This window comes from Phyllostomus hastatus, unplaced genomic scaffold, assembly GCF_019186645.2.
Source record: "Phyllostomus hastatus isolate PE091 unplaced genomic scaffold, TTU_PhHast_1.1 phas_scaffold_182, whole genome shotgun sequence".
In the NCBI taxonomy this organism is placed as follows: Eukaryota; Metazoa; Chordata; class Mammalia; order Chiroptera; family Phyllostomidae; genus Phyllostomus; species Phyllostomus hastatus.
In genome coordinates this window covers 12,229,552-12,361,653 of record NW_025334013.1, presented here as the reverse complement: position 1 = coordinate 12,361,653, position 132,102 = coordinate 12,229,552, and the positions used below count along the sequence as shown (strand labels likewise).

The 132,102-nt window shown below is 55.1% G+C and overlaps 5 protein-coding genes and 1 long non-coding RNA gene across 7 annotated transcripts; 4 read left to right on the top strand and 2 right to left on the bottom strand.

Annotated features, from left to right (window-relative positions):
- The first annotated feature begins 10,484 nt into the window (after positions 1–10,484).
- SH2D5 (SH2 domain containing 5) lies at positions 10,485–18,367 on the top strand. Of its 2 annotated transcripts, none has more exons than XM_045859448.1 (9): positions 10,485–10,613; positions 10,979–11,059; positions 11,515–11,589; positions 12,652–12,798; positions 14,029–14,277; positions 14,427–14,601; positions 15,022–15,130; positions 15,549–15,708; positions 16,363–18,367. In XM_045859448.1, exons 1-9 carry the CDS (start codon positions 10,506–10,508, stop codon positions 16,564–16,566), a joined length of 1,308 nt encoding a protein of 435 aa, XP_045715404.1. In that variant the 5' UTR covers positions 10,485–10,505; the 3' UTR covers positions 16,567–18,367. The 2 variants fall into 2 exon arrangements, with proteins under 2 accessions (XP_045715404.1, XP_045715403.1); XM_045859447.1 differs by having other exon boundaries at positions 10,527–10,613; positions 10,976–11,059.
- Positions 18,368–19,869: 1,502 nt separating this feature from the next.
- KIF17 (kinesin family member 17) lies at positions 19,870–59,996 on the top strand. The gene is made up of 16 exons (XM_045859340.1): positions 19,870–20,100; positions 24,483–24,629; positions 25,506–25,607; positions 30,724–30,913; positions 32,569–33,021; positions 39,343–39,452; positions 42,057–42,204; positions 43,678–44,186; positions 44,292–44,303; positions 45,341–45,421; positions 46,530–46,717; positions 51,380–51,611; positions 55,021–55,279; positions 56,370–56,440; positions 58,207–58,324; positions 59,514–59,996. The coding sequence occupies exons 1-16, from the start codon at positions 19,870–19,872 to the stop codon at positions 59,690–59,692; spliced, it is 3,030 nt and encodes a 1,009-aa protein (XP_045715296.1). The 3' UTR covers positions 59,693–59,996.
- Positions 59,997–62,142: 2,146 nt separating this feature from the next.
- DDOST (dolichyl-diphosphooligosaccharide--protein glycosyltransferase non-catalytic subunit) lies at positions 62,143–70,538 on the top strand. Its single transcript, XM_045858664.1, has 11 exons — positions 62,143–62,462; positions 62,635–62,745; positions 66,657–66,743; positions 67,531–67,634; positions 67,772–67,866; positions 68,137–68,230; positions 68,514–68,662; positions 69,002–69,149; positions 69,708–69,828; positions 69,937–70,043; positions 70,131–70,538. The coding sequence occupies exons 1-11, from the start codon at positions 62,291–62,293 to the stop codon at positions 70,278–70,280; spliced, it is 1,338 nt and encodes a 445-aa protein (XP_045714620.1). The 5' UTR covers positions 62,143–62,290; the 3' UTR covers positions 70,281–70,538.
- Positions 70,539–70,962: 424 nt separating this feature from the next.
- Positions 70,963–85,559, bottom strand: PINK1 (PTEN induced kinase 1). Its single transcript, XM_045858663.1, has 8 exons — positions 85,114–85,559; positions 80,361–80,648; positions 78,858–78,958; positions 75,699–75,881; positions 74,902–75,065; positions 73,830–73,957; positions 73,228–73,464; positions 70,963–72,381 (listed from the first exon to the last, which is right to left on the bottom strand). Exons 1-8 carry the CDS (start codon positions 85,507–85,509, stop codon positions 72,124–72,126), a joined length of 1,755 nt encoding a protein of 584 aa, XP_045714619.1. The 5' UTR covers positions 85,510–85,559; the 3' UTR covers positions 70,963–72,123.
- A 10,425-nt stretch (positions 85,560–95,984) lies between these two features.
- On the bottom strand, positions 95,985–115,151 carry CDA (cytidine deaminase). Its single transcript, XM_045859977.1, has 4 exons — positions 114,766–115,151; positions 104,938–105,049; positions 99,558–99,615; positions 95,985–96,405 (listed from the first exon to the last, which is right to left on the bottom strand). The coding sequence occupies exons 1-4, from the start codon at positions 114,917–114,919 to the stop codon at positions 96,289–96,291; spliced, it is 441 nt and encodes a 146-aa protein (XP_045715933.1). The 5' UTR covers positions 114,920–115,151; the 3' UTR covers positions 95,985–96,288.
- LOC123832307 lies at positions 113,372–122,055 on the top strand. Its single transcript, XR_006788025.1, has 3 exons — positions 113,372–113,730; positions 115,453–115,761; positions 121,996–122,055. It is a non-coding gene; the product is annotated as an uncharacterized LOC123832307 (long non-coding RNA).
- Positions 122,056–132,102: the final 10,047 nt, after the last annotated feature.

Genomic DNA, 132,102 nt, shown 5'->3' with positions numbered 1-132,102 from the left:
AATGCTGGGTAAGTATTCCATTGTGTAAGTGTTACATAGCCGTTTTATCCACTCACCTATTGATGGACACTTGGGCTGCTTCCATTATCCTGGTGGTTGTAAATAACACTGCAGTGAACAGAGGGTGCTTATGTTCTTTCAAATTAGTGTTTTGGGTTCCTTTGGGTATATTCCCAGAAGTGGGGACTCTGGGTCAAAAGGCAGGTCCATTTTTAATCTTCCGCGGTATCTTCACATTGCTTTCCACGGTGTCCGCACCAGTGTGCATCCCACCAGCAGTGCCGGAGGCTGCCCCTTTCTCCACATCCTCGCCAGGGCTTGTTGATGATAGCCATTCTGACAGGTGTGAGGTGATACCTCACTGTGGTTTTAATGTGCATTTCTCTGATGATCAGTGACATCGAGCATCTTTTCGTATGTCTGTTGGTCATCTGGCTTTTTGTTTTAAGAGGCTTGGTAAGAACCATTAGAATTAGATCCTGGGTTACTAGGCTGCCCTAAGTTTTTCGGGGGACTCTGCACAAGTCCTCAGTCATTCACACCACCTAGCCGGGAGCACTTGCTGGCTTCCTCTCGTTTCACTCACCACACACCAATTCTCTGAATGCACGGGACTCTGGTGCTTGGGTGAGCTTTCCCTCCAGAGGCTGCAACTTCTGTTGGAACTTTTACATTGCTAAGTGAACGGCTTCCTTACTCCTGTAACCTGGGAACTCGTGGTTGGTGAGGCCTACCAAGAGACATTTCGCAATGTGACTGTCTGACAACTGAATTTTTTGGACGTGAAACCTGTTTAGTAATCATGAGTTGGAATATTAGAAATCCTTGCTCGTATACTCACAATGCTGAAAGAAACCTTACTCATCCAGTCTCCCCTGTCTTTGCTTTGTTCAATGCCAAAGGATACTTTTCCCTAAAACCCAGAGTTACACAACATCCTTACTCATCCACTCTACTGATTAAGCACTCCGAGGAAGTTCTCCTTATGTCCCACCTAAATCCTTTATGTTACTTATTCATTTAATTTAAACTTGTTGATATTGCGTATAGAATAAAGGTTTTGTCAATTCCAAATTGAGATTGAATCCTGGTTTGAATACATCACTCCGGCCAGTATTCTGTCTATACCTGTGGTCCCATGCAGTGATCCTTGGAGGCTTACCAACTGCGTGACCTTAACCCAAGCCTTTTATTTTTTTTATAGAGACTGTAAGGGAGGGAGAAAGAGAGAGAAACATCAATGTGTGGTTGCCTGTCATGTGGCCCCCACTGGGGACCTGCCCGCAACCCAGGCATGTGCCCTGACTGGGAATTGAACCTGCGATGCTTTGGTTTGCAGCCCATGCTCAATCCACTGAGCTACGCCAGCCAGGGCAACCCAAGCCTTTTTTTTTTTTAAGGTTTTTTTTTGTTTGTCGTTTTTTTAGATTTTATTTATTTATTTTTAGAGAGGGAAGGGAGGGAGAAAGAGAGAGAAACATCAATGTGCGGTTCCTGGGGACCGTGGCCTGCACGCCAGGCATGTGCCCTGACTGGGAATCGACCCTGCGATGCTTTGGTTCGCAGCCCGAGCTCAATCCGCTAAGCTACGCCAGCCAGGGCAACCCAAGCCTTTTAATTGCCCCGAGCCTTGATTTTCTCATCTTAAAGGGGTTTGAATGCACAATTTTTTTTTATTACAATAACCATCCAGAGGCAGTGTGAGATTATCAGGTATCAAAGATTGAATCATGTTCACTACACTCGGGTTACTAAGGCATTTTAGGATTTAGGAAAATCATTTTTTTTTTTACATAAGTAAGCCAGAGCACCCAGCTTCACAACAGTTCAGTTTTGTCGTTTAAACTACCATTTATTAGAGTTTCCTGTTGCTAGGCTCTTAATTGTGTTATCTCAAATTCACAAATATATTCATAAAGACATATGACATGCCAGATATTCAGAAGCATGTCTGCTTCTGAATCCAATAAATTCAGCTGATTTCCCCAGATTAAACATCAACATGAGGATGGAGTTCGACCTGCACCCAGGCCATCAATCATCCTCCGGCTCGGGGAGCGAGGTGTCCGACAACAAGTTACAAGAGTCGCGGGAAGATCAGTGGGCCGTGGATAGGAGATCGTTTCTTTCTTAACAGATTTTAAAGTCAGGGTTTCGAACTGTTAGGAGCTTGTTAAAAGCTGAACAAGAAAAGAAATGTATGCAGCTGTAAGTGTCAAATGCCAGGGGGGCAGTCGAGAAGAGAAGCCAGGTGGGTAAGATGTGGGCGTGCCTTCTACACCGGGGCCACCAGAGGCCCAGGAATCCATCAGCTGCCCCGGCCAGACCCGGGGGCCTTAGCTGGCTGTGGACGAAGACGGGGGCTACAGGGAAAACTGGCTACTTGGTGTGCAGTCTTTTCTTTTTCATCTCCCCTGAATGTGCCCTTGCTCCAGCCGGGTGGCTCAGTTGGAGGGTCGTCCTACACAGCAAAAAGGTTGCAGGTTTGATCCTGGTCGGGGCATATACGGGAGACAGCCGGTCGATGTTCCTCATACCCATGTTTCTTTTTCTCTTCCTCCCTCCCTCTCTCCCTTAAATCAATACGCATATCCTCAAGTAAGGATATACACATTATATATATATATATGGTTACCAGCTTGTGATTCACAACATAGGCATTATTTCAGATAGTCCTGAGGGAGGGGTCATCTTTGCACCCTGTACTTTTGAATTTAGAAAGTACTAGGAACCACAGCTTGTTCCGACGGGGTATAGGTAGAAACAAGAGAACATAGTGCCAACTTCTGGGGCAGGCACCCGCTAAACAAAGGTATTTGGGGAGGGAATAACATTATGTTAATGGTAATATCGAACCAAATGAAAGGGAATGCAAAGGCCACCGTAGTTACTAAGAGGAAACAAGATTTCCTAGAAATCGGCAGCAGCACCTGAGGCTCCACCAGGCACGCGCCCCGGGGAGTGCACATTGGCTCAGAAAACATGAGACTCGCTGCCCCACCGCGACCCTCTGAGAGGCGGGGCGCCCACAGTCCGTGTTCCCTTTGGAACTAACTGCAACTGCAGGGAAATCACACACACACTGCTGCTCAGCCAGGGAGGTGAGACTTGCACTAGGTTACACTTCTTGGATCCTCTAACCCCTACACCTACCAACCACAGCATACACCAGGAAGGGGGCCGCACAGTGCTGTGGTCTGCTGCTTAAACGCATGGAAAGGGAACACTGGAATCACTGTATCCATCTGCTCGGCTGCCATGACGAAGTACCAGGGAGCCAGTGGGTTAAACAACCGCAGTTATTTCTCACAGTTCTGGAGCCTGGGTCCAAGATCCAGGGGTCAGCAGGGCTCGTTCCTTCCAAGGGCTGTGAAGGAAGGATGTGTTCCAGGCCTTTCTCCTTGGCTTGTGGTTGGCTGCCTTTTCCCTGTGTCTTCACATCATCCTCCCTCTGGAGGTGTCTGTGTCCAAACTGCCTCTTAAAAGGACACCGGTCATACTGGACTAAGGCCCACTCTAATAACCTCATTTTAATTCACCTCTTTTTTTTATTTTTTAGATTGTATTTCTAGAGAGGGGAAGGGAGGGAGAAAGAGGGAGAGAAACGTCAATGTGTGGTTGCCTCTTGCACGCCCCCTACTGGGTACCTGGCCTGCAACCCAAGCATGTGCCCTGACTGGGAATCAAACAAGTAACCCTTTGGTTCGCAGGCTGGCATTCAGTCCACCGACCCACACCAGCCAGGGCTTAATTCACCTCTTTACAGACCCTGTCTCCAAATACAGTCACATTCTGAGATACTTAATGGTTGGGACTTCAATGTATTGCTGGCGGGGTTGGAGCGGGGGGGGGGGGGGGCACAATTCAGCCCATAACACATCTCAGAATTTTTTTAAAATTTCCTTCCTAGGTCACATATTTTGGGGGTGCAGTATAGACGGTATGTGGCAGGGACAGCCATTAGGACAAGCGTGAGAGAACAGAACAATGGTGCCCAAGGCTGAAAGGGACCATCAGCCTGGGAAGGTGTTACTGAGGACCCAGATGGAAGCCTGGGCTGTGGAAACCAGATGTGGGTGAGATGCAGCGCCAAGACCTGTTCCCAGCTCCCCATCTCGGCTCTAGTTTTCAGTCCTATTGTAGGATGTCGCCTTTGAAATGATGTGATGTTATGTCTCACTCACATTTGTCAGCTGGCAACCCCAGTACCAGCTTCCAGGATTGCAGAGAAAAGGGAAAACTGGGATAAGACACTCACACCTTAGAATCGTCATTGATTCATCCGGAAATACCATGACATGGCCGTGTGCCCTAACATGTTCAAGGATCATAACCCCACCCCCAGCTTGCCTTTTTCGGGCATTCCCTCCCCTGCCTAATAGAGGTGACTTCTTTAGGCTTCCTGCAAAAGTGAGTCATTAATCTAACGGTTGACATTCCACAGCTGGTGGTTCCCGAGGGCTGCGTTGTCGTGAATGTAGGGTAAGATAAATGGGCCAGGTGATAACGCAGGGATGGCTGTTTGGGGCTGCGGTCCGGAGTGGAACTAGGTTGGCTTGCCCAGGAGGTGGCCCATACCCACCGAGGTTTGTTTCCTTTGAGGCAGACTTCTGAACTTGTGCATCTAAGGTATCATCAGTAAGTCTACACACATGGTAGGAAGCTTGGAGTTTCTGTGCTTTGGGGGGAATGAAATAAACTGAATTTCGTAACCTCTCCCGGAATAGCTCACGTGGGCAGTTATATTACTTTGATACAGAAATAAAAATGAAGGAATGAACTTCAAATGTATAAATGCACTTGGTTTTGAAACAGTATTCCTATGTGGGGGTGAAGACCAGTAACAAAAGGGATCTCTGGGTCTTGTAAGCCAGGAGTCAATGTCACGTACCTTTTACACATTTATCTTTCCGGATCTGGTTTTTGTGGTGTTGTGTGTGTGTTGTTGTAAATCTCTGTATCCCCGGGACCTAGCACAGTACCTGCCCCTCAGATCCTGACCCCCTGTCCCCTTGCCCTGAGAAAGATTTAGAAGGCAGAGTGATCCTTTTGGTTGAAACTGTTTTGCTATCCGAATTTAATTCCTCAGTCTTTTTTCATTTTGACCCAAAACAAATTCCTGTCACTATCTTTTAAATTGCGTGCATCAGATTGAATTGTACGCATCAGAAACGTGTTAGATGCAGCAGGTAAGAGAGCTGTGGCTTGTGTTGTTTTCTCTGAATGGTCTCAAAGTGGAGCTGCTGCCCAGTCATTGGCAAGTCCTCTATGTAACGAGCACGTGCTCTTCTTAGGAAGCTAGTGAGAATTAACCCTTTATCCTCTGTCTACCCTGGGCTTCACAAATTGGGGTTTTGGGAGAGCAGGACCAACTCGTAAACCATCTCTATCCTTCTTCTCATTTCTGGACTCCGGGACGTCACATGGCCTCCTCACTGCGGGGTTTCCCAGAGCTCCTGGCATGTGGCATTCAATAAACACTGGCCATTCGGGCACATACAACAGGCACTCAAGAATAAACACAAAGTCTAACACCAGCTAATATTTACCGAGTGCTTCACTAACCATGGGCCAGGTACTGTGCCAAGCACTTGGCCCACATTATCTCACTGGAATCCTCCCGTCTGTCCCTGTGAGTCAGGCGTTAGTAACACAGATGAGGTACTCAGGGATCGAAGGGGATCACAATGGTTATGGTGTTCGCCTAAGGTCCCACATTTACCCAGGTGAAGTGCCCACACTTGGGACCAAGCCTCTCATCATTAAACCTCCCTGCTGCCTCTGGAAGGCACCCAAATGCTCTGGGGAGACAAAGAGAATGGCCCGCACTCTGGCGAAGCTCAAACCTGCCTCCTTCCAGAACCAGCCCCGGGCCACGTTTCTCCCTGCCGTGCCCCCGTCTGCACCTGCTGGGTGCAGCCTTTGCTCCCCACTGGACCTGAGCCCCCGTGTTCTGGCTCTTGTGAGGTGTGACGCAGGGGCAGCTGCTGGTGGTTCCTCTCTGTGGGTTTCAGGTTAAACACACACCAAAGGTTGGGCTGAATCCCGTTTGCTAATTTGGAGGGCTGGGGGGTTACACCTACAAAGTGCCTGTCCTGATGGAACAAACGTGCTCTCCAGCTCAAGGCTGCCATCTACACTTCTGGCTAACTTTGCTCAGCCTTTTCCCCATCGAAGTGGGTTTCCGTAGGACCCAAAGGAGAGGGTCACAGCCCGAGCGCAACGATCGATGTTCTTGAGGAGACTTCTCCGTGCGGGCCCTGAGCTTAGCAAACTCAGATAATCCTCCTCCAAGAAGGGCCCGGAGGCAGAGGGCGTGGAAGAGGATGAGCGACACCCTACCCCACCCCACCCCACCCCGGGTGAGGGAAGGAAGGGTGAGACTGGCCAGGTTCCCGCCAGGAGATCCTGACCTCATTCATTCGCTCGTCAAGACAAGCCTACCGTAAGCCAGGCTCCATCCTTCCCCAGGGGACGGAGTCCCCTCCTGACCAGGGGCGCTGGCACTCCAGGTAGAAGAGTGGGATGGGCAGCAAGAAGTCTCCAGGGCTCTGCAGGGGGCGCAGTCAGTCACTGGTGGTCAGGGAAGGCTTCCCAGAGGAAGACTGCCGGAGCTGCGCGGACGACGAGTAGGAGCCAGCCAGGGGGCGGGAGGGGAAGGACTCTCGGGAGGAGGGAACCGTTAGCGAGGCTCCGGGCACTGAGGGGCCCCAGCCTTGCGGGAACGCTGTCTACAGGCTGGGCCAACACTCCCCGACCCACCCCTCACCCCCGACCCCTAAGGCGGAGCGTCCGAACGCGAGTCGGAGGAGTGGTGTTAGGACCCCTCCCGCCCGCTGATTGGGCGGCGGTGCGGAGCGGAGCCGCTCCTCAGGCTCCAATTGGTGGGCGGGGGCCGGGCTCCACCGCCAGGTGCCGCCTGGTGCTGGTTCCCGCTGCCACGTGGGGGGCAGCAGGGGTGGGGGTGCTGGGCCAGACGCACTGAGCTCCAGCGTCGGGACTCGACAGTCGGAGGTTGCGGTGAGTGAGCGCCCCGGAGCCGGGGAGCTAAGTAGGGGCTGGGGTGGGGAGCTAAGCAGGGGCTGGGGTGGGTGGATCGGCGGGCGCGGCGCCAGGTCCTCACATGCAGAGATGGGGGGAGGGTCTCGGATGGCAAGAGCACCTCTGTCCTGCCTCCATCACCATCCATCACATCCACTGTCACCTCCGCCGTCCCTTCTCCATCGTCCTGCCTCGCTTGCCCCTCGGCGTGTCCAGGGAGTTTCCCTGCCCCGGGCCGGGCAGTTGCCAGCAGAAAGCCTGGCAGCGTTTCCCAGGAATCATAACAATCGTAGGAATAACAGCCCACGCCACGGAGCACTCCACACCGCCCAGGCGCTCGTATGTGGCTTCGCCCCCATAATCCTGAAAACAGCACGTTCCGCTCGGGGTCGTGTGTTTGGAGAGGCCGTCCTCGACCACCCCGGGTTAGATAGCACCCCCTTCCCCGCTGCCACACGCGTGCACACACACACACACCTCATAGCTTTCTCCCTCTACACTGCTTCTCTCGCAAATCATTTACCTACCTCCCCCAAAATGGTGTTGGGGTTCGGCACCGTCCCCCAAGCCGGCTTGAGCGCTCCGCGAGGGCTGGGACTTTGTTTTGTTCAGCTGCCACTTAGTCCCGCCAGCAAATAGTCTCGAGAAACAAATGCCCCCCGGGAGGTAGCCGCTATAGTTAGCCCCGATTTACAGCTGAGGAAATGGAGGCTGCTAAATTCAGTGACTTCCCCAAGGTCGCCTCAGCCAACCTTGTGCGACCCCGTAATCCTAGGGCTTGGCACCTGGCCCTTGGCCGCGTGGATTTCTTTTCTGTCCTGCTGGCCTAAGGTAGGTGGGGGTGGCACCAGAGGGTGTGTTAGGGCAGGGGGCTGGCTGTGCAGCTGAGCCAAAGGCAGTGAGGGTGAAGCGAGTCACTGAGGTGGCCCTGGCGGCCCCAGACCATCTGGCCTGGGAGGCTGACGGAGAGACAAAGCTGCTGTTTTGTGGATCAGAGCAGCCTCCCAGCACCCGAGGTCCCAGCAGCTGGAGAGCTGGACCCACCAAACTCTGAAGGTGGACACCCTGCTTGGGGAGGGGCATCTGAGAGAAGGGCACCTCCATGGGCTTGGGGAAGAGCCCCAGAGACCAGGGTTTGCTTCCAGGCTTGCTCCCCGCTTATGCTGTGTGACTTTGGGCAAGTGGCTTCACTCCCCTGAGCTCCCCCTTTGCTAAACCCAGCGTCTGCAGGCTGAGTAGTCTCCCAGAACGCCAGGAGGGAAGGTGGGCCCTTCCTGTGACTCCAATCAGCTATGGCACAGTGCGGTGGGGGCCTCTGTTCTTGAACCCGTCAGGCAAGTCAACCCAGCCAGCCCCCTGTCTGTAAGCAGGGCCACCTGGAAAATCTCAGAGGAGCAAAAGAGCCCCTCCTCATTCCAAATGTGTCCCTTTAGGGAGGTGCTGGCCAAGCCAGGTTCCCCTGCAGAACCTCGGAAGACCTGGTCTGGTCCAGGGAGCTAGGTGGGTGGTTGTGCTGGAATGGGTATGCGGGTCTGTTACATAGGTCAGGGGTAGCCTGGCCCCTCCCTAGTCCCCTGGGCAGCCCCCAACTCCAGGCCTGCAGCTGAAGTGCCCCCCATGCTTGGGAGTGAGGGAGAGGAAGGGAGAAATTTCCAGTTTCCTGAGGATGAGGAAGGATTAGGTGATAATGGGTGGGGTGGGGTCACCCCCCTCTGCCTAGACTCAGGGTGTCCCTGGGAAGCTGCAGCTCTTGGTCTGGAGGTCAGAGGCTGTTCACAGCCCCAGACACAGCTGTCTTGTAGCATGTGGGAGTGTGTGTGTGTGTGAGAGAGAGAGAGAGAAAGAGAGAGAGAACCTGTGTGGCTCCTTTCCGTCTTACACTCTTAGTGCCTGGGCGGCTGTGTCAGCACCAGCAGAATGAGAAGTGTGCTCCTTACCTCTCCCTCCCTCCTCCCGTCTGTCCTCTCCATTATCCTTCTTCTTTTATCTTCCTTATTGTTTCCTCACTGTTTCCAGTTCCCTAGCTGCCTTTTCAGCCTCTGTTCTTTCTCTGTCTCTCCCTTTCACCCCCTTTGGTTTTTGGTCTTTGCCTCGTCTGATCCCCATCACCTTGGGGTCCAGAGCATCCCAGTCCTTGATGGGATTATGAAGTTCAGAAAGGGAAGTTGACTGGTAGCCCCCCCTCATACCTGGAACAGGGGTCGGGTAGCTATTGTGCCAGTTATACGGCTAAGTTTGCTTTATTCAAACAGAAGGAATGAGGGGTAGGGGACACGATGTGGAAAATGATCAGGATCAAACAGCACAAGGACTGGAGGGCCCAGAAGAGTGGGGAAGGAGAGGGCGCCGGAGGGAGGGAGGGATCCGAAGGCAGCAGGGAAGGCTTCGAGGGGATGGCGCAGCCTCTGTTTCCCCGCTCTTCCCTTGGGGGCTGCTCCCGAAAGTCACAGAATGCTGCTGGTGCCTCCACCCTGGCCTGAGCCTGGAGCTGAAGGTCACGGGCAGGGGCCTGTGAAGCAGCTCTGGCCGTCCAGCTCATGGGCTACCCCCGTAGGCCATAGAGCTCCTGTCCTGGGACCTGCTGTGGCTCCCCACTAAACTCCCCAATTCAACATTTAAGACCGATCTCAGTCGCTCTGGCCTGCTGCTCTGGAAAGGTCTCCCGAAGGGCCCCAGCTGCTGTCACTCCTCTGCCGACTGGTCTCCCTGCTGTCACACCTTCCTCTCTCCTCTCAGCTGCTGCTGTGCCCCCCTCTGCCCCCCGCCCCCCCCCCGCCCCGCCACTCCCTGGCTCCCAGCTCTTTGTACCTGCCGGTGGTCTGGCAGCCCAGCCCAAGGCACAGAGGCGCCGGCGTTTGCCCCGGGGCGGGGTTCCCGTAGCTGTTTCCCCAGGTCTCAGCCCTCGGGGAGGCCTTCCCAGCTGCAGTCACCCCCAGCCTGAATGTCCCATCCTCCTGTCTGCTTTATCACCATCTACCATGTTCCGTGTCTTACTTAGTTTTTTTAAAGATTACATTTATTTTTAGAGACAGAAGAGAGGAGGGAGAAAGAGAGGGAGGGAAACATCAATGTGTGGTTGCCTCTTGCACGCCTCCTACTGGGGACCTGGCCTGCAACCCTGACAGGGAACTGAACCGGCGACCCTTTGGTTCGCAGGCCGGCACTCAGTCCACTGAGCCACACGAGCCAGGGCCCATGTCTTACTTATTTAATGTCTTTCTTTCTCCCCCATGAGAATGTTGGCTCCATGAGGGCAGGAGGGAGTTTGTCATTTTGTTCAGGGCCCCGTGTGCCCTGTGTGCGCAGTGCCTAGGACACTGTCTGGCACACCGTCTGAGCAAGGGCTCTGGACGGGTTTGTCTGCTGAAGGAGCTCACGGGTGTCTGAGGGGAGCACCGTGGCTCGACTGCCGGAAACCAGCCCTTCTCCCTTGCCCTCTGCAGCCTTCTCACCCGTGGGGCTTCATGCTGGGCACGCTGGGGGCCATGCAGAAGGCTGGGGCGAGGGGCCGGAGGGCCTCGGACTGCGGCCCTGCCCCTCACCGGCCCAGGTGCATCACCAAGTTTGCCCAGGTGGGTGCGGCTGCCCCCCCGCCGCCAGGGGGCTCTGTGGACCGGTGTGTGTGGACTGGGTAGCAGGTCCTGGGGGTGGGGAGGAGCTGTGGGGAGGACCTATTCTGTGCCTTCCCTCCCAACCCTAGGCTCTGGGATGTGTGCACGCACACAGGTGAGGAAATGGGGACACGGGGGGCGGAGAGGTGAGGCCGAGGCCACCGGCTGGGAAAGTAGCAGAGCCCGGACTCGGAGTGCAGTGCTCTGCGCTGTCCACAGCTCCCCCCGCCCCCCCACAGAGCAGAGTGTGTGTCTGAGGGGGAATTTGGAGGGTGGGGGTCAGGAGCCACGAGCCTGACTTCCCCGCTCACCCCACCCCCAAGCAGTACGTGGGCTCCTTCCCCGTGGACGACCTGGACACCCAGGAGAGCGTGTGGCTGGTGCAGCAGCAGCTGTGGGCGCTGAAGGTAGGCGAGCCGGGGAGAGCGCTTCCCTGGCGGGACCCCGCCCTGATCCCTGAGACCACCTGATCCGCCCACCCTCCAGTCACGGAGATGGAGCAAGCGAGGCCCAGGGCGGGGCCGGAGCAAAGCCATTCTGAGCAGTGGGCCCCGCTAGGACCCCACCCAGGCTCCTGGAGCCGCATCCCTTATGCCCAGGGACTCTCTTCCCTTAGGGAGATGAGACCCGTGCCCTACAGGTGAAGGCACAGGTGGGACATGGGGGGGATGGCCTTGGCTGGGGGTGGTCTGTTAGGAGTCCTTCATACTTCCCAGGCTCCTGGGGGTCCACTGTCCCGGGCTCAGGTCCCTGCCAGGTGGGGAGGCACTTGGCTGCCCAGCCCCTAGTGACTGGTACCGAGGCTGGGCGGGGCAGGGCCTTGTGGGTAATGGCTGCCCCCCACCAACTCTTTCTCACCCAGGACTGTCCCCGACGTCGGGCTGTTGTCCTAAAATTCAGCCTCCAGGGCCTCAAGATCTACAGCGGGGAGAGCGAGGTAGGAGCCCGTGTGGGTGCAGGTGAGGGTCAGGCCCTCACCTGTCCCCCTTGGGACGCCCTTGCCTCCGCCCAGGCCCTGCACCACCCCTGGAGCCTCCCGGCTTGCCAGCCTGCCCAGGGTGTTGGGAGCCGTCTCTCCAAAGAGCCTCCCTCAGGGCAGACGCAGTAGGCAAGTTCCTCGCCCATCTTGGCCCCTCGAAATCTCCTCGAGGCACTAGCTCCTGGCTGAGCACCGGGACCACCCGGCCCCATGACGCTTTGGCGGTCCCCGGGCCTCTACGTGGGCCTGCCCAGCATGGGCCGGTGGGCTGCGGCCAGCCTCCCGTGGCTGTGGAAGGGGGGCCCTGCCTCATGGCCCATCCTCCTGGCACGAGCCATCGTTTGCTGAGCACCAGCTGCACGCCAGGCAGCACATACCAGACAGCTCTGGGCGCCACTTACCTAGAACTGGTGCAAGCGGTGTCCCAGAGCTGTGCATTGAGGGGGCCCCGGGGTCAGGTCCCGTGCCACTTGCCCAAGGTCTCACTGACCCCACCAACAGCCATATCACAGGGTACTGTCACACCTAACGCTTGTCACAACAAGGACTCAGAGAGCTATCATCACCTGCCCAAGACATAAAGAACAGAAACCAGGTGGCAGAGGCCGGATTCAAACCCCGGCCATCCGACTCCAGAGACCAGGAGTGCCACCCCAGGGCCTGCTGCCGCCTCTTGTCTGTGACCCCACGGGCCACAAGTGCCTCTGGGTTCCATAACGTGGGCCTGGTGATCTCAACCCACAGGGTGGCAGCAGGGATCAGGAGACCAAAGCTGGTGGCTGTGGGGGCGGGGTGGCGGGGTGAGGGTTTCCGTGTGAAGCAGGGTTTGGGCTGGACTGGAAGGAGGGAAGCGTTCTTCACCCCAGAAGCTGGGCGGGCCCTACACTGGGCGCGCAGGCTGAAGAGCAGTCGAGGGGGGCCCGCCAGCAGGTGTGTGGGGTCCACAGGCCTGGCGCACACTAGGCTGGCAGCTGCAGGCCTGGTGGGGGGGTCTCACGGGGGCTGCTGTGCCCCCCCCAGGTGCTCCTGATGGCGCACGCCCTGCGGCGAATATTCTACTCCACCTGGTGCCCAGCCGACTGCCAGTTCGCCTTTGTGGCCCGGAACCCCCAGAGCCCAGCCAGCAAGCTCTTCTGTCACCTCTTTGTGGGCAGCCAGCCTGGAGAGGTACCTGGGGCCCAGGGAGGGGCCCGGCACTGGGGCTGGGGTGCAGGGCCGCTGTGCATCAGCGTGGGGCCCAGAGGCTGAGAGGCCTCAGGGGGCTTGGCCACGCTGGCCGGGGCCCCTCCGGATGTGCACCCTTCGCCACACAGGCTCGCTCTGCCCCCTGAGGACTCACCAAAGCGAGTCAGTGCCTTCGGTGTGCCGTGAGGACTAGGCCACGCACTTGGAGATTGGAGGCTCTCCCTGCCGCACCTTTGCTCCCGCTCTCCCTACCTGGAATGCCCTTCACCTTCTCATTCACCTCCTGGCGGATCCCAGCGTGCCCTCTAGGGCTCAGCCCACGTGTCTGTGTGGCCCACTTTGACTCCTCCAGACCGCCCCTCCCTCCTGGGGTCCTGTGGCGTGAACCACATTCTGTCATCACTGGGTCTGTCCCTAGTTACAGGCACCGCAGTTCTTTGACAGTACAGACTGGGTCCAGGTTCCAGTTGTTGGCCCTGTAGAGCGAGGGGTCAGGCAGGCAGATCCTGGAAGTCAAAGCCAGCGGGACTGCCTTGAACAACGGAGCCCTGGCAGCCGATTGCTTAGCGAGCAGAGGCGGGTCTGGGACCGTCCCATAGCAAGCGTTAGCCATCACCTGTGTCTGTCAAGCCCCGTGCTGGCTACTGGAGTGACAGGTGGCGAGACACGGCCTTTGATCTTCTGGAGCTCATGGCTCCAGTGTGTTGGAATGGTGTAGGTGGTGGTAACGGGCTGGGCCTGTGCCAGGGAGTTTTTGGGCTCCACTTCATTAAAGGAGCAAAGGGGGCGTGGGGGTGAGGAAACCAAGGACAGAGGAGCCATGGTCTGCCCAGGGTCACACACAGCTCCTAAGTGACAGAGCCAGGAACTGGATCCCAGGTTCTGTGACTCCACTCTGTGGATACCAAGAGGGCCTGGGTTCTTAGCCACTTCCCTAAGACGCCCTGAACAATAAATGCACAGGATGGGGCGGGAACCCAGGGGGAGGAGCGCGTTTAGCCCAGGTATTCCCAGCTCCGAGCAGGACGCCTGGGACAGAGTAGAGGCTCAGGCAGGGAAGGCTGCATGGTGGTGAGCTTCTGAGGGGTAAGGAGGAGTTTTCCTCTGACGGGGAAGAGCATCCCAGGCCATGCCCCTGTGGGGAGTGGGTTGGTGCCTAAGGAGTTGCCCAGGAGACCTCCCTTAGCTGAGCCCCTCCGCTTCTCTTCCTAGGTCCAGATCCTGCACCTGCTGCTCTGCCGCTCCTTCCAGCTCGCTTACCTCTTGCAGCACCCTGACGAGCGGGCACAGCCTGAGCCCTGTCTGGGGCCCGCAGGGGACATGCCCCCGAAGTCCCTGTCCAGCCCCGGGGCCCGCCCTGGCCTAGTACAGGAGCCCTTTGGCCGAGATCAGCTCTCAGAGAACGTTTATGCACTGGTCTCCTTCCGGCGGCTGCCAGCAGAGGGGCCCACGGGCATTGGGGTACGCAGCACCCCAACCCCAGCCAGGGCAGTGCACAGGGAACTGGGTGAGGGTTTGGGGGTTATGTGTGGGGAGGAAGGGGCTTTCACCTGACCTCACATGGCTGGGCCTCATCTGCCTGCCCCTCTGGGCCCCTCTTGGTGCCCTAGAAGGAGCTGCCATGGTTGGAAGGCCGTGGGGGTGCCCGCCACGTCCGCCTCGGGAATCCCTACTGCTCGCCCACTCTGGTGCGCAAGAAGGCCATCCGCAGCAAGGTGATCCGCTCCGGGGCCTACCGCGGCTGCACCTACGAGACCCAGCTGCAGCTGTCGGCCCGCGAGGCCTGTGAGTAGCGAACACACAGCCGCCCCGTGCGTCCCTGGGGCACGGGCCTGTTTGCCCCTGTGGGAGTTGGGGGCTGGACCCGGGTGCCTGTTCCTACAAGGCTGCGACTGCACCTCCGAGCAGATGCCTGTGCCATAGGGGGACGTGTTCTATGTCCACGTGAGTGAGTGTGCGCCCAGGTCTGCGGGCCCGGGGCTTGCACAGGTGGCAGTGTAGCCTTGGATGCGCTGTGACTGGTGAGTGGCTGTGAGTCGGGGGGTGCTTGTGTGGGTGTGTCCTTCGGAGGGTGTGTGCCTGTCGGTGGGGAGGGGCAGGCTTGGTGAGGAGACAAGCGTGAGGTCAGGGGGCCTGTGGGGTGGGGTGGGGTGGGGCGGGTTGGTTAGGGTGAGACAGCCTCTGACCCGTGGGTGGTCTCCGTAGTTCCTGCTGCGTGGGAGAAGTGGCCCCGGGGTCCCGGTGGCTCCTCGTGCTTGGTGGAGAGCGAGGGCAGCCTGACGGAGAACATCTGGGCCTTCGCTGGCGTCTCCAGGTAGGAGGGGTCGGGCCTGGCTGAGTGCCCATTCCCACGGTGTGAGCAGAGAAGTGGGCTCTGCTGCCGCTGCCCCCGCCCTTGGGGGGCAGTTTTCTCAGCTGTGAGGTGGGAATAATCAGAGGCCCACCCTGGCAGGGCTGCAGAGAAGATCGAGTGCGGTAACTCAGATGAGTAAAGACCTCAGCGCCGGGCAAACAGCTCCCTGAATGTCAGGTGTCTAAAACTCTCCTCATTGGGTCTTGAGGTTGCCAGAAACTGTTCAGAAAGGACGTCTAACAGCTTCCTGCCCTTGTGGGGCCCTCCACGGGGACAGGCACTGTGGTCACGATGCTGCGGGCTGGCGTGCCATCGCCCTGGGAGCAACCTGAAGCTGGGTGCGGACTCCCGCCTTCAGCCTCTCCCTCTGCCCCGCCAGGCCCAGCGCCCTCGCCCTGCTGCGGAGAGACGTGCTTGGGGCCTTCCTGCTGTGGCCTGAGCCGGGCGCCAGTGGCCAGTGGTGCCTGTCGGTGCGGACGCTGTGCGGCATCGTGCCCTACCAAGTCTACCGGAACCAGCTGGGCCGCTATGGCGTGGAGGTAGAGGGCACCGACAATCGGCCCCGCCCCTTACTCAGGCCCCGCCCGTTGTGACTGCTGAGCCCGCCTCACCCTCAGTCCAGCCCCCTATTGCCTCTTCCCACCTTTTACTCCATTAAACCCTTTCGTCATTGTCCACCCCCCTACCCAACCCCACTTCTACCTATGGGTCCCGCCCTAGGGCCCCTCTCTCTCCAGGGGCTTTCGGAGGGTACCGCTAGCAGGGTCTGGGGCTAGCATCATGCCTCCCACTTCTGTAGGGACCCCGGCTTTTAAAAGCTTGCCTTCCCACACCCTCAGGCATGTCTTAGCAGAGGAGGAAGCTGACTCCAGGGGTAGGGGCTGATTTAAGCTCTTCCAGCCTCTGTGTCTCCACGTCTGGAGTCTAGGCTGATCACAGGTTCCCAGGGACTGGGATGAGCGGGGGGCTTTTAAATGTGCTCCCTCACCTCCACACCAAGTGCCTCAGTCCTGTCCAAGCTGGGGGGGGAAGAGAGCAAGTGGTGTCCGGCTCTGCTCTGAGGAGGACAGTGACCTCCCGGAGCTCAAATTTCCTTCTCCTTAAGTGGGACAGGATCCCACTCGAGGGGGTGGCTGGTACCTAGCACCACGCATGGGGAAGGGAATGCTGGACTGATCCCCTTCCTCCCCCAGCACCTGCCTGCCGAGTTCCCCAGCCTGGAGGCCCTGGTAGAGCATCACGCTGGGACTGAGCGCAGCCTCTTCTGCTCCCTGGACATGGGCCGCCTGAACCCCGGCTACGAGGAGCACGACCGTAGGCCCGAGGGCAGGCCTCCCCGGACACTCCGGCCCCTTAGCCACGCCAAGTCGGAGGCAGAACTGCAGGGCCTGGGCTAGGGGGCCAGCCCCCACACCAGCAGGCCCTGCGTCGCCCTGGCCCCTGGGCCCCAGCCAGCCACTCTGCCCTTCTTCCACCCCGCTGGTCACCAGTTCTGGCCAGTCACTCTGCCCCTGGGGCCTGTCTTCTGTCTCTTCACTGGTTGTGTGGGGGTGCAACCCCCCCCCCAGATTGGGTTCTCATGCGACATATGGCCCCTTGAGATTACAGGAAGGGCAGGCATCCGTGAACTTGCGGGTGACTCTGGATGCTTGTCCTCTGTGGGCTTCACCGGAGCCTTCTGGGGGGAGGGGGCGGGAAGGCTTACTCACAGTGGAGGTGTAGCCCCTCCCAGGAGGCCGGGCCCTGCCTGCCTGGGCATCTCCAGAGAGCTCGTGACTGAGGGAGGGGTGTCTGGGGAGGAAGTTCTCACTTCGGGCAAAGGCCTGGGGGCGAGCCACCCCAGTGAGGGACACAGATGTGACCGAAGCCTGTGGCCACATCATCCCGCCTGTGTCACAGGCCATCGAAGGTTAAGGGAGTCTTCCCTTGAGTTGTGAGGAATGGGGGTTCGAAGGGGCAGGACAGACAAAGAGCAGTGCCACCCAAAGCCCACTCATGGGGTGGATGCCTGTATGCAGAAAGGGGCGTGAACCAAGGAATCTCAGCGTGTTGTTTGGGAAGGCTGGTTTCTCTCTCCCCAGAACCACAGGGTTGTGATTCCCGCTTACTGGGAAAGGTTGCCCACCCTCCTCCGCTCCCCCACGTGCCCGAGAGCCTCCAAGACACACGCACACATTGCGTTTCCCTTCGTCATTTGACTGGGAGGGGCTTGCAGACCACGGACTTAGAGGGGTGGCCATTGGCATTGCCCTTAGCGTGGTGCTGGCCAGGCCTGCCCGGAGCCATCTCATCTCCTTAGGCGGCTCCACTGGGGAGCAGTCATCCGGAGTTAGAAATCACGTGGGCCCTGCCGGACGGGGCTCAGCCTCTGGACAGGGGGGTCCCCGGCAATGACTAGTCTAAGGCACTGGGCCTGTGCTGCCTGGGCAGGTCCAGGTACCCCCCCCCCCCCCTTTACAAGTCAACCTGACAAGACACATCTACCAAGTGAGGGAGCAAGGTCACTTGGGGTGAACTGATTCTCAGGCAGAGGCCTGGTCCTGAGTCTGGGGGCTGCCCCCTCCCCCTTCTGGGAGCAGATGCGACTGTTCAGTGCCTTGAAAATAAGACTTCTGACCTCGGGGAGGAAGATGGCGGCCCCAAGAAAAGAGAAAGGAAAGATCCTTGGAATCCCCAGCTTCGGGTCCACACCCAGGAAATGGTCTTGGCTGGGGGCTTCGTCATTCCTGCCAAAAGGGATGGAAGGGCGCTGTCCTTTGGGGGCTTGTTTCACTGGAACTGTGTCATTGGTTCTGTACTGAATGTGAATGGGAACCCACAACTCCCTTGCAGCCATTTCTATCAGAAGCCATCTCCGTGGGCCAAGGCCTGGTCCCTCCATTTCCCTGGCAAGGAGAGGGGTTTGGGGCCCTACAGCACTGCAGCCACGCATTTAAGGAGACCGGGTACCTGGCCCAGGCTTAGGCCAAAGTTCGCCTCCCTGCTGGGTGCATTTCATTGTGCAGGTTACCTGGGTGTCGGGTGTTCCCAGAGCACTCTACCGTTCTCCACACAGCATTTATTGTCACGTGGCGCAGACAGGGCAAGGTTTTTCCACCCATGTGTGTAGATGCTCCAGTATCCATTCCAGATCATTCTCTTCCAACCAGCACCACCTGGGCAGCCCAGTTCTCACTGTACGTACTTGAAATAAAGTGCATTTCTTCCGATTGTCTAGTACAGACTTTTTCTTTGAAAGGTGAGGTCTTCGTCCAGTTTTCCTGTTTTGTTTTTGTATGCCAACATGCCTCTAGAGAGTGCTGGGTGGCAAACCAGATGGGTCCTGTCTTCAGAGGTTCAAGTGACCCAAAGGAATCGGTATATTCAAATCCCCTCTCCTGCTGGAAACCTCCAGCGGTTACTTCCCATGAGAAAAAGACTCCAGTCCTCTCTGGCACCTTGGGCTTCCCTTCTGCTCTTGCAAACACGCCACAGGACCTTTGCACAGTCTGGACAGGACTCCTTGTTCTCCCCACCTTTTGCCCGGTTTAACTACCTCACCTTAGCATCTCAGCTTCTGTCACTCTCAGGAAACCTGCCCCCTCCCCCCCCACCGTGGTGGAGGGGCAGTAAGGTTCCCTTGTTGGATGTTCCATGGACCTGGTCGTCTTGTTTGTAATGACTGCTGCAGTGAAGGGTTTTGCATGTTGGAGATTTGCCTTTGATGTCAGCCGCCTCTGCTGGATTGGCCTGTGGGCTCCAGGAGAGCAGGGACTGGGCTGTCTCCCAGCGCCGACCCCAATGCCTGGCAGGCAGCTGACGGTGTTTCTGTACAAAGCAGAGCCTAGAAGAGGCTGTTCTGGCTGGAGGAACTTGTGTGGAGCCAGCAGAGAGAAGCCAGGCAGTCTCTGAACTAAAAAGACTTTGGCTCTCAAAGTTGTTTTTGTTTCTTCATCTTGTGTCTTAGCAAAAACGAGGGGCAGCGTTAGAAGGAACCTTTAGTCCGTCCCAGGACCGGTGATGTGTTCCCCTGTGTCAACACAGGGATGCGAACAAAAGCGAGGCCCTGGTTGCCTTTCGCGGTAGGCATCTAACCCCGGAGAGAGGTCTCTCCTCCTATCTGCCTCAGAGGTGGAGTCAGGCCTGGCCTCCCAGTCTCTGATCTGGAGCTATGTGCATCCGACACGACAACGGGTGTGAAGCACCTGGCACCGAGCAGGTCGACGCTCCAGCAAAGCCATTGGGGTCCTGCATGAAGGCAGCCCACGCGCGCTGGCTACTGCCGGGCGCGGAGAACTGGCGCCGCCACCTGTGACGACACGGCGTTGCTCAGCAACCGCGAACGCCACGGTGCGGGAGGGCGGCTGGGGGCTCGGGTCCTGCGACGTCGCCTGCAGCGCGGATCCCCCACTTCCCCCGCCCGGGCCAGGCCTCAGGGAAGGGCGAGCCCGGGCGCGGGAGGAGGCGGCGACCCGGCCCCGGTCCTTCGACTCTCCAGCCGCCCCCTTCCTCCTCTCGGAGCGCCCCCCGGAGACCCGTTTCCCCTCCCCCCACCCAGCCCCGCGCCGCGGCCCCGCCCAGGCCGCGAAGCCCCACCCCCCGCGCCTGGCTCTCGCTGCGTCCCCCGGTCGCGGCGGCCAGGGGTCCCCTGCCTGGAGGCCGTGTGTCCCGGCCGCGGCGTCCACGTCGGGCCGCGCGCCCGGGGACCCCTTCGGCGCGCTATGGCCTCGGAGTCGGTGAAGGTGGTGGTGCGCTGCCGCCCCATGAACCAGCGGGAGCGGGAGCTGAACTGCCAGTCTGTGGTGACGGTGGACTCCGCGCGCGGCCAGTGCTTCATCCAGAACCCCGGCGCCGCCGGCGAGCCCCCCAAGCAGTTCACCTTCGACGGCGCCTACTACATGGACCACTTCACCGAGCAGATCTACAACGAGATCGCCTACCCGCTGGTGGAGGTGAGGGCGCCCGGGAGGCCGCCGCCTCCGCGGACCGGCGGGGCAGGACTTGGGGCCGCCCCGAGGGGTCCTGAGGGACGGCACTGCCCCCAAGCCGGCCAGAAGGCCCTTCGGGAGACGCGCAGGTGGACGCCAGCAGGTTGGTCCGAAGACTTCCCTGCAGGCGGGAGACAGCAGGAGCTCGCCTACGAGGTCTGCGTCCAGGCCTCCGCTGCCCCGGTCCCTCCGTTGGCCTCACCCCCAGCCCTCACGGCCCCTCGCCCACAAGAACTCCAGCCCCAAGACCCCCTGCCCTCCCCCCTCATCTGAGAGCTGCAGGACTTCTCTAAACTCCCCAGCCACTTTCCTCGGCCTCCTCCTCCCCTCCCGGGAGTCCCGGGTTTCCCCCACCCTTCCTCCCCCTGGCCCTCCTCCTCCCGCTCGCGCCCTCCATCTTCCCCTCCCCCACACTCTCTGCTCTCCCCCTCCTCCCCCTCCCCCTCCCAGGCTGTGGCCTCTGCTTTCTCCCGCTCAGCATTCAGCGCTCTCTCCCTCATCCTCCTCCCGCTTCCTGAGAGGCAGTGGCCGGTACAAGCCTGGGGTGGCGAAATGGGGGGGGGGGGGTGAGGAAAGCTCACCAGTTCCCTGCTTTTGCTTGTTTGAGCTTCATCACAGGGGAGACACTCACATTTCACAGATGAGGAGACTGAGTCCGGCGGGCAGGAGACTGGCCGAGCTCCCACGGGGAGTCTGGCGCAGGCGGGGCTGGAGCCGCTCCGCTTGGCTGCCCGGCAGGGGCCCTTTCCTTTCACTGACATCTCCCCAGCCTCCCGCGAATCACTAGTTCAAGGCATGTCCCAGGTGGTCCCAGGAAGCAAGCAAGGAACAGTCTGGGAAAGGCTGCGTGCACTCTTCCTCGCCTGAAGAAACCAGTGTAACTTATTTAACACTGGTAACTTATTTAACCCAGCGTTTCCTAAGTAGATTTGAGCATGGAACTTTTTGTTCCGTCTGGCGGGCCATTTAACATCCCAGAACACCAACTTTGGCTGCCCCGCCTCTTCCTCCAAGAGAGTCAGAACCCTGGAGCGGGCTGAAGTGTATCTTCACAAGACTCCGTAGATGTATGGAGCTGGAGTCATCATTCATGATGGGGAAACTGAGGCCTGGAGCATTACCCAACAAAGGAGGGGCGGCTTCAGCTCCTAGCAGTGCCAGGGGGTCTGTACTCCACCCAGCTGTCTGCCATCAAGTGAGCAGCGTGCAAATTGCAAATCGTATACAAAGCCCAAGCCAGGCAGCCGACAGCCCCGGCAGCGCAGCGGCACCATCAGGGCTGGGCGGCTGAGTGCCTGCCCCGGCTCCCCTGCTGCTCTCCCAGGGCCCTGACCACCTCCAGGGGCCTCCTGCCCAGAGACCTTCCTTTCGGGTCCTATTGCACTAAGATTCCCAGGACTTCTGACTGCCCCTTTCCTTTTCCTTTTCCTTCCCCTTTTCTTTCCCCTTTCCTTTCCTTCTCCACCCCTTACATCTAGGCTCTGTCCCTGATCTTCCCTGTCACTGGGTGACCTCTTGGACTCTCCACCCCAGACCCACCTTTCAGCCAGCTCAGCGTGTCCTACCGGGAGGGAGCTCCTCCCCTCCACGCCGGGCCTGCTGGGCCCTTTCCCCGTGCTCCTTCCTTCACACCCATGGCCTTAGAGTCGCCTCCAATGACCCACCCAGGGGCCAGGTACCACGACTTCTATCACGTCCAGACTGAGATTGGTGGGCCTGGATTCCAGAGTTGTTGATGCGGTAGGAGCCGTAGAATTTGGCCTCTGGAGGGGACATGGAGCTGTTCGTTTTTGGATGGGGAAGAAAGGGGATGTGAGGCAATTTAGGATTGATGCTTTTTGTTTCAGTTTCAAAAGTGAGGTTTTTCATGTGAAGTAGAAAAATATTTAGCACATCCGCTCTGTAATGCAAGTTTCACGGGAATTATTGCTGAGGATGAATGACATCAGGTTAAAAAGAGAGTCAAATCACAGTTGATTTCATGGAAGATCATTTAGTAAATAATGTCCCGGGGAGGCGGCAGGACCCGGGAGGGAGCACAGAGTGGTGGATACCGAGTGAGGACTTTCTCCATGTGAGCGCTTGTCCCTGGCGGGCCTGGAGGGATCCGCCCACGGGTGTAACTTTTTTTGAAGTTTTATGTTTTGCCTTAAAAGCGTGTGCACGTTGCTTCCCGCCTCACACTGGGGAGGTGCTGTTCTGCGGCACGCTCCGCGGTGGCGAAGACGTTCTGTATTCGGGCTGTCCGGTTCAGGGCCCACCGGCCACAAGTACGTAGCCACGTGTGCCCAGTGCTACCGAGGAACGGAATTTTAATTTCATTTAATTTTAAATAAGTTACATTTTAATAACCATATGTGGCTAGAGGCTCCGAGAGCTTTCCAGCACAAATATGATGTGAGCCACATGCCTAATTTAAAATTTTCTAGCCCTGGCTGGCGTAGCTCAGTGGATTGAGTGCAGGCTGCAAACCAAAGTGTTTCAGGTTCAATTCCCAGTCAGGGCACATGCCTGGGTTCCAGGCCATGACCCCCAGCAACTGCACATTGATGTGAGAGTTTCTCTCTCTCTCGTTCTCCCTCCCTTCCCTCTCTAAAAAAATAAATAAATAAAATCTTTAAAAAAAGACCAAGCTAAATTTTAAAAAAATAAAAAATGAAATAAAATTTTCTAGTAGCCACATTTTAAAAAGTAAAAGGAGACAAGTGTAATTAATTTTAATAATGCATTTTACTTACCTCATCATACTAACATATCATCATTACAATAAACATAATAGATGTTAGCATTGTAATACCGACTAAGTGAGCTATTTTACGTTCTTCACACGAAGCCTTTGAAATTTGGTCTCTTTTCCATTTGTAGCGCATCTCATTTCAGAGGCTGAAGTGTCACCGGCTAAAATGAAATGAAACACAACACAAGTTGTGTTTAATGGAAAAAAAAGTTTACACTGCTTCAGTTTTTCAGTGGGAATTAATTAAACTAAACCAAAATAAATTCAATTTCTCAGTCGCACCAGGCGCATTTCCAGTGGCTGGTAAGCGGCTGCCCTGTGGACGGTGCAGTGATGCCTGTGTTATATCCACTCCTCTCTGGGTTTGGATGACGCCTATACTCTGGGTGCTAAACCACGCACGCTGTTCCTGGGACTTCCTGTGCCCCTGGCTCTGAGGCGCCCAGCCGGGGCCCCTCGTTGGGGGATGGGCGTGCAGCCCCCAGCCCTCTGATGAGCTGCAGGAACCCACCCACTCGTGGTCAGGGTCCCTCGGACAGGGGAGAGGTGCTCGTCCAGTTCTGCCCATTACAGGGAGGCCTCCCCTCAGAGGAGCTGTGGGCTGCCACTTCGCTCTCCCTTCACCAGCAGTCAGTCCCTGGGGTCCCGGAGCCCCCTGTTGGTCTGTCTGAGGGTCTGGGAGCAGCTTTCTGGGCCCATGTTCTGACACTGGGGTCCTTCTCTCTCGTGCTAAGTTCTAGAACTTGTGTCTTCACGTATGAGGGCAGGGACTGGGTGTTGGCCTGATTCATCACTCTGTCCCCTGTCGGGGCACAGTGACAGCACAGGGAAGAGGGTCAGGACCTGCAGAATGAAACGTGCATCCGTGAATGAGGAATGACCTCGGGGTGCCGCCCTGTGGGCCCCCTGCCTGCCTTCCCCAGCTTCACCTTCCATCCCCTGCACCTCTCTGTCTTTGCTCAAGCTGTCCCCTCCGCCTGGAATGCCTTCCTCTTCTGTCACTTGTCAAAATCCAAACTACCCTTTCAGTTCCCCCGGTGCTGCCTACCCAGGAGGCAGTGCCAGGTTCCCCCTTCCCTCTCCTTGCCCGAGGCCCGCAGTTCTGACTTCACACACGCCTCCACCTGCCATGTACGGAACCACTCCCCCGCGAATCCAGGCAGACAATCAGTGCGCTCGGCTGCGCGCCAGCTCCTCTCGTGCCAAGCGCATGCAGGAGTTCTCGGTAAACCTTGCAACGGCTCAGCGGAGGGGCTACTCTGCCCCTTTGTGTCATGATGCTCGCTGTGCGTGGGTGAGAACCATCCACTGGCACAGTCAGTAAAGGGTGGAGACCGATTTGAACGCAGGGGGCTAGGCTCCAGGACACACGCCCTTAACCGCACACCAGGACAGTCTCCTGCCCCACCAGGCAGTGAACTCCTCGGGGACAGAGCTGGTATTCATCTCTAACCTGCCCGCCCCCTCCCAGCCCAGGGACAGCATGGCAGGAGACCCAGCAGGGGCCCCGAGTCTGTGAGGTAGGACTCAGCCCCGCAGCCCTGGGCCTGCACCTGCGCCTGGCTGTGCTGAGTCAGCTGAGCACTGGCCTTTCCGTCCTTCTGTGCAGGGCGTCACTGAGGGCTACAACGGCACCATCTTTGCCTATGGCCAGACGGGCAGCGGGAAGTCCTTCACCATGCAGGGCCTGGCGGACCCACCTTCCCAGAGAGGCATCATCCCCAGGGCCTTCGAGCACGTTTTTGAGAGCGTCCAGGTACTCGAGGTCTGACGGGAAGGGGAGGGCCTCAGGGAGGGAAGGGGCTGGGCTGGGGCTCGGGGCCTGCAGGCTCCCCAGCCGCTCCCACGAGGGGTCCCAGAGCACATCTGTCTGACTGTGCAATGCAGTCAGAGTCTGAAAGGCGATGGGAGAAGGACTTAAAGCGGAAGAAAAGGATCTCCCACCACTCCACATTTTTCTCCTGCCATTTTTGGATTTTAACATTTCATTTAGCATTTCATTTGGATGCCGTGACGTTGGGAAGTGGTTGGGATGATCAGCTTCCCTTTTTACTGAGCGGTTGCTACAGACCAAGCCTTGTGCAAAGCCCTTTATCATCCCACCCTGGCCCGGGAGGTGACTGTCATTCCCGTGTTCGAGATGGGGACGCTGAGCATTGAAGCCCCTGGGGGCTGGGTCAAGCCCAGTCACCCAGAGTCCGGGCTGCCGGTGAGAAGTGCCCGGGAGACACTTGTGGCGATTCGCAGAGATCTCTGCAGCTGGGAAGTGGCAGAGTGGGCACTGGGTTCCCGGGCAGCTGCAGAGGCCACTGTGCCTGCGCCTGGGACTCACCTGGTGGCCACGGGAGCGAGAGCTGCTGGGGATTAGCCCAGGGCCAGTGCGTGGTCCAGGCCTCACCTGTGGCCTCACTTTACCTGAACAGTGGGAAAGCCTCTCCCATTTCTTTTCGTCTGAGGCCTGTAGAGACAGCATTAGACGACAGCAATATGAGAATGACGCCATTCTGGGGAGCCTGACCTCCCCCAAGCCTGTGTCGCCGGGATCTGGCTGCAGCGGGCTCAGGTGGCAGGGGTGGGGCCGGTAGCAGGTGCTCAGGTGTCGATCTCTGCTCCCTCTGCCCGTCCCCTGCAGTGCGCGGAGAATACCAAGTTCTTGGTCCGGGCCGCCTACCTGGAGATCTACAATGAAGATGTTCGCGACCTGCTGGGGGCGGACACCAAGCAGAAGCTGGAGGTGGGCGCAGACCCGGCATCGGCGGGTGGGGGCTGGTGAAGAGGGGAGGCTGGCATCGGGTGGTGGTCCCTCAGAAATACAGGGAAGGTATCCTGAGGGCACAGGTGCTGGTTCAGACTCCAAAGGGGACTTGCGAACTTGGATTTTAGAGTATCCTCCGAGTCCATGACACAGGGGAGGGGTTAATGGGCCTACCTCTACCAGATGAGGGGGGTGGACCTTTCCTGGGGTAATGCCACCTGCATCCATTGAAATAGATGGACTTTTGTAATAGATACCATTTGAAAAAAGGGTTCCACTTCTAAGAAATTGTTTTGCACATCTCCAAGGGCCTTCCAGCTGAAAAGAAGGTAATGATGGTTGTCACTGACCGAGAACACACTGTCCACGGACTGCTTTATGCACACCGTCCCATTCCGTACAGTGACCTTGCCAGGCACATACTCCTTTCCCCGGGTTACTGGCGCGGGAAGGGAGGTTTAGAGAGGTTCATTAACTTGCCCAGGTTCCCCACAGCAGTAGGTGGCCGCACTTGGATTCGAACTCAGGTCTGTCTGGCTTCCAAGGTCCTGAGTGGGCCTGAGGACCAATGATGTGACCTCACAGAGTCACCCTGAGATTCAAGAGGGTAACGAGGGGGTGCTGCGTGGCGGAGTGCCAGCACACCGCAGGCGGCCGGCGTGTGAGCTGTTCCAGGCCATGGGGGTTCTGAGAACGTGCAGTGATATGACTGGCGGTTGCACAGTGGGAACCCAGGGAGGAGGAGTCAGGACTGATGGGCTCGAGTTTTGTCAATTGTCCTTGGCCTCCCAGGAGGCTGGAGCCAGGATGAGAGAGCACCGTTTCCCAGCACGTGAGCCGGACTAGGTGCTTTGAGGGGCCTACCCAGGCAGGCAGGACTTGGCCGATCCCTTGGGGAGCCTGGCACGCCCAAGTGACCTGGCAGGACTGGACAGTTGGTGGCAAGGCCACCAGGACCCTCGGACCTGCATTGTAGTGTGAGGCTTTGATTACGCATCCTCCCTGGGACCCTTTAATGCCGAGTGGGCCTGGTCAGGTCCCAGGAGGAGAGGCCAGTGGGGGCAGGCACCGGTGGCTGCCCCCCAAGTCTGATGCTGCCCATCTGGCCAAGCAACAACCCGTGGGGTCCAAAAGGCCCATCACCAGCATCGGAGGTCAGCCCACCTCCTTCGGAGTCAGATGCCCGGGTTAGGGGAATGTCAGTCCTTAATGAGCATCAGCCTGGGGTGTTGCTATGGAGATTCCCATGCTACAGGTGAGAAAACTAGGCTGGAAGAAAGAGGGTCACAGGGCTAGGAGGTCACAGAGTCAGGGCTGGACATTTTCTACGACCCAAACTGCTTAACTTTCCCCAGGCCACACACCTTGACAGACAGGGGGCGGGGTGAGGCGGGGCCAGAACCCCTCCCAACCCTCTGGACGCTCCCCGTCCTCCAGACTGGGCAGGACACTGGAGCCCCCCCGTGTCGGGGCAGGATGCCTCTCCGCTTGGCTGCAGCGCCTCCTACTTGCGTCCTAACCCCCCACTTGCCCTGCTTCGCTTGAGGGGCCCTGAGTCCCCCTCTGACCGGTGACCACTCCATGGCCCAGTGGTACAACTCAAGCTTCTGAGAGCCGCTGTCTCAAAAAACTGGTTTGTACCTGTCGTATCATTAAAAAAATCCTTAAGAATATGAGCTGGAAGGACCCTTAGAGAATTTCTACCCCAACCTTTTCCTGGTACAAGTGAAGAAACGGAGTCTTCTGGAGAGGAAGGGACTCGGCCAAGGTCACTGAGCAAACGACGAGTTGTTGTACCTGAACCTGTGCGATCTGAATGGTCAGGTGCTTTCCTCCCGGTAGTTGGGGGTCAGCGGTGTGGGAAACCCCTGGACGATAAGAAGGCAGAAATGAGGTTCCAGTTGAGGGAGGGACACGTGGATTCACTCATTCAACAGAAACTCACGGGGCGCCAGGCCACAGGCTGCAGCAGGTCCAGGCTGGTGTGGATCCCCTCCCCCGCCCCCTCCCTCCGCCCACCCCGACCAGCACCCACCTCTGCCCCTCCTTCCTAGCGCAGCAGTGCTTTGCGGGTTCTGCGCAGGAGCCGCCAGCCGCCCCCCCGGGAATCTCTCTCCTGTCTCCCGGAGCTGGGGCCGCTGAGTCACACCTCGGCCCCCAGACAGGGCGGCGGGGATCGGGGGAGGCACAGGGAGTTGCACCCATGAGTCAGCCCTTAAAGGCCAGCTTTCGGGATCAGGGTCCCCGGACCAACTCAGGCTGGGACAACAGGGGACCCTGGAATGGCTCCGTCAACCTGGCCCCGAGGGGCCAAGGGCTGGCACTTGCCCCAGCCAGGCCGGGGGCCTCGGGCTTGGTGGGCCAGGCTGTCTGGGGGGCTGCCGGCGACAGACGCACTCCCAGGGGTGTGCCGAGCTTCAGACCGGGGAGCAGACGGGCTCTCGCATAAACCTCCCAGCAGCCTTAGCAGGAGGTGCTGCTCGCACCCTTCATTACAGGTGGGGAGACTGAGGCTCACTGCCCCTGGGTAAGACCGGCCTGAAGACAGTGAAGTAAAGCGTGGGGACCTGACGTGGACGCAGGCGGTCAGGCTGCACGGCACGGCTCGGGGCCTGCCCCTTGGGAATCGGTTATTGGGTCAGCTAAGGCCAGCGAGAGCTTTTGGGGAGCAGAGTCACACCTTCCCCCCCGTCAAAACCACGAACCGCCGTGGAGCCCAGGTCAGTGCTGGGCGGTGGAGGTGGGCCCTCGGGGGCCTCTCCGTCGGGCCTCGTGCCCGGTGTCCCGGCAGAGTGTCAGCTCCCCCCCCTCCAGGGGGTATTTCCTGGCTCTAGATCAGGGTGGACATTTCCTGCTTGTACACCGTCCCCAGCCGTGCCTCATCCTGGCTGGTTGTCATGGTGACTGGGCCGCCTTGTAGCCAGAGGAGCAGTTACCAAGGAACAGGCCACAGCTGGCGGCTGGCACTCCGTGCCCCCCCAGCTCTGTGGCCGGTGGGGCAGCCATGTCAGGGGAGGGGTGGAGGGAGCCAGGGCTCATGAGGTGGGGCGCAAGCTTTCCTGGGTCTAAACATGGCGTGGGGGTGACCTCTACATTCTGCTTGTGAGAGATGGATCGTCCTTACCTCTTCATGACTTGTGCTCGCTGAGCCCCCCGCAAGGACCCCCAGAACTTTCTATCAGCTCCATTCCCTTCTTAATCCTCATAGTAGTCATGAGCAATAGGATTTATCATCCCCATTTTGCAGATGGGGAAACTGAGGCCAAGAGAGGCAAACTGACTTCCCCAGGTAGGGACTGACAGAAGCAGGTTTCCATCCCCAGTCGCTAAATCGGAGCGGCCTTTTTACTGAAGCCTGGGGCAGCCCCTCACTCACCTGGACCTACTGTGTGCCAGGGAGCCTTTTAGGTTCTTCCAGGGAGTGTAGCAGTGATTAAAAACAGCCTGTCTTGCCCTGGCTTGCGTAGCTCAGTGGATTGAGCTTGGGCTGCAAACCAAGCATCGAAAGTTCGATTCCCAGTCAGGGCACATGCCTGGGTTGCAGGCCATGGCCCCCAGCAACCGCACATTGATGTTTCTCTCTCTTTCTTCCTCCCATTCCCTCTCTAAAAATAAATAAATTAAATCTTAAAAAAAAATTGCCCGTCTCAGCCTAGCCAGTGTGGCTCGGCAGGTTGGGGCGTTGTCTGTCCCATGCACCAAAAGGTCGTGAGTTCGATTCCTGATCAGGGCACATGCCTGGGTCATGGGTTCAGTTCCCAGTTGGGGTGCATGTCGAATGTGGGAGGCAACCAGTCGATGTTTCTCTCTCTCTCTCTTTCTGGAATCAGTAATTTATTTTTTTTTAAAAAAGAGCTCTCAGGCACACAGGTGGGTGTGAGTGAAGCCACCAGGTGCTGCCAGGCATCCAGCTGGCTTCCCCCCGGGCTCCGCGTGCAGGGTCTCCTGCTGCTGTTCTTCGTTCTTTCTTCCCGGCTGCCTCCTAGGTCAAGGTCAGCCCTCTGTCATTTCAAGCTTTAGTTACTGCAGGATGCTCCAGCCTCTCTCCAGTCCTTCCCTTTGGATCCTCCTACTGTCTGTGACCTCATTGGTTCCCTGCCACTAATAGCAGTGTGACCTTCACTTAACCCCTCAGTGCCTCAGTTACTTGTCCAGACCATGAAGCCCGGTCCTTCAGGCTGGCTCTGGCTGTTTCTCCACACTTCCGCAGACGGGGCGAGCCCATGCTGCCCGCTTCCCTCCCCAGCCCCGCCACCACGGGGTGCGGCAGGGGCCCGGCCCCGCCTGGTGCCCTGAAGCTGGCCGGAGCAAAGCTTTGGGTCCTCCGGTGGCTCAGACCAGCAGACAGGCGACTTTCGTCCCGTTCGCTCTGCTCTTGCCAGAGTAGTTTTATTTCTTCTCACACTTGAACAATATTGCTTTTCACAGCTCTGTGTCAGCAACACAACTACTTGGCTGCCTAGAAAGTAAGCGGGGAGCGATCAGATAAATTAATTTACTCACGGCCATTGCGCCGAGAGCCCGCTGGAGCGGTGGGCCATTGGGAGTTGTGGGTGGCACGTGGCACTTCACCCACCATGACCCAAGGTTGTAGGAACATTCCTGTGGCCCTGCAGCCTAGCAGAGGGTGCAGAGCCGTGTTGACAGGCAGAGAAGGAGCATTCGGAGCCGTGGGTGACTGCAGTGTCAGCCCTGGGGAGCCAACACCCCCAGACTGAAAAGCACCTTCACAGTAGTGGCACCCGGGGAGGACAGCAGCTGGCACCATGGAGCCCTTGACACGTGCCAGCCACTGTGCGGAGCACTGTATGGGCCTCAGTTTACTGAGTCCTCACCATCTCCTCAGGAGAGAGGTATTTCATACCCACTTCACAGATGAGGAAACTGAGGCTTAGAGTGGTCAAGTCGCTGGCTCCAGGTCCCACAAAGAGGCAGGGGTGGGCTTGAGGCTGGCTCCACCTGCAGCAAACTCCCTGCCTCCTGGGGTGTTTGGGGTGCTAATCGGGGCTGCAGGAACGCAAAGGTGGTCTGAATGGGGCCCTTCCCTCCGGGCCCCCTGGCCCATGGGTCCCTGACCCGTGCCTGCTGCCCGCAGCTGAAGGAGCACCCGGAGAGGGGCGTGTACGTGAAGGGGCTGTCCATGCACACGGTGCACAACGTGGCCCAGTGCGAGCGCATCATGGAGACGGGCTGGAAGAACCGCTCGGTCGGCTACACGCTGATGAACAAGGACTCCTCGCGCTCCCACTCCATCTTCACCATCAGCATCGAGATCTACGCTGTGGGTAGGTGGAGCGAGGCCGGGTGGAGGGGCCGGGCGATCTGAGCAGGTTCCCGCTCCTAGTAGCCAAGGTGGTTCGCCTCCCGGAGCCTCAGGGGCTGTCGGAGCCTGGGGAGGACGCTGTAGCTGCCCCCGCCCCCCATGCTAGGACCCGTGTTTCCGGGATAAACAGCCCCCACAGCAACAGTAGCAATGCTGGCGGCCACCACCGGGCACTCCCTGTGTGCCGTGCGTGTTCTGTGCGCGTAGCGTTTTCCAGTGTCAAGGGCCCCATGGTGAACATCTTGGAGTTCAAAACCCTTTCTGCATTTAGAGTCGTTTCCTCAGATTTGGCTCTGTGGAGCAGAGGGCACAGGCCGCCAGAGGAGCCTTCACACTCTGCAAAGAGCTTTCCAGAAGGCAGTTCCAGGTCCCTCCTTCCTCCTCCTCCTCCTCTTCCTTTTCTTCCTCTTCTCCTTCTCCTTCCTTCTTTTTATTTTGGTAATGGCCCAAAGAATTAGCCCCTCCCGTGTCCCCGCCTGTCCTGGGTACCAGCCAGACCTGTTACTGCTTCACTGCAGGTCCCTGCGCTCATGGGCAAAACTAGGCCAGTTCTGGTTTCGGCCACCAGGGGGCTAAGGAGGAAGCCCCTGGCCCTGCCCCAGCTCCTCTCATTCGGAACCGCGTATGGCGTCTTCTAGAGACCAAAAACCAAAAAAGAACGATTAATAGTATTAAGAGCAGCGTAGAGAGCACTTCCTCTGTGCCAGGCACAGCCGCAAGTTCTTCCCTACGTGCAGTCGGTGTCCCCACGACAACCCCCAGGGTGGGGCTTGGTCCCCACCTCGGGGAGGGAGGCAGAGGCTCCGAGTCAAGTGGAGTCACCGTATTTCCCCAAGTTCCCCAGCTGCTGAGGGGTGGAAGCCGGCTTGAACCCCCGCAGGTCTGTGTCTCCAAAATCCGTGCACTGAGTCCCTGCTGCCGACGAGATGATGCCCGGCTCCTTCACCCTGGGCGCTGGGGACCTGTCCCCGGGAACAGCCCTCAGTCTCCGCAGAACGGGGCTCACGCTCAGAGGACAGGGAGGCCTGCCCCGCGCCGGGCCTGCAAGGACCCTGTGAAAACGTGCATTCAGTTCAGTCTGCTCCTGCCAGCAGCCAGCCCCGCTGGGGAGCTCTGGTCAGTCCCATTTGGGTGATGGGGGAATTGAGGATCAGAGAGCTGCCTGGCTCTGCCAAGGTCACAGTGCAAGGAGGAGGCAGGACTGGGGTGGATGCAAAGACATCCAAAGCTGATGTCTTTGCATTAAAGGGCACAACTCCACGGTAACCCAGTCACACGACCCCACCCCCACCCCTGGCCTCACAAGGAATCTGTAGGAGCCCCCGTGGCAGCCCTAGAGGTCTTCTGCTCTCACAGACTAGTGTAGACCCCCCAGCCCCTGCTTCTGGGGGTCAGACAGCCTGGGGGGCAGAGGCAGGATAATAGCTGTGGGGCCTGTGGGCCTCGCTGAGCCTCAGTTTCCTGATCTGTAAGATGGGCACAGTAAGAGCACCTCCCTCAGGGGTGAAATGAGACCCTCGGTGGGTGGGGAGCACCCGGTGCCTGGTGGCTGGCTGGCCCCCTCACTGTGGGGGGGCCGCCTCAAAGCCCTCAGCCTACGGCCTGGTCCGTCCGCAGACGAGCGGGGCAAGGACCACCTCCGGGCAGGCAAGCTGAGCCTGGTGGACCTGGCAGGCAGCGAGCGGCAGTCCAAGACCGGGGCCACGGGGGAGCGGCTCAAGGAGGCCACCAAGATCAACCTGTCGCTGTCGGCGCTGGGCAACGTCATCTCGGCCCTGGTGGACGGGCGCTGCAAGCACATCCCCTACCGCGACTCGAAGCTGACGCGGCTGCTGCAGGACTCGCTGGGCGGCAACACCAAGACGCTGATGGTGGCCTGCCTGTCGCCCGCGGACAACAACTACGACGAGTCCCTCAGCACGCTGCGCTACGCCAACCGAGCCAAGAACATCAAGAACAAGCCACACATCAACGAGGACCCCAAGGATGCCCTGCTGCGCGAGTACCAGGAGGAGATCAAGCGGCTCAAGGCGATTCTGGCGCAGCAGATGGGCCCCAGCACCCTGTCAGGTGGGACCGCTCGGGAGGGGCCGGCAGGAAGAGGGCCCCTTGGCTGGCCGGCCGGCCTCCAGCTGGGTCTGGGGAACGTGGAGGTGCTGCCCCGTGTCCTTTCACTTCATGGGGGCGCAGCTGTGGGACAGTGAGGGGGGCCCTGGTTGGTGACAGCCCGGACGGCGTCTGCCCGCTGATGCCCCTGGAAGGGGCCAGCCTGTCCGTCCTGTCCCATGAGCTGGGGGTGGGGCTCTGTCGCCTGCTCCCTGCCTCTGGGCGGCACACTGTCATCCCCTTGTCTGCCTGCCGTCTCTGTGGCAGCATCGGAACTCCGCGCCGCTCAGCAGCTGGGTGACTCACTCCCCCACGCCCACGCCTGCTCCCAAACAGGCACCCTGTGACGGCAGCGCTCACGCCCAGGCATTTGGCTGTCAGCCGGTGGGTAGAAATCCGTACCTAGAGCCCAGGTCTGCAAGCTTCTTGCAACCGAAGGACTTTTTTCTCATCTGAGGAAGCTTTGGGGGAGGGAGCACAAAAGAGCCTGAGTCTCTCTGTCCATTCATCCCGCTCCACACCCACCTTCCTCACTACCCAGCCATTCCACACACACACACACACACCCATGCCCACCCATCCATCTACCCCCACCCATCCATTCATCCACCCACCCCCACCCATCCATCCACCCACCCACCCATCCAAGTCCCCTGAGTACCCTCGGTGTGTGGGCCCGTGCTGGGCACCGGGGACACAGAGATGACTCAGATCCAGGCTCTCCCTCATGGGCACCTCGTCCCCTGACAGAGTGGGGGGCAGGGCATTGCAGCAGACCATTATGTGGGGCGGGGCAACTGAGCAGAGTCTTGGGGATGGCAAGGCTCCCTGTCAGGATGGGAGTGGCCAGTGTGGGCAGAGATGCACGAGACAATAAGGTGCCTTTGGGGAACCGCAGATACTGGTACTTCTGCTGAGTAGGGAGGTGGCCAGGGAGGGGTTGGCAGAGGCGGGAGTGGCAATGGCCTTGAACGCTGCGATGGGGTTCCAGTTTGGCAATCTGCCTTCCTCCCCTTTCCGTGCTTCCCCTCCCCTGACCCTCCTCACCCCCAAAGTCGGCAAGGAGAAGCCGGATGGAGGATGGAGGAGTGGTGAGAGGTGCCCCCGGGGAGTCGGGGCAGCCCTGCCAGTGGCCCCCCAGACACGGCAGCCTCTGGGGCAGGGGCTGGAATGACCGGCGCGGGGCAGGGCCCAGGGCTCAGAGCTGAGCAGTCACGGCCAGTTTGCGCCCTGGCTCCTCGGGCCAGCGGCTTAGCCCCCCTGTACCCCACTTTCCCCACCCGTAACGTGGAGGCAATGACAGCAGCATCCGCCTGGTGGTGAGGCAGTTGTGGGGTTGACACATGAGGTGCGCATGCGTGGGCTCAGCACGGAAGGCTCGTTAGCCAGCGTGCCATGCTCCCACTGTGTAGTCGGGCCTTCTACCAGGGGTCTGGCTCAAAGCCCCCTGCGCTCCCCCCACACGGTACTTACCATTAGCAGGGCACCTTCTGCACCCCCCGGCACTCCCAGTGCCCCCTCTGGTTACTGGCATGTTCCTCTCTTCCCCACGGAGCAGAACGTGGAAGACGGTCTGTCTCCACTGGCCCCCGCTCTCTGTTTTCACGCTCTGGCCCCGGTCCAGGCAGGCCGTGCGCCCCTGTCCCACTTGTCAGGGGTGACCTCCTCCTGGTGGTTAAGTCCAGCGAGTTGTCGTCAGGCAGGTGTCACCTTGTCCTCAGCATCCGTGCACTCAGCGGAGCCCCTCCCATCTCCTTGAAACCCTTGCTTCCTGGACACTCTCTGTCCTGGTCCTCCCCTCACCTCTCTGTCCCCTCCCGGAAGGCCTCCCGCTCCCTAACCTAAGGCAGGGGTACCCTGGGGGGGCCTCTGCTCTTCCTCCCTCACCCTGAATGTGGATTCTTGGTCTCCTGGCTTTAAACACCATCTCCACACGCATGGCTCTGACCCGTGCACCTCCAGCGGGGCCGTGTGATTTGTGTCCAGGTCTTCATTTATAAAGGTGGCTGAATGGTGACACGGAGAGGTCGGTGCCATTGAAAGAGAAGTTTACTGTCACAGTTACCCTAGAGAGGAGAGGCATGCACGCCCTGCAGGGCCTGGGGGCGGTGCCTGTGTGGGCGGGAGGGCTGAGGAGAGGAGGAAGGGAGGGCCTGGGCCGGAGCCCCCCCTGGGGGCTCTGTGGGGAGGGTGAGGTGGGGCAGGAGAGACGGCTTGGGACTGGATGGTCTGCATTGTTCTGGAAGGTTCGGGGCACAGGGGCTGCCCCTGCTTGCCTGGCACCTGGCTCCGGGGGCGTTTAGGGCAGAGGAAATACTGCTGGTTTGGTGTGTGAGAGTTAGATCTACAAGGTGGCTGGGGTGTGGACTTGAGATCGATTGTTTCTTTATACGAAAGGTGGGCTCACCCGCAAGTTCTTTACTTTCTGGAACTCGGTGGCCATGGGGGGGGGCAGCCTCTGCCTGCCAGCAAGTCCGCCACATGGCAAAGCGTCACAGGATACAGAACATTTACAGAAGGGACTGACTCAGTGTGTCCTCTGAGGGCCAGGCTTGATCCCCGGCTGTCTAATCAGCATTTTAAACTTCACTTGTCCAACACGGAGCCTTGACCTTCCCCAAATCTGCTGCCCACAGCTGTCCCCACCCAGCTGAGGGCAGTCTCTCCTTCCCAGGGTTCAAGCCAGACTTCCTGAGGTCGTCCTTGGCTCCTCGAAAGCTCAAACCCACGCCCATTCCTATGGTCTCTACCTTTAAGACGCGTCTGGGGCCTGCCACGGCTGTCCCCCTGACCTGAGCCACCGTCACCTCTCACCTGCGTGACCGCGAGGCTGGACCAGGTCTCCTGGGGTCTGCCGCTCCCCCGCTCAGTCCATCCTCCACACGGTGGCCAGGGAGACTCTGTTCAAACACAAGCCTGTTCACTGCCCCGGGCAAACCTTCCGATGGCCCATTCCAACTCAAAGTCAAAGCCGAGGCCCTCCCCATGGACTGCAGGGTCCCCCTGGTCTGGCCCCGTTCCCTCTGCCACCTGCTCTTCGCCCAGACTCTCCCTCCCTCCCTCTGTTCCAGCCATGTTGGCTGCCTGGCTGCTCCTGGGACAGTCCAGGCCCCTGCCCACTCAGGACCTCTGCCCTCGCTGCTCCCTTCTCTCTGTCCCCAGGACCTCTGTCCTGCCCGCCCCTGTCCCTCGCTTCCTCGGATCACTGCTTTCCTCTGACCTCGTCTATGAGGTCGCCCCTCTCCCCACTATTTGAATTGCAGCCCTTCCCCCTGGTTCTCACGCCCGAGCATCCTCCCTGCTTCTGTCTCTCCGCAGAACTCACCACCCTGTAAACATGTCATGCGTTCGCTTGTTTATTTTGTTTGCCTTTCTACCCCAGCTGACAACTCAGCTTGTGGGGGTGGGGCTGTGTCTGTTCTGTTCAATGCAGCATTTCCACTGCCTAGAACATGTAGTACTCAAGAAGTATTTCTATTCTTTTATTTTTTAAAGGTTTTGTTTATTGATTTCTAGAGAGAGTGGGGGGAGGAAGAGAAACAGAGAAACATCAATGTGCGAGAGAAACATCGATGGGTTGCCTCTCGGCCCACAACCCAGGCATGTGCCCCGACCGGGGATCAAACTGGTGGCCCTCCGGTTCACAGGCTGGTGCTCAATCCGCTGAGCCACGCCAGCCAGGGCTCTTTTATTTTTTTTAATATATTGTATTGATTATGCTATTACAGGTGTCCCAATTTCCCCCCTTTGCCCCACTCCACCCGGTACCCCCTTCCCTCCAGTAATCCCCCCTTAGTTCATGTCCATGGGTCATGCATGTACATTCTTTGGCTTCTCCATTTCCTGTACTGTTTTTAACCTCCCCCTGTCTATTCCGTACCTACCAGTTCACCCCTGCACCTTTTCTCCCATTCTCCCTCCTCCTCCTCCCTGCTGACAACCCTCCGAATGATCCCTGTATCTTCGATTCTGTTCCTGTTCTGATTGTTTCCTCAGTTTGTTTTTTTAGATTCAGTTGTTGATAGCTGTGAATTTGTTGCCATTGTAATGTTCATAGTTTTGATCTTTTTCTTAAATGAGTCCCTTGAACATTTCATGCGATAATGGCTTGGTGATGATGAACTCCTTTAGCTTTACCTTGTCTGGGAAGCATTTTATCTGCCCTTCCATTCTAAATGATAGCTTTGCTGGATCGAGTAATCCAGGTTGCAGGTCCTTGCTTTTCATCGCTTTGAATACTTCTTGCCAGCCCCTTCTTGCCTGCAAAGTTTCTTTTGAGAAATCAGCTGACAGTCTTAGGGGAACACTTTTGTAGGTAACTGTCTCCTTTTCTCTTGCTGCTTTTAAGATTCTCTCTTTAATCTTTAAGCTTTGGCATTTTAATGATGATGTGTCTCAGTGTGGTCCTCTTTGGGTCTAACTTGTTTGGGAGTCTCTGTGCTTCCTGGAGTTGTATGTCTATTTCCTTCACCAAATTAGGGACGTTTTCTTTCATTATTTTTTCAAATAAGTTTTCAGTTTTTTTGTTCTTCCTCTTCTCCTTCTGGCATATCCCTATGATTTGGATGATGTTACATTTGAAGTTCTCCTAGAGGCTTCTTATACTATCCTCATTTTTTTGGATTGTTTTTTCTTCTTGCTGTTCTGGTTGAATGCTTATTTCTTCCTTATGTTCCCAATCACTGATTTGAACCCTGGCTTCATCTCCTCTACTATTGGTTCCCTGTAGATTTTGCTTTATTTCACTTAATGTAAACTTCATTTCTTCCTGGGTCTTTTTTATGCCATTGCCATACTCAAGGAGTTCTGTGAGCATCCTGATCACCAGTGTTTTGAGCTCTTCATCTGATAGGTTGGTGATCTCTGTTTTGTTTAGTTCTTTTGGGGGGGTTTCGTTCTGTCCTTTCATTTGGGCCGTATTTCTTTGCTTCCTCACTTTGGCAGCCTCCCTGTGTTTGTTTCTGTGTATTAGGTAGAGCTGGTTTGACCCCTTGTCTTAGTAGTGTGGCCTATTGTACAAAAGGCACCTGTAAATTGTGTGGGGCGGGCCTTAGGTAATTGCCAGGGCAGGGCAACCCGCTTCACTGCTTTGTGGCTCTGTGTGAGGGGCGGGCTCGGAGAGGGGACAGTGCTGCTGCCTGGCTTCTGGAGGCTTGCCCGGCACGTGCCCCGTTTCCAGTCACTTCGCCCGCTCCCTGCATGTGACTGGTGCCCTCCCAGCTGTTGTCCTGGTGCGGAATCCCTGGTGGGTGTGTGCGCATACATTCCTGAACGTGTGTGGGCCGTTTAAGCAGAGTCTCCTGCATATCTGTCAGTGTCTTCCCCAGCCCCAACCCCCGCTGGTTTTTTTTTTTAAGATTTTATTTACTTATTTTTAGAGAGGGAAGGGAGGGAGAGAGAGAGAGAGAGAGAGAGAGATGTCAAAGTGCGGTTGCTGGGGGTTATGGCCTGCAACCTAGGCATGTATCCTGGCTGGGAATCGAACCTGCGACACTTTGGTTTGCAGCCCATGCTCAGTCCACTGAGGTACACCAGCCAGGGCTCCCCTGCTGGTTTTTACTGCCAGAATTTTTTTTTAATGTCAAATGTACACGAGTCTATTTATATAACATTCTTTTTTAAAATTTTTATTTATTTATTTTTAGAGAGGGAAGGGGGGAGAAAGAGAGAAACATCAATGTGCCTGAGCTCAATCCACTGAGCTACGCCAGCGAGGGCTACTGCCAGAATTTATGGGGATTTATCTTCCTGGTGCTGGAACCCTGGCCTGTGTGGTCTGGTCTGGGGCTGGGATTGCTCGCTCCCAAGGTATCCCTCCCGGTTTTTAACCACCACACGTGAATGTGGGACCACCCTTTCCGCCCCTGCTGCCGTCTCTCTGCACCACACTGTGTCTCCTCGCCCCTCGCCTGTCTCTGGCCCCTCCAGCCCGTCTGGACGAATGTGGCTTCTTTAAATCCTTGGTTGTCAGGCTCCCATACAGTTCAATGTTCTGACTGTTCTGGGTGCTGTTTGTTTTGAGGTTTAGTTGTAATTCTCTCTGTGGTTGTGCGAGGAGGCAAAGCGTGTCTACCTATGCCTCCATCTTGACTGGAAGCCCCCCCAAAATATTTCTTAAATGACTGGGTAAATTAGCTCTTTACCCTGAGACATGCTTTAAATAACTTCAATACTCGGCAGTCTTTTTGAATGAGCATGTGGTTGTCTTTATGGGTGGCTGCCCAGTTCCTGAAAACAGTGTCCCCCTCGGCCACAGCCCCTCACTTCTGTTTTCCTCCTGACCAGCCCTGCTGACCAGTCAGGTGCTCCTGCACTCTGTCAAGCTTGAGGAGAAGCCACTGCCCCCACCTGTGACCCAGCACGACACGGAGGCTGAGAAGCAGCTGATCCGGGAGGTGAGACCCCGAGCAGAGCAGGTTGGGGAATGGGTGGCCGGCGGGGCCCGGCGGGAGACAGTCCCCGGAGCGACGGCATTCCGCCCCCACCATCCCTGGGGGCTGGCTCTGCAGTCTCCCCTATGGAGCTCCGGAAGCTGAGGCTCGGTGAGGTGCCATGACTGGCCCAAGGGCGTACAGCTGAGGGGAGTCAGAGCTGGGGCCGGAACTCGGGTCCCTGACTCCGGAGTCCGGTGCATCCCAGGTCAGTGGGAGAACAGACGGGGTTGCGGGGTGTCCCCAGACACACCGTCACTCCTCAGCACTGCAGGAATGGGGGGTGGTCAATTGGGGGAAGCAGAGAACGCATTCCTGGTGGCAGAAGTGGCCTGTGCAACGGTGAGGAGGTCGGAGTGCGAGGAGTCGGCCCCTCAGCAGGTGCCAAGGAGCCTGGGCTGAGAGCAGGGCTGCTGGGGTGGGCAGTGCAGAGCCCCTCGGTGCCCATTTGACCAGCAGACAAGTTGCCTGTTGGCCTCCCAGAAAAAGCTGACACCTGTGTCCTCCTCCCACACATGGGCCCCCAGGGTCCCTGGGGACTAGCAGGGCAGGCGGCTCCCTGATTCACAGATGCGGAGCTGACCCCCAGAAGGGCACTCAACGCCAGGGGATGAGGCAGAGCCCCCTAAGTGGCGGTCCCCGACCCCAGGCTCTGCTGGTTTCTGGGGTTCCTGCCTTTCAAAGGACGCATTCTGAGACCTGAGCGTGTGGTGGGGATTGAGTTCCGACAGTCCCTTTAGGGCCCTGGCTCTTTCTTGGTGGAGAACCTAGTGGCAGCAGGGACAGCTCTGCAGGGACTGGGGCCTGGACGTGTCTCCTGCCAGGCCTTTGCCACTCAACTATGACCTCAGGTGGGACCAGCCCTGAGGCCCCTGGGAGCCCTGGTCAGGCTGTGGGGGCCTGGGGCCCAGCCTCTGGGGGCAGACCAGGTAAGGCCTGGGGGCCTCAGGCCTGTGGGCCAGAGGGCTGGGAGAACCGGACCTGCGCGTCCCCATGCACCGCCCATGACAGGCAGTTACTGTCCGCGGCGCGCTCAGTGGTGGGTCCCATGGACCCTGTCCTGGGCCCCGTGAAGGCTCTGGGAGCTCAGGGGCTCCATCTGCCTTTTCCCTGCTGGGAGCTCCTGGGCAGGGTGAGGGGGGGGCCCTCAGGGATGGCCGAGCCCACGCCCACAGAATGAGAGAAATCGAACTTTAGGAGTTCAGGGTGGGTCTGGGAATTACAGAGCAACAGCAGCAGGGGTGGGAAGGGTTGACCAGCGGCTGCAGGATGGAAGCTTCTTCCCCAAGGATGACCGGTTGGGTGGGCAGACACCGCCCCCTAGTGGTCACCAGGGAGAAGAGACGCTGTGCAGGCTGGAGGGTCTTTCTGCTCTGGGAATGGGAGATTTGCCTGCCTCCTCCCCGTGGGGCTGCCCAGCAGATGCTGCGTCAGAGTGTGTTTTCTGACCCTCAAGTTTATTCTGTGAGCCACACTTGGAAGAAGAGTGGAGAGTGTCTGTCCTGTCTCCCTCCCATTGCAGAACCAGTCAGGACACTCAGAGAAGGGAGGTGGCCCTGTGTGTAGTGGACAGGGTGCCAGGCCAGGGATGGGCTCAGCCCTGAGCTGGGGGTGGGGGTGGGGCCACTGTGGGCTTCAGTCTCCCAGCCGTATGGGGCGGGATTTGAACTAGAAGATTCCTAGGATCCGCCCAGCTTTTACATTCTGCAAGGCCGGTTCTTACGGGCTCTGTGACCTCCGGCAGGTTGTTTACGCCTCTGAGCCTCTTTCTCATCTCCAGGGTGGGCATGGTAGCAGCCCCCGGCTGCTGTAAGGGGGGATCTCATCGTTGGGGTTTGCAACGGAGCCCCATCCAATCATCCACCAGCGTATTCTGAGCACCCATAGGCACTGCAGCTGGAGGTGCACGAGGGGCCGAGGAAGAGTTTCGTTGCTTCCAATATTGGAAGTAATGGAGCAAGCCTTGTAACCTGCTGGGAAGGACGGTCCAGAGCCGAGGGAGAAGTCCCTGGTGTAGGAGGGGGGTGGGGACTGGAAGAGCAAAGGCCACAGGTGGGTGGCCCAGCCTCGGACGCTTCATTCACTGTCACAAGAGAGGACGTGGAGCTTTGGGCGGGTGAGGCTGCGGGTGGACGAGGTGGCGTGGCACTGGGAAGCTGAGGAGGTTCGCCTCTGCCGGCTTCAGCGTCTGTGTGGAGGGTGAGGCAGGAAGCGTGGGCGGGGTGAGTGGGAGGACGGGGGTGAGGACCGTTTGGTTAAAACATGTTTTTCATTGAGGAAAGGTGATCATGATATTTAGCTGGGTGGAAAAATAGACAACACACAAATACGTGTATTACAGTGTCAACACTTAAAAATGCATAGAGAAAAATTCAGAAGGGCCCCTACCAGCCATTACTATCCCAGGTTTGGGTGGGTAATTTTAATTCTGTTGTTTTGGCTTATTTGTATTTTCTGGATTGCTTGAATGACACACACACACACACACACACACACAAATACTGAAAGCTGTGTTTTGGAATGGTGATAAAATGCTGCCCCCCTTAACTGCCCCCGCCCCGCCCCCAGGAGTACGAGGAGCGCCTGGCCCGGCTGCGGGCCGACTATGAGGCAGAGCAGGAGTCCCGGGCCCGGCTGGAGGAGGACATCACTGCCATGCGCAACTCCTACGATGTGAAGCTGTCCACGCTGGAGGAGAGCCTGCGCAAGGAGACAGGTGGGTGCCAGGAGAGAGGTGGGCTGTCGGGGGAGGCAGCCGGCTTCCCTCCTGTTTTACTGACCGACACGGAGAGAGCGCTGTGTACACATCGGGATCAGTTCTGTTTGCTCCTCACAGCAGCCCAGTGAGGCAGGTACCACAATCACTCTCATTTTATAAATGATGCCAGCGAGGCACAGAGAGGGCAAGTAACTTGGCCCAGGTCACACAGCAGGTAAAGTGGAGCCAGAATTTGAACCCAGGCAGCCTGACCCAGAGCCAGCGTTCTCACCGACAGCACCGCATCGTGCCGCCTTGGCCAACCCAGAGTTGTAGCGTCTTCCCCAGGTTTCACGGGCAAGTCCCTTCCCAGGGTTTCTGCATTTTCTGCAGTTGCCTCTCACTTTTGAGTCCATGTGTTACCACATCCTGTCATCAGTTCCATCTTTAGTTAAGAACTTTACTCTTCCTGGAAGTGTTTGTCTTCTTTTTGACATTCTAGAATGTTCCACCCCATCACTATTGTTCAAACAGCGGTGCTACCAAGCAGCGCAGACTTTCTAGTACTCACCCAGACACTGTAAAATCCGTCTGGTAACGAGGACACTGGCGGGCACACCATCAGTAGCATTCGCTGGGCATTGCCGTGTGCCTGGCACTGGGTAGGTGCTTCCACTGGGCTCCTTAGGGAGCCAGGACTTATGGAAGCCCCGTGTTGCAAGCGTGCACACCGAGGCTTGGGGGGGACGGGGCGGGGCACTGAGCTGGGGAGCGTCCGGAGCATCTCAGGGGAGCCCAGGACACGCATGACAGACGGGGACAGGATGCAGAGGAGGTGGTCCGACGCCCGTGAGCTGGGAGCACCAAGGGCATCTGCGTGGTCACAGTCCCTCCGGGCTGGCAGGAAGGTGCCGCTCAGTGTAGACCCAGAGGAGGAGGCGAGGGGCAGGTTCTAGCGTTTTCTGTCCTCCCGAGCGCTCCCCCCAGTCTAGCTGGCATATCAGTTCTCAGAGTGGTTTCATTTGTCCCCTCTAACACTCGTCTGCTGTGTTCCTTTAACTCCCGCGGGTCTGGCGGTTCCATCCCCGGGACGAGAGCCGTGAGCTGGACACTGTAATGGGCATCCCCCGGGGTCTCGGGGGCGAAGTCTGCTTCTCAGCCTTGGAGGCAGTGAGACCCACAGGCTTTCTTGTTAGACGCAGCTCCCGGGCAGGGTGGAGAGCCCCGCACGGAACAGCTGGGGGGCTCAGAGAGCAGAGAGATCATGGGCCAGTCGGGGAGGCCTCCTGGGGGAGCTGGAAGGAGACGGGGTTTGAGTTCGATGGGGGAGAGGGGGGAGGGGCAGAGACGGGAACCAGCATGGGGGGCGTGCAGTTGGGAGGCTCTGGCTCCTCAGGTGGTTTCCTGGAAACGGTGGGTTTGGGACCAGCTTCCAGGGAAGGCTCCCCACTTTCCAACCTTCCAAGAGCTGAAGGGGCTCTCCATCTGCAGAGACCGTCCTGAAGGCAGAAGTCCTCTGCAAGGCCGACGTCACGTCCAGGGCCGAGTTTGCCAGCCTGTCAGAGTCCTCGCCCGCCTTCCAGTGCGAGGTGGCTGTGAAACCAGAGGTCCGCTCGGCCACCGGCTCGCCCCCGCTCGACGGCGGCTCCAGGGCTGGGTTTCCCTCCCAGACCGAGGACCTGCCCAGGGCGGAGGCCTCCAAGTCTGAGATCTCTCTGGGGTCTGACGAGTCATCCACGCTCGAAGATACCTCCGTGTCCGAGGCCTTCCCCGGGCTCAAGGAGCCCTCCAACCTGGAGCTGTCCTCCGTGCCTGAGGTGGAGGCCAAGGGCACATACTTCCTGGGGGAGGAGCCCTTCCTGCAGGAAGAGGAGCCCCAGCTGATGCCCCTGAAGCTGCTGCCAGGCCTGCACGACCCATTCGCCGAGGTGGAAGCCAAGCTGGCCCTGCTTTCCTCCACGGTGGCCCGGGCGGACGCACCTCGGGCAGATGCACCCCGGGCGGACGCACCCCGGGCAGACGCACCCCGGGCGGATGCACCCCGAGCAGACACACCCCGGGCGGACGCACCCCGGGCGGACGCACCCCGAGTAGATGCAGCCAAGGTCCCCGTGCAGGTAGCTGACGTCACATGGGGTGCTAGGCAGAAATGGAGCAGACGGAGGTCAGCCGGGGTCCGGGGGTCCCTGGGCACGCACAGATGTCTCACCTCTCTGGTGCCAGCTCCGACTCCACCATCTCTTGGTGGCTATGGTCGGTGGCCATGGTCAGTGGCCAGCTCAGGGCATCGCTGTCCAGGGGGCTGGGAAAGAGAAGCTCTATGTCTTCTCTGTGAATCCGTAGGACCGTTGGGATGGAGATGCAGGGCTATGCCAGGTGCCCACCTCTCCTGCTGACGGAGGGTCACCTGCAGGGGAGTTTGCTGAGTTGCCATGGTTACACGGACCTTCCCAGACTCAGGGAGCTGGAGGAGGCCGTGGTCCACCCTCATGTTCCCACAGGCTCAGAGCAGCGAGCCGGCCTGGGGGCTGTGGGGACCCAGCCACCTCTCAGGGGCCACCCATGCATCCCGCCCCACTGCTCCCCCTCGACCTGCCCTGTGTCAGTCTTCTCACCTTTAGACCCTCTTTTTTTATGTTGAAAATCTTTTCCCCTTTTTTCTTTCCTTTGCTCCTTTCCTCCCTCTGCTTTCTTGTCCTTCCTTTCTGTGGTGTGTGGTGTGGTGTGTAGTGTGTGTGGTGAAGTGTGGTGTGGTGGGGCGGTATGTGTGGGGGGTGTGTGCAGAGCACAGGCCTTTGAGTCAGACAGAACCGGGTTCGGGTCCCAGCTGCGCCCCTCCCTTAGTCATGTGACTGTTGGCATTCACTTCCTGGACCTTGGTTTCCTCATCTATAAAGTGGGGCTGATAGGTGCTTCCCATGAGGCGATGCAGGTGCTCGGAACATGCCCTGTCTCTCCCCGCACCTGTTCCCTCTCTTCCCTCTTCTCTCCCTTCATCTCATCGCCGTCCTTCCCGCCCCTCTCCCCGCAGTGACAGGCGGGAGGAGGCGGTGGGGCTGGGGAGCCGGACAGGAGGTTGGGGCGGGGGAGCAGAGGCTGATTCTGGCCCAACAGTCCCTCTTTCTCCCCCTCCCCCACCCTGTTCTCCTGCAAGTGCCCCTCCCTCACAGATGTCCCGGAGCCCAGTGACCTCAGGTGTGAAGCTGAGGCAGAGGGTGACCTCCTGCCTGGGACTGTGAGTATCCCTGGGCTGGCCCTCTGTGCGATGGGGGGCTGCCAGGGGCCCGGCCCTTCCTGTGACCACCCACGCGCTCCTCCCTCCCCGGGCCTCAGTTTCCTCATCCGTAGCAGGGACAGCCCTCCCCCAGCTCCTTGGGGACGGCCCAGGGCAAAGCAGGAAACACCCCCGAGGAGAGTTGGACCTCTCATTATCGATGTCAACGAGAGACCGCTGTTCCGCAGTGGTTTTCAGACTTCCCTCTGCCTTGGCCCCCTTGTCCAGAGCACAGATGCCGGTGTGTGCAGGGGCGGGGCTGCAGGCAGTGGCTGGGGGCCCTGGGCCACTTCAGGGACCCCACGGGGGGGGGGAGGGCTTTGGAACATGGCTGTTCTCAGACCCCACCCTTCCCTGCTTAAGAGAGCGCAACAGGCCACGGGGAACGAGAGGAAGGCTTTAAATCTACTTACGTTCTTGGAGAGCGAAACCTACCTGCCCACCTCTGGACCCGATCACTGGGTAGGAGCGGGCGCACTGCTGAGTTCTCAGTAGATGGCAGATGGGGTGGCCAGGGGAGCCCTGGCCACAAGGTGACATTGAGACGGGACCCAAGCAGGGGGAAGGGGCCGGGAGAGGAGCCGGAGCCGAAGTCCTGTGGCTCGGAAAGGTCTTGGCTTGCTGGGCAACAGAAAACGGGGCCCCGGAAGCAGCAGGGTGGACAGGTGCTGGCAGGGCGGGTGCAGGGAGCAGGCGCAGGGGTGCGGCAGGCGGTGGAAGAAACTGGATCTTATTGTACAAGCAGTGGGAATCGGGAAGGGCTCTAATCAGGAAAGGGCGTGATCATTTTGCTCTTAAAGAAAGTGGCCCAGGCTACCTCCTGAGGCCTGGCCAGTGTGGTGCGGTGCGGTGCAGGTGGGAGAGGAAACCGGGAGACCGCCGGAGGGTGGGGTGGGCGTGGTGGCAGCTGGAACTTGATTGGTGCATTTTTGTATAACTGGCGTCCCCGAGCCAGAGGTGAGCCATCGGGTGTGAGGGCTGTAATGTCTGCCTGCGGGACTGAGGCCACTGTGAGCTGATGCCGAGGGCCGGCCTCCCCACCTCCATCTAGGTTTCTGTTTGTGCTCAGGAGGTTGACCTGGGCCCAGAAGCCGCCAAAGAGGTGGCATCAGCCGCAGGTCCTGGCGTGGAGGCCGAGGCCGAGGTGCAGCCCCTTCCGACCGTGACAAGCTCGAGAAGGGACAGTGTGGGCGTGGAGGTGGCAGTGCTCACCAACGACTTGACGCCCGTTGTGGACCAGCAGCAGGTGCTCGCCCGGTAGGTGCTGCAGCTCGGGGCTGGCGGGGCCCTCGGCGGCATGCTGGGAAGGGGCTGTGCCCCGGGAGTAGGGGTGCCCGTTGATTCTTCCCGGCCCCCCACGGAGGCCTCACCTAGCCCTCCCTCCTGGTGGGCCCTGAGCCTCTCTCTGGGAGCAGTGGGGCGGGAGGGTGCTGGGGCAGCCGGGCAGGCGGGGCCCTGCTCTGGAAGCTGCCCAGGGGCCACCCCGCCCCATCAGGCGCCTGCTCTGGGACTGGTGCCACCTGCCTTTTGCAGGGCCTGGCCTTTAGGGTTCAGGAATCCCAGGACAGGGTGACAATGGGCCTTCCTCGGGTCCCGGCCATGCCTCCAGTGCCACCCCTGATGGGGAACTTGCTCCCACTGGGGACAGGCCACCTCCGAACCCCCTCCACGACCCCCTGGGGGACCAGGCTTTCCTCACTGGCTGTGCAGCCCTGTGCAAGTCACTCAACATTTCTGGGCCTGGGTTCTCGCTTCCATGAGTGAGAGTCATGTCAGCCCCACGGCCAGGGGCCCAGACTCCTCCCAGCCCGCAGTCCGTAGCTCATACATTAACTGAGCAACTGCCATGTGCTGGACACCGGGACACAAGGACGAGGGAGATGCCACCTTGTCATTCACGAGGCTCATGGCCAGGGCGAGGCAGGTACGCAGGGCCGGGCTCTGCAGCAGCTCATGGGGACAGGCTGTGCAGTCAGCTGCCTGGGTTCCCAGCCACCTCCACCGCCACCTACTTCTTTCACGGGGGCCGACGTCCAACCTCTGTACCTCAGCTTCTCACCCACAACGACAGTGCAAGCTCCCGCTTGAGAAGCTTGTTGTGAGGGTCAAATGCGACAGTGGCTGCAGAGGTGGCGGCCCGGGGTCGAGCTCACGTGGTAGCAGTTGTCATGCTGAGGTCTGGAGTGCGGTCAGGGAAGGCTGCCCAGGAGAGGGGAGCCCTGAATAAGGCTTGCACGACAGAGGCCTCAGGGGTGGCATTGGAGATGCAGGGCACAGCCAAGGTGGCGCAGGGCGCAGGGCGCAGGGGAGGAGACAGCCGGGCTGTTGTGGAATGGCGAGCGGCTAGTTAAAGCCGGTGAGTGAGGAGTGGTGGGGTGCAGGGGAAGAGGAACACGGGGGCCCTGTGTGCCCCCTGGGCTGGGGCTTCGTCCTGAGAGGGACCCTACAAGGACCGGTTTTAAGCAGAGCGGTGACTCGGACATGGCTCCCCTCGGCCCTGGCTTCCGCCCAGCTCAGCACTGAGCCTGCAGCCGAGCCTGCGCCCCGCTGCTGGGTCCGCCCGGTTCCCTCCTTTCCCGTGAGCAGGCCTGTGCCCTGTAGGGAGTCCCTGTCGTGCTTCAGTCATTGGCCCCTGTGTCCCTGGGGAGCGTGGCAGCGTCTAAAACATGTTCACGGTGCTTCCCTGGACAACGAGGAGTTCCCTTCTGGGAGGAAGGAACTGGGAGGAGCCTTTCTGGGAGGTTACTTATTTATTTATTTTTAATAGATTTTATTGATTATGCTATTACAGTTGTGCCAATATTTCCCCCTTGGCTGCCCTGTGCCCAGTACCCCGCTTCCCTCCAGCAATCCCTTCCCTTAGTTCATGTCCGTGGGTCATGCATTTAAGTTCTTTGGCTTCTACATTTCTCATACTGTCCTTAACCTCCTCCTGTCTGTTTCGTGCCTGCCAGTTATGCTTCTTATTGCCTGTGCCTTTCCCCCCATTCTCCCCCGTCCTCCTCCCTGTTGATAACCTCCATGTGATCTCCATGTCTACGAGTCTGTACCTGTTCTGGGTGTTTGCTTACTTTGGTTTTTAGATTCAGTTGTTGATAGCTGTGAATTTGTTGCCATTGTAATGTTCATTGTTTTGATCTTCTTTTTCTTAAATAAGTCCCTTTAACATTTCATGCGATAATGGCTTGGTGATGATGAACTCCTTTAGCTTTACCTTGTCTGGGAAGCACTTTATCTGCCCTTCCATTCTAAATGATAGCTTTGCTGGATAGAGCAATCTTAGCTGTAGGTCCCTGCTTTTCATCACTTTGAATACTTCTTGCCAGCCCCTTCTTGCCTGCAAAGTTTCTTTTGAGAAATCAGCTGATAGTCTTAGGGGAACTCTTTTGTGTAGGTAACTGTCTCCTTTCTCTTGCTGCTTTTAAGATTTTCTCTTTATCTTTAAGCTTTAGTATTTTAATTATGATGTGTCTCAGTGTGGTCCTCTTTGGGTCCAACTTGTTTGGGACTCTCTGTGCTTCCTGGAGTTGTATGTCTATTTCCTTCACCAAATTAGGGATGTTTTCTTTCACTATTTTTCAAATAAGTTTTCAGTTTTTTTGCTCTTCCTCTTCTCCTTCTGGCATATCCCTATGATTCGGATGTTGGTACATTTGGAGACGTCCCAGAGGCTCCTTTTAGTATCCTTGTCTTTTTTGGATTGTTTTTTCTTCTTGCTGTTCTGGTTGAATGCTTGTTTCTTCCTTATGTTCCAAATCACTGATCTGAATCCCAACTTCCTCCCCTTCACTGTTGGTTCCCTGTAGATTTTTCTTCATTTCACTGAGTGTAACCTTCATTTCTTCCTTTATGTTGTTGCCATACTCAAGGAGTTCTTTGAGCATCCTGATCACCAGTGTTTTGAGCTCTTCATGTGATAGGTTGGTTATCTCCACTTTGTTTAGTTTTCCTGGGGTTTTGTTCTGTCCTTTCATTTGGGCTGTATTTCTTTGTCTCCTCACTTTGGCAGCCTCCCTGTGTTTGTTTCTGTGTACTAGGTAGAGCTGGTTTGACTCCCTGTCTTACTAGTGTGGCCTATTGTGCAAAAGGCACCTGTAAGTTCTGTGGGGCGGGCCTTAGGTAACAGCATAAGGTGGGGCAACCCGCTTCACCGCTTTGTGGCTGCATGGGTTGGGGGAGGGCTCGGAGAGGGGACAGTACCGCTGCCTGGCTTCTGGAGGTTTGCCCGGCACGTGCCCCGTTTCCAGTCACCTCACTTACTCCCCACATGTGACTGGTGCCCTCCTAGCTGTTGCCCTGCTGCTGAATCCCAGGTGGGGAGGGACTGCGTAAGTTCTAAGCCCAGACCTTTTAAGCAGAGTCTCCTGAATATCTGGCAGTTTCTTTTGCAGCCCCAGCCCCCACTGGTTTTTATAGCCAGAATTTATGGGGATTTATCTTCCTGGTGCTGAAACCCCGGGCTATGCGGTCTGGCCTGGGGCTGGGATGAATGACTTCCAAGTATCCCTCCTGATTTTTATCCATCACCCGTGAATGTGGGACCTCCTGTTCTATAGCTGCTGCCGCCTCTCTGTGCCACACTGGGTCTCCTCGCCTCTCTGACTGTCACTGCCCCCCTCCTGCCCATCTGGATGAATGTGGCTGCTTTAAATCCTTGGTTGTTGGACTTCCATACAGCTCAGTTTTTTGACAGTTCTGGGTATTGTTTTGAGGTCTAGCTGTAATTTTATCTGTAATTGTACGAGGAGGCAAAGTGTTTTTACCTATGCCTCCATGTTGACCGGAAGTCCTGGGTGGTTATTTAAAGCTTGTACCTATGAAGCGAAAAACTCTAAATATTTTTTAATATTTCAGATATAAGTATTTTTTAATGTATTATACATGTCCCTGCCTGATTAAACATCATACACTGAACATATTTCTTTTTGCATTTAAAAAATTGAGGTGTAATGGCCATATAACATTAGTTCAGGTATAACACATAATGATTCCATATTTGCGAAACAATCACCGCAAGTCTAGTTAACAGCCATCATCATGTATTGTTACAAAACATTTTTTTCTTCTGATGAGGACTTTTAAAATTTATTTTCTTAACAACTTTCAAATACACAATATAGTTTGTTTGTTTTTTTAGAGAGAGAGAAGGGAAGAGAGAGAGAAACATTGATTTGTTGTTCCAATTACTGATGCATTCACTTGTTGTTTCTTGTGTGTGCCCTGAGCGGGAATCGAACACACAGCCTTGGTGTATCAGGACAGTGCTCTAACCAGCTGAGCTGCCCAGCCAGGACGCAGTGCAGTATTTTTAACTATAGGCTGTATGCTGTGCAACACATCCATAGGACTTACAATCAGAAGTTGGTGCTTTTTGAACACTTTCAGCCATTTCACCAACCCCACACCCCCGACCTCTGGCAACCCCTGATCCACTCTGTGCGTCTGTGAGCTTGGTTAGTTGGTTGGTTGGTTTTGCTTTTCAGATTCCACATGTAAGTGAGAGCAGAGAGCAGGGTGTTTGTCTTTCTCTGTCTGATCGACTTTGCTTAGCGTAATGCCCTCGAGCGCACTGAATGTGTGGCGCATTCTCACAGCCAGGGTTTATTCTAACCGCGCAGGTTGCCTGGGCGGACAGCCAGGAGCCTGGGCTGCTGTTGACCATCAGACTGGCAGGCGGGGGGCGGTGGGTTACCTCAGGGTCTGCAGGGCGATTCTCGTCCCTTCTGTTGGGCACCGCCCCTGCCGTGGCCGAAGGTAGGAACCTTGGTTCTGACCCTGCACCAGCGGCGTCGCCTCTCTGAGCCTCGGTTTCCGCCCCTGTGAAGTCAGGCGTCGGAAGGACGCCATGTGGCCGTGCTGACGGCAGGTGCTCAGTGACCGGCAGATGTTGCCATGTTGGCTCCCCCTCCCTGCCGGCAGTCTGCAGCTGTTGGAGCAGCAGGTGGTCGGCGGGGAGCAGGCCAAGAACAAGGACCTGAAGGAGAAGCACAAGCGCCGGAAACGCTACGCGGACGAGCGCAGAAAGCAGCTGGTGGCGGCCCTGCAGAACTCGGACGAGGACAGCGGGGAGTGGGTGCTGCTCAACGTGTATGACTCCATCCAGGAGGAAGTCAGGGCCAAGAGCAAGCTGCTGGAGAAGGTGCAGAGGAAGGTGAGGCCCCGGCTTCAGGCTCCCACCGCCACCTGCCCGCCCCTCCCCACGGCCCCAGGTGGGCATTTATGCGTTCTTTGCACAAGCACCTGTTATGTGCCCACTGTGCGCCATGCCCTGGTGTGGAAACAGTCACCGTGACGGGTGTGTCTCTGCTGTCCCGGAGCTTGCTTTCTAGTGGGAGTGTGTGTGTATGTGTGTGTGTGCATGTGCACGCATGCGCGTGCGTGTGTAAGAAATCACACAACAGAGAAACAGGTGAGGGAGTGGCTGGGTGGCAGCACTGCGAACAGATACCAGGGAGGGAGGCGGCTTTCTCTGTCCACTGTTATTGATGTACAGATGCCCGGATCCCAAATGTACGACTGCACTCATTTCTACACAGTGAATGCACCATGAAACCAGCACCCAGGTGATGGAACTGAGCATTAACAGAGCCCCAGAAGTTCCGGGGGGGCCCTTTATATGGGGGGACAGGGGGGTGGTCAGGGAGGCAGTGACTTCTCAGGGGAGACCTGAGCAATGAGAGAGAACAAGCAGGCCAAAGGAAGTGCATTTGGGCCCAGACGGGGGCCAGGCTGGGAACGGGGCGCATGATCCCGGGAACAAAGGCAGCAGCCGGCCAAGCGCAGGGAGTGAGGCAGGAGCAGAGAGTGCGGTCCAGCCTCCCGGGCAGTCACTGTCACCTCCTCGGGGCACCCTCCGCCGGCCCGGGCCTCCTGCTGTCCCCCTTGGCCACCGCTGGCTTTCCCCCCCTTGTCCCCACGCAACCCTGACAGCCGGAGGATCGTGCCGAAGCCTGAACATGAGGCTCTTTCCCTCTTTACACCTCTTTAGTTTTACATTTTCTTGGCTATTTTCATAGCATCCCTTATTATGTGCTTCAGTCAAATCCTTTCTTCCTTGCATATCTCATAATTTGGTTTATATTTCTAAGTTGTTTTTTTTTTAAGATTTTATTTATTTATTTTTAGGGAGGGAAGGGGGGGAGAGAGAGAGAGAGGGAGAGGGAGAGGGAGAGGGAGAGGGAGAGGGAGAGAAACATCAATGTGCGGTTGCTAGGGGTTATGGCCTGCAACCCAGGAATGTACCCTGGCTGGGAATCGAACCTGTGACACTTTGGTTCCCAGCCCGCGCTCAATCCACTGAGCTACGCCAGCCAGGGCCTATACTTCTAAGTTTTTTTAAGAAATTCTCTCCTGAGTTCAGTTAGTGTCCCATTTCCCACCATCTTCAAAGTCACCCACACCTTCAAGGCCGTCAGTAGCAAAGTCCCAGCTGGCTTCTTCGCAGAAGTGGCTAAAGCGATCCTAAAGTTCAATGGGCAATTCCAGGGACTCGGACTAGACAAAACCATCTCGAAAAGAGCGAAGCTGAAGGACTCACACGTCCCAACTTCCAGACTCACCACAGAGTCGGAGCAGTCACGGCGGTGGCACCGGTGTACAGACAGACACGCAGACCGATGGAGTGGAACTGAGAATCCAGAATAAAAAATAAATAGTCCAACTTAAAATCAGGCAGAGTTCCTGAGCAGGTTTCTCCAAGGAAGATACACAAATGGCCGGGGACCGTATGAAACGGTGCTCAGCATCACCTTTTAGAATGGAAAACCCGATGACACAGCGCCTCCCGCCCCCTGGGCCGCTGTAACAAATAGAGGATGACACACGCAGGGGGGACGTGGAGAAGCAGCCCCCCGGAAGGGCGCTGCCGGTGGGAACGAGACCTGGTGCGGTCGCTGTGGGAACCCGTGCGGCAGGCCCTCCGTGGGCTGAACGTGATGTGTCCACATGACCCAGCGGTCACACTGCAGAGAAATGGAAATGGGTCCACACAAAAACCAATGTTCACAGCAACGCTATTCATCACAGCCCGAAGTGGAAACAGCCATGGATGTAAAAATGGGGCATAGTCACCCCGGGGGCGTTATTTGGCAGTAGAAAGAACGAAGTACTGACACACAGAGTGTAGCACGAGTGAGCCTGGGCAACACTGTGTTCAGCGGAAGAAGCCAGACACGAAGGCCACAAAGTGTCCGATTCCACTGATGTGAAGTGTCCGGAATCCACAGACGGAGGAGAGTGGGTCGGTGGTTCCTAGGGCCGGGGTCGGGGAGAAACGGGGAGTGACGAGCGAGTATGGGGTCTCTTTGGGGTGATGGAATGTTCTAGGACGGGGATAGTGGTTGCACGTGTCTGAATATTCTAAAATCCACCAAACTGCACACTCTAGGTGAGTGTGAGATGTGTGAATTACATCTCAGTGAAGCTGTTGTAAAAATCCCTGAAAATGATCCAGACGCACAAAAATGTGTAAAGATCATTACCGTGAACACCGTGTATCTACTCCCCAGCTTCAGAAACGGAGCCTCACTCCCCAAGGTGAAGCCCTCGCGACCTGCCCCTCCCTGATGGCTCCCTGTGTCCTACCTGGTGGCCTCTGTTCTCTGTTGCTTACATGCGACTTTTTTTATCCTCATCCGAGGACAGGCTTATTGATTTTTAGACAGAGGGGAAGGGAGAGAGGGAGAGAGAGAGGGAGAGAAACTTCGATTGGCTGCCTCTTGTATGTATCCTGCTGGGATGGAACCCGCAACCCAGGCATGTGCCCTGACTGGGAATTGAACCCATGACTCTGGTTTATGGGACAATGCCCCAACCCACTGAGCCACACTGGCCAGGGAAAGTTACACATGATTTTCATCCCCATAAATTTAAAACCTCCTTCTTTACCTGGTGTGTGAGGAAGTAGGCTGTGCACCAGTGAGTCTTATGGTTGTGGTTGGAGTTTTGAGTCACTTGTGCTTGGGAGGGAGTGGAGGGCCGGTGTGGCAGGCCGGGGTAGGAGGTCACAATGACCCAGAGACTATGGACAGATCGAGGTGGGTCTGACTCTGGTCCATTGGTGGTCACATCGTGGCCCCGAGAAGACAGGAATGGCTGAGGCTGACAGTTTTTGCCTGCTGCTACCCTTAGCAAGAGAACGTGTACAATTCTGAGATCTGTGAGCACCGTGGCGACTGTCGCGATGTGTGGAGCCTGCCGACAGGCTCCTGAATAAAACGTATGAGTGTGGGGGGTAGTGACCGAGGGCTGGCAGTGGGGGTTGACGATGAACTTCTTTTCCTGTGCTCTGCAGGGCCGGGGACACAGCAGGTGCTCGTTTACGTGCTGGGTGGCGAGGTGGGCGAGTGAGGGGGTGGATGGAAGGATGGTGTGCTGGGGGAGGTGGACGGACAGATGGAAGGGTGGTGGGGAGGTGGGGAGATGAGAATGGATGAAGCAGTGGATCAGGGAGCAGATGGCGAACAGCCGGCTGGATGGGCAGTTAGTGGGAGGGTGGATGGATGGATGGAGAACTGTCTCAGTGTGTTTCCCGCTCACGGCTTGTCACGCCGTGTCCGCAGCTTCGGGCGGCGGAGGTGGAGATCAAAGACCTGCAGTCGGAGTTCGAGCTGGAGAAGATCGATTACTTGGCCACCATCCGCCGGCAGGAGCGCGACTTCCTGCTGTTCCAGCAGCTCCTGGAGCAGGTGCAGCCGCTGATCCGCCGGGACTGCAACTACAGCAACCTGGAGAAGATCAGGCGCGAGGCCTGCTGGGACGAGGACAGCGGCTTCTGGAAGCTCCCCGAGCCTGTGCTCGTGAAAACCAGCCTCCCAGTAGGTCAGGAGCCCAGCTGGGCCCTCGGCCCTCCCCCAACTCCTTCCCACTCGGCCACTCTGCAGACTGATGGGGAGCTGTGGGCCTCTCCCTGCTGGCTGCGGGGGAAGGGGACAACATGGGGATCTGAGAGAGCGGTGTGTTCTGAGTCAGACAGACGTGGGCTGGAATTGTGGCTCCACCACTCCCTCTGTAACCTCCTGGGGACTCAGGGTCCTCTCTGTGAAATGGGCATTAATGATAGCACCTTCCTTAAAGATTGCTGGGTGGCTTAATACACGTAAAACCCTCAGAGCCGTGCCTGGCACGTTTAATCACTGTCACGACCATCGCTGTCATTTCCCCCGTAACCATCCCGTGAAGGATGGGACCGTCACACCTGTTTCACCTGCGAGGAAATGGAATTGCAGGCAGTGTGAGTGCCTCACCCCCAGCCACCATCCCCAGAGAGGTGCTGGGCTGGGGATGGAAACGAGCCAGTTGGTTTCAGGCCAGTTTCAAGTTCTGCTCTTGCCACCCATCTCCTGTGTGACCTTGTGATGGTCACTGTGCCTCTCTGGGCCTTGGTCCTCTGATCTTCCCAAGGAAAGGGTTGGATGAAGGGATCTTGAAGGCCCCTCCACCTCCACTGAGTCTCAGAGTGAGGTCAGACTCACAGTGGCTGTTTCTGCAGCCACCTCGCGGGCTCTGCCCATTCGGAGGGCAGAGGGCAGCTACGTCACCCCCCCCCCCCCCGCCCCGGGCCCCCACCCGTTCTCCCCCGGTCAGAGTGTTTGTCCAGGTCCCGCGTCTCTGATGTTTTTGGCCCCTGCCACCACCCCCACTGAGACCCCGGGCAGTGGCAGCCTTCCTCCTGCCCCCGCCCACCTGCTGCCCTGCCCGAAGCAGGGGAACCGCTTCTTGGGCGTCTGAGCCCTCCCGTTGTGTCCCCCAAAGCCGTCCCTTTGCTCGGGCGGGGAAGTGTCCCGCTTTGGCTCCAAGCCTGAGCCAGGCCTGACCCCCACCCTGTCTGGGGAGAGCGCTGAGGTCCACCTTGTCCCTCTGGCCCTTGAACCGAGCAGCAGTGACTTCCGTTTTTGTTGTCTCCTAACAGTTTCAACAGGCCCACCGAACAAACCGGTCCACAAAACCTCTGCAGCAGACAACAGCGGGGAGCCCGGCTCGGTGAGGCCTCTGGGACCTGGACGGGGTGCAGGGTGGGGGGACAGGGCCGGGCCCCAGGCGCAGTGGGTCAGCGTTACAATGGGGAGCTGGACTAAAGCAAGAGGCCCAGCCTGGGTCCTTTCTGTATAACTCTGTGGGCACCACCAAGGCCCTCAGCTGCCTCCGGCCTTCATTCAAAGCCCCTTGTGGTCAAAGACCAGAGCGGAAGTAGGTGGGTCAGGTCAGCCAGCGAAGCCTTTAATCCCGGAGGCCCAGCAGTACATGTGGTTCCCTGGGCCCGGCTGGTATCCCTGCCCCAAAAGGGCCCCTCAAGAGTCCGTACACAGTAATTGGGATTCTGAGGTCACTTTCATACCCCCACACTTTGTTAACGACAGGAATGCATGTCCTTACAGCAGAGGTCAGCAGCCTTTTCTGTGAAGGACCAGGCAGTAACATTTCGGGCCTCATGGGCCGCAGGGCCCTGTCACAACCGTTCCACTCTGCCACTGGAGCGCCAAAGAGCCACCCGTGATATGTAAATGAGTGGGCGTGTCTGGGTTCCAGTAAAACTGTAGGGGAGCAGTCTGTGGGGCAGGTCTGGCCCAGGGACTGTAGTTTGCTGACCGCCGCCCGCAACCACTACAGATATTTCGGAAACCCACTCAGAACAGGCCTTTGCTGACAAGGCCACGCACGGGTTAATGGATTCCAGCCCAGTGTCTCTGGTGGGGCTCAGGGTGGCTGCAGGGAGTGTCTCAGGCTGGTCTAAGGCTCGGATTGGCTGCTTTTGACAGCTTAACTTAGTATAAAAAGAAAAAGGGGAAAGTTGTTCCTGAAAAAAACATTTTTAACCTGGGACCACATTTCCCGGTGATAGTTACCCAAAGCAAACAATCGTAAGCAAAGTAGGGAATTTACACCCGTTTCAGGCATGGCTGGATCTAGGGGCTCACACAGTCAGGGTTCTGCTTCCTCTAATATCTCGCTCCGGACTCAGGCAGGCTTTCTCCACGTGAGAGAGGCAGGAAAGATGGCTGCCGGCAATTAGTGATCCAACAGGAAGGGTCTTAGAGCATCCTCGACCGCTTGTGGGAAGCGGTTCTGACCTGTTCTGTCCGGGTCATGGGCCTCCTCTTGGACCAATGACTATGTCCAGGAGATGTAGCTCTGTGACTGGTGCAGGCTGGGTCATGTGTCCGGCAGTGGCCAGGGAGTGGGCAGGCAGGTGGGGGGTGGTATTGGGGCACTGTAAATGATCACCCTGCCAGGACAGTGTCAAGTGGGAAAAGGACAGTTCCCTGAAGGCAGGGATTCGAGGTGAAGAAAGCCAGTCAGAGATAGTGGTGAAAAAGAATAGTTCTTGGCTGTAAAAACTGAGACCCCAGTTCCAATGATCATACGTATGCCCACGAGCTGAGAACAGTGTCACCTATCCTGTGAATATGTCCGGGTGGGTTTGGGCATGTCGTGTTGTCCTTGCCCCTAGTGGAGCTGGAAGGATGCCCTGGTTTGAGTTTTGCAGGACGGAAAGAGGCACTTCCCAGTCCCAGGGAAGGGGCATGGGCTGTGCAGACTTGGCTGGAGACGGGGACCGCCCTGCCCTGATCTGTCTGAGCCCACCCGGGGGTCCGGGCCTGTGGCAGGGCACAGCAGAGCGGGCAGTGAGGCTCAGGGAAGCCCCCTCCCACCAGGAATGCAGAGGCTGCTGAGCCCTGGGTTGGGGGGGGCACATACGAATTGCACAAATAAGGGCTCTTACCCCTGAGGACTTGGAATCTCAGCAGGAAGAAGACCGCTACAAGGTGATGCTCAGTCGGAGCGACAGTGAAAATATTGCCAGCAACTACTTCCGGCCCAAGCGGGCCAGCCAGATCCTCAGCACGGACCCCATGAAGAGCCTCAGTGAGTGCCCTGCCCTCCTCTTGCCCTCTTCTCCCTCCCTGAGAACCGTCCAGGCCCGCTGCCTGCTGGGAGGGGGGTGACAGGGTGGGTTTGGGGTCAGACAACCTGGGTTAGAAACCCCGTTCTCTCTCCCACGAAGAGCCTCCGTTTCCTGAGCTATTAAATGAGGGGGATGCATCTGCCTCTCAGGATCAGGTGAAACGAAATGGGAAAACGGCCCAGCCTGGAGCCTGGCACATAGTAGCTGCTCAACACACAGGATCCCCTTTGCTCTATCCCCTTGTCTCCTGGGAGAGACGTACTGTTTGATTCACCTGCCGCCCCAACACATGCTGGGCCCCAGCACCCTGCTCGGGGCCCTGCCTCGGGGGTGCACAGCTTCGGGCCAGGATCGTGGCTTTCCCCTGCGGAGCCAAGAAGGGGCAGACAGGGCCACAGAGCAAAACACTGTCAAAAGCAAGAACTGAAAATAATTTCATTCTTCTGTTTTTAAAACGGAAAGACCACAGAGCTTCCAGTGAAACATGGGCGGAAAAAAAAAGTACATCTCAGTTCTACACTGAGGTTATTGAAGAGATGGAGTGGGTAGAGTTGAGGGATAAGGAGGGAAAAGTCGGACAGGAAGTAAACTAACGTCAGCTGAGAACCTGGCCTTGTGCCCATGCCGCGGACGAGGGAACTGAGCCTCGGAGAGCTCGGCCAGGCGCCTCTGGCGGGGCTCGGGGGGGCCCTAAGGAACGTCTCGGGCTGGCCCAAAGCTCTGACCGGCTGCTTTTGATAGCTTGACCTTGTATAAAGGGGAAACTTGTTCCTGAAAAACAAAACAAAACAAAACAAAACAAAACAAAACAAAATATTCTTAACCTGGGACTGCCGAGGGGTTACATTAGTCAGAACGCTTAGATGCAAGTGAGGCTGTACGTCTAGGAAGGGGTGGACCTGGGCTTTGAGCCCCGGCTTGTCTGGCTTGAGATCCCAGGCTGCACCCCGCCCAGACCCTTTGGACGCAGCATAGTGCTGGGTCTGAGGCCTCACCCAGAGCGGAGGCTTAGAGCGTGGGGTCCTGGCTGTACGACCAGGACCTCTGGCTGGGTGGGGGCTGGGCCCGGTTCTCCACCTACACACAGTGCCTCCTCTCCATACCCTGCACTCCGGCTTACCAGGGCCCTCTCTGGCGTCTTCTCCACAGCGCGCCACAGCTCGCCGCCAGGCCTCAGCTCCCCGCTCAACAACAGCTCCACCATCCCACCCGCCCAGGCCCCCGAAATGCCCCAGCCCCGGCCCTTCCGCCTCGAGTCCCTGGACATCCCCTTCACCAAGGCCAAGCGTAAGAAAAGCAAGAGCAGCTTTGGCAGTGAGCCCCTGTGAGCGCGGCTGCTTGCTGCCCTGTGTCCGGGCTTCTGTAAGACTGCCGGGCCCTGCAGGGCAGCCCCAGCGGGGCCTCCTCCCACCTGCCCGCAGCCACCAGGGCACTGGAGGGGGCTCTTGTCCTGGGAAGACAACTTCCCTTCCCTGTTCCCCGAGAGCCCGCTTCTGCCTGGGGCGGGAGCCCCTCGGAGGCTGGACCGTCCTCAGAAAGGCCCACTCCAGCCCTCAACGCCACATCAGTATTTCCGTCTGCTCACCTGCCGGAGCCTGCCGTTTGTGCTCACCTGTGCTGCTCGGCTCTGCCTCAGCGGGCCCGGGAGTCTCAGCTCTGCCTCGAGGCCCGCGCCAGCAGCCCCGACAGAGTGGGCAGCGACTTCCACGTGGATCCAGCTTGATTTGCCGGTGACTGAAGCTGGCGCCTCCGTCCACGGGGCCCACTTCCTGGGGGCCGCCGTGCAGGACGGGTGCCGGGGGCCTGAAGCAGCTGCTCCCCAGCTGCCCACTCCTGGCTGGTCTGTGGCTCAAGGAGGCCACTCCACCTTCAGCTGTCCCAATAAACTGTCTTTTACCCTCAAGTTCCCCTTCCCTGATTCTCCGACAGTGTCACTGGGGCCCCTCCCTGCCTGGCCTCCAAAGCGAGGCTCTTTCTGGAATAAGGTTCTTAAGTATCTGAGGCCTTTGAGACAAGCAGGCTCCAAACGTTCTGCTGCTCCCTGCAGCTGTGCGTACAAGTGCCTTTTCCTGGGGAGAGCATCTGAGCTGTCATTAGATTCTCAGAGGATCCGTGACCCAGGGAAGCAGAGCCTTTGCTACGGAAAACAGGTCATGTCTTGCTGAGGCCCAGAGAAGGCCCATGTTCTGTCAGCCCTCTGGGGCGGTGCTGGAACTGGGTGTCCTCACATGGCCGAAATGAACCCAGGCAACCCCCACAACCTAGGATGCACCCCTCCCCTTGCCCAAGGTAGCCCAGACCAGCCCCGTGGGAGGGGCTCACACTCTGAGGGAAGAGGTTGGCCTTGGGTGCTCAGTCTCATTTCACTCTGAGCTTCATCTGTGAAACGGGGTAACACCCACCCCACAGAGTTCATGTGGAGTTAAAATAAGTTAGTCTCTAAAGTTCAGGGGCGTAGCAGGTGCTCTGTGTCAGCCCATCATTCCTTCTCCTCTGTATTGTAATTACTGTGGTATATGCAACAAGCCTGGGCCGAGGAGCTCACATCCTGGAGAAGCTGGGGCAGCGTGGCGGGTGCTTAGGTAATTACGGAGATGAACCTAACCCGAGGCAGGCTGCAGGCCGTGCAGTTTGAGTACGAGGAAGCGGGATCAGGCTTCATGGGAAACAAAACACCCTTGGTGAAGGGAGCAGCATGGTGCAGTGTGGGGCTCCCATAAGGGATGGAGAGAATGTCCCAGGAGGCTTAAGATAGGAGTATGGTGAGGGGGCTCCTGGTGGAGGGAGCTACATGAGCAAATGACAGGAGGTGGGGAAGCTGAGGACATGCTAAAGCTGGAGGAGACCTATTCCAGGTAAGTCCTGAGCAGGGACTAAGAGAATGAGGCTGCAGAGATGAGTGTAGGGGAGGACCTGACAGGGAAAGCGTTTGGGTGTCCCTGAACTGCTGCAGACTCCTAAGCAACAGTTTGGCAGCCTCGGGTCTGCGTTAGAGGGGAAGTTGTAGTTTCTTGAGGTAGCTTTAACTTAAGACTGTGATGGGACTGAGGCAGGTCTGAGGTGAGCTCCGACCCTGGATCAATTTAGAAGGGGTGGGAGCCTGCATTACAGAGTGGTTGCTCAGCCTCGCCCTGCACTGGCGCTTTAAAACCTGTTCCGGTCTGACTCAGAGCCCAGGGCTGTTCCAAAGGCACATGGATGAGGAGGAGGAGAGCTGCTTCTGGCTATTTTTATTTTCAGCCTAGGACAGTGGCCTGGAGAGAAGTGAAACCCGCAGGTAAAAGGGCTAGTGACAAGCGGAGCTTGGGAATGAACCCAGTTAGAGCTCTCTAATCGCTAGGCTAGTCCACGGCCTTTTCACGCTGTCTCCACGTGGGACACCAGGCAGGACAGCACAGGCTCGTGCCAAGGCCCCTGGGCCCGGAAGCCGCAGGAGATAAAATGCCCCTGGTCTTATTTTTCCGACCCCTTCCTCCCTGGAGGTGGTGGAGATGGGGCCTGCTTCCTAGTCCCAAGTTTGTCCTTGACCCCTGAGGACCGAAGAGCTGATACCGGGCAGGAACAGCCACTCCAGCTCCCGATTGGTACGCACTAGTACAGCCACGCGCGGCACAACCGTACTGATGCAGATCTCTGTTGATTGGCCGCGCCTGCAGAGCTGTCTCTCTAGGATTGAGCCGTTTCCTCTGGGGGGGCGGAGCCACGCCCCACTTCCGCCAATACAATTTAGAGGTTCTGCCAGCTACAGAGGCACTTCCGGTAGTGCCCCTGAATTCTACAGTCCGAGCGGGGGCAACCGGCGATCCGCACCGGCGTACCAAGATTACTTCCGGGTGGAACTCCACAACCCTGAGCAGCAATTGGGCAACCTTACACGGGGTACTTCCGGTGCCCAGGTGCTTGGGTTCTTTGGCAGGAGTAGAAAGATGAAGCCTGGTGTCACGACCCGTGCTCGGACCGTTTTGTGGCTGCAGCTGCTGCTGCTGCTGCTGCTGCAATCGCTTCTCCCGGTCTACGCCAGCGGTCCCCGCACTTTAGTGCTGCTGGACAACCTCAACCTGCGGGAGACGCATTCGCTTTTTTTTCGGAGTCTGAAGGGTGAGTCAGGAGTCCGAGGGGGCGGCAGATGAGAGTCCGGGGTTTGAAAGGTTCACGAGCGGGCTGCAGGTCTGGCCTGTCTCTTGGGGGTGACGGGAGGTGGTCGTGATCTCTGCAACGGCGGTTTCCCTTTGCGTCCCGTCTGCCTCAGTTCCATTTTCTCCTTGTCCAGATCGGGGCTTTGAACTCACATTCAAGACCGCAGATGACCCCAGCCTGTCCCTTATTAAGTACGGGGAGTTTCTCTATGACAATCTCATCATCTTCTCCCCCTCGGTAGAAGGTAAGGTCTGCGCGTCTTCCCCAGAACGGGGATTAGAGGCTCGGGACTGATCTGTCACTTTCTTCTGGACCCTGGGCATGTTCTGGGTCATGGGGTGGCTGCAGCTGCTGCCAGTGACAGGAACCTGGGCTCAGCAAGGCACATCTCCTTCCTAAAAGACGCAGCTGAGGATAGTAGGGTCAAGTGTTGCCACAGACCATAGAGCCTGGGGCTCTGCTAATCTGAGAATTTTTCTGTAAAGTAACTGATAGGAAAGATGGAGAACTCCTAGGTGGGCTGGCCTGTGTGGAAAGAGGAAGTGGCATGCTGTTAATACAGTGTGCTGTAAAGAGGTGTGTAGCTGTTGACCTTAAGAGTGCAGGTGGAGCCCTGGCTGCTGTGGCTCAGTGGATTGAGCACCAGCCTCAGGACAGAAAGGTTGGTGGTTCGATTCCCAAGTCAGGGCATATCCCTGGACTGTGGGCCAGGTCTCCAGTCAGAGGCATGCCAGAGGCAACCAATCACTGTTTCTCTCCTTGTGTTTCTCACTCTTTTTCCTTCTCTCTAAAAATAAATAAATGGAATAAAAAAAAGGATTCAGGTGGATTCCTAGTTCGCAGACTGAAAACAACCTTGGTGACGATGTAGCCTGCCCCCTGTTTGAGGCTGAGTGGATCTGTCTGGAGTCCACCGGAGGGCTGGGGAATTGTTGAACAGAATGAATATCTCTACTAGATTATCCAATTCCCTGTGACAGAGAGCTTAGTATTTCATGAGGCGGTACACTCTACCACTGGACAACTCTGTTACGAAGTTCTTGTGTTAAAGTGGAATTTGTCTGCTATTTCCTACTTTGTCTGGGGAGAGGGGGAGGAGACAGGGGTTCCTGTTACTCCGCACAGCCTTGGAGAGTAAGTCTCGTGCTCACTGTACTTATAGGCAGAGCCTTCACGTAATCGTGCAGCTGTTTCTTCTCCAGACTAAGTACACCCCGCTCCTTGGGCCGTTTCTCTCTGCTGTGCTTCTTGGTGAGCGTCCTAGTCCTTCTCCTCTTTAGTGGCCTCAGCTTATCTTTTTCTCAGAGGACTCGGGTTGTCCCTGTCGGGGTAAGACAAAGCTTAGGGCGTCTTGCACACCATGGGCAGCTGCTGTATTTTCTGTAGTTTGTGTGCAGTCGGGCTCAGCCAGGTCCCTGAAGTATTTTCCAGGGACTCCCATCACTAGGCTCCCATCACTTACGATGTTACCCCCAGGTCCCCCCCCCCAAAATGTGCCTTTGGAATTGGCTTTTGGAAGCAAGTGTAGTTGGGTGGAAGCGACCCCAGGTTGTATAAGTTAAAGTCATCAAGTTGCTGGGCAGGTAAAAGGAGCCTTCCGCAGGTTAACTGATGTTTGCCAAATTCCTGCTGCTGGGACTCTGAAACAGGTTCCAAATGGTGACAGCAAGCCTGCGCTGGGGTTCCTCCAGTCTGCCTGTGACGGGATAAGGACAGGGCCTCGGAATGAGTTGCCAGACCCTGAGCGGACGAACCCTCCGAGTCGTGCTGGGGGGTGGAAGGTGGGGAGCGTCGCTGAGAAGGAGGGGAGGACGGTGAGAAGACAGGTGGGAGGCACCTGTCAGAGAGCCTGGGACCACAGTGCTTTCCACAGATGTTCTCTGACTTTCTGTGCCGACTTCATGGTTTGTACCCTGTTGCACATCGCCTGGGCTAGTAATCAGTGTTTCTCTTCAAGTTGACCTGCTTTTTAAAAACTAAAGCAACACTGAAAAGGAAGCCAGTAACGACCCCAGTCTCACCACGGGAAGGGGAAGGCAGCGTTGTCCCTTGCTCGCGGCTGTAAGTAGAGCCAGTACGGCGCCCGGTTCCGGCCAGACTCTGGTCCCTACAGGAGGCTCGGAGCCCGGGCCTCCTCTTACGAGAGGAGATCAGCCAGAGTGAGGGGAGTGTCCAGACAAGTATCACACTGAGACTTTCTCTCTGATGATGGAGGAGCTCTCGCTCTCTCTCTCTCTCTCTGAGATTTAGCGTTACTTAAAGCCCTGCCCCACGTCACATCGTGACCTCATCTGCCCCTGGTGGAATGGGTCGCACACTTGGGAAATGCTGCCGCAGTTCCTTCATGTGCTCCTGGGGAGAAGGCCCGTCTCTGCTGGAGGGGGTCATGGGCGGGGTCAGGGACTGGCCCTCGCTCCAAGGGCCCTTCTGTGGTGCGGGGACCCCTGGGAGCCCGCACAGGCGTGAGAACACCAGCCCGGCTTCCTTCACTGGGGCCAGTGGGTTCCGTGGGTTCTGCGGGATCAGGAAGCTCCCAAGTCATATTCGGTAAAGTAATGGCTCCTGACGAAGGATCCATAGCACGTCCTTTCCACCCGGAAAATCTGGAGTTCTTTTTATAGGCGGGGAATGGGCCTGGGAAGGTGATGGGATTGCGTAGATTTAAGCTCAGGTGTCTTCAACAGTGGCACTCTTAATTTTTTTTTTTTTTAAAGATTTTACTAACTTTCAGAGGGGAAGGAGGGAGAAGAGAGAGAAACATCAGTGTGTAGTTGCTTCTTGTGTGCCCCCTACTGGGAACCTGGCCCACAACTCAGGCATGTGCTGTGACTGGGAATCGAACCGGTGACCGTTTGGTTCACAGGTTGTCACTCAATCCACTGAGCCACAGCAGTCAGGGCATACTCTTGACATTTTGGGCTGGATAATTCTTGGTTGTGCCGTCCTGTGTACTGTGGCATGCTTAGCAGCATCCAGGCCTTTCCGCATGAGATGTCAGTAGTTGCGTCCCTTGTGACAACCAGCAGTGTCTTCAGACATTGCCCCTAAGGGACCACTGTGCTATACTAAGAAGCTGATTTTGACTTGCCTAAGACTCTGCCTGGCCTCTGTAGGAGAAGGGACAGACGGCTTTGTAGATGTGGGTTGAGGGGCTGGGTCCCCAAGCATAAGATGCTTTCGTTTGTCTGTTTTGTGAAAATTACCTCAGAAGAGAGGGCCATTCTCATATTCAGATTTTTACAGCTAGTTTTGGATGCTTATGGTAGTCACCTGACCAAATTGACCAGAAAGGGGTATGATCTCACAATGACCAATGTTGGAAATTTTGGTGATCACTGAAAAAAACCAGTAGAGCCCTGACCAGCGTGCCTGAGTGGGTTGGGCGACTTTCCGTGGGGCGAAGGGTCGCTGGATCGATTCCCAGTCAGGGCACACGTCTGGGTTGCGGGCCAGGGCCCCTGTTGGGGGCGTGCAGCAGGCAACCCATTGGTGTTTCTCTCGCACCTGTTTCCCCTCCCTCTCTTTATCCCTCCCTCCCCCTCTCTAAAAATAAATAAAATCTTTAAAAACAAATGGCACTCGAAGTGGTTCTGTTATGGCGACTATGGATGTAAGTCTGCGGGATCGCAGGAAAACGCCCCGCACATGTCGGGCAGATGAGCCCCGGTCTCGGTGACAGACAGCGTCGGCCTCCATTCACAAGGGCTCTTCCCCGGCGCCTTGGACGTGAGGCCGATGGGCTCCTGGGAACTGCCGGGCGAGCCTCCGAGTGGCTCGGAAGGGGCAGGCGGTGAGCTTGAGTGAAGCTGTTCCGCGATGCGAGTGGGAAAATGCAGCATTTCTAAACAAATACATTATATGTGACTTGAAGTGTGTAAATAACTTGACAGCTAAAATCGGGCGTGTGACTATTTGGCTTATACTTCTCAAAGTTCATGAATTCGAGCCATTATATTTGTATCATCGCCGTCGGAAACGGGAGGCTTGCCCTCCCATCAGGGCGTGCACATCGTAACCGTCCCTCTCCTTTGGGCCGCCAGAGGGCGCTGTCCCGCCACCGCCGGTGGCTGGTGGCCTGCCCGACCGCCCGCTGCCCAAGTGTGGGAACAGCCGTGAGAGCGGCCTTCTGGGTCACTAAGTCTGGGCCCCTTTCAGATTTTGGAGGCAACATCAACGTGGAGACCATCAGCACCTTTATTGACGGTGGAGGCAGTGTCCTGGTAGCCGCCAGCTCAGACATCGGTAAGTCTGAACCCAGAGGTTCCGGCGCTTCCCGCCCCTCCTCCAGGAAGCGGCCACCTTGGCGCTCACTGGGTGTGAGTGAGCCACTGCAGAGCCGTCCCTCCCTCCCTCCCTCCCGTCCTGCCCCCAGCGCCAGTGAGATGCGGGCCCTTTTACGGGCTGGGAACCCTGTTTTTTCTTTGAGTTATTTTTACCCCTTTGTTTTATTTGTATTTGTTTTGGTGGCTCTTTCCTTAAAAGGAGGAGATAAGTAGGGGGAGGCTAGGTGGTGGAGCCCAAAGCATTGGGCAGATTTTCATTTTCTTTCCTGTTGGAAAATGTCAAAGATACTTAGAAGCAGTAAGAGAATGGGCCCCGTGTACTTGTCACCGAGCTCCAACCACGAGCAGCCCCTGGCCAACCTGGTTTCACCTTCTTCTTTCAGTATTGGCAGCTTAATAAAACCGTATTGGGTGGGGTTCTTGGTGAGGTGGTAAGGAAGAGAGGGACCACCCAGGTCGAGTTTGCCGAGACGGCACTCTGCTCCAAAGGGTGTTCTCGCAGAACCCAGGCCCCCGAGCACTTGTGGCGGGAGAAGGCCGGTGCTGCTTGTCCAGCCGTTTGGGTTTAGCGCTGACGGCAGTGCATGATGGCATGCGGTTGTCCAGCGGCCCAGCCGCGGCTGAGCCCGGCCTGGCGACGCTGCGGGGCTCTGGGGGTGACCGGGACAGGGAGTCGTGGGGGTGCCGGGACAAGTGACGTGGCCCTCCCACGAGGGCTCAGCCAGGCATCTCCTGGGCCCGTGCAGGCGACCCTCTCCGAGAGCTGGGCAGTGAGTGTGGCATCGAGTTTGACGAGGAGAAAACGGCTGTCATTGACCATCACAACTATGACGTCTCAGACCTCGGCCAGGTAACCAGGCCTGTCGCCGTCCAGGTTTCAGTCCCTCTTGGCAACGCTCAGCCTGGAAGCCCGAGGCCATTGGGAGGGCCCGCTGGACCGGGGGCACCTTGCCCTGACCCCTGCCGCCCTTCCCTGCGCCCTTGCAGCACACGCTCATCGTGGCCGACACCGAGAACCTGCTCAAGGCCCCGACCATAGTGGGGAAGTCGTCTCTGAACCCTGTCCTCTTCCGGGGTGTTGGGTGAGTGAGCCGGCAGAGGCCTGGGGGAGGCGGCGGTCGCCCCGTTTGTCAGGGAATCAGCCAGATTGGTGGCTACGTGGGGACATTCCTCCCTGCAGAGGGTGTGGATGAGGTTAATTCATGACACGACGAGTCGGACTTCATAGTTACAGCGAGAGGAGAGCTCAGTGTTCAGCTCCGAAGAAAGTAGGATTCGTTCGTGCAAGGAGATGGCCCTTGGGGGGCCCAGGTCCCGTGGGCTCAGTCGGGCGGTTCTCGTTCCTCCTGCAGGATGGTGGCTGACCCCGACAACCCCTTGGTGCTGGACATCCTGACGGGCTCCTCCACCTCGTACTCCTTCTTCCCAGATAAGCCCATCACCCAGGTGAGCGGCCTTCGCAGCCTTGAGGCTCCAGCTCCTGGGCCCCCTGGCAAAGCGCCTCTGTGTTTGAAGCTGAGAACTAAGCGGAAACGCACGCTTCGCTGAGGCTGCTGAGCTGGGACGGGAAGGGGTGGGGTGGGGTGTGGGTGCAGGGGGGTGTCTCGGGCTCCGGCCTCAGGCGGGGCCATAGGTTGTTCAGGTCTCGCCGGCTGCCCTCGTGTCCTGGAGGCCCGCGGCTTGTCCTTGGCCCCGGCTCTCCGGGACGACGGCCTCATGTTGTCCCCAGTACCCCCACGCCGTGGGGAAGAACACCCTCCTGATCGCTGGGCTCCAGGCCAGGAACAATGCCCGGGTCATCTTCAGCGGTTCCCTGGACTTCTTCAGCGATGCCTTCTTCAACTCGGCAGTGCAGAAGGCCGCGCCCGGCGCCCAGAGGTAGGGCCGGGGACTCGGGGCCCTGCGGCTGGGCGGTGGGTCTGTGCAGAAGGGGGGGACTCAGTGGGGCGGGAGGAAGAAGGCTTTGGCTAAAAGTGTCAGAAGCTGAGATCTTTAGGTGCTTTAAAGTTATTTGAGGACTTGATTTTGTGGCCACACGGGTGGGGTTGGCACTCCAGACTTTTCCAGCAGGGGCTTCTCTGGAGACGTCTCAGAACTTGAGCACTCACTGAATCGGTGGCAGCCGGAGCAACACCACCGCACGCCCTTTCATTTTTTGTGTTCCCGCCGGAAAGGGTGGTTCGGGTGCCCCAGCCTCTCCCGTTTCCTCTCCTGCAGGTACTCCCAGACAGGCAACTACGAGCTCGCCGTGGCCCTCTCCCGATGGGTGTTCAAAGAGGAAGGTGTCCTCCGCGTGGGGCCCGTGTCGCACCATCGGGTGGGCGAGACAGCCCCGCCCAATGCCTACACTGTCACCGACCTCGTGGTAAGAGCTTGCGGGGAGGGCCCTAGCCCGAGAGCACTCGTGGAACACTTCCGTGGTGGGCCTCGGGGGCCTGAGTGAGGAGGAGTACATGAGCCTCTGCCCTGGACAGCGTCAGGCTAGGCGCAGAGAAGCCCACGTCCTGATGGAGACCTTGTGGGAAGGTGTGGTTCTGCTGTGGGGGCGCAGAAGTGCGAGGGGCTTTGCTGACTCACTCTGCTGGGAGTGGGGGTCCCAAAAGAAATGGCCTTGGAGTCGGGTTCGGGGGTGCATCTGTCAGGCAGAGACGTGGGGAAAGGCAGAGAGCAGCGGAGCTGGACGCCGGGTGCCCGAGAGTGCCCGGCGCGGTCAAGGGGCAGAGAGTGGCGCGGGTGCCGACTCCGCCGCCTGGGAGGACGTGTGGCTGCGAGCCAGAGGGGCGAGCCTGCAGCGTGGGCCTTTGGTCGCTGCCCCGGCTCTCCCGAGTCCTGGGGGCGCCTGCCAGGTTCATGAGTGAGGGTGCAGCGCAGCTCTGAGGGTGCCTGTACCCCCCCGCCCCCGCTAACTGGCCTTTCGTCCCAGGAGTACAGCATCGTGATCGAGCAGCTCTCTGATGGCAAGTGGGTCCCCTTTGATGGGGACGACATTCAGCTGGAGTTTGTCCGCATCGACCCTTTCGTGAGGACCTTCCTCAAGAGGAAAGGTAAAAGTGCCTCCCGCAGGGAAGCTGCAGGGAGACGGTCCCACCTCTAGCTCGCTCTCGGAAGGCCACGGGAAACCCCTCCCGGTCACCTGTGTCCGTCTTCCCCAGGTGGCAAGTACAGTGTCCAGTTCAAGTTGCCGGACGTGTACGGTGTGTTCCAGTTTAAGGTGGACTACAACCGGCTGGGCTACACACACCTGTACTCTTCCACTCAGGTAAGCAGGGTCCCAGCCCGTCCCCAGCCGGCGTGTGCCACGCCCGGGCTTCTGAGTGGCTGGCCTGTCCCTTCCGTCCTGCGGCAGGTGTCGGTGAGGCCGCTGCAGCACACGCAGTACGAGCGCTTCATCCCCTCGGCCTACCCCTACTACGCCAGCGCCTTCTCCATGATGGCCGGCCTCTTCGTCTTCAGCGTGGTCTTCTTGCACATGAAGGAGAAGGAGAAGTCCGACTGAGCGCTGGGGCCGGCTCCCGCAGCGTGGGCCGGGGGGTCTGTGGGGATGTTTTGTGCCCCTTTGTGGTGGTTTTTGTTGTTCTTTAAGCCGCGGGGCAGTGGCATAGCCTTTACCTCAGTGGGAGATGCGGCACCGGGTTCCAGGGGCTGGGGGCTCGGGGGTGTTTTTTATGTGACTTTTTCCCACCTAATGCTGAGTGGTGTTTTCGTATGTGCGGTCGCGATTGTTTCTAAAATAAAGAGAAATGTTGCCCTCGAACTCCGCCTGGCCCTGGTGTGCTTTGCTGACGGAGGGGTGGTGTCCGGTAATGACTGGGTACGAAATCGTAAGTGGCCTCTTTCAATTTTGCCGAAGACTGGACTGGACTTCGGCCGTGAAGTGCCAGGGTTTCCAAACTTCTCGGGAGAGAGGAAGGCTAATAACACACTGCGGCCCCGGGGAATCACTGAAGCGGGAAACCTCAGGGGACAGCGCCCGCCTTTATAACAGACCCGCACAATTGCTGGGCTGAAAAGAACCTTAAATGTGTGTTCACTTGCTTCCGGGAATAGCTGTGTTACTAAAGAGCAGGTGCAAAATTATATGCGAAAGCCCTTCTCCATTGTTGATCTCTGCCCACAAAATTTCCTTTATGGTAAAAGAATCAGTTTCAAAGCCAAGAGTTCAAGGCACAAACTTACTCTGCAGTTGTAAATGCGCGTTTAATTCTTTGCAATTCCTGTAAGAAATGCTGTCAGAAGGAAGCTGGCGAGCACGAAACACTACACTGTTAATTCCCACGTCATCTGTGTCTCAGCTCTGCTAGACTCCGCTCAGCGGCCGGAGGAGCCCCTGGAGATGCCCGCTCAGAAACTCCCGACCCGTTCGGGACGCACAGCGGCAGTGCAGAGGCGCCCTGCTGCTCAGGCCTGCGCGGTTATCCATCCCGACACCTGGCTCCGCTGACCTGTGCAGGTGTTTGCTTTAGCTCAGGTAACACGCCCCCACCAGCACGGCCTTGGCCGGGATCTTCTCTATAAAGTGGGGTGCAGGTCCAGCCCCCCTTGGCCCAGCTTCATCTGACGGCCCACCTCTGAGATCCTCAGAGGTCCATGAAGACGGAAGGTGAGCTAAGGCAGGGCTTTGTGGTCGGCAGTTAACACCTGAGTGTGTCTTCTCACCTGGTGCAGGGAACGCCTCCCTGTGGACTTGGGGCATGCATGCACAGAGAGGCCAGGGATCAGTCAGCGCTCCTTTGGAGTGAGACACTTTGAACTCAGCTAGGCCTGGGGTCAGCAAACTACGGCCTGAGGGCCAGCCAGCCTGCTGCCTATTTTTTCTATGGCCTGCAAGCAAAACATGGTTTTTACATTTTTAAATGGTTTTTAAAAATTAAGACTATTTGACACATGAAATTCCCATTTCAGTGTCCAAAAACCAGCCTAATTACCGGCACGCAGCCACTCTTGCTCGCTTGCGTACCTGAGACTGCTAGCGTGCTACAAGGAGAGCCGGGCAGCCCCGACAGCCGGGGTGTGGACCACCGGGCCCTCTGGAGGGGAAGTCTGCCGACCCCTGTCTCCGCCAGTTTCTTCATTTACAGGTACGAGGACCTCAGACCACGCAGGTGGTACGACCCTCCAAAGTCACACGGCTAGAGTTAACAGCGACAGACCTTGAACTCCACTCAACTCGTTCCTCCCATTTGCCAAACCAGAGACCGTCTCTCCCCCCGAGCAGCCCCCTCCGCACAGTCTTTCCCCCCGACTCCTCCCCTCCCCGCGGACCCCTCCCTCAGCATGCACAGACCATCACGACATAGGTGCTGCCAAGCTCTTTAGTGATTCGCCCGCCACATCGGCCGTCACGGGGCTGCCCTCCAGGAGTCCAGGAGGAGGGCTGCCTGGCACAGTGCCTCGTACTCCAGGTTGGCCAGAAATAACATCTTCATTTTTGTCTCCACGCAGCTCTTCTCCGCAAGCCTGTCGGCCAACAGAGTGGCCGCCGACTGCTGGAGGAGCCAGCCGATCATCTCATCTAGTTTCGGGTTCTTCAGGGCCAGGGTGTGTTCGCCCCAGAGGCTCAAGTGAAGCACGTTAGCAGCTATGCGGGCAGACGGTCTCTGCAAGAGGAAGGGAAGCTGAGACTCAGAACGTGGGCCACAGTGTTTGGCCCACAACCCTCTTTGCTAAGGAGCCTCTTTCCAGGCTCTTCCCTGCTCTGGCCCCACCCACGTTCTTCTCCACCCTTCCCTCTCCTGACCCGGGCTGGCTGCTCCCTGCCCACGCTCCAGGCTTTTCCACGTGTAGACAGATCTGCCCGGGGACATGTGCTCCCAGCTGGAAGGGCCTCCCCGTTACACAAGGCCCATGACCGCCCACTGCTGCGAGCACTGTCTGGAGCGAGGAGCTGCCTCTCGCAGCAGCCGGCAGCCGCGCGCATTACTGTGGTCCCGACAGCACGCTGGGCGCTGGGGCAGCTGAGTGGAAGAAGAGGAACTGGAGCCCGGGCCTGCCTCCGCTCCTTCCACTAGACGCAGGCCACCCGAACTGGACCCACCCCTCCAGCGGCGGCTCCATGCGGGCGAGCCTGTGGGCTCCTTCACAGGGACCCCGGGGTGTCCAGCTCCGCTCTCACGGATGTCTTCACGTGCTGTCTCACTAGATCTCAGCCATTTCCACAGACCGCATCTCCACTAGACATTTCTTAAAAATGCATCTTTTCCTCTCTGAGCACCTTAAACAACTGAAGCCAAGAAGAGTTGAGTTGCTGGAACTGTAATTTGGTGGCTAGCTCCCTACTCCAGTTCATACTGAAATCGAGTTTGTTCTCCTGTACCTGGCCTTTCTGTCTCTGTAAGAGAGGAGCTGTCAGTCACAAGAGTGCTTGCCCAAACCTGATCTGTACGCTGGGGTTTCGACTCACAAAATCCCTGCAAAACCCCTGCAAAGCCAGGGGCCGGCCTCACCTTGCTGGCATCCCGCTGGAGCAGTGACCTCACCAGCTGTCTCACATCCAGCGGCACCGACTCGGGCAGTGCAGGCAGCTGAGCCTCTTGGTAACTGCGGCTTTCGAGGTGGACTCCGCCCTGGCCGTAGAAAGGGTTGGCGAGCCCGAAGATTTCGTAGGCGAGTGCGCCCACGGCCCAGGCATCAGCCTTGCTGTAGTCGACCACAGTCCTGGGGCCAGGGCAGGCCGTGGACACCTGCTCGGAAAGCAGATGGTCAGTGTTCATGCTGCTGGTACTTCTAAGCTATTCCCGCTCCTGCATGGCCCCTGATTCGTGGGCTAATCGGAGCTCGGTCCCAAGGAACCAAGGGTTGGAGTGAGCTGTAGCTCAGACCCAGAAGAACCTGCTTCGGCTGTCTGCTTTGTGCTGACAGAACTCGCACCTCCCAGGAATACTGGGGAGGCCCAGGTTAAAGCAAAGTGGCTGGGGAGGGGCTCCTGCCAAGCAATGGGCCCTAAAAGACGGAGCAGGTGAGGAGATAACAGGGGATCAAGTCTCGTTCCGTCAGTGGGAACCCTGGAGTCGCTGCCGATGGCGGGGGCCTGCTCACCGGGACTCACCTCAGGAGCCATCAGGCTGCTGTTGCCGCCCAGGTCCACATACCAGCTGGGGAAGGGCAGCTGCAGGCCGACGCGCTCATCAGCTAGGCAGCAGCCAAAGTCTGAGATCACCAGCCAGGGGCAGCCGTCTGGGGAAGGGACAGGACACGTAAGCCACTGCTGCTCCGTCTTTCCTCTGAGAGGCCCCCCTGTGTCCTGACCCGAGCCGCCATGAAGACACCGGTGAGAGGGGCTCGCAGGGGCTCCGGCCTGGGCAGGGAAGATGGGAGGGCCCCTGGCCCGCTTAGTGGCAGGGCCAGCCCCGCGAATACAGAGGCGCCCTAGGAAACCCGGGCTCCCAGACACAGCCCCAGGCGAAGAGCCGGGTGCGCCTGGCTCGGTCTCCACAGTGCAGTGACTGGACCTGCCCCAGGACAGGAGGCTGCCTGTCACTGACTCAACATCGTGCTGGGCTCACATGGCCCTGACGGCCTTTATACCCCGAGAGTCTTTGATTCGAATCTGAAACCCCAAAAGTCCAAACCTAAGAAACAGATGCATTAGGAATTAGTTATCTGTGAAAGGATTCACAGAGACTTCCTTTTAAATGCCAGTTCCTCTAGTAATTTAATTGCATGTTTACCTATTTTAAATCTATTTCAAAAGTGATCTGATATGAATCTACTTTACAGTATTCGCAAACAACTAACCATCCAGTTTCTACTGGAATGCTTCCAGTGACGGGGACGTCATTATTTCCAGAGGCACCCGGGCTTACGCTGGGACATCTTTCACAGTTTGGAAAGTCTCCCTTACACTGAGCCAAAGTCCACCTCTCTTGTACTTTTTCCAAAAAACCATCCACCAGTGAGGTGGTTCTGTAAGTGGGCAACAAAAGGAACTTGGAAATGTTAACTACCACTCCACAGATCCCGTAGAGAGAACTAAAGCCTCCACTCTCGAGAGATTGCACGTCTTGTGTACAGAGCTAAACAGACAGCGTGTAACAGGACATAAAAATGAAAAGGACCTGTGTTCCCAGAGCTCAGGTCTAGCGCCCCCTGGAGGCGCAGAGGTACATCCAGGCGCCTACCTGCGTCCAGCTCCACGAGGACGTTGTCGGACTTGAGGTCTCTGTGCGCCACGCCCTGCTGAACCAGATGGTCCACACCTTCCAGGAGCTGCAGGAGCATCACGGTGGCGAGGCGGGGGCTGGGGGTGTTCTCGCGGAGGTACTGGCGCAGGGTGCAGGGGTAACTGGGGGAGAGGGTCACGGGGCCTCCGTCACACATTGACTTATTTACTGTTGGTCTTCCCTCCTCTTCCGAGAGCTTTCGGATTTCCTTTTGCCCCAGTGTCCTTCCCGTCCCCACCCACTACCCTGAAATGAGGAAGAGCCGGCCCGCACAGGTCGGCAGTAAGGGTGCAGGTGCTCATTTCCTTAGAACGGCCACGTCGGCAGCGTCGGGGGCACAGGGGGAGGAGGACGGAGAACACGCAGATAAGGCAGCCACAGAGAAGGGGCAGCAGTCAACCGCACTGAAAGCGCTGGGCAGCCCTGGCCGGTGCGGCTCAGTGGACTGAGCGCCCGCCTGTGAACGAAGGGTCGCTGGTAGATTCCCGGTCAGGGCGCATGCCTGGGTTGTGGGCAAGGTCCCCAGTGGGGGTTGTACGAGAGACAACCACACACTGATGTTTAAAAAAAAAAAAAAAAGGCACTAAGTGAACAGTCTGCTCTAAATGAAGGCAACATTCTGTTTTCCTGGAAAACGTCAAGGAAAGTGCCCTCGGCATGGCCTTCTCTCCCCAAGTGCGAGGACCCCCCTCCCTGCAAGAGAGGCAGGGACCAGTCCCACTCACTCCAGGGCCCGCCACACACCCGCTACTCACTTCTTCATGACCAGGAACAGCGTCCGCCCGTGGCCCAGGCCTCCGGGGTTAAGACGTGGGGGCAGCACATCCGGGTAGTCGGCCAGGGCCCCCGGCAGCAGCGGCACAGACGAGGTGAAGGCGCGGAAGACCCGGATGACGTTGGGGTGAGGGGCCAGTTGCTTGGGCCCGCTCTTGGGTTTTCTGTTTCAGCCAAAGGGACAGACAGAGCAGTTGGAAAGATGGTGATCTGAGGCCACAAGAAGTACTGCCATTCATTTATTCGCCTGTTTACTTTTCCAATGTTTACTGCAGGTCTGCGTTCCAGGCATGGAGCCTGGTGTTAGAGTGAGAAACCATTAAGGAGACTCATGTGTGATGACTCCACCAGTCAGTCTGTCTGTCTGTCCAGCCACCCATCTGTCCCTCGACCCATCCCACGTGGCTGACACAGTGGTGGGGAGCCCCCGGAAGCAGACCGCCTGGGCTGGGATTGCAGGTCGGCCTTGGCGAAGTTCCTTCACTTCTCGGTGCTCGGTCTGAGTGCCAAAGGGGGGAAGGCGGTCACGCACCTCGTGAGGTCGGCAGTGCTAGTTAAGAAAGGACCTAGAATGTCTGTGAGTCCAAGCCTTTGCACTAACGCTTGGTATGGAGGATGAGCTCAGTGCACCTTTGCTGAACCAACGGACGGACACAGACCACTCGTAGCAGTGCTGTCACCTGCCGGCCCTCCCCACCCTACTCCTCCAGGGGCCGCCCCCCACAGCCCTGCCGAGCATGGGGACTTGTTTCCAGTTGTGTGACTGCCTGCTGCGTACCAGCTCAGCCCCTCAACCAGAGACAACTGGACGAAGGGGTGGGACCCGACCCAGGCGCCACGAGCCTGCAGTCACAGCTGAGATCCAGTGGCTGGTGGGAAAAGGGAAGGGGCGAGCTAGAGTCTCTCTCTGGGGGGCATGAATGAGGGCGCGTGGCGGTGGCCTGGCAGTCGGCAGTGGAGCTGGCGAGAGGGTGACGTGAGGTTCGCTTGGGGCCGTTGGAAGGCCAGGGTGTGCGAGCCGAGGGCACCAGGACAGAAGAGCCATGGGGTGAGAAGAGTGGACACCGCGTGGCAGAGAGAGGGGAAGGGAGAAGCAGCCCAGCGACAGCGGGACAGCTCCCAGGGAGCAGGCACCTGCCGTGTGTCCACAGAGCTGCCTCGGTGCCCCGGCCTGGCAGACCCAGCCCATGTGGGGCCCTCTGCTGCTCCTCTCGAGTCCACCCCAGGGGCCCTGTCCTGCGCAGTCCCGGGGTCAAAGCGTCGTTCCCTGGGGAAAGCGCTGCCCAGCTGTCGCGGGAGCCCAGAGGAGGAGCGTGGCTGTGCTGGGAGAGGCGTGCGGGTGGGTGTGCTTGAAGCGGGACCCGGCCCGGAACGGGAGGCTGTGGCGGGGGGGAGGGCAGCCCAGCAGTGCTGACTGCACACACACACGCAGGCGTCATGGAGGAGCCGGTGCCTCGGGGGAGGGCACTGGGGATCCAGTACGTGAGCGTGGCGTGTCCCTGGGACAAGACCAGAAGTCAGGTGGGAGAAGAAGTGAACGGAGCAGACACAAAGGACAGATCCGAGGTCCCCAGGTAAGCAAAGGCTCAGCAGAAGTACACCTGGGGCGCTCTCAGGGAAGAGTGTTTCCCTGAGACAGCGTTAGATGTCGCCAGAACTTCAGGTAACGGACCTTCGACCACGTGCACCCAATCACTCGACACCCCCCCACCCCCCGTGCTGTGGGGAACGCGGTAAACAAAACCTGACAGCCCTGGCTCAGAGGGCGCACCGCACGGCTGGAGAGACAGTGAGTAAACAGACAAAGACATCGCTCTGGCTGGTGTGGCTCAGTGGATGCCAGCCTGCAAACTGAAAGGTCACGGGTTTGATTCCCAGTCAGGGCACGTGCCTCAGTTGGAGGCCAGGTCCCTGGGTTGGGGTAAGCGGCAACTCTTTCTCTCTTGCACAACCCTTCCCCTCCCTCTAAAAATAAATAATAATCTTAAAAACATAGAAACGATGTAAAAAAACAAAGACACCTGTGATTTACGGTCGGATGGGGACAGGTGCTAAGGCAGGGCATAGCACTAGAGAGGGCAGAGGCTACTTCAGACGCTGGGCAGGGCTCTCTGTGCCAGAGATGTTGTGCTCCAGCCACGCGACAGCACCCTGAAGGCAGCTGACATTCGGTGGTCCACTGGTCCCTACCGAGGAATCGCAAGAGGATGGCAGTGCTGAGCCCACAGGCCTGCGTGGACCCTCAGTCACACGAGCCTTCTGAGCAACGGAAGGGGTCTTCCCCGTGTGTTTCCCTAAGTCCCGTTTCTCCCTCCCTGCCTCTGCCGGAACCAGGTCTGCAAGCCAGTCCTCCAGCCCATCGCCAAAAACTCGCAGGCCCACCTCTTCCTGGTGGCCTACAAGTGTCGCAGCGAGCGCAGGTGCCTCCGCTGTCCCAGCTCACACATGTGGACACGGGACATGCAAAGCCACTGTCAGCCCGGCTGCCGTCCACCCGCTCTTCCCTGAGAGCAATGCCTTTTTCCTGCTGCCTTGCTGAGCTACTGCCCATTCACCCTCAAAAAGCAGCAAGAAGTGGCCCTTCACGAGGGGACAAGAGGCCTTTCTGAATGGCCCCGCCTGTGCCACATACACACCACCTCTGGACTCCGGCCGCACCTGAGCACACACCATTCTAGAACACACCACCCCGACTCTGCTCCTGAGGTGTCCGGCTGCTGGGCCTCACGGAGAACTCCTGGGGAGCAGGCCTTTCTTAAAATCTCTGCACCGTTAGGTGCGCTGCGGCTACCAGAGGAAAGGATGTCACCCCTGCTGGGAGCAGAGTCCGGTACCCCACCTGGGCGTTACTTAGGCAGAAGCAGAAATTGGGTCGCTATTCCACTTTCCTAAACGGCGTTTTGGGATGGCCTCTCCCCCGCTCCAGTGTGCCCCAGCCCCGGGCACCTCCAGTGGGGGTCAGGTGATCTGCAGTCACTCCCGAGTGACTCATCTGCCAGCTGAAAACCCATCACCAACCATATCAGTCAGTCGGCATTCACTGTGTCCCGTGAGTTGTGTCAGACACTGTGCTGAGGACACAGATGACTGTTGTGCTCTCAGAACACTCACAGCCAGTCCGGTGGGCAGAGGGCGCTCACCTGTGAGTGACTTCTCCGTACTCCCCGGCCAGGGCCGTCCGACTGGCTGGGACCAGCTCTCGGCCCATCTCGCTCAAGATGGCTTCGCTGGAGGAGCCGGCCTGAAATGCATCCACAGCGAACCCAGGGTTACACAGACCCGAGCAGAATGGCAAGCCCAAGCCCTCCTTGTATCGGGACCAGAACGGCTACCCTGTCCAAAATTGGCTTTGACCTTCAAGATAACCTCTCTAAAGTGTCAAGCCAAGGTCAGTTTCTCCTGGGAGAAAGGGCAGAGCTGCCACCCATGCCCACTGAGAGGATGCTCCCCACCCCTCACACGCGGGCCGCTCACAGGCCAGGGCGGGAAGAGATGGCAAGGTGGGCAGGGCGTGGGACCCTTCTTCTGCCACAGGGCGTCTGGCCGCCGCCAGACTTGTCCTTGTAGGCCCCCTTCAGCAGCCAGGCCAGAGCCAGACAAGCCCGCCCTGGGTAGAGCTGTGCTGACTCACAGAACAGCCTTCCTGTCCCCCAGTAAGAAACAAACAAAACACCCAGAGAGGAAAATCACCTCATTTTCCTCACTTCACTATGAACAGCTCTCGGCACCCATGAAGCTTAAGTATGGAGACCCTGTAAGAAGCGAGTCTTTCAGCTGTTGTGAAGGTGACAGCTGCAGCACCCAGCCAGCGGCAGCTGTGATGCTTTGACTGGATGTTTCGTAGGCAAAGGGGCTGGCTACTTGTTAGCTATTAGCGCAGCTTGGGAGTGTCGCCGTCCAGCCGCCCTGCTCCCCCAGATCAGAACGAGGCACCGCACGCGCACACGCTTCCGCGCCCGGCACCAGCGGCCAGGCTGTCTCTGCCTGAGCAGCGCTGCGCAGGTGCTCCGGGTGGGAGAAAGGAAGGCAGGTCTGGATGAATTTTCTAAACCCCCCTAATGTAAGGGCAAGGAAAAGAACTACTCCGAATAGACAGAAAGCTTCATTTTTGTGGGGGGAATGCACTTAATTTCCCAAAGCCTTGAGTCCTCCAAGAACTGACAGCAACGAGGTGACGAGCCAGCCTCTGACCCGGAGGTGAGGTGGAGGTGGGTTTAGAGCTGAGCGTGGCTCCTCCTCCCCAGGGAGGCAGGTCAGGGGGAAGGGAGAGGACGCTGGTGAGTGCAGCCCGGAAATGCACTGACCAGCCGGCCAGGACTGCCAGGTGAGAAGCCCATGGTTTAGGCCCTTGCTGCTCCAGCTGCGGCTCACAGACCGGCAGCACGGACACCACCTGGGAGCTTACTGAAAGGCAGGGTCTCAGGCCCCACCCCAGACCTGCGGATCAGGACCTGCCCATCCCCAGGTGATTCGTGGACACACTGTTTTGAGATACACTGCTTCGCGCTCTTGCGTGACGGGGAGGAAGCCTAACGGCACAGGCACTGGACTGTGGAGGAGCTGGCTCTCCCTGTCTGCTTCCAGGGAAGAGCCCCACCCGGGCCCCCAGATTGGCACCATGGGGATGAATGGCCCGCCCTTACCGAGATGTTCCACATCATCTTGATGGCCAAGGGAAAGGCGGGGGCCTGGGGAGCGCACCCCTTTTCTGCTCCCGGCCGGGTGATGTCCGGGCCTCTCTCGGGAAGGAGCCCCGCGCAGTTTGCCTCCTCCAGGCTCCGGGGCCGCACAGGCACGGCGGCTTCGTACACAGCAGCACTGCAGCCCTTGCCGAGGGACTGCCCTATCAGGTATTCGTCCAGCTGGAAGCCCTGCCAGCGTCTGGAGTCCAGCAGGTCAGGGAGCAGCTTGCTTTTCTGTGTGAAGACCGCCTGTGAGGGCAAAAGGTGAGTGCTGTGAGCCAGGGGACCGGGAAAGCGGTCAGGAGGTAGAGCGGGTCCAGGACCCAGTGACCACGAGCCTGGGCGCTGTCAGAACACAGCGGAGCTGGGTGTGGCTGCTCGGCCTGGGCTTGGGCTGTCCAGGCTTTCTCTCCCAGCACTCAAAGAGGAATTTCCCCCAAACTCTGTTGTTTCACTGCATCAGAGACAGCCCAACACTCAACATCGTCAGTTAAATTGTGCAGCTGATCCACTCCTTGCTGCCTGGCACGCCCCCAGCGCGATGCTGGCGTTCTGACTATGCAGACAGCTCCCTCTGCAGAGCGTGGCAGGCAGCTTCCGGGCGGGAAGCAGGGCTGTGGGTGGGCGGGGTATGTGGTGAACAAGGGCGGGGCGGGGGGGGGGGGCTCCACAGTGAGTGATCCGGTCGCTGCTGCACACAAGAGGGTGAAATCAGGAGGATCGCTGGAGCTGAGTCATTAAATCCTGTCTTCACCTCTTAGGAATCTGGTGGGCCCACCCAGATTTCAGAAAGGAAACAAGGACGTAAGAATTCTGATGGAAATATGAGATGGAAATGCAGGTGTTGGTGGGGATGCACTAGGAAAGAGCCCATTTCCCCCAAATCTGAGGCCTTCCCTGCTTCAGGCAGTGGTATCATTGGTCCAGTGGCCCAGGCTCCGCCTCCAATTCTGCGGGATCTCTGGATCCCTCCCTGTCCAGGGTTACCCACCTTTAGACCCTCCCACTCCCCTGTAGCCCTTCACCTGCTTCTGGGCCAAATCAAACCACTGCTTTCACGTGTCACTCATTCTTTTGTCCAGAAAACCGAGCCAGTGGCAGAAAAAGTACAGGGATTCAGAGGCATAATTGGTAGGTACAAAATAGACAGGGGGAGGGTAAGAATCACATAGGAACTGGAGAAGCCAAAGAACTTATATGCACGGCCCATGGACATGAACTAAGGGAGGAATTACTGGAGGAAAGAGGGTACCAGGTGGAGGGGGGCAAAGGGGGAAAAATTGGAACTGTAATAGCATAATCAATAAAATATACTTTAAAAAACCCAGGAAAGTGACACTGGTACACTACGGTTAACTAGACTATAGACCTGAGTTTTACCATCTTTCTAAATAAAAAAGATTTTACTTATTTATCTTTAGAGCGAGGGGAAGGGATGGAGAAACAGAGGGAGAGAAACATCAACATGTGGTTGCCTCTCACCCCTAACTGGAGCCCTGGCCTGCAACCCAGGCATGTGCCCTGGCTAGGAATCAAACCGGTGACCTTTTGGTTCACAGGCTGGCGCTCAGTCCACTGAGCCGCACCAGCCAGGCCTCCCCATCTTTTTTAACCTGCACTCACTGGTGTGTGCGTAGCCATGCAACTCTATCCCATGTATGGATTTATGCAGGCACCACCACAGCTGCTCCATCACCACGAAAGAACTTGGTGTTACCTGTTTGTGTCTGCCCCACTGCACCCCGCCCCCGTCCCTGTCCCCTGGCACCCCCTGATCTGTTCTCTATCTCTAGTTCTGTTATTTAAAGAATGTTACATAAATAGAATCACACAGTCTAACCTGTTGGGACTGACTTTTTTTTCACTAAGCATAATGCCCTTGAGTTTCACTTAGGCTGCTGACCTGCATTGGTAGTCAGTCCCTCATTACTGCTCAGCGTCTCTGTACGGAACTGCCAGTTTGTTTAGCGGTGCACTTGCTGAAGGACACTGGGGTTGTTTGTAATACTTTGCTGCTGTGAGTGATGCTGCTAAGATTCTTGTGCGCAGCTTAAAAATGAAAGAACCGAGGTAGAAAATACGCGACAGAACTGACCATTTTACCCATTTTTAAGCGGACAGTTCAGTGGCATTAACTACGGTCACACTGCTGTGTGACCACCACCACCGTCTGGCTCTGGGGCTTTTCCATCTTGAACTTAAATTCCACACCCGCTAAACAGTACATCCCCATCCTGTTTCCCCCCAGCCCCGGCAGCCCCCACTCTCCTTTCTGCCTCTGTGAACTTCCTGTGAGTGGAATCCTGCAGTCACTGTCCTTTTGTGACTGGCTCCTTTAGCATGTTGTCCCCAAGGTTCATCCATGTCATATCATGTGTCAGAATCCCCTTTCGTTTTAAGGCTGAATAATACTCCTCTCACCCACTGATGGGCGCTTGGGTTCCTTCCACATTTACCTGTTGTGAATAGCCATGCTATGAACACAGGTGTACAAATTCCTGTTCCGAGTCCCTGCTTTCAATTCTCTTGTGCATACATCAAGAGGTGGGCTTGCTGGGTCACCTGGTAATCCCATTTTTACTTCTGGGAGGAGCTGCCATACTGTTTTCCACAGCAGCAGTGGAAAGAGGTTTTTTTGTTTGTTGGTTTTTAACAAAAGGTTTTTGTTAAAAATAAACCTTTCCATGGACAGGTCTTGGTTTAAACAAGTTTTCATTTCTCTGGGCAGTGCCTAGGACTGCGATGGCTAGGTCACGTGGCAGTGCGTGTTTCCTTGTGTAAGAACCGCGGCTTTCCAGGGCGGCGACCACTTTTTACTCTCCCCGCGGCCCCGTCTCTGCTCCCTCACGGGCACTTGGTGTCACCACTGTGTTTGATTCCAGCTGTTCCGGTCAGTACGGAATGATGTCGCACTGCGTTTTCAACCTGCGTTTCCCTAGCGGCTGGTGGTGGTAAGCATCTTTTCATGCACACGTCTGACACCTGTCTCCTCTGGGTGAAACACACACTCGTGTCTCTTTCCTGTTTCATAACCGAATCCCCCCTCCATGGGCCTCCTCTAAAAGGAGCAGCCGCTATTCTACTCCATACGGAATTTTCGGGTTAGAGATGTTATATCTGCTGATTTTTCTTAAAAAAAGAAGTCAAACCTCTGAATTTTAGAAACTGTCAACTAACTAAAACTTTTAAGACACAGGAGGGTGAAGGGTGAGAAACGGACATGTAGGTGGTAAGCTCAGGAGGACAAGCCCCTCCGTTAAGAAAAGCCTCCATAAATCTAAGCAGGATTATCACATTTCCCTCGGCTTCTGCCAGTTAAGCCGCAGCCAAAGACAAGGACATCAGCTGGGGACTGGGCCAGAGGTCACCTGTCATCCCAAACCAGCCAGAGCTCAAACACGAGACACTCCAGGGCTGAGCAACAAGAACGGGACTGGGACCAGGAAACGGGAGATACTGCTGGGCCCTTAGCCGGTGGCGTCCTCCGGCAAGCCACCCCACCTTCCAGCCCCTTGCCTTCGACTGTAAGCTGCAGGAGCTGCACTGAGTCAGCGCGTGCGGCTCCCTGGAAGCAAAGGGAGCTCCGGCAGCAGATGGCCGCCACGCTTGCACGGCGACGGTGGCTCTCCCCTGGGTCTCCAGCCCGCCTGCCTGCCCTGCGGATGCTGGACTTGCCGGCCCCCAGAACTGCGGAGGGACTTCCTTAAAATAAATCTTTTTCTATGAGCACATCCCATTGGTTTTATTTCTCTGTCGAACGCTAAGAGTTTAGTAGAGTAGAAACAGAGGTCTCTGAGCTATTTTCAGCATCTTTTAAAAGCCTGAGAACCCCCACATATCCGATCACTCCTGATTAACCCCACACAGGTTAGAAACGGGCAGGTGTGATGTATTCTCCTGCTGTTTACAGTTCTGACTTTGGCCTCAGCTGTGTTACTGTTTGGCTAAGCTGTGTCGGCAGCCTTGCTCAGTGCCGAGGGGCACAGGCTCTGGGGGGCCAGACCTCACCAGCTGTGTGATTGTGAGCAACTTATTTTACCTCTGAGCATATGTCCTTATCCATAAATTGGGCATCCCTGTATCCCTTCCTCAGGGATACAGTGTTATGATTTGTCATTACTTTTTAAAAAAACCTTTTATTTATTTTTAGAGAGATGGGAAGGAGGAAGGAGAGAAAGAGCCAATGTATGGTTGTCTCTCACGCACCCCCTACCGGGGACCTGGCCCACAACCCAGGCATGTGCCCTGACCGGAAATTGAACTTGTGACCCATCGGTTAGCAGGCCTGCGCTTAATCCACCGAGCCACAGCAGCCAGGCCTCATTATTATTATTTTTTTAATTACAAAAACCCATTACAATGGTGCAACAGGAGGTATCACTAGCAGCCTATCTTCCAAAACATGATGTTTGAGAAGGGAAAACAGTAAAACAAATGAGGTGCTGTCCCCACACCAGATTAGTAACACTGAACATGAGCCTCAGCTGGTGATTTCCAAAGAACTTCCAGGCCTGAGGAGCACAAATCTGGGCTTACCCGAATTCAGGGCTCCAGAAGCTTACGCCTCCTAGCCCCTTCCTCACCACGCCCACACCCTAGCCCCGCCCCCAAAGACCTCAAGACCCCGCCCACGCCCAGGCCCCGCCCCCCACCAGCTGAAGGTCCCTCTCTAAGCCTGACTCTGGGCCTCGCCCCGCCCCAAGCCAGCGCTCACCTGGATCTCCTGACAGGCCGAGGCCGCCCTCCGGCCCTCCGCCTGCTTCTCCTCAATCAGGCCGAGACCCAGCCCGAAGGCCAGGAAGACTGCACGGCCGCAAGGGCCCGCGCCGCCCCGGGCTCGCACCACCAACTGCCGCTGGAGCCGCGCCGCCAGCCCCGCCACCGACTGGCGGAAGAAGCGGTAGCGGTCGGGGAGCCCGAGCCCGAGCCTGCGCGGCTCCGCCGCGGGTCCTGCGGCCTGGCCCGGGCGCTCTCCGCGGCCCCGGACGCCCGCGGGGCCCGGCCGCTCGGGCCGCCCCCAGCCGTAGGCCGGGCCAGGCTTGGCGGTGAAGCGCAGCAGCAGCGCTCGCCCCAGCTGCAGGCCCCGGCCCAGCGCCTGTCGCACCGCCATGGTAGTGCCCCGCAGACGTCCGAGACGCGGGTCACAACAAACTTCAGAGGCGGTGCCTCTACGCAGGCGCGGGCGCCGAGGGGCGGGGTTGCCGATCCGACCGTTCCAGCGCTGGACGCGCGAGGGCGCTGTGCGCGCACCTCGCGGTGCGTGGTCTTGCCCTTTTGCACTTTGGATGCAGGGTGGTGGGGTTTCACGTCAGTGAACCTTGCCGGTCCGGGGAAACTAATATTTATTATCACCCACACTGCCAGACTCTTTACAACTGCTAATTTATATTTAATCTTCCCACTAAGAAGATATGAATATCATTTCTATATATAAGGAAACAGGCATATAAAGGGCCGTGACAGTCAGAGGTCAGTGTCAGAGCTGAGGTTAAAGTTCACGTTGTCTTGACTATTGAATTCTTCCCCTCTCCACTGCCCTTAGGCTCCTCTCTGCAAGCGTGCAATCCCTGCTGGCTTCTTAGGACCCTAAGAGAGATCTCACCCAAAGGCCACATTTTTCAGATAAGACTTGAGTCCTGGAGACGTGAAGGGACTTGCCCAAAGTCATACAGCTTGTTAGCGGCAGAGCCTATTACCCAAACCAGCTGTAATGAAAGGCTGACAAAGGGATTCATACTGAGTAATTTCTTTTTTCTTTCTTGTCTTTTTAAAATGGGCATTTTTAAAGCATATTTTATTGATTCTGCTATTAGAATTGTCCCATATTTTTTTCTTCCCTTTGTCCTCCTCTGCCCCTTACTCCCATTCCCTCCAGCATACCCATCCTGAGTTCATGTCCATGTCGTACATATAAGTTCTTTGGCTTCTCCACTTCTGATACTATTCTTAACTTCCCTGTGCCTATTTTGTGCTACGGTTATGCTTGTTCACTGTGCCTTTTCCCCAATTCTCCCCCCTCCCCCTCCGATAACCCTCCATGTAATCTCCATTTCTATGATTCTGTTCTTGTTCTATTGTCTGCTTAGTTTATTTTTGTTATTTTTTTTTAGGTTCAGTTGTTGATAATTGGAGTTTGTTGTCATTTTACTGTTCTTATTTTGTGTCTTCTTTTTCTTAGATAAGTCCCTTAAACATTTCATATAATAAGGGCTTGGTGGTGATGAACTTTAACTTGACCTTATCTGGAAAGCACTTTATCTACCCTTCCATTCTACATGATAGCTTTGCTGTATAGAATAATACTGGGTGTAGGTCCTTGCCTTTCACCACTTTGAATATTTCTTGCCAGTCCCTTCTTTTAAAAAAAAAAGATTTTATTTATTTATTTTTAGAGAGGGAAGGGGGAGAGAGAGAGAGAGAGAGAGAGAGAAACATCAATGTGTGGTTACATGCCTGCAACCCAGGCATGTACTGTGGCTGGGAATAGAACCTGGGACACTTTGGTTCCCAGCCCGCGCTCAATCCACTGAGCTATGCCAGCCAGGGGCCAGTCCCTTCTTGCCTGCAAATTTTCTGTTGAGAAATTAGCTGACAGTCTTATGAACACTTTGTAGGGAACTCTCTGCTTTTCTCTTGCTGCTTTTAAGATTCTCTCTCTCTTTTTAAAAGATATTATTTAATAATTCTTAGAGAGGAAAGGAGAGAGGGCGAGAAAAATGAATGTATGATTGACCCTTGCACGCCCCTCACTGGGGACCTGGCCTGCAACCCAGGCATGCGCCCCGACTGGTAATCAAACAGGTGACCCCCCAGGTCATAGGCCGGTGCTCAGTCCACTGAGCCACACCAGCCAGGCTAAGATTCTCTCTTTATCTTTAATCTTTGGCATTTTAATTATGATGCATCTTGGTGTGTTCCTCTTTGGGTCCAACTTGTTTGGGATTCTCTGAGCTTCCTGGACTTGTACATCTATTTCCTTTGCCAGATTAGGGAAGTTCTCTTTCATTATTTTTTCAAATAAGTCTTCAATTTCTTGTTCTTCCTCTTCTCCTTCTGGCAGCCCTATGATTTGGATATTGGTATATTTAAAGTTGTCCCAGAGGTTCCTGAGCCTCTCCTCCTTTTTTTTTGAATCTTTCTTCTTCATTCTGTTCTGAGTTGACTGTTTATTTCTTCCTTCTGCTCCAAATGGTTGATTTGAGTCCATTTCCTTCCCTTCACTGTTGGTTCCCTATATATAAAATGGGAATTTTTAAACATACTCAAAAATACAATAGTATAGTGAACCCCATGTACCCATTAATCAGCTTCAACAAAATCATTATTTTAATCACTCATACCATTAAAGGAAAAAAACCCCATAGGTTCCAAATGGCATCACTTCTGCTAAAAGCCCATGATAACAAATGCAGATTTAATATCCAATCTAATTGCAATTTCAGCCTCTCCCAGATCTATAATCAACCAGCATGAAATTTTCTGGTCAAGCTCCAGTAACCTGTCACTTAGGCCCTCTCCATCTCTCATGGGCAGAAGAGGTGTCGTGAGGACAGGGGCATTCCTGAAAGTCCCAGATGTTTGTGTCTTTCCACAATGTCAGATTCACTGGGGGAGACCTCCCCAGGAAGCCAACAAAGTCACGCAGGTTACACACCGAGAGGGGGAGCTGGTACCATAGAAGTGAGCAGTGAGCAGAGCGAGCATCTGGGGGGAGTCCCATGTGCAATAGGTGGAGAGGCAGCCTTGGTCTCCAGCCAGGAGGCTGCAGTGGAGGCACATGCCTGGTGCAGCGGAAGTCCAGCAGGGCCCTGAGCATGGCCTGCGGTGCAACCAGGCTTGAGCCTTGAGTGACTGAGCTCTGAGGTCTTACAGCCCACAAGCGGCGGGGGTCCCACTCACATCAGTGTCCAGATGGAGTACTTATCCAAGTGTCCAGACTTGTGGTTTTGGACATCCCAGGCCCCTCCTAAGGGTGTTATTGTTACACCCCATTACCTCGGTCTTCACATAGCACTTGACACACTGTCCCGGCCGACAGTGGATTGTCAAAGGTGTCCAAAAGTCCGCTCTGCTCTTGCTCTATACATTAAGTAATCTACATAATAAAAATCCTTTCCCTTGTCTTTCCCTACAGAAAAGATGACCCTGGCCCAAAATAATCCTTTCCTTTCTATCACTGATAGCTCCCTTGCCCCACCTTGCTTCCTGTAAAACCTACTTTGTACAACTCCTGGGAGCACCCCTCTGGCTGCTGGGTGCTGCATGACTCACGAATCAGCCAGGTCAATTTGGTCTTCAGATTCAATTGGTTGAATTTTGTTTTGTTTTTGTTTTTGTTTTTGTTTTAATTTTAGAACAATCATATTTGCCATTTTATTTTTTTAAATATATTTTTAAAAGATTTTATTTATTCATTTTTAGAGAGAGGGGAAGGGAAGGAGATAGAGAGGGAGAGAAACATCAATGTGTGGTTGCCTCTCACACACCCCCTACTGAGGACCTGGCCTGCAACCCAGGCACGTGCCCTGACTGGGAATTGAACCGGCGATCCTTAGGTCTGCACACCCACGCTCAATCCACTGAGCTACACCAGCCAGGGCTGGATTTTGTTTTCTACTAGTAGAAAGAACAGTGTCTTTCTACTACCCCCACTCCCTGGTTACTTTAAAGCAAATCCCAGACATTATTTCATTTTTAAATACTTCAGTATCAATCTCTAAGTGATAAGAAATATTTTCAAAAACAACCATGGCCCTGCCTGGTGTAGCTCAGTGGACTGAGCACTGGCCTGTGAAACAAAGGTTCTCCGGTACAATTCCCAGTCAGGGTGCGTGCATGTGTTGCAGGCCATGCCCCCAGTAGGGGGCGCAGGAGAAGCAACCACACACTGATGTTTCTCTCCTCTTTCTCTCTCCTTTCCCCTCCCTCCCCTTCTTTCTCTCTCCTTTCCCCTCCAAAAATAAAATAATAAAATCTTTAAAAATAATGAAGTCGAAAGCTATGCATCTGCGAAGTGTCATTACCATTACAACTCTTCTCTTTAAGTCTTACTGAGAGGGTACAAGAGGTGTTCTGAGATCTTCAGTTCTAAGTCCGAGGACTTCCTTCACTCTTCTGGCAATGTACCGTGATGAGTACACAGCTGACATACATACTCACTAAAGGAAGATCGTATGGTTGGTTTGAGTTAAGGAGTGTGTTTGTTATCAGCCTTTGGCTTTAGTCCTGTAGTGGGCAGATAAACGGGCCAGACCTGTGATACTTAACCCACCCAAATCTCCAGGCCGATGTTAATGACCCTCCTTTGTAGGCTGTGTAGTTCCTTGTTCAACAGAGCACTGGACTTTCCATCAAGATGGCGCTAGACTGGTTCACTTCTCATGCAGAAAAATCTAAGTTTCTTTGGCAGGTCTGAACCAAGCGCAGTGTGAAGCTGGATGGGAAGGGCAAGCAAGTTCATTTCTACACAGAGAAGCTTCTAGTAGGAATTTCAGGGGTTCCGTGTTCTCTGTTCTCGGGGCAGAGATACAGCCTTATCATAGAGGAACACCCAGCTACCTTTCTTAGGGAGCATGGCCCTGACTCCATTTGTTCTTCTCTGTTTTCTGGAGAAGAAAAACTCCATGGTGGCGCCAAGTCTCGGGTCTCAAGGGACGGTCTTGAGGCTCTTGGGTAACATCTTCCGTCTTCTTTAGTGGTGTCTCAAGAAGAGGACGTCAGGACATGGTATATGGTTTTCTGCGGAGATGTTCGTTTATACTGAAGACTGTACATTCTATAGGAGAGTCTCATTCATTCCAAGAGCATTATTAAGCATTGCTGGACACAGGGAGGCTCTGATAGGCTCGGCCACGAGGGTGGGAGAATGGAGGGGCAGGGGGCTGCTGGAGAGACCGTGGGGTTCCTCTGTGCTGTGTGCTCTGCTCTGTGGGTGCTCTTCTGTCTTCATTATACTCTTTTTCTTTCCAGGCAGCGAGACTGTGTAGTTTTGGTAAAGTACATAATACTCCTAAGAAGCATCATTTAACCTTCCCTCAAAGGACATGGAGGGGAAAAACGCTGATGCTCATGGAAAAATGGAAAAAGACAAGGGAAAAAGAAACCCATCAAGGGCTTTTCGACCTTCTCTCCTGGCACCAGTTCAATCCTCTTTGTCTCCTCCTGGCAGGGGACAGACACATTTCCCCAGGGCGGCAACGTCTTCTGCCCACAGCCCGTTTCAGAAACACTATCTCGAAACTGCCAGCAGGGATGGAAGGAGTTTTTGCTAAAACCGTTGATGGAGCAAAGCTGCTGCCAGATAAAGATCCGCCTGCTTGACACTCCTGGGCTGTAGATTTTGGAAGATGGAACCAGACAGCAGTGAGCAGAGAGTAAGAGTTCACCGGGAGGGAGAGTCTCCGTTTCTCCCGGACGAGGTGGATGAAAACGCGCTGGGGGTGGAGGAGCGCGATGCCGTGTCGTGGGGAAATTCGATCTGTGATTCAAGCAGTCCAGTAAACTGGCTGGCCTGCGGTGATGATTCCCGGAAAAACGTGGCCACATCCCCTGCAGGGGACAGAGTCCTTCACAGGCCCTGCACCCCTGCCCATTGCCCCCAGGGTAAAGAAAGCCTAAGGCACAGAGAGCTAGCTTGGCCCAGGAAGTCCTTTACTATTTGGCCCTTGCATCTTTCTTGCTGCCCACCTCCTGTCTTTGTGGTCCAGCAATACTGAATTACTTACAGCCTTCCCAAGCATCAGGCTGATCCCCTGTCTTAAAAGAACCCCCATTCATACTTGAGGTCACTTCCTCCGGGAAGTCTTCTTTGACCTTTGCTAGACTGGGCTAGGTGTTCCTTCTCCGTCTGCCTCTCTAAACTGTGAGTTCTGTAAGCACAACGATTGTGATTTTTAAATCTTTGACCCCCTACCTCCCAGCGCAGGGCCTTCTGGAACCCAGCCCTCGTCTGGGGAGCCCTCTGGGAATACCAGCCCTTAGCAGGCAGGCTCACTCCCAGGGAGGAGGAGAGAGAAAGGGGCTGGGCTATACTTCAGACTCCCAGTCACATGGCTCCCTTCTTCCCAGCAGGGAGCCCGAAGGAGCCAGAAGGAGCCAGAGGAAAATGATAGGAATGTCCGAGAGTTCACCCCCTGCAACCCGCAACCCGCAACGGAATCGCCTACTGCAACTGACACTGTGTTATTAGTAAATGAATTTCCTTTCTGTGACCTCCTTTCTTTTTATTCTCTTTTTTTTTTCATTTTAATCTTTATTGTATTTTTTTTCCTATTACCATTTAGTCCCTTTATACCCCCTCTTCCCCCGGGAAAGTCCTTTAAATAAAACTAGTGTGTATGCATGGTTTAAAAAAACACTAACAATATATACAGGCATATCGTGAAAAGCAACAATCTCCTGTTCTAACTCCTTCCAAGCCTAGAGGCGGCAATACTTTACGCTTTTAGCTGTTTTTCCCCAGGGTTCCTTCAGATCTCTCGTATCTCTTGAGCTGGCAGCTCGAGCTATTTCAGGCACGGAGCGGCCGTGCCCCCCCCCCCTCTCCGGCCGCTGGGACCGATGGCGGCCCGTTGGGAGGAGGTTAGCTCCTGACGGGTCTGGTCAGGCCTGCTGCCCCAGCCCTCCCACCGCCCTCACGTACTTTTCTGTTTTCTGTTTACTTTTCCTTGTCCGAGTACATTTTTAGTTTTTACATCTCGAGAGAGCCTACCCCCGGTAGTCATGCCTTTGTGTGTGAACTAGACCTTAAGCGCTTGCTTCTAAAGAGTAGAGTCTGGCAAAGGGATGCGTGACCTTCTTAATTAGGTTACTAAAAGACTCCGGCTTCTGTCTCGACACGGTCTCTCACCCTGCTGCTTGCTTCTTCAGAGGAAAGCCCGCTGCGGGGTGCGCTCGGTGGAGGGGCCCACCAGCAAGGAACTGAACCCCGCCAACAACCTCGCGAGTGAGCTCCGAGGCGGACCCTTCCCCTGTCTCACCCTCAGATGAGACACAGCGCCAGCTGCCACCTTACCTGTGGTCTTGCGTGAGACCTTGAGTCAGATGGCCCCGCTCTGCCCGGACCCCTGACCTGTGGAAATTGTGAGATGATACACTTCTCTTTTTCTAAGCTGCTAAATGTTGGCATCATTTGTTATACAGTGATAGGTAGTTAATGCATCATTATGCCATTTTTTTTTCTGTTCGGTCATAGAGTTTGTAATCCCCCACCCTAACTTCCCCTTCCCATACCTGTCAGAAGCAAGCAGGCTGGGGGTTCCTTCCATGCCTGGTTGTGCGCTCATATAATCTCACGCAAAATGTTGTGCGTGTGTGGGCCATTCCATTACTTACTCTAATTTTTTTTTTAATCCTCACCTGAGAATATGCTCAGAGAGAGGGAGAGAGAGAGACACTGATTGGAGAGAAACGTGGGTTGGTTGGCTCTTACGTGCATCCCCACCAGGAATCGAACCCACACCCTTTTGGTGAAGGGGACGATGCTCCAATGAACTGAGCCACCTGGCCAGGAGCCCTACTTATTCTTGAACAGCATTTTCTGTCTACATTTCTTTTTTTTTTTTTTAAGATTTTATTTATTTATTTTTAGAGAGGGAAGGGAGGGAGAAAGAGAGAGAGAGACATCAATGTGCGGTTGCTGGGGGTGGTGGCCTGCAACCCAGGCATGTACCCTGACTAGGAATCGAACCTGTGATGCTTTGGTTCGCAGCCTGCACTCAATCCACTGAGCTATGCCAGCCAGGGCTCTGTCTACATTTCTGACACAGGCACCCAAAGTACCCCTAGTGTCTGTCAGAGGTGTGCCCTCCTCCCAGTCAAAAGGAAATGCTAAGGAATCTCGTGGTTCACACAAGCAGTCAGCAGTGTCTGGCCAGGGTGCCGCATGCTTCTATTTGTTTCCATGGGATTCTGGGACCCAGCTTTAGGGTCCTAAACACCACAGAGGGCTCTGGCTGAGGGAGCTCGTGCTGTTCCCAGACCCACGTCCCCAGAACACTGGGCCTGCAACGTGAAAGTGCGTGTGTTGTAAACAAACATCCAGCCTCTCTCCAGCCAGAGGAGCGCTGTTCTTCCAAGTGGATGCTATCCAAATACTTTCTGTAATTCTTTGCAGATTGCCTGCTGCATGCACTGTTTCCAGGAACTGTGTCCTCATTCTGGGCCCCGCCCAAGCCCTGTTCCCTAGCTCGGGGGTCCACGTCTCAGGGCCGCACTGCAGGAAGACTTGTCTTGGGCCATACATTAAATGCGTCACAACACGTAGTCAAAAAAGATCTCATCGTGTTTTAAGTAAATTTACGATTGTGTGTTGGGCCACATTCACAGCCATCCTGGGCCTCGGGGGCCCACGGGCCGCAAGTTGGACACCCTGGTGGCCCTTCTCACAGCTTGGCCGGGACATTCCTTCCTTGGGCCACCCTGCCCCTTCTCAGACTGGCTCCATCCCTGCTGCTGCATGCCCTCAGGGTGCTTCCCCCCTTGGGTGGCACTTGTCATGAGAAGCTGGAACTGTTTCCATCTCATCTCCAACCTGGAGACCGAGAGCCCCATAAGGGCAGGGGTTTCGTCTCTCTCACCCTTGCTACCTCCCTAGGGCCTGGCCCCAGCCCCAGCACACAGTAGGCACGCAGTAAATACTTGTTAGATGGATGAACAGACAGGCTCTGAAAGACTGTTGCCTGTTTGCAAAATTCAAGTCCACATTCAAAGGACCCGAGTTTGTCGTCCTCAACAGCTGACATGTATAAGAGCTTCCCGAGGGTGCAGTGCTGGGCTCTCACTGTGGCCGTGTCCACTCCGACCACATGCGCTGCTCTGGGGCGGTCCCAGGGCCCGTGTTATGGATGACAGTGGCGGGTCTCAGAGCGATGAAATCTGGCCCGAAGCCACACCGCTTGGAGGCTGTCTGACTCCGGAGTTTAAATCTTCAACCATTGTGCAATAGCATTTTTTCTTATTAAATGGAAAAATGTTTTGGAAGTTTAAAAAGTACAGATATGTACAAAGAAAAAAAAAAACATCAATCTAGATCCCCACTGAGCAGAATTTTAATGAGGTTTTAAAATCCTGGCCTCTTTAATGCCAACATTCTCTTTTTTTCCCCCCACCCCCATATTAAGAACATCCAGCAGGAAGGAGAATGTGCTGAAGACCCTGACACCCAGACACCCCGACACCCCGACACCCCGACAGCCGTGTCTAAGGAAAGGCGGAGTGCAGTTCTGCATCTGGCCAGTTGGCGGGTGGCAGGTGGGCCAGGGAGTGCTGTGGAGAAACCGGTCACAGACAGGAGCCCCTGTAGTCCAGGGGTGTCAAACTCACTTTCACCAGGGGCCACGTCAGCCTCATGGTTGCCTTCAGAGGGCTGAATGTAACGTTAGGACTGTGTAAATGTAACTACTCCTTAACTGGGGGCAAGGAACTGGGCACTGCCACCAGGTAGAAAGAAACAAGGTGCTGGGCCGGATAAAGCGAGGTGGAGGGCCGGACTCGGCCCGCGGGCCTTGTGTTCGCCAGCTGTGCTACCTGTGCTCCGGCAACTTGCTCCAGGAGGAAAGACGAAACCTGTCCTCTGTTCTCAGCCTGGTAGCCAGGCTGGCCCCAAGGCCAAGTCCTCCAGGGCGGACACCCAGAGCTGTCGCCCCCTTTAGAGGGCCAGCCTGGCTCCTTCCTTCATTCAGTCCTCACCTTCCTGATTGTGTGAGTGTGAGTGTGATGCGGCCAGTGCACTGAGGGAACGGACAGTCCCTCGACCCTCGTCACACCCCAGAAGGTGGCACTGCCCCAGCCACCCCCCTCGCCCCACCCCCATACCCATCTCATACTTGGGACCTGCCTGGATCACTGTTTCTGGGCAGCAGGTCTGTTTACACCCCTCACTCCCTGTCTGACTGCAAGTTCCTCAAGGGCAGAGACATCTTTCTGCAGAATTTGCCCTATAAATGGTACTCAGGTAGACCAATGCAGCCAGACATTAACGATCAGAGAACGTGAAAGAAACGGACAGACATGGTTCCAATTCCAGTCTGCCACATTTTAGCTGTGCAACTTTGGGCAAATGACTTAACCTCTCTGAGCTTTGACTTATTCATTGCTGAAGTGAGGGCAATATACTCAGAGCTTGGTAAGCGAGGACTAAATGGGTTCATGTATGCTGAACAGCTCAGCACAGTGCCCGGCAAAGAGCATGCAGTGTTTCCAGACCATAGTGGGAGTCACGAGATCTGGATTCCGGCCTGAACTTTGCCAGAGTGCTAGAGCATGTTCCTTAACCTCATTGAGCCCAACCCCCTCAGCTGTGAGGAGGAGAAGACCAAAACACACACTAGAAATGGACACTGCCAGGGCCAGCCCTAGGGGGCCGCCCATCTGCAGAACACAGCGGCCAGCAGCCTGAAACCTTTCTCCCTCCACGCGGGCGGGTCCACAGCGCAGGGCTCTCTGTGCAGACCAACGGCCCTGGCCCTCCTGGGAGCCGCAAGGAGAGAGACAGAGCAAAATGTACTTCCCTGAGTCTGGCGGTGCTGTGATGTTTGTAATCAGGAAAGTCGCTGGGAACAGGATAGAACCTCGGGAAGGCTAATGTGGAAGCAGTTCAGACTTGGCTGGAATTTTAATGAGGGCCCACAGGAAGGAAAGGAAGGAATGGGGTGCTCTTATCTGGGGAGGAAAGGGAGGTTACAAGGAGGGGCTATGGCCCAGGCTGGACTGGGATGGCAATACTTGAGTATCATTTGGAGAAGTCATCTCCGCCCAGCCCCCGGGGGGTCAGGCCCATCTGGAGTTGTGCCAGGTCTGTGAGAGCCTCTTCCTGAAGTTGTCCAGGCAGCGGTCCCCTTAAACACTTGTGGGAACCCGGCTCTCCCGGGCAGGGGGCCTTCTTCATCTTTTACTTCGGCTTCTGCAGGTCCTCGGGCCCAAAGGAGACAGGCAGCAGGTCCTGGACTGTGTGGACGACATAGGTGCCATCTGGCTTGGTCAGGTAGACGTCCCACTTGGTGCCAAACTGGAAGGGAGATACAGCCAGCGTGAGGGAGGCAGAGTGGCAGAGGGGTTAGGACAGACCCGGGTTCGAGCCCGGCTCTGCCTGTCCTGTGCCACGACAAAGAACAACGCATACCTGCTTCCCTCCCTCACAGCACCTCCCTGACCCTCACAGCCAGAAGTGGCATGCCTGCCCCCTCCACACCAGACACTGCACCCGCATGAGGTCATCGTCTGTCCTTTGATGTGGGTGCTATTGTCACCCCCATTTTACTGAGGAGAAAACCGAGGTTTCTCAGGGTGATGTCAGCAAAGCAGGGTTTTGGCTCAAATCTGTCTCCCCATCTTTCTCCCACACGATCAGGAGCTGCCACCCGCTTGCTGTGTGACCTTGGGCAAATGACTGATGTCTTTGGGTCTCAGTGTCTTGACTTGTAAAATGGTTCCAGGCAGAATGCACTAGGCAGGAAGGAAGACGGGTGGAGAGTTACATCTGCAGTGGCAGAATGGAAAGGGTCCTGGAGTCAGAGTCCACAGACCAAGGCTCCAAGGCCACACCTGGCCAGGTGTGCTGAGGATTACCGACGGTGGGTGTACGGCGCCTGAATGCAGGGCCTGGCACACAGTAAATGCTCGGTTATTTGAAGCTGTTTCTACTGGTTGCTAGCAGTTGCTCATGAAGGCTCGGGTTTGCAGCCTGCTGTTTGCACACTTCCGCCTGAATCTTCAGGCTGTTACCAGGCACAATCAGTGTTCTGGCTTTTCAAAATTAATGGGCTTGGCAGGCTCTGCCTGAGGATATGGATGAAAGTTGAGTGACTTAAAGTGCCAGGCCCCTGGCCCCCAAGCTTCATCTGTCATTATTAGCACTTTGCTTTCAGTTTCTCCCCACTTGAGCCTTTTCCTTTGCCTTCTCCCACTTGCCAACATCAAATCTGCTGGGAGAAAACAGCAATGGGCAATTGGCCCGAGTCAGGCTCGGGAGCCAGGGAGCTAAGGTCCTGACGCGGTTTCCTTACATGGCTCGGACCTGCCCTAGGGATGGCCAGCCATTTCTGTCCCAGTGAGATGAGGTGCAGGTTGCACAGTCAGTGCCTTCCTGGTGGCATTGTGCTTCTGGGTTTGGGCGCCGGGCTCTGCTGCCTGTCTGGACTGCAGAGCTGGAGAGAGGATGGAGCTGGCCTGCTTGACAGATGCTTTGCGACCCCGAGGCACAAAAGCAAAATGGAAACAACCCCACCTCCCCCCAGATTTAGGCAGCTTCAACAGCAGGAGTCCTGGTGGGAGAGGCGCTCTGCAGAGCACCATTATGTCTGGTCCACGGCTGAAGTGACTCTGCCTCCTTTATAGACCGTGACAGCAGGCAGTCAGCTGGGAAAAGCTGGCTGTGCTGTGGGCCTGAGCCGCCGCCATGACAGCCAGCCAGCTCCCCACCAGCCCGCTGGTCCTGTCACTTCTCTGAGGAGAGGGATTAAGGACCCACACTTCCCTCCTGTTCAGCGTGGGGTGGGGGTAAAATGAGATGCTGTGCTTAGAGGGCCTGATGGTGTCACCTCAGAGCTCAGGGGTCGGCGGGATTCTTGAAGCTGGTGGCTTTAACCTTTTGGGGCCCTGGAGGACACGGACCTCTTTTACAGTCCACGGAAGCTACTGACATCCCTCTCTGCCAAGTGCGCATGTACACACCAGAAACTCCCACTGAGCCCGGATTAGGAACCTACCATGATGCCCCTTGGCTGGTGTGGCTCAGTGGACTGAGCACCGGCCTGCCAACCAGAAGGTCACCAGTTCGATTCCCAGTCAGGGCACATGCCTGGGTTGCAGGCCAAGACCCCAGCTGGGGGCATGCGAGAGGCAACCGATAGATGTATCTCTTACATGAGGTTTCTCTCCCTCTCTTTCTCCTTCCCTTTCTCTCCCTCTAAAAATAAATAAATAAAAATCTTAAAAAAAAAAAAGAACCCACTGTGGAATCCACTCTTTTGTCTCTAGAGCTGAAGAAATTCAGGCTTTCCCTCAAGATTGTCTTTGTGAAAAAAAAGTACATCAGATCCCTTCAGTCCCTTCTTAAAAGCATCCAGTGAATTCCCTGATTCTTTTTCCCAACTTTTGTTTTAATGTCCTAAAATAGGCTAACATGAGATTTATCACTTGAACCATTTGAAAGCGTACCATTCAGTCCCCTTTATCCTTGGAATGAAATGCACCCCCGTCCCGTGGCCCACAAGACCGTGTGTGACCTGGCTCTGCCTGTCCCCGAGACCTCACTTCCTGTCACTCACTCCCCCCCCCCGCCCCCCCACTCGCTGTGCTCCAGCCTCCTTGACCTTCCTGTGACGGGTCACACTCACTGAGGGTTTGGGCGTTCAACTGGCTGGTTCCCCCGCCTGGAAATCCCCTTCTCTAGCCCTCTGTCTGCCTCATCTGTTCTCACTCTCTGAATCCCCACTCGAATGTCGTCTTCAAAGAGAGGCCCTTCCTGGCCACGTAAAGCAGGGGATGGCAAACACATACCCGTAAAGGGCCAGACAGCACATATTTCAGGCCTTACAGGCCATAGGGTCCATGTTGTAACGGCTCACCTCTGCCGTGGTTGGGCCCACGCATCCAGGGACAGTCTGGGAATGAATGGGCGTGGCTGCCTGCTAATAAAACTTCAATAGCTGTTTAATAGAATAACTAGCTGTAGCCTGGATCTGCCCCTGGGCTACTGTTTGCTGGCTCTGATCCTGATCTAGAGTATTACCTGCTGTTCCTTCTGTCCCTGTTGACTCCTTTTTCTGCCTTCTTCTCTCTGTAGCCCTTCTCACTCTCAGGGCCCCTACTGCTTACTGTTATCTCCTTGCTTCTTGCTTACCCCCTGCACTAGACTAGAAAGTCTGTGAGAGCAGGGCCTGGCCTGTCTTTTCAGGGCTGTCTCCCCAGAGGGAGGAGACACGCAGTAAGTGTTGTTGAATGAAAGAACAATTCCCAGTTACGCACCCACGCACGTACGCACGCACGCACGCACCCACGCTCGGGAGGCTTTTGCGGTCAGCCAGGCTTTTTCGGTCAGCCGGGTGAGCACACGGGACCGCAGCTGCGGCTTCCGCACTGTGGCTTTGCTCACAGAGCCTGGGGAGGGTGGGGGGGGGGTGTCCAGGCCACATCCCCCCAAAAAGGAGAACTGCTTACCTCTCTCATGACTTGCCTGCAGGCCCCACAGGGTGTAATAAACTCGTCTTCCACGTCACTAGGGAGGCAGAGAAGCAAAAAGGGTCAGTCAGCTTTTCCTGAGACTCGGGCCAGTTGCTGATTGGCAGACACGCTGTGTCCTGGAGGCTGAGAAGCAGAGCTCCGCGGCTTCCCACCCTTGCAACAGGCAAGGCTAGGGGCGGGACCATTCATTTGTATTTTAATTTTTAATATTGCTTCCCTTACCATTTACCCCCCACACCCTCCTCCACCTCCACCCCCCCACCCCCGCCGAGGACTGTTATATTCATTAGTGCATTTAATAAACATTTAGTGGGTGCTGAACTGTCACCCACACCCGAGAGACACAAAGGTTAAGGAAAGTTTGTCTCTGGCCTTGAAGAGATTGCTCAACCCAATGTGTGGCATAGAAAACTGTCATTCTCAGCAAAATGCAGTAAGAATGCCTGGTGAGAGGGAGACAAGCTCTGCCTACAGAGTGAGAGAATATTTTACAGAGGAGAGGGCACTTGGCCTGGTCCTTGGAGGAAGCGTAGAGTTCGTAAGTCACCGTTAATGAGCACCTACTATACTGTGTATCTGGCACGCAACACATATCATTTCATTGAATTCTCGGAACAAGCTGAGTGTCAGAATTTTACCCGAGAGGAAGGAGGTTCAGGGAGATGAAGTAACTGGGGCGCTCTCCTGAAGCCCTGGTTTCCCTGTGTTGCAGGCCAAGAAAATAGCATGTGCAAAGGCCCCGAGGCACGAAAGAATACAATGCACATGAGTTCAAGAGAAAGCTGGGCTCCCTGCATTTGAGAAAGTCTGGAGGAGAGAAGCCTACCGCCAAAGCGCTGTCTCAGAGTTAAGGCACCTGCAAGCAGTGCTCAGGCTCCAGACTGTCCAGAGGGTGGTGCTTAGGGAAGGTGGACTCAACCCGAGGGACCTCCAGGCCTGCCAGAGCCCCAGAGAGTCAGCCAGCATCCCCTGCCATCCCTGCTCTTCTAGACCCATAGCTCTGTGATGGCTCAGAAGGTCGCAGGATTCCCAAGTTGGCTCTTGGTCAGCTCCTCCTTTTGCTAACTACATGGAACTTTGACCAGGTCTTTTTAACCCATGCAAGGCTTGCTTCTTTGCCTGTAAAATTGGGCAATTAATGTCATCCACTTTGTAGGAATGCTAAAAGATACATTGAGACAAGGTGTGCGAAGGACTTTGTAAGCTTTAGAATGCTACACACATACTCTCATGCTTGCACTAGTCACCAGGCACGTATTCCTTTAGGCTCTGTCAGCATTTCAGTCCCTTATCATGCACAGTTTTATTATACACTATGTGCTCTATCTACTAGTTTATAATTAATGTTCTCATGATAAATTAATAACTATTATATTGTTACTATGTGTCCAGAATGTGCCACGTACCCTGCAGAGCACGTTATGAGCATTATCTCATTTTAAGGGTCAGATATTCATTGAGCACCTACAGAGGCCGTGCACTTTCGGTGCTGAGGATACAGCAGTAAACAAAACAGGCCAAATTCATTGCACAATGGAGTTCTTGACTAGTGAGGGGAGCCAGCCAACCAACCAACCAACCAACCAAGCAGCCAGGCAACCAACCAACCAATCAAATAACCAGTCAACAAACTAGCCAGCCAGCCAATCAATCAAGCAACCAACGTGTATCAATTGGAGAGAGAGCCAGACCCTGTGAATTGACTAAAGCAGCAGAGAGGAGAGAGAATGGCGGTTTGCTGTTTTTACTGAAGCCTCGCAGTAACTCCCTTTTATACGTGCATGTTCGGGTCAAGAAAGGTCCTGCTCCATGGAAAGGTGGGTGCTGTCTGAGCACACTCCCTCCTGGCTTCAGAACAGAAGCCCACGGGAATGTGAGAGGGTGCAGACCCCCTGCCCAGGATGCACACAGAACCACACTGACCCTCGTGATCACCCGGCGACGGGTGCTGCGGTCAGAGCCTCTCATGAGCTCTTGGTGGTTGGACTCTTGCTAATTTTTTCTTCATCCCACACTTGTTGACCCAGAGCCTCTCTGTGCTGAGCAGGCAGAGGGAAGGAGCAACAAAGACCAATGGGAGAATCCCTGCCTTCAGGGGCCTTACCATCTGGAAAGGGGGATAAATCTACATGTGAATGCTGGAACCCAGCAGGACTGTGGCTAGGGCCATGGGAAAGGTGCTCTGGGTGAAATTCAGCCTCCCCTCCACAGCTGTGAGATCTGGCCCCTGCTAAGCTCTGGGCTATTGTTTGGTGACACACGTGGCCAATCTGGTGACATGCATGGCCAACGACAGTCAGCCACCCCTTGCTGCGCAGGCCAGCACTCAATTCGCTGAGCCACACCAGCCAGGGCCCTTCTCTGCTCTTCTCGCAGTGTTCCTGTGGGTCTCCAACGAGACAGCGGATGTGGAAGTGCTGTGAGATTCAATGCTCTATGTAAATGGCAGTGAGTCACTGTGATAACAAACTGTAAGCCAAACCAGTGGTTTGGAATTAGAGGAAAGAGAATCAAAATTTAAAAGAGAGAGAGAGTTTATTTCCAAATGAAGCAATCAGGGAAAAACATCCTGGAATTTGCGTTTGAGTTGTGCCTTAATGGACAGGGAGGATTTGTCTTGGCAGAAATGGGGGGCGTTTCCTATGAAGGTGAAACAAAGGGTAAACACAGGGTAATGGAATGCATTGCCTTGTTCTGAAAGGGAGGACAGCCTGTTGGACAAGGTGACCGGGAAGGGGCGTGGGGAGGTAAACATGAATTCCACTGGGAAGCTGGATTTGGCCCCGGGTTCGAAAATCACAAAATGGTGCATCCAGGCAGCATGTCTCTGAGAGATGGGAGAGCACATGATGCTAGTAATGGCTCACACTTAACATTGCAGCTCTCGGTGCCGGGGACCTTATGTGCATTGACTCAGTTAGACCCCCAGCAATCTTTATCCTAGAGGGGCTGTGCAGGCACTTTATTGTGTGCGTGTCACAGGCCATGAAAGGGGATGTGGCCTGCCCAAGGTCACATGGCTGGTAGGTGGCAGAACCAGGATTTGAACCCAGGATCTGTGGACTCTGCCTGTGGTAGTTTGGTAGCTTGCAGAAGGACTACTGATAATGTTAAAACAATAGTTTCAATTTATTGCATACTCTGTGCTGGCAACCTTTGGTTCACAGGCCCAAGCTCAATCCACTGACCTACACCAGCCAGGTCCGGGCTCAGGTTTGTGAAGCAACATGCCTGAGGTTGATAACGGAGCTGGATTTGAGAGCAGGTCTCATAACACCCAAGCCTCAACTTTTAACAGTTATCCAACATTCCTGCCAAGAGTAAGAGAAACTGAAAAGAACATACACTCCAGAATGAGCTGGGTGCCTTGGAACATTCCCTCCTAGCTTTTCCAAACTCCCTTCCCCTCTCCTGCCCGTGCTGGTATCAGGGGTTTGCTATGGGTTGCTCTGACCTCCGTCACACACTGAGGCCATGTCTGTCGGACCTGACAGGCTGGAAACTTACTGACTTTGAGGACCACAGCTAGGACCCCAGGGGCACAGGCTTATCTCCCCATTAGCCAAATCCCCTTCTGGGCTCCCAGCTCTCTATCTCACAGATCTCTGCGGGGCTCTCCTGGACTGTTCACAGTGGTGACAAGGGAGCTGGCACTTCCCATTCATTCTCTAAGTCCCTCCCTTTCACCCAGCATGAATGTACTAATGACTGCATTGCTGGCTCGGGGATGCAGGTGCAGGCTGTGTCCCGGGAGCAGAGCAGTTGGTGCTGGAAAACTGCAGGTGTTATGTGAATGAGGACAGTTGTGCCTCGGCCGCTAGCACTGAGCAGTCATGTTGAAAAGTAGGCAATGACCACGAGAAAACACCTTTCACTGGGAACCTTTCAAACAGAGCAAGGCTACCGTGCCATTAACCTTTTATTCACTTTGGCCTCTTTTCCCCAGAATATCATTATTTTCTCGGGTCAGCTTTGAAATTGAGCTATTTTCCTCCTTCTTCTTTTTTTAATAAAGTGTAATTCACATCCTGTTCATCTGCACAAAATGTTCCCAGCACAGCCTCATTGATTCCTCCCAGAGCCGAGGGGAGCCAGGAGAAAACTGGGTCACAGGGAGGCTCTGGGGAGCGGGGCCCCTCTCCATCCTCGGCTCCAGTCACTCAGGACGGAAACCTTCAGTAGCCTGGTCCACCTCGGGGCCAGACGGAGGCCGAGTTCAGGGTCTTAGTAAAGGAATGGGGGCTTGTTTCTGCAAATGTGCCCCACTGCCCTTGCTCTAGGTCCCCACGTTTCTGCCAGAAAGGTTCTGCAGCTGCCCCACGGTGAAGAGAGAATTCACTCCCACTGCACGACCCATGCGGCCAGGCGTCCCGAAACACCAGCACTTGGCCAGCCGTGCAGTCTCTTTCCCACGCCATCGTCCCCGCACCCTTCTTTCGCTAAGAAAACTCTCTCTCATAGACAATGCAGAAGGACACACACGAGCAATTCGCCATTAAATCAGAAGCATAACAGGGTCCAAATTATCGAAGAGCCCATTCACGTACTCAAATCCCAAAGCCCTGAGCCTGGGCCCAGGGCTGACGAGAACTCAGCAGGCTCCGGGCACTTGGAAATTCATGCTTAGGGCATGTAGCGGGTGTTGCTGAATGCTCTTGTTCAGCCGGAATCTGGACAGGAATCTCCTTACTTGGAACCATGACCCAGGTAGACCTGGCTGTCACCCCACCAGCTCGTTTTGTCTCCTGGTCCTTGGCACTTAGAGGTGAGTATTGTCAAGTGGAGGAGTCACTTGCAGAGTGACGGGTCCCAGCGTCAGCTGGAGGAGAGCAGGGAAGAGTGTTTGACTGCCCAGCACAGCATGACGCAATGGAATGAGCCCTGGGGTGAGGCTCCAGAGATCTGGTTTCGTCCTGGTTCTGCCACTAATTTCCATGAACGTTGTTTTGCCTCTCCAAGCCTCAGTGTCTTTTGCTATAAGGCGGGAGTAGTGACCACGAAGTCTAGGTGGCCAGGTAATGTGTAGGTGCCTCCAGGTTTAGGTTTCGGTGCTGCTATTCTTTTGCATCTTGGAGGGATTCTGTGGCACTTTGTGCTGTTAGAGCACAGACACTTGCCCTTGTCATAGAGTTGCCTTGGTTGTGGGTTGCTCTGTAGGCTCACTGAGGGCAGAGTCCATTTCTTATGTATGTACCTCCTTACCCTCGGCACTCAGCCCAGAGTCCCCTACAGGGCCTGTCACTTAGGAAGTGTAGAAGAAACATGTTATGTGAATGGATGAGTGAATAACAGGTGCGTGGCGGACGATGGCTGAGCTGATGAATGAGCATGGCTGTGACGTGGCTTCCCCACTCACCTGGCGACAGCGATTGCCTTGAAAACTTTGTGCCCTTCGGAGACAGCCTTCTGGATAGCCGTCCGTTCAGCACAGTTGCCCAGTGGGTAGGAAGAGTTTTCGACGTTGCATCCTGAGAAGAGAGGAGAACCCAGCGGTGTTTCCAGCAGAATCACTTTCTACCGTGTGTGCTGAATGAGACGTTTGCCCCGTTCTGGTGAAAAGAGGGACCTGTTACCCAGAACAAAGTGGGAAGAAGGAGAGGGCAGTTTGCCCCAAACCACTGGGAAACTGTGGCCCACGGGCATGGTGGCCCTTGCCAAGAACCTCCCACTCTCATCATTTCCCCAATGCCCCATCTTGAAGCCCAGCCTAGGAGCGCAGCAGGAAAACAGGACAGATTAAAACCCAGCCTCATCTCCCTAGCAGAGGTCAAGGCCAAGGGAGAAGCTGAGGCTTAATACAGGGAGCATGATCCCCAGCCCTGGGTCTAGGAGACAGAAGCCATGGGGGTGGGGAGGTGGGAGTGGTAGGCAGGGGTTCTGATTCAAAGATTGGGCCTGTGCAACCTTTTTGGTGCTGGTTACCAGCCATCAGGGTTCAGCCAAGGTTCTCTGTGAGCTGTGCTGCAAAAGCAACTGTCAAAACCAACAAACTGACAAAACATTGACACACTGTGCAAAAGGTGTGTCTGTGAGTGAGCACGCCCTAAGGCAGCCATGCAGGAGGCTGTCCAGTGGGAGGAGGAGCGCTCAGGCGGCACAGCCCATGGGAAACAAATCCTCCCCAGTGCCCCTCTCAAGGGTGACCCTGGGGGACAATGGACAAAAGACTGGTGTAGCCAGGTTGTCTGGCTAAGAAACTCCCCATTTAAAGGAGGTTGTGAGACCACAAATCACACAGGGTCTGGGCTTCCCTGGCTGTCAGATGTGTCACTTTTCAGAGCTTGCCTTTGTCCGTGAGACAGGGATCTTGTTTCCCAGTACTCGTTTCTTCCTCTTCCCTTCCAGTAATACAAATGACCCCCATTCCGATGTGGTAGAGGCTGTGTTTCCTAGACTCCCTTGTAGCATAGTGTTGCCATGTGACCAAATTCTGGCCAATAGGGTGTGGCGCAACGGGAGGTGGGAAGCTCCTGGATCACACTTGTTTTTGTAGAGATTGCTGGGATGGGGCAGGGCACCCCTGACCACATGGTTTTGTTGTTGTAGGGATGGACCGCAGCGAGACAGAAGGAATTTGGAGCTGAGTTGCCTATTTGCCCTGGACCAGCTGCCTACTCTAAATTTTTGTGAGAGAAAAGGATTTGTCATGTTTGAGTCATTGTATTTTGGGAGTTTTGTTATCGTAGCTTAACCTATACTTAACAGAAATTTATGTTGAAAGTGAAATGCAGCTGAAACAAAAAAAATGGAAAACCAGTGGCCTTGGCCTAGCTGTTGGGCAATGCAGAAGACCCACAGGCACAGCACGGTGGAAGGCTGGTGCCCTGGCTCCTCTGTGACGTGCCATTTGTGAAGCCCCATGCTGCAATACCCTGGAAAGCGGACCATGTAATCTGCCACCAGGGTTTCTCTACTTGGCATCAGAAATCTGCCCTGTGGTGAAGATCTGATCAAGGTGTTCATCTTCTCATCTGTTTGGGGCGCCTCAGGGGAGCCACCACTAAAAGAGGCAGCGGGGTTAGGCCAGGCAGGGAAATGAGTTAGTTAAAAAAAGGGTTGGCAACTTAAGAACGAAGCCCAGAAAGGACCGTTGGGTGTGATACTACTGTATGAAGGTGGCACGAAGCAAACAGACCAGAAGGTTTCTAAATTTTTGATGGATTTGGATAGCCAAAGAAGCCAAAGTTCTGGTCTCCAAGAGCCTATGATTGTTCCATCCCTCGGGAACCCCTGGTCCCCCAAAGAACACCCTCAGAAGTGAGCTGAGTGCTGTGTTCGCCCAAGGAGGACATACTTTCTCATACTCATTTCAGATGTGTGGCCAAGAGTGTAATGGTCAAGGAAGGAGCTCCCTGAGGACCACGGGGCAGGGGGGAGGGGCCAGTGGCCAAGACCATCCCTCGTGTTCACTCTCCCAGTAGGATCCACTGGAGTTTAGCTGGGCACGTGGCCACCCAGTGGAGACCATATTCCCAGCCTCCCTGGAAGCTTCGTGTGGTCCTGTAGTTTTAGCCAGTGGGACATGAGCGGATGTAATGGGTGTGACTTCTAGACGACATCTTTCTCGGAACATCGCTTGCCCTGCTCCATCTTTCCCTTTCCCAGGGGCTGGGGCGTGGATGCGATGGTGTGTGCAGTTTTGAGCACATGGAATAAGACCCCGCTCTGCGGATGGCAGAACAGCGAGACAGGGAGGAATCCGGCAGAGCAGAGCAGAGCGGTCCACGCGCCCTGGACCCCAGCCCGTCCCTGGTCTGTCACCTGGGAGAGAGACAAGCAGCCATCTTGCCCTCGTCACCGTATTTCTGTTTGTTTCATCAGCTTATTCTGTTTCTTAGCGATCACCCTCCCTTTTCCTAAGTCCGAGTCTTCGTTGTGATTACACAGCATTTTGTTCTTCCTGCAGTCGTCAAATTTGCAAGTTAGCTGGTCATTGTTTCCTGTTCTCCTCACGGAGCTTCCTGGCTGTTCATTATTTACACCAACAAGCTGGGAGTTAAATAAATCACTGAGACCACGAACCATCACTGTGACTCTCAGGAGCACAGGCACTCCTGTCCCCCTGACAGAGCAGAGTGGCTGTCACTAGACAGCCTGCCCCTCAGCGTGGGGCTTTGGGGCCAGTCTCCTGCTGGGCCGAGGGGGAGTGTGTTCACTCACAGTTGTGGAGGGAATGGCCGTGTGGTGTTCGGTGCAGACCAGTTTGGAATTCTACTTTGGGGAAAAAGGCAGATGTGCATACTGGTCACCAAAGGGTAGGCTATAGTGAGCCTGTATTATTCTGCCAATTTAGCACCTCTTCCTCCTTTTTTTCCTGGGGAATGGGCCTCACCTCATTCCTTAGCATGTAGTTCAAATGGGAGCTGCCATCTTTTCTCACGGTACCTTTTTATTGGTCCAAGGATGAGCACCTGACCCGCACTGGGCCAATCAGAGTTCTCTGAAACTAGGAGTGTGAGAGCCTGGGCCAGGAGGAAGGCCTGGTTTCCTTTTGTTATGGAGGAGACAAAAAAGTGGACCCTCAGAGGAATGGATAAGAGATGAGATGGGGGATGACTACAAAAGAGCCTCGCTTGGTGTATGTTGCTCCCGAGGCCCAGCTGTCTTCCAACGCTTCCCACAGGTCATGGGAGCCAACACACCCTTCCTACTTTTGTCTAAAGTAGTTTATGTGCATTTCTTATCATTTGCAACCATATAGACTTCAGTTAGTACAGCTGGGAAAGTGGCCAGGGCGTTGCCACCCTGAAAACAGTGGCTGACATTTATCGAACACTTACTTTGGCCAAGCATTTGTGCATATTCACTTGTGAGTGAGTCACTGTAGCCGGGAGAACAGGCACCATATTGCTCAGCCTCTCAGCTAGGTCTGTGAAAGTTAGCCCTGGCTGGTGTGGCTCAGTCAATTGAGTGCTGGCCTGGGAACTGAAGAGTCATCGGTTCAATTCCCTGTCAGGGCACATGCCTGGGTTCTGGGTCAGGCCCCCAGTTCAGTTGTGGGTGCTCAAGAGGCAACCAATTGATGTATCTCTCACACATCAATGTTTCTCTCCCTCTTTCTCCCTCCTTTCCCCCTCTCTAAAAATAAATAAATAATTAGGAAAAAAGTTAGTAAGTGGACATGTCTCTCTGGCACACCCCGGCCTGCCCATCCATTCCTGCCCTTCCCAACTTTTCTGCACTTTGACCTCACTACAGTTGGCTTCTGCCTCCCCAAATTAAGATCTCTGCCAGCCTGTCTAGCCTCCTGGCCCTGCCTCATCCCTGACCCAGGGAGACTTTCCCTATTGGGTTTGGAAGACGCGCAGTTAAGGCAAACGGCCAGACTGCAGAAGGTCTGGTGTCTCGGGACAATTGCTTGTGTCTGCGTTTGATGCTCAGAATGCCCTCACATGGGGAAATCTCCCTTCGCTGCATGTAGAAATTGTAATGGGCCAGTTAAGGGGAGAGAGAGATTGTTTTAGAAGGGAGGGCTCACACACCCCACTGCTCAAGCTGAGCTATGGGGAAAGAGCCCCTAGGCTCCATTTTGCCCTGGGACCCTGTGTCCTACTGGCTCTGGGAATTTGGGAAATGGACTGAACCTCCTTGAGACTCAGTGTCCTCATTTATAAAATGATAACAACAGTGCCTTCCTCATAGGCCTCTCATGAGAATGAGTTGCGATCACGCGTGTAAAGCAATTAGCGTAAAGTGTGCCTACAGGAAGGGCTGGCAGCTGCCAGCTGCTGTTATGAACTGCATGGAAGTCAAGGCTTTGGTGGTGGTAGGCCTGTGACATTGAGCTTTTGCTCCTTCTAGACCACGTGTGACAGTGACTCTGTTTCTGTCCTTCAGGCGCTTTGCAATCTTTTCCATAATTACAAGGCTCCCTGTAATCTGCTGCCAACCTGCCTGCCTCTTGGACCTCGTCTCCTTTTGCTGTCCAGGCCAATTGGCTTGACAGCTGTTCCCCACGGGTGCCAAGTACTCTCCTGCAGCAGGGCCTTTGCACGGGCTGTTCCCATGGCCTGGAACTCTCCCCTCGGTGCACAGGGCTCTCCTTACTCAGGTCTCGGCTCCCAGGTCACCTCCTCAGAGAAGTCTTCCTTGATCAGCCCATCTAAAATTGCTTCCTCCTCCGACTGCCTCTAATCCTCTCAAACCTGTTACACAGCTCTGACTTCCTTCACAGCGCTCAGCACTTCCCTGCAATGGATATGGATGTCATCATCATGCAGTTTCCCCCAGGACAGTGGAAACCTCTGTGGTCGGGGCCTCATCTGTGCTGTGCATTGCAGTGAGCCCAGGGCCCAGGACAGGGAGGCCATGAGGCTCTCAGTGACTAATACATGAGTCGAAGTTCCCACTTCAGTGCTAGAGCTCTGAGATATAAAGGAATAACTGTATCTGGGGCCTCCAGCAAGTTTGTTTTGCTGTAAGGAAAAAAAAAAAGAGGAAGCTAGCCCTCGGCCATGTAGTACCATCCTGAAAGACCAGGCAACTTTGTTTTGCTCTTAAGCCCAGAAAACAGGCTGTGACCTACCCGGACAGACCAGCTTTCCACCTGGTGTTGCCTTCTCTTATTCTGAAACACCCGGGGAGGGTGGGACGGCACCCAGTGAGAAATCCAAAATAATCGACCCAAGTAATACAATGAGAATAGTGCTATTATTACTAATTGTGTTCCTTTATTCCAGTCTTTTATTGCTTTTCTTCTGGGATGCAATGAGTAGTCTCTGCTGCTCCCCACCTCGTTTTCCTAGCCAGGTTCCGGACGCTCACCTGAAAAGACCGTCTTTTAACTCGCCCTTGCTGGCCCATCCACTCCCACCCCTCCCACGTGTGCTGACCTTTGACCTTGCTGTAGCTGTCCGGTGCCCCTTGGAATAGTTTATCTGCATTTTATCATTAATCCTGTTAACAACCCGGTAAAGCAGAGCTATTATAATCCCATTTTACGGAAGGTAAAAGCTGAGGTTGGGGGCAGGGATCCAGGACTTCCACCCTCCGCCTCCCCCCGTGTCCCATCCCCCCATCCCCTAAACCCCTGGCCTCTCAGATACAAAGGACTGTTCTTTTTCTCCAAGGCATTTCAGGAAGGCCTGCATTGAGGGGCTTTGGTGCTTAAGCAGGGGTGGGGGCGGATATCACCTAGACATCAGCAAGGAGAGGAGTCCACCCACAGGGGGCTGACTCAGACCCAGTCCCGCAGAGACAGCAGCGGCGGAGAGCACGGGGGCCCGCGCCCTTGGCTGAGACTGGAGCGGGGGTTCTGATGGGGGAACCCAGGAGTGGGGACATTTTACTTCAAGGTAACAGTTAATGAGCCTCGTAGTTACTGCATGTGAAAAGCTGTTGTTTCAGGAGCTGCAGGTACCGCCCACCCTGACTCCGGGAGACAGCAAACAGTTGACCTTAGTGATTGCTCCAGGAGCGCACACGCAGTCAGGGTGGCACCCGAGCTGCTGCCCAGGGCACAGATACAGAAAATCACTGGTTGGCAGATGAAGGGATGTTTGGAAATTGTTGGACTGCAGCTTTTATCTGATTAACCTTTTTCCTGAGGCCCAAACCCCTTCCCTACACTGTTGCCCCCCTTGTCAGAAAGGCTGGCTTGGAAGGAGCGGAGGGCAGTCTGTTAGGGTACAAGCCCTGTCATCTTCCCGGGTCTCTGGCCCTCTGAACAAAGTGCCCACACAGATTCAACCCCTGTCTCTGCTGGATTCAGCGATTAACCAGGACACCCTTAAGTGTCTCTATCCGATTTGCTCCTCCCAGAGTTCATTATAGGCGACCCAACCGCGTGGCACCCTGAAGGACAATGGCGCATACAGAGGAGGGATGTGTGGATTCGCTGGCCCAATTATACTGCCTCATCCTGACAACAGTGACTGGCCTTGGAATGTGTATGTGATTTGGAGATGGGCCAATCACAGCTCTTCCCTAGAATTTTTACATTTGCAGTTAGCGGGTAAGGGTTCTTTCCTCTCTGCTTCTGAGGCTATAAGAATGTAAACCCCCTGGCTGGCATAGCTCAGTGGATTGAGCTCGGGCTGCGAACCAAAGCATCGCAGGTTTGATTCCCAGTCAGGGCACATGCCTGGGTTGCAGGCCACGGCCCCCAGCAACTGCACATTGATGTTTCTCTCTCTTTTTCTCCCCGCTTCCCTCTCTAAAAATAAATAAATTTAAAAAAATTTTTTTAATATGCTTAAAAATAAAAAAGACTATAAACCCGAGGCTCTGATGCCTGGAGGGAGACCACCTTCAGGAGCAGAGAAGGAAACCAGCGAGCACCCAGAAGGACCAAGAAGGGCATGGTGGCATTCGAGTTCTTCATCCAGCTGTCCCTGAGACAAGACCTACCATTGTTCATTACAGTTCCGGCTGGTTTCTGTCATTTACAGCTGGAGTGTTCTGACTAATGCATGTGACACTTATTGTCCCTGTGGTGGCTATGACATCTGAAGGAATTTTCCATCCCAAGTGTTTCATGAGTGCTCAGGGCACTGTGTCTACTGACAGTGCGGTCGGTCCTGCCCGCCATGTCCCCAGTGTGACCTGGCTAGGTCTCCCGCCCCCTGCCTCAGGCAGTCTGCCTCATCCTTCCTCCCACCCCCGGGCCTGGGAATCCTAGACCCGCATTTCTTTCCTTCATGTCTCATACGGCCCATCCCAGGCCTGTTTCCTTTGTCCCCTAGGGTAGCTCCTGGATCTTTCCTTCCTTTTCGCCCCACCTGGTACTTCTCCCGTCTGAGCTGTTCATTCGTGAGTTCACCGAACCTTAACTGAGGACCTCTTCCAGGTCAGGCAATATGCTGGCACTGTGGAGCGGTCAGCAAACAGGACAGATGTGGTCCCCTGTCCCTCCTTCTTCTGCCCCAGTCCTCCTTGAGCGCCTGTCAGACTGACTGTCCTCAAACACCAGTTTCATGGCACTCTTCTTAATAGCATTCCTTAACTCCTTGTGTCCTCTCTCATCCAATCCCAGTGTCTCTCCTCGGCCTTCAGAAGTCCTCCACAATCTACCTCCAAACCACCACACCAGCATTTTCATCAGATCAGTACTGGCAGCAGTCGAAGCAGCCACCGTCTGTGAATGCTTCCTCTGGGCCAGGAACTGCCAATCACTGTGTGGGCATTAGCTCATTTGAAGCCTCACAGCCAGGAGTGAGTTTACATGTGGTCAGTGACCCGAATCAGAGAGGACCTTGGCTGCCCTACCGGGCCAGGCACACCAGCACTGTTCACAGACACGCCGAAAAGTGGGCATTGGGATCCTCCATGTACAAATACAAGCTGAGGTTCTAAAGGGTCAAGGGTCTTGCTCAGGGACACACGGCTGGTAAACAGGGCACCAGGATTCCAATCCAGGAGCCTCTAACTCCAGAGCCTTCAGCCCAACCCAGAGGGCCTCCCTCAATCCCCACTTGCTCTAGCGGCACCAGGTCCTTCCCTGCCGTTGAAAGAGTCGACGCTCCTGCTCCCCTCACTGATTCACTCCCACAGTCACTGGCTGTGGCTCCCACTTTGAGCCTGTGCAAGGGGAGGGACCTCCGTGGGGGCAGGGACTATGCTGTTTCTGCTCACTGCGCTATCCCCAGCACCTGGCACGTTACTTAGCACATAATCGGCAAATATTTGTTGACTAGATGAATCAATGAAAGGATGAAGAGCGAATGTGGAGGTGCTGGAAAAAATCAGTGGCCAATTCATGGGGCAGCATGAGGTGGCAACGGTGTGTGTGGTGGTGGTTAATGTTTAATACCCGTCTGAGCCACCAGGCCAGCCTGATGTCCAAACAACACTCAGTGGTTTTTTACTCTCTACAGAGCAGCAGACTTTGAGAGTCAGGGGAACTCTGGGTTTCAATCCCGGCTCTGTGGACTTGGACATTTAGCCTCTGGGAACCTCTGTCTCCTCCACTGCAAAAGGTGGCACCCTGCGGGGTTGTGAGGGCGAGTCAGACACCACTCGTCACTGTCCCTTCACGCACCAGCACTCGCTCGACGTCACTCTTCCTGCTCCGGCGTGTTCAAGGCCCAGGAAACTCATGAAAGCCACACAGAAACTCAAAAGACAAGAAATTACATATGCTAGCCCAGAGCGGGCAGGACAGAAGGGGACGTCAGCCCCAAGCTGCACCCACAGCTGAGTGGCGGAGCAGGTGAGTGGCTCACGCTGGGACGGGGCTGCTGGGGGCTGCTGATCAGATAGATAGCTGCACACGTGCAGGCCTCTGGCCCTTTAACAGCTGCTCCAGGCCACAGGGGAATTCTGGGCAGCAGGGCTGCGCATGTTCCCCCAGGCCCTCCCTGCCAATGCTCATCTGCCCGGGGGTGTTGAGGGCCGGCCTTCCCTGCCAACCCCACACCCACTCCCTTCCCCACTGTCCTGCAGAGAAGGCCCCTAGCTGAGCAAACTCCTCTGAATTTTTGTTCAAGAGAGTTTGTCTATCAAACCCACAAACCCAGGGAAAAGAGTTAAGGACACATGAGCGCCCCCACCTCCCCAGGCTGGCACTTACTGCTGCACTCAGACCATGCCTAGCTTCTTACCCCCAAGACCCTCCGCACCCCATTAACAACTCATCCTGTCTGGATTCCTTGCTTCCCCTCCCTCTGCCACCTCCCAACACAGAGGGCAGCAGGAGAAATCAGGGCTTGGGGGACCCCAGCCCTGGGTTCTGCCTCCAGGGCTCCATGTGACCTTGAACGAGCCAGGACCCCTCTCTGGGCCTCGGGTTTTTCACCGAGAAATGGGAATGACACCTGGGCTTTGGGTCCGAGGTGAGGACTTGCTGATACATCCTGTGGAAGCCTTAGCCAGGGCGGGACCCAGAGGAGGGCTGCGAGAGGACACGCCCCCTCCCTCCCAGCACACAGCACTGCCGCAGCTGCTGCCAGGAGTGCCGACACTTTCGGTTTCCGGCTCCCCTCCAGCTTCCTTCCCCGTCCCATCTCCCGCTTCCCAGTCTTTCAAGAATCCAAAACCCCTAGACTTGAACAGCACCTTCACCCCACAGTCTGGGACGCGAGGCAGTGTAGGGGCAAATGGCATTCTAGGGGAGGCTCAGCCAAGAGGGGACAGACCTGGCTCTTCTCTTCTGGAGACTCCCTCCCCCTCGCTGAGCATCCTGCTCTCACCCCCAAGGCTGTGGTGGTTGTGGTCGGGGAGCCCAGACGCCCTCCCTCGCCCTTACCTGAGAAGATCTTCCCTTCGCTGGTGAGGACAGCAGCCCCGACACGGAAGTGACTGTAGGGACAGTAGGCGAACTTCTTGGCCTCGTGGGAGCAGAGCACCAGCTCCTGAATGCTCTTGGGATCCAAGGCGGAGGCAGGACTCCCCTGGGCCATGCTGGTCTGTGGGGAGCAGCAGAGGAGCAGAGAAGGGAGCCCTCAGCTAGGCTTGGCTGGGACCTGCTATGAAGGCAGCTCCTCCCCCTGGGTGTGTCCCTGCCTAGAGGCTCCTGGCTGTGCAAGTCTAGGAAAGCCAAATTCCAAGGGTTGAAAACCCTGTTTGTTGAATGACTTCTTCTCTTCTTCGTTGAGGGGAGGAATGAAACTGAAAGGGCCGGACTGGGCAACTAGCCTGGTTCCTTGAGTTAGGAAGTGAAACCAAGTTACTTCTCTATTTTCACCCATTCTCCTTCCAATTCATCTGTGTCTCAACCCACAGTGAAAAAGCATTTTAGCCGAAGGGAACCTCTGAGTCATCTCCTAGGCAAAACAAACAGTGGGTTGGAGATAAAAGAAATGGGTGTGTGTCCTGGCTTCACCACATTCCACGTGTACAACTGCCCGCAGGTGACTTAACCTCTGTGTGTGCCAGTTTCCTTTTGCCTACGGTGGGGACGGTGATAGCTTCTGTCTTCCACCCTGTTTTCAAGGACAGGAGAGCTCTAGCCTTGGCGTGCAGCAGACCCCAGTTTGCATTCCAGTTCTACCACGAGTTGGCTACATGACCTTGGGAAGTCGATGCCACCTCTCGAAGTCACAGTTTCCCCCTTCTTTCAAATGGACACACTAGTGGCGTCTTGCAGAGTTGTCATTAGGACCGAATGAGGTGATGTGTGTGCAGTGATGGTGGTCGGAGGATCCTGGGACATCAGGACATGAGCGCTCTGTGACTCCATGACAATTGGATTAATGTCCTTCAGTGACTCGGCCAGGATTACACAGGGAGAGCAGACCACCAGGTAGGGCGTCCAGAGGCATCCAAATGTCCCCGGACCCCCAGCAAGCAGGAGTGAATCAGTGGTTTCTCTGAGGGCTTGGGTGGGAGTGGAGAAGGGGAAAGGGAGGGAGAAGGGGAAGGGCAGAGGGCGGTGGGTAGGGGGCATAAGTCAGCATCTCTGTGTCCTGTATGCTGACACTTCTGCACTCCGCAGCCTGGCCCCCGTGTCCTCGGCCGCGGGGAGCTCTCAGCCACACAGAGACTCGGCTGGACCTCTGCAGAGTTGGGCAAGTTGGCTTGACTACCGCCGCCCCCCCCCCCCACCCCTACCCCCTTCTTCCCGCACATCCAGGGGAAGGAAGCAGCTGGTTCCTCTCCTACTGTTGCATTTTCTTCCTGTACCGGTGCCTTCGGCATCTAGACCGGCTTCCTGGGCCTGAGGCAGGGTTGGCAGGGGAACCGGGGGAATGCCCCCCCCGCCCCCCCGCCTCTAGCCTGCACTGCCCAGCTTCCCAAAGGTCCCTCCCCCAAGGCTCCGGGAGAAGAAGTGAAGGATGTCCTGGGACTGTGTGTGCCCACTCGACGTGGGAGTACTTCTAAAGCTTTTGGGAGCACGTGTAGTGACAACTGGGAAGAGGGTTGTAGGGCCCTGCTGGCCCGCCAGGCTTGTGAGACACCTCCACGGGCAGCCTGCTCCTGTCCCCTGGCCCCGTCTTGACCCGTGCCAGTTCAGCCCAGCCCCACCCAGGCCTGGAGCTGGACTCCTTGGCTCCACAGTGCCAGGAGAACTGGGGTCACCTCCAGGCTAAGTATGGCCCTTGGCCCCTTCAGAGCTCTTACTCTGAACAGGGTCATACATAGGGACGATGCCCATTGCAAACCCAGAGTACGGAGCTTGAGGGAGAGTAGTGTTTCCAGAATCCTTCCAGAAGGGGCTGGAGCCATGGGGTGGGAGGGAAGAGTGGGCCTGGAAACGTGCTTAAAGCTAAGTTACTGATCAGTAATAGTAACAATCTTTTCTAAACACACTTTAATTTCCACTCTGCAGCCAGCATGTACCCTGGCTGGCGTAGCTCAGTGGATTGAGCATGGGCTGCAAACCAAAGTGTCGCAGGTTCGATTCCCAGCCAGGGTACATGCCTGGGTTGCAGGCCATGACCCCCAGCAACCGCACATTGATGTTTCTCTCTCTCTCTCTCTCTCTCTCTCTCTCTCTCTCTCATCTCCCTCCCTTCCCTCTCTAAAAATAAATAAATAAAATCTTAAAAAAAAAAGAAAAGAAATACCAACACATTGGTTTAAAAACAAAACAAACAAAAAAAAAAACACAAAAGAAAATTAAGAAATCCATTGCCCAACTCCAAGAGCAGGAGTATCCAAGGAGGGGCTCTGAGTGGCGGTGGAGATTGTCAAGGCCACAGAGCCCTCCCCGCCCCACCCCCAGGCCTTTCCTCTGTGAGGAGAACCTCCCAGAGTCCCCGTGTTAGGGCTCAGCCACCACTCATTTGCTGATTCATTCAGTGAACAGTTACTCATAATAACAACTCTTATCTAGACCTTTCCACATGCAGGGACTGTGCTAAATGCAAGATTTGAATGATTTCACGTAGTCTTCAGCCTGGGGTAGATACTGGCAATATTACTGCCCATATTTTACTGAGGACCCTTCATGATGAGAACCCTTGGGCGCATGGTGATCAGAAGTGGGCCTCAAGCCCCAGCTGTTTGCCTCCATCTGAACCCTGGGCTCTTGCCGGTCCCAGAACGTGTGGGGAGCTGGCATGATGGACATACGAGGGATGCTGGCCTTGGCATAGACCCAGCCGTGTGGACCCTCTTGTCACCAGCTGGGCACCTAGGCAAGTCAGCGCGTCGCTCTGCACCCCCTGTTCCTCATTTACATGACGGGACAGCACTAACCCGACCGTGGTGGCTCATGGTGACCAGAGTTTTATTCGGCTCAGGAGGGTTTTCCATTTCTTTTGTTTTGGCTTCTTGAGGGGAGAACTTCTGGTGGGCTGCCAATCACTGTGCTTCACTCCCCGTCGGGTACAGGCTTGTGACACAAAATGGCCAGTCAGAGAGTTCACCTTTCTGCTGAGTCAGCCAGAGTGTTGGTTTTTCCCCATTGTGGTTACTAGGCTAACAGGATGTGCCTATTGCTGACAGCTGGCTTGTGCTCTGGGTAGAGGGGCCCTGCTTGCAAAGTAAAGCCAGGTAGAGAGAAGCAGAGATGAGAGGAAAAGAACCCTGATTTCTCTCTGAGCATCTGGATCCAGCCATTCCTGAAGGCACACTTCTAGACCTTCCTTTAATTGATCCAATGCATTCACTTCCCACTTCAACTTGTTTGAATTTTGTTTCTGTGGCATCTAGAGGAACACACTGCTTCCTAGGATAGTTGTAAAACTCAAGTGAGATAATATATGTAAAGCTCAGTGACTGGCATGTGGTAAGTGTTTAACGCTTGTTAGCTCATGTCATAATGAGTACTCTGTGCCAGGCCCTGTGTGGGGAACTGGCGAATCAGAGGTGAATGAGGCTTGGCACTGGCCTTTCAGGGACAACAACTAGACAGACAAGTCCACAGACAAGTAGAAAACAGCCATGACATATGACGAGGTGCTGGGTGCCATGGCGATGATGGAAACTAACAGTCTGGAGGGAGTGATGGGTTAGTTGTTGGAAAAAGCTTCCCAGACTGCAGGAGGCAAAGAGGAGTCTTAAGGGGTTCGGAATAGGCCTCCTCAAGATGTGCTACTTTGTCATGTGGGTTATTTTTAGCTGAAGGCAATTAAGACCCTGTGAGCTCCAGAGAGACCTGAACCTCTCCCTTAAAGAATTTAAGTGTGGGACCTTGCCCATAATAAAAGTTAGCACCAGAAATAACTTCTTATGACTAGCCTCTAAGGCAGGGCAAATATCGAACCACTCAACAGCTGTTCTTACTCATCTGCAAATGACCCTCCTTCCTTCTGAAGCCGCAGGTGCCAAACTTTGCTCCTTAACTCAAGATGTCATGTACACCTCATTTTTGTCCATCTCTGAACCTCTTGTGTATGTGAGGTCTCTGACTCTGTCATGTATGCAGGGTTCCCGTAGGTACATATGTAAGTAAACTTGATTATTTCCTCCTGGTAATCTGTCTCATGTTGCTTTAATTAATAAACTACCTGGAAGAAACTAGAAAGGTAAAGAGATTTTTTTCTTCCCCCACAAGTCTTAAACAATGGGTAGATGTTCATAGTGAACAAGGTGGGTGTGATGGATCAAATTGTGTCTCTGCCCCGACAGAAACGTTGAAATCTTGCTCTGGCTGGTGTGGCTCAGTGGACTGAGTGTTGGTCTGCAAACAGAAAGGTCGCCAGTTTGATTCCTGGTCAGGGCACATGCCTGGGTTGCGGGCCAGATCCCTCACTAGGGGCACGTGAAGGGCAACTGATCAATGTTTCTCTCTCACATTGATGTTTCTCCCCTCTCATTGTCCCTCCCTTTCCCTCTCTCTGAAATCAGTAAGTGAAATCTAAAAAAAAAAATGTTGAAGTCTTAACCTCCAGTACCTCCAGCTGTGACCTAATTTAGAACTAGGGTCATTTCCAATGTAATTAGTCAAGATGAGGCCAGACTGGAGTACAGTGGGCCCTTAATCCAATGTCACTGGTGTCCAAAGAAGAAGATGGTCATGAGAAGACACACAGAGGCAGGGGGGACAGCATGTGAAGGTGGAGCAATGCATCTACCAGCCAAGGGGTGCAAGGCTTGCTGGCCATCACCAGAAAGTAGCTGACGGGCATGGAACAGATTCTCCCTCGTGGGCCTCAAAAGGAACCAACCCGCTGACCCACTGGTTTTGGACTTTCAGCCTCTGTCTCTGGGAGGAAGTAAGTTTCCACTGTGGTAAGCCACCCGGTTTGCTATGGCAGTGGCACAGGAAACTCATGCAGTGGGCATAGTCAATACTGTCAGTGTCCCCCACACACTGAGCCACCCACCCGGAGGGCACCTTTGGCTGTAGTGGGTAGACCCTGGACATACCCATGACTTTCCTACCTTAAGCTTGCTTTTGGCACAGGAGTGCATTCAGCCCATGCAGAGGGTAGGCTAGAAATGTTGGGGAGTTATCAGCCCCTAGAGGGATTCAGGCCCATCATATACCAAGAATTTTTAAAATCAGTAAGAATAAGATAAGCATCTTTTATTGATTTACTTATTTTTAAAGAGAGGGGAACAGAGGGAGGAAGAAAGGGTGAGAAACATCAATGTGAGAGAGGAACATCGATGGGTTGCCTCTTGTACATGCCCAGACTTGGGGCTAAACCCAACTAGGAATTGAACCAGCGACCCTTTGCTTTACGGAACTACGCCTAACCAACTGAGCCTTGCCAGTCAGGGCAAGACAAGCATCTTAACAGGATAGTAGGCAAAAGACTAGAACAGATAGATGTTTTATGGAAGGAATGGGGGTGGAAAGAACTTCTCTATCAATACTCAAGTCTTCAATAAAAATTTGGGAGTCTTGTTCAAGTAAGAACTTCGTAGACAAAGCGAGTAGAAGGTTAAGAGGCTGAAAAAATCTTTTTAATGGCTGGAACAATAGCAACTGGATAGTATATTGACTAGGTAGAGAACTTGTGGTACATCAACAAGAAAAGGGCAGTAAACTCTACAGGGAGAGGGACAAAGGGTATGAATAGGCAGTTTTCGGAAGGAAGGAAACAGAAATTGCCAGGAAGTATTTGCCCAACCTTTCTTACAGTCACAGAAAGGAACTTAAGACAAGATGCCTCTCTCTCCCCATCGAATGGCAAAAGGAAGAAGCAGGATGATGGTGGGTGTTGTCAAGATGAGGGGAGACTGGGTGCCTCACATGCTGCTGATGGGACGTGAGTGTGGCTGACACCCAGTGCTGCAGGACCGGGAGATGGGCAGGTGTACCATACCTGGTGACCAGTGGCCTAGGTAAACAGAGATACTCCCTCACGCACCTGTAAGAGGATTCATAGGACAGTGTTTTCTGAAAAGTTTTTTTCTTTTCACTTTGAGATCCCTCATTCATCGGGAATTAGTTTTTATCAATGCTGGTGGGAGGGAGGGATCCCTATGGAGGTCCGAGCATCCGGCACTGCCCATCAGATGTCCCTTCCTTTCTCTAGCTGTCACAACGCCAGCTGTGTTGGATTTTAAATGTTTATATGAGTGGGGTTTGGGACTCACTGTTATGTTCTATTGGCAATTCGTTTCACTTCTGCACCCATACCACACCCGTCTTTATTATCATAACTTCCTAATAAGTATTGATTTCTGGGGGCCAAATACCATCACTCTTCCCCCACTCCCCTTGGGCCTTTGATCTTCTATATATATTTTTAGAATGAGTTTTTCAATATTCTCTGAAAACTCTCTTATCTAGCCTCTGTAGGAATTATATGAGGTTGGAATAATCTGTTCCTTGATGTTTTGGAAGGATTTTACTGAAAAATCATCCCAAGTCTTACGTTTTCCTTTAAAAAAATGTTAAATTGTCAATCTAATTCCTTTGAATATTGTAGAACTATTCATATTTTCAGGTTTTCTATTGCTTCTGAGCTAATTTCAGCAAACTAGTTGTGTATGTGCGTTTAAGAATTTGTTACTTTCATCTACATTTTCAAAACTGTTGACATAAAGGTATGTGTGGTATTCTGTTATCACATTTGAAAATCCTGATCTATCAGTCTTTGCCTGTGACTTAGCACATGGTTGTTTTTTTTGTGTGTGTGTTCCATAGGTACAGAAAAACTTGTATATTTTAGATTGGGCATAAAGTTCTATGTGATACATAGAACTAACTGATCATGCTCCTCAAAAACACTGCCTTTCTTATTTGTGTTTATTTATTCATTTCTGAGAGAGGTTGTTTAAAATCTCCAACTCGACTGTTCATTTTCTATGTGTGTGTATACATATACAATATTTTCATGTATTCTTATCAGTTGTCACTTTCTATGTTTAAAACTAAATTGTTAGATGCAAATATGTTTGCCATTATTACGTACGAGGTCTGTCCTGAAGGTATCCAGCTATGTAATATGAAAAATAGAGACATTTATTGAAGAAGATATAAAATACAAGAAACATTATACATAGGATAATGATGTCTCAGTCCCCTTCAAAGTAGGCACCTTGGGACCACATACAGTTCTCCTAATTGCCATTGGCTACTTCTTGGTATTTTCCTGAGTCTCACTGATGGTCTGAAATCTCTTCCCTTTCAAAGGTGATTTTAGTTTTGTGAAAAGCCGGAAATTGCAAGGTGCCAAATCTGGACTATGAGGGGCTGAGTCACCTGGATGATGTGATGTTTCACAAAAAAATTCTGCATGAGACGTGATGCATGAGTGGGTACGTTGTCACGATGGGGCTGCCAATCACCAGTTGCCCATAGCTGCGGCCTTCTGAATCAGCTGAATCGTTTCTGCGGAGGAATGTTCAAGCTTAATGCAAAATGTGATGCAGATTCGTCGCCCTACTCACTCATTTGGAATGCTGTGGCTACACACTACACATGCTCACTCAATAGCATCTACTGCCCCCACTGACTAGTACAGTGAAGTCGTCATTGTTCACACATGCACATTCCAGTCCACTCTCCTTGGCTGCCAGGTTACATCGATGTCACACAAACCATTCCCTTTATATTAACAATGGCTGGACTTTCCAGACAGACTTCATACTTTTGGTTTATTGCTTATTGTTTTAATATATGATGTTCCTTTTTGTTTCTCATGATTAAAAAAACTCAAATCTTTTTTTGTGGTATTTATGTTTATCGCCCATGGATCCCTTTATTTTCAAAATTCTTAGCCTTTTTTGGCCTATGAACCCCTTTTCAAAACAATGTTTCCAAATGCATAGAATTATAAAGCAAACAAGTTGTACTGAAATATTATCGGAATAGTTCAAGTATTTGCGATATTATTTATATGTACTTTTAAATTAATGTATTAAATAATAAGATCTAACAGTAGGCCTTGGCTGGCATGGCTCAGTGGATTGAGCGTGGGCTGTGAACCAAAGTATTGCAGGTTCGATTCCCAGCCAGGGCACATGCCTGGGTTGCAGGCCATGGCCCCCAGCAACCACACATTGATGCTTCTCTCTCTCTCTTTCTCCCTCCCTTCCCTCTCTAAAAATAAAATAAAATAACTATTTAAAAAAAAAATCTAACAGTAGGCCTAATATAACCACTGTGACTTTAAAGTAGTGATAGGAGTAAAAGATATTTTGGGATAATGCAACAAGGTGATGTGAAAATATTTGTGATTTTTATGAGTGACAAAGTCACAGGTACTACTTATATTTCTGTGACTTGCCAACATTTATAAATAACAGGAATACTGCATTTTAATTAGAGGTTAGTGAAGATAAAGACATGTGTTTTTTCTTCCAAGTTCATGGACATGCTGAATTCCATCCAAAGACTCAAGACAAGAGCCCTTGCCTTATTTTCAATCTTTTGGTCTTTTGTTATAAGTGAGCGTGTTATAATGGACACATTACTGGCCTTAAAAAAGCTGTTTTGAGCCCTGGGTGGTGTAGTTCAGTGGACTGAGTGCCAGGCTGTGAACCAAAGGGTCACCAGTTTAATTCCTGGTTGGGGAGCATGCCTGGGTTGTGAGCTGGGTCCACAGTTGGGGGTATGTAATTGATGTTTCTCTCCCTCTCCTTCTCCCTTACTTCCTTTCTCTCCAAAATAAATAAATAAAAATATTTTTAAAACTCTGTTCTGAGACTCTTTGTCTTAACACTTCTTGTAGTAGTGTCCCATTTATACTTACTGTAATTATTGGTATATTTTAGTTTTTCCCCTGCAATCTTATTTATCAATATATCAGTTATAATTAGGTTTGACTTATAGAAAACTCCAAATAATAGTGGTTTTATTTATTTTTTAAAGATTTCATTTATTTATTTTTAGAGAGAGGGCAAGGGAAGGAAAAAGAGAGGGAGAGAAATATCAGTGTGTGGTTACCTCTCATGCGCCCCCTACTGGGGACCTGGCCTGCAACTCAGGCGTGTGCCCTGACTGAGAATCGGTCTGGTGACCCTTTGGTTCCCAGCCCATGCTCAATCCACTGAGTTACACCAGCCAGGGTGAAACAATGGTGGTTTTAAATAACATACAATTATACTTCTCTTTCAGTCTAAGGCTCCACAGTTATTATGGTCAAGATGGAAGAGTGAGGGAAGTATACAAAGGGTGTGCCTCCACTTCCATTTCATTAGCTTAAACTCAAGTATGTGGTCTCACCTAGGGGCTAAGGAAGCTGGGAAATGCTTTCTTTCGGCTGGGTACACCCGTGGCCTGAATAAAATCAAGGTTATTTTATTAAGGAAGCAAAAGACACTGCATTTCGAATGACTATGAGCAGTCTGGGTTTTAGTCATCTCACCACAGCTGAGTGCCCCGCTGTGGACAGCGGTGGCTCTGAGCCTTCAATGCGGTACCAGGTCTGGAGAGGACCAGCCTGCCATCTGGTGGCAGCTTGGTTACATTGGCTTCCTTTCATTGTGAAGGCAGCATACATTGGTCCTCCCTGGAGCAAACTTTTTTTTTTTTTCTGGCTATGGATTTGCATTCTCTGCCGGTCCTGCTTCTGCCAGCAACATCATTGGTGGACTTGCTAAGTGTCGTAGTAACCCAAATAGCATTGCGGCTGACTGGAGATTTCATTTCTCAGCCAAAGAAGTAAATAAATTGGCAGGTGAGCATGAGATTTACTGGTCTTGCCACATACTCTTATCACCAGAGTCATCTGTCTTTATGGGGCGGTGGCATGGCCTACTGGGACTCGGAATCATCCAGAAGACACCCTTGCATGAATTGGAAGTGTTGGCCAAAACTTGGCTTATGCTGTGCATCAGAAGCCAGTGCAAGATGATGTTTCTCTTTTCCAGAACCCATGAATCAGGGAACCTTGGGCTGCAGAGCTTACAAAATATGTGCTCCCCTCCCCAAGACTTTTGGTTCTGCTAATTCAGAGGCCTCAGCGTGTAAAGGAAGGATGTTTGCACCAGGGCACACCACAGAGGTCCCACTGATATGCAAACTGAGAGAGACATCTGGCCACTGCAGGCTCGTCGTGCGCTGGACCCGCAGAGGAAAAAGAAGCAGGGTGGTTCGCTGTTGGCTGGAGAGAGTGACTCTGGTTTTCAAGGGGGAAGTACACTTGCACGAGGGGAACAGGGAGACATGTGTCTCTGGATCCCACGAAATCCTCTGGGCTACGTTCTAATTCCATGGCAACCCAGTATGAGCAGGACAAACAAGGGCTCAGCTTCCTCCTGAGTGGAGCTCAGGGGATCCCACTGTGTTGAGGCCTCGGCCACATGAGGTTCTTGCTAAAGGCGAAGGGAAAGCAGAAAGGTTAATAGAGGAAAGCTCTTAGAGATGCTTCACGGCCTGTGGCAGAAATGTATACATTGATGGTGCTAACTGTTCCTCTCTCTTCCTCTACCACTCGTATGGGGTGGTCTGTTGCCGGCAAACTTTATGATTTTAGTGCATGGAGCACAGAGTACCAGGATGGGGTTGGGATTAGAGAAGTGAACATCAGCCAGACTCCCAGGGGTAAGAGCTGAATGGAGTAACTGTGGGGCTTTGGGGTTTTTTTGTTTTTGTTTTTGAGAAAAGGATAAGAATGTTTCTGTTTGATTGAGATACATTTGCAGCGGGCTGCACAATAACATGTTGTGGCTGCTTTGGGAGGTTTAAGAGGGAAAGCAGGGTGGGCGAGGGTGCTGAAGAACTAAGGAGTGAACTGTGGCGAGTACTGAAGACCACGCCTACTCAGCACCCCTCCAAACCTCCTTCCATCATAACCTCTTCTGCTTTAGAGGCTAGATGGCTAGACTCTCTTGCAGCTAGGATTTCCATGTCACCTGCTTCTGCCAGGAATGTGCAACAGCACCAGCAGGGGCAGGTGGAATTGAGCGCTGGAGGAGGTGGCCACATGGCTCTTCTGGAGGCACGGTGCTGGAGGTGTTTTGGTTCTCTCAGGCAGCTGTGGCGGAAGCCCTAGTGCCAGATCCATTCCGAGTCTGTTGGTGCTGAGCAGGCGTGTCAGCTGCTCCCCACTTTGGCAGCTTTCCTGACTACGAGTTGGACAGGGAGGTTCCCGAGTCGGCAGTGGTGGCAGCTGTGGCAGAAGTTCCTCTGCAGGCGAGTTTCACAGTGGCATGGGGGCTATTCCTGGGCATTGGGGGCTGTTCCTGGGCATTGGGGGCTGTTCCTGGGCATTGGGGGCTGTTCCTGGGCATTGGGGGTTGTTCCTGGGTGTTGAGGGTGTTTCTGGGCATTGGGGGTGTTCCTGGAATAGAGCCTGCTTCTTACCCCTCCTAAGGAATATGAAACCTACTGAGTTACCTCGTAAACCTGCCAGGTGGAATATTTTGTCTGCAATGGAACCCTGACTAATTCATTGCATTTTATTTCTTTGTCTTGCCCCACTCTTTTAAAAATTCGGGTATACTCGACATACAGTGTTCTGTTCATTTCAGGTATATAACATAATGATTTGATTTTGTATGTACTGCGAAATGATCACCGCAGTAAGTCTAGTTAACGTCTATTGCCACACAGAGTTAGCAATGCTTTTTCATGGTGAGAGTTTTTAAGATCTATTCTCTTAGCCACTCTCAAAAATGCAATACAGTTTTATTAACTACAGTAACCATGCTGTACATGACACCCCCAGGACTTGTTGGGTTTTGTGTGTGTGTGTTTTTTTAAGATTTTACTTATTCACTTTTAGAGGGGGGAAGGGAGGGAGAAAGAGAGGGAGAGAAACCTCCATGTGTGGTTGCTTCTCAAGCATCCTCTGTCTGGGGACCTGGCCCGCAACCTGAGCACATGCCCCAACTGAGATCGAACCGGTGACCCCTCGGTTCGCGGCCGGTGCTCAATCCACTGAGCCACACCAGTCAGGGCCCAGGACCTGTTTTATAGTAGGAGTGTGTACCGTTTTATTCCCTGCACCCACTTTGCCCACCTGCCCCCCAACACCTGGCCATCAGCAGTCTGTTCTCTGCATCTACAAGTCACGGTGCCTGGGTGTCCCGCACCCCCTCACTCACTCTGTCACCGTGCTCTGGCGAGACCGTGGAGACATTTAACAATGTTTGAATTCAGCCACGTCTCCCCACCTTCCCCACCACAGCCCTTGGCCAAGCAGCCGCCAGTCCCCGGCTGGACCTCTGTCTCGCTCCCCTGCCTCCTCTCTCACTCTCGCTTCCCATTCTGTCCTGTAAAAGGCGGCCTGAGTGAGCTTCCAAGAACACCAACATTCCAGAAGTTTCTACTACTTAGAAGGGAAGCCAAAGTCTCCACCAGGACTCAGGTGGCCTTACCTACCTCTCTGGCCTCTTGCTCCGCTGGCGTGCCACCACCCGCCGGCCACAGCAAACCTGCCGAGCTTGTTCTCACCGGCGGGCCTTTGCACAGGCTGTCCTCTCCCCTGGGTCTCTCTTCCCGGGGGCCCCCAGCCGGCGCCTCCTCTGAGAGCCGTTCCTGACCGCCCCTCCCCAACACACTCTCCCCTCACCCTGCTCCCCTTCCTTCAGAGCCTCGTTAGCGCCAACCGATAACATTAGTTACGGGCTTCGTTTGTCTGTCTGTCTGTCTGTCTGTCTAGGATGGTAGGTGGATGTCTGTCTCGTATCCTGGGCACCTAGACCAGTGCCCTGCACATAGCAGAGGGTCAGGAAAGTGCAGGTGGAAGGGAAGGAGGCAGCCCCCAAAGCACAGTTCAGGGCAAACTCAGGGGCCCCAGAAAAGACCTGACCGAGACCCCTGACCGAGCTGCCTTCGCGGGCACTTCGTGGGTCTGGCAGAGGATTCAGAGAGGGGCTCTGCTCCTGGCTTTGAGGGTGGAAGAAGAACACTACCCTAACTTGTCACACCGGAGTCCTTTTTGTTCTTACAGGACCCCTACCCTGTCCGCAGCCTCTGGGAAGCTGGCAGCCAGCCTGTGTTCAGGATCCAGGGCCACCAGCCTCTGCAGCCCTGAGGCAGCAAAGGCACCGCCCGGCGTGGATGATGCGTCCATCACTGGACCAGCAGTCAGGAGACTTGGGCTCCGTCAAGGAAAATCTTATTTATTATTTATTTTTAGAGAGAGGGGAAGGAAGGGAGATAGAGAGGGAGAGAATCATCAGTTGGTTGTCTCTCATATGCTCCCAGCTGGGGACCTGGCCCGCTACACAGGCATGTGCCACCCTGACCAGGAACCGAACTGTTGACCTTTCTGTCCTCAGGCCGGCCCTCAATGCACTGAGCCGCACCAGCCAGGTCTCCATCAGGTAAGATCTTCACTAAGCACCTATTGTGTGGCCAGCACTACCCTCAGCAGGCCAAGGGCCTGTCCCCCGGAGCTTCTATTCCAATGGGGGAGATCGCTGTTGAACGGTAAACAGTCACGTGATCAGGATCGCTTCAGACAATGACCAGCAGAGTGCAGTGAGCGGGCAGAGCGATGGGGCAGACGAGATCCGTTTGCATTGTGGGGAGCGGGTGAGGAAACGAGGAGGGCCCCTCTGAAGAGGTGACATCGGAGCTGAGATCTGTGTGTGAGAAGGAGGCAGCCATGCAAAAATCCGGAGGAAGCGTGGTCCTTGTGTAGGAACTGGCAAGTGCAAAGGCGCTGAGGCGGAGGTGAGATGGGAAATGAGGTTTGGGGAGCCTGCCTGCTGAGAGGGCAGGAGGCAGAGTATAAGAAGAGCCCCCTTCCCTTTGCCTTTAGCTCTCTGTGGGATTTGAATACCTCTCATCTCCTCATTTTATCCCTAAATGTTGGGCATCTCTGAGCTTCAATAAACCTCTCTTGGACCTGTTGTTATTTTAACAGCTTTTGTGCAGAGGAGAGGACTTTGGTCTGGGAGTCAGAAGAGCTAAATTATAGCCCCAGATTTTCCAGTAGCAGACTCTGTGACCTTGGACAAATGTCCCTTCTTAGCTGTAAACCAGGGTCTGGACTGCAAGTCTAGGGGCGCTTCCAGCTGAGACGCCTGGCACCAGGAGTTCATGGGACTCTTCTGAGCCTGTTTGCTTTCAGCCCACATGTGGATGAGCTCGGCGTCCACCTGCTTTCCCTTACAGGTAGCGTGGTCTGGAGATCGGCTACAGCAGGCATTTATTAGATGCTTTTAAAAACACAAACAGGACTTCCGGCCAAGATGGAGGCGTAGGTAGACACACTATGCCTCCTCGCACAGCCAAAAGAAGGACAAGAATAATTTAAAAACAAGAAAACAACCAGAACTGCCAGAAAACCATACTGTGTGGAAGTCCGACAACCAGTGAGTTAAAGACACATCCACCCAGACCGGTAGAGGGGGGCAGAGTCGGTCGGCCGGGCAGAGAGGACTCCTGGCAAGGCAGCGGCTGGCGGACCCAGCAAGGTGGCGGATGTGCAGCGGGGGTCCCCCATTCATGTGCAGATAAACCAGGAGAAACAACTGGGGAGTGAGACAGATCGTGCAACCCAGGGCCCCAGCTCGGGGAAATAAAGCCTCAAAACACCAATTGAAAACACCTGTGGGGGTTGAGGTGCAGAGACGCTCCCAGCCTCACAGGAGAGTGCATTGGAGAGACCCACCGGGTCCTAGAATGTGCACAAACCCACCCACATGGGAATTAGCACCAGAGGGGCCCACACTGCTTGTAAGTAGTGGGGGAAGGGACTGAAAACCGGCAGAGAGCAGAGCAAGCGTCATTGTTCTCTCTTGGACCCCTGTCCCACAAACAGCATCACAACCCGGTGACTGGGTTGCCCCTCCCTGGTGAACACCTAAGGCTCCACCCCTCACTACGAAACAGGTGCGTCAAGACAAAAAAAAATGGCCCAAATGAAAGAAAAGATCAAAGCTCCATAAAAAATACAACTAAGAGACAAAGAGATAGCCAACCTATCAGATGCACACTGGTGATCAGGATGCTCACAGAACTGGTTGAATTTGGTTGAAAATTAGAGGAAAAAATGAAGGCTACGCTAAGTGAAATGAAGGAAAATGCACAGAGAACCAACAGTGATGGGAAGGAAACTGGGACTCAAATCAACAGTGTGGACCAGAAAGAAGAAAGAAACATCCAACCAGAAAAGAATGGAGCAATAAGAATTCAAAAAATGAGGAGAGGCTTAGGAACCTCCAGGACATTTTTATACGTTCCAGCATCCGAATTATAGGGGTTCTAGATGGAGAAGAGGAAGAGCAACAAGTGGAAAACTTATTTGAACAAATAATAAAGGAGAACTTCCCCATTCTGGCAAAGGAAATAGACTTCCAGGAAGTCCAGGAAGCTCAGAGAGTCCCAAAGAAGTGGGACCCAAGGAGGAATACACCAAGGCACGTCATAATTACATTAGCCAAGGTAAAAATGAAGGAGAGAATCCTAGAAGCAGCAAGAGAAAAGGGGACAGTTACCTACAAGGACTTCCCATAAGACTGTCAGGTGACTTCTCAAAAGAGACCTTACAGGCAAGAAGGGGCTGAAAAGAAGTATTCCAAGTCATGAAAGGCAAGGACCTGCACCCAAGATTGCTCTGTCCAGCAAAGCTTTCATTTAGAACGGAAGGGCAGATAAAGTGCTTCCCAGATAAGGTCAAGTTAAAGGAGTTCATCATCACCAAGCCCTTATTATATGACATGTTAAAGGGACTTAAAAAGAAGATGATCAAAACTATGAACAGTAAAATGACAACAAACTCACAACTATCAAAACCGAATGTAAAAAAGCAAAAACAATCCAAGCAAACAACTGGAACAGGAACAGAATCACAGCAATTGAGATCACATGGAGGGTTATCAGCAGGGGAGTAGGAGGGAGAGGGAGGGGGAAAAGGTACAGAGAATAAGTAGCATAGATGGTAGGTAAAAAATAGACAAGGGGAGGGTAAGAATAGTATGGGAAATGTAGAAGCTAAAGAACTTATGACACATGGACATGAACTAAAGGGGGGAATGAGAGTGGGAGGGGAGTGAAGGAGGAAAATGGGACAACTGTAATAGCATAATCAATAAAATATATTAAAAAACAAACAAACACGAGACAGGCCTGGCTGGAGTGGCTCAGTGGACTGAGTGCTGGCCTGAGAACTGAAAGGTCACCAGTTCAATTCCCAGTCAGGGCATATATACCTGGGTTGCAGCCAGGTCCCCAGCCACATGAGGGCATGCGAGAGGCAACTGATGGATGTTTCTCTGGCACATCGATATTTCTCTCCCTCTTCCCTCCCTTCCCCTCCCTCTAGAAGTAAGTAAATAAAATCTTGATAGAAAACACAGGACAGCCAGAGCATACATGACCAGGGGATGGTTGAACACACTGTGCAGCTTTTGGGAGAAGAATGAGTCAGGTTTACGTCCACTGAGCTGGGGGCAGCTCAGTAAGCGAGAATACAGCCAGGTGCAGAGTGTGTTCGAGAAGGACTCCAGCTGTGTAAAACCAAAGACAAAATCTCTGTATGTGTGTGTGTGTGGGGGGGCGTCAGTTTATGTCACAAGTGAGGAGACGGGGAGGGAATAAACCCCAGTCCCCAAGGCTAGTTACCCAGAGTGTGTGGGCCCCGAGGAGCTGGGGGGCGAGGGGACGGAGGGGTTCTAGGGAAGAGTATTCATTTTCCTTGTATCTTTGTTGTTTCCCTCGTTGCAAATAAAAATGTGTTGCTTTCACAGTCCTGGGAGAAGGTTATAAAATCTCTAAGGAGTCAGACTGCCAGGGGCCCCTCCTCGCAGACGGACTCCTTCCGCCCCTGACAATGGGCCTGCTCCGGGGCAACGCTCCACCCCCAGGTAAGTCGGCCCATGTGTGCTTCCCCGAAGGTCAGCCGGAGACTCCCCAGGGCCCACGCGGCCACCCTGGACTGCGAATGCGTGGAATTTGGCAGAGGGGTTGATGTGATGCAGGCCCCTGCGTCTTCGGCCCTTCGGAGACTGAGTGAGCGAGTGCCCACTTTCATTTTATTGGACGGTCCCTCTCCCATTTCCAAAGGCTGCCAAGTGGTCACCTTGGAGGCCAGCTTCCACGGCTGGAGACACATGGGAGCTGTCTAGGGCCTGTGCGTAGGACGTCAGCAGCGCGATTCCCTTGCAAGGAGCAGCCGCTCCGGCCTGCTCTTCTCCAGGCCTGCTGTAGCTCCAGAGGCAGCTGCGGCTGCAAGGGTCCCCCGGGCCTCCCAGGCCAGGTCTCTGACTGCAGACAAGATGCACCACTCATCCCTCCGGCCCACCCTGGGGGGCTCATTGTTCGAGCTCCACAAGCTGTTTCCTGCTTATGTCATTCTGTCCTCCAGGAAATCCCTGCAGGTGTCTATTTAAAGCCTCCCTC

Coding starts and splice junctions, on each gene's coding strand:
- SH2D5 (XM_045859448.1), top strand. CDS start 10,506: ATGCTGGGCACGCTGGGGGCCATGCAGAAGGCTGGGGCGAGGGGCCGG. Junction 10,614..10,978: donor GCATCACCAAGTTTGCCCAG/GTGGGTGCGGCT, acceptor ACCCCCAAGCAG/TACGTGGGCTCCTTCCCCGT. Junction 15,131..15,548: donor GCCTTCGCTGGCGTCTCCAG/GTAGGAGGGGTC, acceptor CTGCCCCGCCAG/GCCCAGCGCCCTCGCCCTGC.
- KIF17 (XM_045859340.1), top strand. CDS start 19,870: ATGGCCTCGGAGTCGGTGAAGGTGGTGGTGCGCTGCCGCCCCATGAAC. Junction 45,422..46,529: donor GTGACCTCCTGCCTGGGACT/GTGAGTATCCCT, acceptor GTTTGTGCTCAG/GAGGTTGACCTGGGCCCAGA. Junction 58,325..59,513: donor GGACCCCATGAAGAGCCTCA/GTGAGTGCCCTG, acceptor TCTTCTCCACAG/CGCGCCACAGCTCGCCGCCA.
- DDOST (XM_045858664.1), top strand. CDS start 62,291: ATGAAGCCTGGTGTCACGACCCGTGCTCGGACCGTTTTGTGGCTGCAG. Junction 66,744..67,530: donor AGCCGCCAGCTCAGACATCG/GTAAGTCTGAAC, acceptor GGGCCCGTGCAG/GCGACCCTCTCCGAGAGCTG. Junction 69,150..69,707: donor ACACTGTCACCGACCTCGTG/GTAAGAGCTTGC, acceptor CTTTCGTCCCAG/GAGTACAGCATCGTGATCGA.
- PINK1 (XM_045858663.1), bottom strand. CDS start 85,509: ATGGCGGTGCGACAGGCGCTGGGCCGGGGCCTGCAGCTGGGGCGAGCG. Junction 78,959..80,360: donor AGATGATGTGGAACATCTCG/GTAAGGGCGGGC, acceptor GATGCATTTCAG/GCCGGCTCCTCCAGCGAAGC. Junction 72,382..73,227: donor TCCAGCGGGATGCCAGCAAG/GTGAGGCCGGCC, acceptor TTCCTCTTGCAG/AGACCGTCTGCCCGCATAGC.
- CDA (XM_045859977.1), bottom strand. CDS start 114,919: ATGGCCCAGGGGAGTCCTGCCTCCGCCTTGGATCCCAAGAGCATTCAG. Junction 105,050..114,765: donor CGAAGGGAAGATCTTCTCAG/GTAAGGGCGAGG, acceptor CTCTCTTCTCAG/GATGCAACGTCGAAAACTCT. Junction 99,616..104,937: donor AAGGCAATCGCTGTCGCCAG/GTGAGTGGGGAA, acceptor CTGCCTCCCTAG/TGACGTGGAAGACGAGTTTA.